General features: G+C 36.6%; 5 protein-coding genes and 1 non-coding gene across 7 annotated transcripts; 1 reads left to right on the plus strand and 5 right to left on the minus strand.

Annotated features, from left to right (window-relative positions):
• Positions 1–6,597: 6,597 nt before the first annotated feature.
• On the minus strand, positions 6,598–8,698 carry LOC141676843 (NADP-dependent malic enzyme-like). The gene is made up of 9 exons (XM_074482561.1): positions 8,638–8,698; positions 8,494–8,547; positions 8,212–8,310; positions 7,976–8,065; positions 7,809–7,886; positions 7,616–7,690; positions 7,426–7,516; positions 7,102–7,230; positions 6,598–7,020 (listed from the first exon to the last, which is right to left on the minus strand). Exons 1-9 carry the CDS (start codon positions 8,647–8,649, stop codon positions 6,932–6,934), a joined length of 717 nt encoding a protein of 238 aa, XP_074338662.1. The 5' UTR covers positions 8,650–8,698; the 3' UTR covers positions 6,598–6,931.
• A 25,557-nt stretch (positions 8,699–34,255) lies between these two features.
• On the minus strand, positions 34,256–39,603 carry LOC141676842 (NADP-dependent malic enzyme-like). The gene is made up of 19 exons (XM_074482560.1): positions 39,303–39,603; positions 38,298–38,418; positions 38,101–38,175; positions 37,859–38,010; positions 37,663–37,768; positions 37,470–37,535; positions 37,181–37,276; positions 37,001–37,072; positions 36,795–36,878; positions 36,614–36,712; positions 36,174–36,221; positions 36,030–36,083; positions 35,748–35,846; positions 35,512–35,601; positions 35,345–35,422; positions 35,152–35,226; positions 34,962–35,052; positions 34,638–34,766; positions 34,256–34,556 (listed from the first exon to the last, which is right to left on the minus strand). The coding sequence occupies exons 1-19, from the start codon at positions 39,389–39,391 to the stop codon at positions 34,468–34,470; spliced, it is 1,713 nt and encodes a 570-aa protein (XP_074338661.1). The 5' UTR covers positions 39,392–39,603; the 3' UTR covers positions 34,256–34,467.
• Positions 39,604–71,763: 32,160 nt separating this feature from the next.
• On the minus strand, positions 71,764–72,357 carry LOC141679265 (uncharacterized). The gene has a single exon (XM_074485769.1). The coding sequence runs from the start codon at positions 72,355–72,357 to the stop codon at positions 71,764–71,766; it is 594 nt and encodes a 197-aa protein (XP_074341870.1).
• Positions 72,358–78,441: 6,084 nt separating this feature from the next.
• Positions 78,442–82,300, minus strand: LOC141676887 (pentatricopeptide repeat-containing protein At1g77170, mitochondrial). 2 transcript variants are annotated; one of them, XR_012557196.1, is made up of 2 exons: positions 80,467–82,300; positions 78,442–79,919 (listed from the first exon to the last, which is right to left on the minus strand). XR_012557196.1 is itself a non-coding variant. In XM_074482613.1 (1 exon), the coding sequence occupies exon 1, from the start codon at positions 82,208–82,210 to the stop codon at positions 80,777–80,779; it is 1,434 nt and encodes a 477-aa protein (XP_074338714.1). In that variant the 5' UTR covers positions 82,211–82,300; the 3' UTR covers positions 80,262–80,776. The 2 variants fall into 2 exon arrangements, 1 of the variants encoding a protein (XP_074338714.1); XM_074482613.1 differs by lacking the exon at positions 78,442–79,919 and having other exon boundaries at positions 80,262–82,300.
• Positions 82,301–82,516: 216 nt separating this feature from the next.
• LOC141676991 (SNW/SKI-interacting protein A) lies at positions 82,517–85,521 on the minus strand. The gene is made up of 2 exons (XM_074482722.1): positions 85,369–85,521; positions 82,517–84,621 (listed from the first exon to the last, which is right to left on the minus strand). The coding sequence occupies exon 2, from the start codon at positions 84,559–84,561 to the stop codon at positions 82,741–82,743; it is 1,821 nt and encodes a 606-aa protein (XP_074338823.1). The 5' UTR covers positions 84,562–84,621; positions 85,369–85,521; the 3' UTR covers positions 82,517–82,740.
• A 32,205-nt stretch (positions 85,522–117,726) lies between these two features.
• On the plus strand, positions 117,727–117,833 carry LOC141682362 (small nucleolar RNA R71). The gene has a single exon (XR_012559763.1). It is a non-coding gene; the product is annotated as a small nucleolar RNA R71 (small nucleolar RNA).
• Positions 117,834–144,179: the final 26,346 nt, after the last annotated feature.

A 144,179-nucleotide genomic window follows, 5' to 3' on the forward strand; every position in this document is an offset into this window, starting at 1 on the left:
CTACTCCTTCCAGGAGCTGCGTGGGGTTAGGGGCCTGGGAGTAGCCCTTCCAGGAGTTATATGGAGTTAGGAGCTTAGGAGTAGTCCTTCTAGGAGCTGTATAGAGTTGAAGGCCTAGGAGTAGTCCTTCTAGGAGCTATATATACTATCATATGCCCCCACTCCCTTATGCAGATTTTCTGGATGGGGGAGTGAATTTGGGTTTGTTTGTTGAACATGGGCTTTTGATTGTTTTCTTAGAGGAATTTGAGCTTTTCATGCCCCCCAGTCTGGGTTGTGATGAGTTCGGCAAATCAGGACTAAGGTGGTTGTCCTTGTCAGGAGTTGAGCTTTTCTTGCCTCCCAGTCTGGATTGCGTTGAGTTCGGCGAATCAGGACTAATGTGGTTGTCCTTGTTAGGAGTTGAGTTTTTCTTGCCCTCCTGTCCGGATTGTGCTGAGTTCGGTGAATCAGGACTAAAACGGTTGGCCTTGTCAGGAGTTGAGCTTTTCTTGCCCCCCAGTCCGGATTGCGCTGAGTTTGGCGAATCAGGACTAAGGTGGTTTTCTTTGTCAGGAGTTGAGCTTTTCTTGGTCCCCAGTCCGGATTGCGTTGAGTTCGGCAAATCAGGACTAAGGCGTTTGGCTTTTTAAGGAGTTGAGGTTTTCTTGCCCCCAGTCCGGATTGCGCTGAGTTCGGCTAATCAGGACTAAAGTGGTTGGTCTTGTCAGGAGTTGAGCTTTTCTTGCCCCCCATTCCGGATTGCGTTGGGTTAGGCGAATCAGGACTAAGGCGGTTGGCGTTTTAAGGAGTTGAGCTTTTCTTGCCCTCCAGTCCAGATTGCGCTGAGTTCGGCAAATCAGGACTAAGACGGTTGGCTTTTTAATGAGTTGAGCTTTTCTTGCCCCCCAGTCCGGATTGCGCTGAGTTCGGAAAATCAGGACTAAGGTTGTATTTGGAAAGGGCTGAAGCTTTTCTTGCCCCTCAGTCTGGCTTGCGCTGAGTGGTGGAGTTCGGACTCGGAAGTTAAAACATTTTTTGGTATTTTCCCCCAATAATTTGAATTGTTATAGTTGTCTTTTTTCAAAAGACGTGCTGTAATAATGACTCTTCATTAATAACCGTGTGTGATGGGTGGTCAGGATGTTGCCACGTGGCATGACCCTTTTGTATTCACCACGCCTATAAAAGGTGCCCCTGCTTCCTCACTTTTCTTTTTTACCTTTGGTTTTCTTTGCTTGTTCTACTTCTTATTTTCTTCTTTCTCTTTGCTGTTTTTGCCGTTGTCGCCATTTTTTACAGGAGTCCGTGGAGGTTCGTGATTGTTGCTTGGTCATCCCCAATCACTCCGTTATCTCTGTCTTGTAAGCTTCATTCTCTATTCTGTTTTCCGATTGATTCATATGTTGCTTTTGTTGTGTTTTTGTGTTTCTATGTTTGGTTGTTGTTGAATTGTTGTGTTTGTGTTCGTGTATATGTATCTATATGTGGTTGTGTTTTATTTTGGTGTTTGATTTTGTTTTGTAAGTGTTTCTAGAATTAGGGTTTTTTGGTTGGGTCCGGACTTGGTTACCTAGTCCGGACTAATGATTTTATATTTGGAGTTTGTAATTGGTTGCTGTTTTTGTGTTATTGTGACATCTGAGTTCGGAGTAATAGGCTAGGTTTGTTTGTTTAGCTTCGGGGTTTTGCAGTCCGGAGCGTCTGTTTAGTTGTGGTTTTTTGTTTTCTTTTGGATTGGGTCTTCGGACTGTTCGCTTTTAACTTGTAATAAAATTGAACATAGGGTAGTCCGGACCATCTAGCTTTGAAGATAAATAAACTGTAGGGTTTTTAGACTAACCTTTATCACTTGTTTTAGGTTTATGGTCCGGACTAAGGCGCGTGCCAAATCTTACATAACTTGCTATCCGGGGCCCTCTAGTTCTGATCTCGAGTCTTCTGCTGATTTTGAACGAGCTGGGATGGGGAAGAGGGCTTCCACTTCGGACTCTGAGGCCATAACAAAGCTTTCAGTTGCTAAGATTTCTTCGAGAAAGGTACCTTGCAGTCCGGAGGGTCTGTGGGTGGAGAATCTGGGGTACTTTGTTAGTAAGAGTGAGGAAATAGAAGATAGCTTTTATTATAGGAGCATTAGGTCCGGATATGCTAGGCAGCAAAACGCTGGTCCGGGACCTTACGATAGGGAGGCGTTTGATAGGAAGTTTGCCGATAGCATAGTGGCTAAGGAGCACTATGAGCTCAAGGATGAGTATGCTGGCCCGGATCACGCGGCTCAGGATTCTGCGGTCTGGGCTACTTTTCAGTTGGACCGCCGGAATGAGTGGAGGTGGCCGACTCCAGACGAGAGGGCTCATCATAGGCCGGCTGATGGGTTTGTTCCAGTGTGGCTGGAGTATCTCCGGTCCTGGATGGAATCCTCATTGGCATTTGTTCCTGAAACATCTGTGTAAATATATGTACAAGGTCTCTCCGATGCAGATAACCCCTAATGGTATAAAGTGGATGACCTGGTTCATTGCTACTTGCAATCAGTTCAAGGTGCAACCCACATTCAAGTTATGGCATCATATTTTTCATCTGGTCCGGTCCAGTCAGTTCCCTCTATATGAACTTCGGTTCCGGGCTCCGGAGTGCGGCTATGGTGGCTCCTACAGGCCTGTTATCCAGCAATCTTCGCTGAAGTACTGGAATGGAGAGTTGATCATGCTCTGGGGCTTAGACTTGTATTATCTTCCCCATATTGCTTCAGAAGGAGTCTGGACTTATTTCCGTAGGGATGTACTCCAGGGTGAAGCTATACGGTTAATTTTTGTATTTTGTAAATCTCTGGGTTTCCAAATGACCCGAGACACTTTTATGAATCATAGAACTATGCATAGATTAGGTTGTAAGTAGTTTCCTTCTTGTCCGGGCCTCTCTTATATTTATCATATTTTTTCATCTGCCTTGGTTGTTTATTGGTTTGCCACACTACAATCCGGACATGTCGTCTTCTGCATACAGTGATGCATTGAAAGGTCTTGGTAAGGCTTTCAAGTTGCCCAAGAAGACTGCTGATGGTGGGTCCGGATCTAACGCCTCTGTGGAGGAGGGATCCCAGAGTAATGCGGTTCCGATACCAGAACCTAAAGTTGATGTGAATCATCCTGGTCCGGAGCTAGATGCTGAGGTTGAAATGGGAGATGAGTTTGCTAATCTTGAGGACCTTGGTCCTATAGGCGAGGCTCCGGGTGGTGATTCTGGGAGAAGGAGGAAGAGGCTTCGCACCCTTGGAAGTAAGCCTCCCCGGGCCGAAAATTTTGAAGCCGGTTCTGGGTCCGGGGCTGGTAAAGGAAAGACTGTTGATGAAGAGAGTCCGGATACCAGTTGTTTGGGGCTGGAGGAGAAAGTTGCTCGTTTCATGGCTGGGATTCCTACTCAAGCTGATTGTTAGGAGTTGTCCCACATCGTTTGTGGGAGGGGCAGTTTGCTAGAATATAAGCAGCCAGATAACTCCAATTATTATGAGGCCTTTTGGGAGGTGCCCAAAAACAAATCCGTGCGGGCTCGGCCCAAAGCGGACAATATCATACTAATGTGGAGTTAGGCTTGCTCAGAAAGCCCAACAAATGGTATCAGAGCTATAGTTATAACGGTCTGTAACAATCTCAGATGACTTCAGAAGTGACCTAGGAAGAGGCAGATGGGCTTGCCCCAGAATGGGCTCAAGTAAAAGGCAGGTGGATCTTCTAATTTGGGCCTAGAGGGAGCAGATAGCCAGATGGACTTCCAGTATGGGTCAAGGGGGAGCCAGATCACACAATCAGGAGGCAGAATCGGCAGGTGTCGGGCCCGATGTGTGAAGGGGGAGATTATTAGGAGTTGTCCCACATCGTTTGTGGGAGGGGCAGTTTGCTAGAATATAAGCAGCCAGATAATTCCAATTAGTATGAGGCCTTTTGGGAGGTGCCCAAAAACAAACCCGTGCGGGCTCGGCCCAAAGTTAGGCATGCTCAGCAAAGCCCAACATAGATAAAATTATTATGCACAATAAAATTGTTTCACAATCATAGTGCTTTGGTTGTTAGCTAGTATATTATAAAATCAAGACAAATGTAAAATCCTTAACAATTTAAGTATTAAATAGAAAAATTAGATAATATTATTATGCACAATAAAATTGTTTCACAATCATAGTGCTTTGGTTGTTACCTAGTATATTATAAAATCAAGACAAATGTAAAATTCTTAACAATTTAAGTATTAAATAGAAAAATAATAAGTTACCCTAGTATATTATAGCGCTTAGGGGTTAATCTTCTTTTTCATTGGGCTAAGCCCGACAAGAACATAAGTTTATCTATTTCAAAGAAAAAAAGTCCCCAAAGTAGTCCACTTCTATTTATTTTCCACATTTTTTTACGTATGCTATTGCAAAAATGAATTTTTGAAATAAAATTTCTAATGTTAAATTTGTAAGTACTAAAATATTTCATTAAAATTTTTGCAAATATCATAATTATTTCGATTTGCACATATATCAATAGGTAAAAGAGTTTACAATATTTTTTTAATAAACAAATTTTCAATTAAAAATCAAATACATGCGAGTTCTGACCCATTACATTTGTAATCAATAGCTTCTACTTTATCCTTATTGACTATGCTATTATTTAATAAACACTTATCGTCATAAAATAATATTTTTAATTTATCATTATTATATATTTTTTAGTATCCTCCAATATATCAGTAGTTCTAGTTCTAATTTTTAACAATCGATTTAATTTATTATAAATGACAATACTTGACAAACACTACATATAAATAACAATATAATGTAAATTAATGTGTTTCAAATTCAAAACACGAAAAATACATACAGAAGGTCATATTTTTAGTAACAACTTTTAGTAGAGATAAATATTATACCAAGATCATATCTTTAATAGTAACTTTAAGATGGTTTTAATTAGAGTAGCAACTTTAACATTGACGTTTAACTTTAATATTATTCTTTTATCATATTGGTCATGTGTTAATTAAGTAAATTAACAGATCAAAGCTTGACTTATTTAAAAAATGTGTTGATGGCAAATATATAAACGTCTATTTTATTTTATTAATTTTACAGGTTCATATAATTAGACACGTCGTATTTAAAAAAAAGTTTTCAAGTTCCTCCATATTTTTTCTTACTTTGCATTTGGAGCACTTGAGGAGTTGGGAGATTGATCCAACTTTTTTTCATTCTTTATTTTATCTCTAAATTATGCTCCTTCCTCTCTGTTTAGGACGGACTCAAGTTCAAATTATCTCACTCCCATTTATTTAATTTAAATATTTATTATTGATGTTGATATTAGTATTACTTATATTTGTTGTTAATCGTATCTACCAATTTAAGATTTTTAGTACGACTAAGTGTTAATCATTACGCAAGAAACAAAAAACTTTTTTGTGGCTCATTTGATCCCCAAATTTTAAATAAATGATGAGTCATAACACCCGGAGATTTTTGACTAGGAACGTATATGTATTTTTAATCCCATTACTTAAATAGCAAAAAGTCACACATACCACTTTAAGGTGCATTCGTAAATAAGGTTTATAATTTTCACGAGGCGATTATAATTTTTTATGATTTTTAGAAAATGAAGTACAATTTAATGAAAATATAATCAGATTAATTAAGTTAATATTTTTATTCATTAAAATTACGATTGTTGAATAGATCCTTTACTGTGAAATCTGTATGCTAAATTATAAGAAATAAAGGTGATTCTTATTTATCCAAACATATTCAAATATAAATTAGAACTACAATTTTATATAACTTCACAGAGGAAAATAAACAATAAAATAAAAATTAACTTCTACAACAAAGAAACAAATTTAAAATATTCATTGAAAATTTCCCAATAAAATATTTTTTAAAAAAATTATAAAATAGCCCGCGCGTTCTTGTCCTCCAACTATGACGGATGGCATCATGGATGGGAGGCCGCCGAATTTTTATCAATTACCAGAAATCCATATGCGCGGGCTAAATTAGTACGTGAAGCTTGTGGATACACGAAGCTCTTCATGGTATCCTCCATAAATACTTGATATCCCTTACTTGGAAAGGGGTTTGAATAACTTGAATAAAAGGAGACAAAAGATGCCGAGTCAATTTACTTCTATGAATTATTATTCACTTATCGCTCATTATAATTACCGGATTAATATTTAACAAATAAAAAACTCATCAATAGTATCCATTTAAGATGTGATTAAAGTACGCATTCAAGTTGTGTGAAGATTATGCATTCTAACTTTTATTTTAGAAGTGTCGATAAAGATGTGATTAAAGGACGCATTCGAGTTATGTGAATATTATGCATTCTAACTTCCATTCTAAAAATGGTGATGAATTATTCGAGAAATGATCATTCAAAATGTGTCTAAAGTTTAAGCCAAGGACCATTAGAGATGATCATGTAGGAATACTATTCCAAATAAATTCTTCATATAAATCAACACTTTTGCAAGAAAAAACAATATCATACGCATAATTTGGCGGTAGGTGAAAATAAATATAATTTGAATGATCAAAATTTCACATGTCCAACAATTATCTAAATTTTAATAGAATGAACATATGGGATAAAATTGATATGAAAAATGCTAGAGGTCCCAAATTGGTCACCAAATCATACAAGCTCAAGCCATAGGTACGACCATACGAGGGATTGTCTATACAACATTAGTACACATTATAAAACAAGAGTACGATGATTATTCCAAATTCACATTAGTTTCCTGATTATTTAGAAATTCCAAATGTAGAATACAAAACCAGGAATTACTATTACATACAGAGGTTTGAAGAACAGAAGCTCCCTTAACATAGAGGAAAACCAAACATCATGATCACGAGGAACTTTATTAGTTATAAGAGGGTAAGAGCCATAGGTTAATTGACAGTTCACCGGTAAATGTGATAGTTGGGACTATACATGCAGCTTTCAGCAAACTTGACAAGATCTTCTGGTCGAGGAAGATGTGTTGCCAAGCCTGTGAGACATCAAATTTGTTATGTTTTAGGATGGCAAATAGATGGACAATAGATAAAGCTATAATACAAAAGATACTAACCAAGATCATATGCTTTAGCAGCAACTTTAGCTGCAATGTTAGCGGATATTGTTCTGATATTAGAAAATGGCGGGAATGTCATTCCCTTATCATAGTGTTCCTGTGTTACTTGACAGGCCAAAGCTTCAGCTGTTTAAAAAAAATCACAGATAATAAGCTTTTATGTCACTCAGCTGACATAGCATGCATCTAGTAAACAAAATGTCAATTATGGTTTATACTTGGCAACTCATAGTTCAGTAGTCAGCACTATTAATAGGAAGAATTATGGTATATTTAGAACATGTAATTCCATGGTTCTATAAATGGAGTGTCAGTACTTACAAGCTGCAAGAAGCATTTCATCGTGCATGCGGATTGCACCAGACATAACCAAACCAAGTCCAAGTCCAGGAAAGATATATGCGTTATTTGCCTTTAAAACAAAGAGAACCCAAACATCTCAGTCCTTTATGCTTATATAATTTGTCCTAACTAATACTGATATAAAATGTACAAGATAAATTTATAGAACCTGGCCAGGAATGTAAAGTTGGTTATTGTATTTCACAGGGTCAAATGGACTTCCACTGGCAAACACTGCGCGGCCCTGTAATAAGGAATAAAGGTTTTGTTGGTTCAATGAGTTTCTTTGAAGTAAATAACATCAACTAATGTTGGATACATATCAATATATCATGGAGGGAAGAAAAACATCTTTTGTTTACCTCAGACCAGTTATAAGCTTCTTCAGCAGTGCACTCAGCTTGAGAGGTTGGGTTTGAGAGAGCCATAATAAGAGGTTTCTGCATTTCATCGGCTCATGAACTTACATACTTGTATAAAAAAATATGTTATATTGAGATACATGCCAAGGGGTAGGGGGAGAAAGGACCTTATTGAAAGAAGCCATAGCCTCTACAACTTCTTTAGTGAATGTCTTCCCCTGTCCTGATGTTCCAATCAAGACTGTTGGCTTAATAGCCTACAGTAACTCGAAACCAAATTAGAGATCAGAAATCAAACAAGGGACCAGGACGAGCTTGTCTTTCAAAAACATTAAAAAGAAATATCCAATACTACTAAATACTGTCCAATCGAAATACAGAAGACGAGAACAGTACACCAGACCTTGACAGCATCAATTAGGGTTGTGCAAGGTTCATGTTCATGAGCCCATGGTTTCTTGAAATGTTGAAGGGATTCTTTGCGATGGCTAACTATTAATCCCTGAAAGAGCATCCATACAACTGGACTCAGATACACATGCTATGTGCACAAAAGTGAACACGACTACCCACTCATACTCCAACATGTAACATGCATTATTAGGAAGACAATCTTTGATGACTGACTGCAGTGAATACTACGAGTCTACTGTGTACAAGAACAGTTGAATTGTTATTTCCCTACCTTCGAGTCCACGAGCCAGATCTTCTTACGTGTCTCTTCCAAAGGAATTTTTGTCTACAAGAATTTATCGAAATAAACAATGTTAAGAAATTTAATCAAACTCCAATATCAAATATGTAGACATGGATAGTAAAAGGTTAGTACCTGCTTCGACATCTCACGCGCTATAAGTTCAGCTATACCAGTTCCTGCCTGAAATTCACAAAAAGAAGAACATAAGATTAAAATTTTAATATGGTATTAAACTATCTTGGAATCACAATTAGTACTTCTACATGAATATCATCTGAAAAGTGGTGACTTAAATAGTTAATGATTGAAGGGAAAACTTTATGGCAGAATGCCTTCCTCAGATCCATAAGGTGACAAGTCTCAATTTCAATGTTATAATTGTAATAAATTTGGTCACTTCAGTTATGAGTGTAGAGCACCAAAGGTGGAAGAAAGAAGTCATTTTGCAGCAGCAAAAGAAGACAAAGATGTTGGCACTGTTATGTTCCTCACTTACAAAGGAGACGAGGAAAGCAAGAAAAATGTTTGGTATCTTGACTCAGGGGCCAGTAATCACATGACTGGTCATAAGGAATTATTCACGGAGATAGACGACACCATCAGCGGAGAAGTTACTTTTGGTGACTGTTCAAAGATTCCGGTGAAAGGAAAAGGTACCATCACGATCATGTCAAAGAAAGGTGAAAAGAAATATATAAATGATGTTTATTATATTCCTGTATTGAAAAATAATATTATCAGTCTTGGCCAGCTTGTGGAGAAAGGATATAATATACAGATGCAGGAGAATTCCCTCATTATAAGAAATCAAGCTCGAGAATTGATTACAAATGTGGAGATGTCAAAAAATCGTTTGTTTACGCTTGATATGCAAACAAAAGTGCAGAAGTGCTTGAAATTGGTCATTAAAAATGACTCGTGGTTATGGCATTTAAGATTTGGTCATCTTGGATTTTCTGGCTTGAAATTATTGTCAAATACAAAAATGGTGGACGGTTTGCCAAAAATCAACGAGCCAGAAAATTTGTGTGAAGCATGTATCAAAGGGAAGCAACATCGACAAATTTTTCCTGTTGGAAAATCATGGAGAGCCAGGAGGCCATTGGAGATTGTTCACACAGATATTGCTGGTCCATTTGATATCTCATCACTTGGAGGTAATAGGTATTACTTAACTTTTATTGATGATTTTAGCAGGAAAAGTTGGGTGTATATCATCAAAGAAAAGTCGGAGGCTCTTGATAAATTCAAGGAGTTCAAAGCACTGACAGAAAAGCAAAGTGGTCATTATTTGAAGGTACTCAGATCAGACAGAGGAGGCGAGTATACTTCTAATCTGTTCAGAAGCTTTTGTAGAGCACATGGAATCAATCATCAGTTGACAACAGCCTATACTTTTCAACAAAATGGCGTTGCAGAAAGAAAGAATTGCACTATTCTTGACATGGCAAGGGGCATGGTGAAAGCAAAGCACTTTCCGAGAACTTTTTGGGCCAAAGCCGTTCTATGTGCAGTTTATTTGTTGAATCGTTGTCCAACAAAAAGTGTCAGAAATAAAACTCCAAATGAAGCATGGAACCGGAGCAAACCATCAGTTGGACATCTCAGAATTTTTGGGTGTATTGCTTATGCCCGCGTTCCTGATCAGAAAAGGAAGAAGCTGGATGATAAAGGCGAGAAATGCATCTTTACCGGATATGACAAAAGAAGCAAGGCGTACAGACTCTACAATCCCCTAACGAAGAAATTAATCATTTCTCGAGATGTTGAGTTTGATGAATCAGATTACTGGAGATGGAGCGAGGATGAAAGAAAAGTTGCTGGTTTATTTTTCAATGGTGATGACGATGACGGTGATAACCAAAATATTGAAGATGACGGAGACGATGATCAAACTCCTCCACCAAGTCTAAATCAACAAACTCCTGGATCGACACCATCCACGGGAGGAAGCAGTTCAGAGGGAGCACCACGAAAGATGCGGAGTTTGGATAATATCTACGAAGCTACAAGTCCGATACAAATATCCTTTGATTATTCCTTATTTTGCTTAATGGATGAATGTGATCCAATTACATTTGAAGAAGCTTCTGAAGAAAGCAAATGGAACAAAGCCATGGATGAAGAAATTGGCGTAATCAAGAAGAATGATACATGGGAGCTCACAGATCTTCCAGAAGGACACAAAGCAATTGGTGTCAAGTGGGTCTATAAAACCAAGACGAATCAAGATGGAGAAGTGGAGAAATACAAGGCGAGGTTGGTGGCTAAAGGCTACAGGCAGAGATATGGCATTGACTATGACGAGGTATTCGCTCCAGTTGCAAGAGTTGATACCATACGACTTCTGACAGTAATTGCAGCTCAGAACCAGTGGAAGATTTTTCAGATGGGCGTGAAGTCAGCATTCCTAAACGGTTATCTTGAAGAAGAAGTCTATATTGAGCAGCCTTCCGGATATGTTCAAAAAGGCCGGGAAAACAAAGTCTACAGGCTGAAGAAAGCCTTATATAGTTTGAAGCAAGCTCCGCGAGCATGGAATACAAGGGTTGATGAATATTTTCAGAGAAATGGTTTCGTGAAGAGTCCATACGAGCATGCCCTCTACACGAAAATAAATTCAGGGGGAGATATTATAATCGTTTGCTTATACGTGGACGATATGATCTTTATTGGAAATAATCCTGGTATGTTTGATGATTTTAAGAAAGTTATGACTAATGAATTTGAGATGACAGATATTGGTCAAATGTCATACTTTCTTGGAGTCGAGGTGAAGCAAAATAAAGACGGGATTTTAACGTCGCTGAAAAAATATGCGGAGCAGATTTTAAAGAAGTTCAGAATGGAGGAATGCAAGCCAATAAGCACGTCAGAAGAACCGAGCATAAAGCTTAGAGTTGATTCAACAAGGGAGTCGGTAAATCCGACATTGTTCAAAAATTTGGTTGGAAGTCTGAGGTACCTAACTTTTACTCGTCCAGATATTATGTATGCAGTTGGATTGGTTAGTAGGTACATGAAGAAACCAAAGCAAGATCACTTCATGGCAGCTAAAAGAATTTTGAGATACATTAAAGGTATATTTGGTCATGGATTATTTTATTCTCATTCTCAAAATGTAAAATTAGTTGGCTACTCAGATAGTGATTATGGTGGTGACTTGGATGACGAGAAAAGCACTTCGGGATATGCTTTTCATATCGGTTCCGCGATATTTTCATGGTCATCAAAAAAGCAACAGACGGTTGCTCTCTCAACATGTGAGGAAGAGTATATTGCAGCAGCAGCATGCGCCTATCAAGCTATGTGGTTAGGCTATATTTTGGGCGAGTTAAATCTTGTCAAGGAAGAACCGGTTACTATTTTTGTGGACAATAAATCCGCTATTTCATTAGCAAAAAATCCGGTGTCACACAGTCGGAGCAAGCACATCAACATTAAATATCATTTTATTCGAGAACAGGTGAACGATAAAATTGTTTGTTGAGCTGGTACACTACAGGACAGAAGAAAATTTTGGCAGATATATTTACGAAACCGTTGAAGCCGGATATATTTCATAAAATGAAGATGAAACTCGGAATGCAAAATCGAGTTTGAGGGGGAGTGTTAGAATTTCAAACTCTCCACCACCCTAATTTGAATAAAGAGCAGGCTGAGGTCAAATATACATGCAAGAACCAGCTAACGTGAGAGACAAAGTCTAGTATCGGAAAAGAAAACTATGCATAGAATCTGATATGAGAAAGATGGTCATTATATATGTATGTAATTATGAACCCAGGAAATATGGTAGGCTGGTTTAAAAATTTCTTATGAAAAAACTTACAGAGCAACGGCAGTGGAAGTCAAAGTTGAAGACCTAGGTGTCATGGGTATTTATAAGTTACCTTTAAAAAGGGTGGCTAGCTAGCTGGGCTACTAATTGAAGTGCAGAAAATAAAGGCAGGCAGTGAAAATAAAAAGCATTACTCAACTATGAACTGAAGAAAAGAGACAGCAGGTGGTCATGCGTGTATTGAACAAAACATAGAAGACACCTGCTCAATTCAACAATTGTAGACTTAGTATAAATAAAGCTTATGTAGCCTGACTATGTGTGTAAACATCAATATATATATAGTGTACTTTTATTAGTCAACAAAATAAATAGTGTTCTTGTGTTGCTAGTGCAATAATTTAAATCAAAGTTTTTTATTTTAAGTCCATCACGTTTCCAACAAATAGTTAATATTCACAATCTACAATTTATAGTATCCTCCCATATATTTTCACAATTGACACAATAATGCAACTGAAAGAATTTTAACATAAATTAACATAATTTTACAACATAAATTAACATAATTTTACAAACACCTGGATATATATAACAATATCATGTATATATAATTTGGTGGTAGGCAAAATATAATTTGAATGAACAAAATTTGATAATAGTAAAATGAATACAGGGCCATGTTAATAGTAATGCTAAACAACTTTGATTTTATTTACTCTTTCTCTCAAAAATATTATGAGTTTAGAAGGGAGTGAGGGCCATAGGTTAACTGCAACTCATGCAAACTTGACCAAACTGAGAAACAAACAGTGGCACATTTTTAGTATACACATGGAGGGAATAAAAGAATTAAAAATATAAAAAATATAGGTATAAAATAAATTTTAGGGATACATTTTAAATTTTATTCTAAAAATTAATTTTTAAAAAATAAAATATTTTTTACACTTAATTGACCTATATAAGTGTATATATATCTTATTTGTTATCATTCTTTCCGTTTATAACCATCAGGCATAAAATAAAATAAAAATTATCACAGTGTTTATGTGTTACTTGACAGTTATATCTGTAACATGTGCTTAATGCAGAAATGGAAAGATGTGAAAAAGAAAACCTAAGGCAGAAATAATTTATACTTGTTAATGAGTATAATATTAATATATCAAATGATTTAAATAAAACATGACCACAAACAAAAAAACAGAACATAGCAACATAGAACAAGTTCAAATATATTAAAAAACATGCCCAAAAAAACATAACATCCAGATCAACATGAACATTCAGACAGCAAAACACAATAACTAATGATACGACCAGTTCAGTACTGCTCTCAGCTGCATAACAGACTACTCCTCGTCAGTACTTCCTTGAACCCTGGGTTGTCGTCAATTACACAAGGTGGATCCAAAACTTTCATCTTGCAATATATCAGAAAATTTGGAAATTAGTATCCTAAAACATGCATGTAATAAGACTGGGAATTGATAACTCCTGGTGGCGGGGCTGCTCCTTCGACGCCGTCCTGGATCCTTCGCCGTTGTAGAGGTGTAGCTGTGGTTGGGTTCCTACAAAACAACACCGGAAGGGGGGTTGGAGTCCCGCGGCGCCTCCGGCGTGAGAGTAAGAACTAGTTTTTTGGGAAGATGAAGATTAATATGAATGCAAGGTGGCTGTGTGTATATGAGTGTGAAAGAATGATTAACCCCAAAACCTCACCTTCTTGGGCTATTTATAGCCCAAGGGTAAGGTTTTGGGGTTGGTACCTTTTGATCATAGCCATTGGTTCTGGGGCGGAGGACACCTGGCTGGAGTGGATGCTTTACACGTGTCAGTGCGGGACTGGCTGAGGAATGTTCTGAGGATCCTCTGACACGTGCCCTGATTATTCCCATAATTGATGTGTGACAGTTGTCCCCATCATGTACCTGGGCCAACGTCTCACGTGCTGGGATCCACCAAGGTTAGGCTTTCGGGACTGAGCTGGTTAGGAGTGGTAGTGCGCGGGACTACTCCTTCCAGGAGCTGCGTGGGGTTAGGGGCCTGGGAGTAGCCCTTCCAGGAGTTATATGGAGTTAGGAGCTTAGGAGTAGTCCTTCTAAGAGCTGTATAGAGTTGAAGGCCTAGGAGTAGTCCTTCTAGGAGCTATATATACTATCATATGCCCCCCACTCCCTTATGCAGATTTTCTGGATGGGGGAGTGAATTTGGGTTTGTTTGTTGAACATGGGCTTTTGATTGTTTTGTTAGAGGAATTTGAGCTTTTCATGCCCCCCAGTCCGGGTTGTGCTGAGTTCGGCAAATCAGGACTAAGGTGGTTGTCCTTGTCAGGAGTTGAGCTTTTCTTGCCTCCCAGTCTTGATTGCGTTGAGTTCGGCGAATCAGGACTAATGTGGTTGTCCTTGTCAGGAGTTGAGTTTTTCTTGCCCTCCTGTCCGGATTGTGCTGAGTTCGGTGAATCAGGACTAAAACGGTTGGCCTTGTCAGGAGTTGAGCTTTTCTTGCCCCCAGTCCGGATTGCGCTGAGTTTAGCGAATCAGGACTAAGGTGGTTTTCTTTGTCAGGAGTTGAGCTTTTCTTGGTCCCCAGTCCGGATTGCGTTGAGTTCGGCAAATCAGGACTAAGGCGTTTGGCTTTTTAAGGAGTTGAGGTTTTCTTGCCCCCAGTCCGGATTGCGCTGAGTTCGGCTAATCAGGACTAAAGTGGTTGGTCTTGTAAGGAGTTGAGCTTTTCTTGCCCCCCATTCCGGATTGCGTTGGGTTAGGCGAATCAGGACTAAGGCGGTTGGCGTTTTAAGGAGTTGAGCTTTTCTTGCCCTCCAGTCCAGATTGCGCTGAGTTCGGCAAATCAGGACTAAGACGGTTGGCTTTTTAATGAGTTGAGCTTTTCTTGCCCCCCAGTCCGGATTGCGCTGAGTTCGGAAAATCAGGACTAAGGTTGTATTTGGAAAGGGCTGAGCTTTTCTTGCCCCTCAGTCTGGCTTGCGCTGAGTGGTGGAGTTCGGACTCGGAAGTTAAAACATTTTTTGGTATTTTCCCCCAATAATTTGAATTGTTATAGTTGTCTTTTTTCAAAAGACGTGCTGTAATAATGACTCTTCATTAATAACCGTGTGTGATGGGTGGTCAGGATGTTGCCACGTGGCGTGACCCTTTTGTATTCACCACGCCTATAAAAGGCGCCCCTGCTTCCTCACTTTTCTTTTTTACCTTTGGTTTTCTTTGCTTGTTCTACTTCTTATTTTCTTCTTTCTCTTTGCTATTTTTGTCGTTGTCGCCATTTTTTACAGGAGTCCGTGGAGGTTCGTGATTGTTGCTTGGTCATCCCCAATCACTCCGTTATCTCTGTCTTGTAAGCTTCATTCTCTATTCTGTTTTCCGATTGATTCATATGTTGCTTTTGTTGTGTTTTTGTGTTTCTATGTTTGGTTGTTGTTGAATTGTTGTGTTTGTGTTCGTGTATATGTATCTATATGTGGTTGTGTTTTATTTTGGTGTTTGATTTTGTTTTGTAAGTGTTTCTAGAATTAGGGTTTTTTGGTTGGGTCCGGACTTGGTTACCTAGTCCGGACTAATGATTTTATATTTGGAGTTTATAATTGGTTGCTGTTTTTGTGTTATTGTGACATCTGAGTTCGGAGTAATAGGCTAGGTTTGTTTGTTTAGCTTCGGGGTTTTGCAGTCCGGAGCGTCTGTTTAGTTGTGGTTTTTTGTTTTCTTTTGGATTGGGTCTTCGGACTGTTCGCTTTTAACTTGTAATAAAATTGAACATAGGGTAGTCCGGACCATCTAGCTTTGAAGATAAATAAACTGTAGGGTTTTTAGACTAACCTTTATCACTTGTTTTAGGTTTATGGTCCAGACTAAGGCGCGTGCCAAATCTTACATAACTTGCTATCCGGGGCCCTCTAGTTCTGATCTCGAGTCTTCTGCTGATTTTGAACGAGCTGGGATGGGGAAGAGGGCTTCCACTTCGGACTCTGAGGCCATAACAAAGCTTTCAGTTGCTAAAATTTCTTCGAGAAAGGTACCTTGCAGTCCGGAGGGTCTGTGGGTGGAGAATCTGGGGTACTTTGTTAGTAAGAGTGAGGAAATAGAAGATAGCTTTTATTATAGGAGCATTAGGTCCGGATATGCTAGGAAGCAAAACGCTGGTCCGGGACCTTATGATAGGGAGGCGTTTGATAGGAAGTTTGCCGATAGCATAGTGGCTAAGGAGCACTATGAGCTCAAGGATGAGTATGCTGGCCTGGATCACGCGGCTCAGGATTCTGCGGTCCGGGCTACTTTTCAGTTGGACCGCCGGAATGAGTGGAGGTGGCCGACTCCAGACGAGAGGGCTCATCATAGGCCGGCTGATGGGTTTGTTCCGGTGTGGCTGGAGTATCTCCGGTCCGGATGGAATCCTCATTGGCATTTGTTCCTGAAGCATCTGTGTAAATATATGTACAAGGTCTCTCCGATGCAGATAACCCCTAATGGTATAAAGTGGATGACCTGGTTCATTGCTACTTGCAATCAGTTCAAGGTGCAACCCACGTTCAAGTTATGGCATCATATTTTTCATCTGGTCCGGTCCAGTCAGTTCCCTCTATATGAACTTTGGTTCCGGGCTCCGGAGTGCGGCTATGGTGGCTCCTACAGGCCTGTTATCCAGCAATCTTCGCTGAAGTACTGGAATGGAGAGTTGATCATGCTCTGGGGCTTAGACTTGTATTATCTTCCCCATATTGCTTTAGAAGGAGTCCGGACTTATTTCCGTAGGGATGTACTCCGGGGTGAAGCTATACGGTTAATTTTTGCATTTTGTAAATCTCTGGGTTTCCAAATGACCCGAGACACTTTTATGAATCATAGAACTATGCATAGATTAGGTTGTAAGTAGTTTCCTTCTTGTCCGGGCCTCTCTTATATTTATCATATTTTTTCATCTGCCTTGGTTGTTTATTGGTTTGCCACACTACAATCCGGACATGTCGTCTTCTGCATACAGTGATGCATTGAAAGGTCTTGGTAAGGCTTTCAAGTTGCCCAAGAAGACTGCTGATGGTGGGTCCGGATCTAACGCCTCTGTGGAGGAGGGATCCCAGAGTAATGCGGTTCCGATACCAGAACCTGAAGTTGATGTGAATCATCCTGGTCCGGAGCTAGATGCTGAGGTTGAAATGGGAGATGAGTTTGCTAATCTTGAGGACCTTGGTCCTATAGGCGAGGCTCCGGGTGGTGATTCTGGGAGAAGGAGGAAGAGGCTTCGCACCCTTGGAAGTAAGCCTCCCCGGGCCGAAAATTTTGAAGCCGGTTCTGGGTCCGGGGCTGGTAAAGGAAAGACTGTTGATGAAGAGAGTCCGGATGCCAGTTGTTCGGGGCTGGAGGAGAAAGTTGCTCGTTTCATGGCTGGGATTCCTACTCAAGCTGATTGGAGAAGGATGAATCAGTCCGGATTCGATGCAACTATGAAGGAGTGTTCCCGGCTCTGGGGTCAGGTATGTTTTCTTCTTGTTTCTTGTTTTTGTTTACCTTAGAATATTTTCTAAGTTTTCCTATTTTTTGCAGTTGGGTGGGTATATGGCTGGATCAGCTTCGCTAGCTTATAATGAGCTGAAAAGTTCTCGGACTGCTATTGCTGATAAGGATTCTGAAATTAGCAGACTCCGGGACCAGATCATTGTTAAGGACACCTCTCTCTCCGGCCTGTACCAGAAGCTTGATGATTTCAGGATCCGGGCTAAGAGTGCTGAAAAAGAATCTTCTAATCTGAAGTCTGAATTGGCTGAGCTCCGGAGGCAGATGTCTGTTGTGCATCCGGAGTCTGAAGTTATTGCGGAGTTTAAGAGATCTGAAGAGTATGACAAAGCTCGTGCCAATGCTGGTGCTCCAGAGATAGCCCGTTGTTGGTTGGTGGCGGAGCGAAATATCAAGATCAATCCGGAAGCCGACTGGGACAGCTTTATTACTGAGTTTATCAAGGCAAAGGAAGATTTTGAGCTTGGGCTAGGGGATTCGGAGCCGTTCGACGGGCCCTGTCCCAGTTTCCTGCCTCCTAATGCTCCGGAGTCTTGAATTTGTAAATTTGATTTTTCTTGAAGACGTTTGATAACTTTGACATCTGTAATATTCGTACTTTGCTCCGGGCTTATTCAAGTCCGGTAATTTTTCAATGTTTGCTATCATTTTGCTTTGTTTTTGTAGTTTGTTTTTGCCTTAGAATATTTTTTCAAGTAAAAATTGTTGCACTAGTCCTGACTAATTGCTTGTCCGGACTATTAGTGGCTTTTAGTTAGAAAATTAATTCTAAATAAAAACGGTTGCTCTAGTCCTGACTAATAGCTTGTCCGGACTAGTGATGGCTTTTAGTTAGAAAATTAATTCTAAGTAAAAATGATTGCTCTAGTCCTGACTAATATCTTGTCCGGACTAGTTATGGCTTTTGGTTAGAAAATTAATTCTAAGTAAAAATGGTTACTCTAGTCCTGACTAATAGTTTTTCCGGACTAGTGATGGCTTTTAGTTAGAAAATTAATTCTAAGTAAAAATGGTTGCTCTAGTCCTGACTGATTTCATGTCCGGACTAGTGATGGCTTTTAGTTAGAAAATTAATTCTAAGTAAAAATGGTTGCTCTAGTCCTGACTAATAGTTTGTCCGGACTAGTGGCGACTTTTAGTTAAAAAATTAATTTTAAGTAAAAATGGTTGCTCTAGTCCTGAATAATAGCTTGTCCGGACTAGTGATGGCTTTTATTTAGAAAATTAATTCCAAGTAAAAATGGTTGCTCTAGTCCTGACTGATTTCATGTCCGGACTAGTGATGGCTTTTAGTTAGAAAATTAATTCTAAGTAAAAATGGTTGCTCTAGTCCTGACTAATAGTTTGTCCGGACTAGTGGCGGCTTTTAGTTAGAAAATTAATTCTAAGTAAAAATGGTTGCTCTAGTCCTGTCTAATAGCTTGTCCGGACTAGTGATGGCTTTTAGTTAGAAAATTAATTCTAAGTAAAAATGGTTGCTCTAGTCCTGACTAATAGTTTGTCCGGACTAGTGGCGGCTTTTAGTTAGAAAATTAATTCTAAGTAAAAATGGGTACTCTAGTCCTGACTAATAGCTTGTCCGGACTAGTGATGGCTTTTAGTTAGAAAATTAATTCTAAGTAAAAATGGTTGCTCTAGTCCTGACTAATAGCTTGTCCCGACTAGTGGTTAGTTTTGAAGAGTATGTAAAGGGGGAAAAGTTTTTCATTAATCATTCATACAAAATAGGAGGATAATAAAATTGGTTGCTCTACAAGATTTTTGGTTGCTTTGTTTGTTCTCCTAATGGTAGAATTTTCTTAGCCTTAGTCCATGCCAAGCGTTTGGGACTTCTGAGCCATCCATGTTCAGGAGCTTGTAGGTTCCTGGCCTGAGGACTTCTTTGATCTTGTATGGTCCTTCCCATTTGGGCATTAGCTTTCCAGTGTTTGTGGGATCTGATGCTTCAGTGTCTCGAAGAACTAAGTCTCCAACTTGGAAGTTTTTGACTCTTGACTTCTTACTGAAATGATCTCTTGTTTTCTCCTTGTATTTTTCCATCCTTTATACAGCTTGGTCCCGGACCTCATCAATTAGCTCCATATTTTTTCTGAGTCCTTCTTCATTTGCTTCTTCTTCAAAGTTTATTGCTCTGTGGGAAGGAGAGCCCACTTCAATAGAAAGCATTGCTTCCGTTCCATAAGCTAGTTTGAATGGAGTTTCTCCGGTGCTTGTCCTTGGGCTTGTCCTGTAGGACCAAAGTATACTTGGTAGTTCTTCTGGCCATTTGCTTTTACTTTCTTTGAGTCTTTTCTCGATACCTCGTAGCAGGATTCTGTTAGTTACTTCTACTTGGCCATTTCCTTGGGGATATGCCACTGATGATTTTTTGTGCTTGATCCCGCGCTCTTGGAGGTAGGACTCGAACTCTGATCCAATAAATTGGGGCCCATTGTCTGATACTAGGACTCGCGGTATCCCGAACCTCATCAAAATGTTATCCATAAACCTTATGCAGTCTTGTTGATTGATTGTTCTCATTACTTTTGCTTCAACCCATTTTTTCATGTAATCAATAGAGACTAGTAGGTACCTGAGGTCTCCTTTGGCCCGGGGGAAGGGTCCCATAATGTCAATACCCCAAACAGCGAAGGGGATAGGTGACAGGACTGAGGATGGTAGGACCGGGATGATCTGGGGCACGTTGCTGAAAAGTTGGCATTCCTTGCACTTCTTGACGAATTCTATTGCATCCTGATGAATAGTTGGCCAGTAGTATCCTTGTCTTATAATCTTATGAGCTAGGTCCTTTGCAGATATGTGGTCTCTGCATATCCCTTCATGCACTTCTGCCAAACAGTACTTTGCTTCTTCTGGGCTAACACATTTCAGGATAGGAGATAAGAAGGTCCTGCGATAAAGTATTCCTTCTTGGAGGAAGAACTTGGCTGTCTTTGCTTTTAATCTTTGAGCTTTTCCTTTGTCTTCTGGGAGCTCCCCTTTGTCCAAGTAGTTTATTAAGGGGGTCATCCAGTTTTGACTGCTTTCTATCTCCAAGATCTCTCCGGATTCAATGGATGGTTTGTGGAGTTCTTCGAAGTAGACTGAGCAGTCCAGATCTGATGAGTTCCGGACTAATTTGGATAGGATGTCTGCTTCCTCATTTTCTTCTCGGCATATCTGAAGGACTTGATGGCTAGGTATTGAAGCTGAGTAGCTCTGAACCAAGGCTTGATACTTTGCCAGAGTAGGGTCCTTTGTTATGTATTCTCCATTTGTTCGCTTGACCACTATCTGGGAGTCGCTGTAAATTTTTAAGTCCTCAATCTTTAGAGTCCTGGAGAGCTTTAGTCCTGTGATCAATGCCTCATATTCTGCTTGATTGTTTGTTGCGGGAAAGCCGAAAGATATAGATGTCTCTATCTTGAATCCTTCTGGACTTCTGAGTATGAGTCCGGCTCCCGACCTCTCGCTTGTTGAAGAACCATCTACCATTAAGGTTCAGGCTCCCGGACTTGTTTCCTTTTTTGGCTCCTGATCCATGTCCATTGGTTCCGGTTCTTCTTCTGGGAAGTTGCATTCGATTATGAAATCTGCAAGAGCTTGAGCTTTGATTGTCGTCCTGGGAATGAAGCTTAAATTGAACTGGCTTAACTCCACAGCCCAATTGACAAGTCTTCCCGAGACATCTGGTTTGTGAATTATTTTCCTTAGTGGTTGATTTGTTACTACTCTGATTTCTCTCCCTTGGAAGTAGTGCCTGAGTTTTCTTGAAGTTGTGACTAAGGCAAAGGCAAACTTCTCCAATCTTGGGTATCTTGTTTCTGCATCTTTTAAGACTTGGCTTACATAGTAAACTGGTTGTTGTTTTCCATTCTCTTCTCTGATTAGGGCAGCTCATACGGCTGGTGATCCTGCTGACAAGTATAAGTAGAGAGGCTCTCATGGTTGAGCCTTAGTTAGGACTGGTGGCTGAGAGAGGTAGTACTTGATTTCCTCGAATGCTTTTTGGCACTCCGGATTCCAGTTCACCTCTTTCTTGTTGGTTGTTCCTTTGAGTAAATCAAAGAATGGTAGGCACCTCTCTGCTAGCTTTGACACAAATCTCCTGAGTGCTGCTAGGGATCCTGCTAGCTTCTGCACATCTTTTTGGGTCCTGGGAGCTTTCATCTCTCGGATTGCTTTTATTTTCTCTGGATTGGCTTCTATGCCTCTGTTGCTGATCATGAATCCTAGGAACTTGCCAGCTCCTACTCCGAAGGTGAATTTCTCCGGATTCAGCTTGAGTTGGTTCTTCCTTAGGATGTTAAAGCATTCCTTCAGATCTTCCACATGCCCTGGTATAGTTGTTGATTTGGAAATCATGTCATCGACATAGCACTCCAAGTTCCTCCCAATCTGGGACTTGAATATCTTGTTCATTGCTCTTTGATAAGTGGATCCTGCACTGGTAAGCCCGAAGGGTAGCATCACATAAGCGTAGACTACTCTGTAAGTTATGAATGTTGTCTTGGGGATGTCCTTTGGGTTCATCTTTATCTGGTTGTATCCGGAGAAGGCGTCCATGAAACTTAGCATGATATGTCCGGAGGTGGCATCTATCAATTGATCAATATTTGGGAGAGGATACGGGTCCTTCGGGCATGCATCATTCTAATCAGTGTAGTCCACACACATTCTCCATTTGCCGTTGGACTTCTTCACCATGACCACATTAGCTAGCCACTCCGGATATTTGATTTCTTTGATGATTCCTGCTTTGAGTAGCTTTTCCACTTCTTCGTCGATGGCTTTTTGCCTCTCCGGGGCAAAGTTTCTTCTCTTCTGTCTGACTGGTTTTCTGTTGGGTTTGACATCCAAGTTGTGCATTGCTATGGACTCATGTAGTCCTGGCATGTCTCTTGGACTCCAGGCAAAAACATCTCTGTACTCCCGGAGCAAGGATACTAATCTCTCCTTGAAGGACTGCTCGAGTCCTGACCCAACTTTTAGTTTTTTGCTAGAATTGCTTTCATCTGCCTGGACTTCCTCTATTTCGACTGCAGCTTCAATTTTTGCTTGCTCTTTGTTTGAAACCATTTGATGGATTCGGGCTTCAGAGTTCTTCTTCAGATAGGAGTTTGCTTTTTCATGTTCCTTGGTTGCTTGCATGGTAGGACTAGCTTGGTCTAGGACTTGATTTGCCTTGTCCACTACCATGACTTGGTTGCTTGTTAGTCCTTCTAGACTTGTTTTCTTTGCTTCTTCCCTTGTCCGAGGTCGGTGCTTCTTCATGCTTTGTTGCTTGCGAAGGACCGTAGCCTTCCTCTTGTTATCTTGATGGGTTTCTTCCATAACTAACCCCCGGTTGTAGCATATTTCAGCAACTTCATAATCTCCTTTAATCTCCCCGACTCCTGCCGGGGTTGGGAATTTGATCTTGAGATGGGAGATTGAAGTTATTTCTTGCATCATGGTTAGAGCTGATCTGCCAATGATTCCGTTTTATGAAGAAGGAGCATTGATCACATAAAATTTTATGACATGAGTCACTTGGTTAGGAGCAGATCCAAAAATGACTGGCAGATATAAAGTTCCTTGGATCGGGACTAAGTTGTGGTCGAAGCCATAGAGTGGGTCCTCCCGACATTCATTTGAGCAGACGCTCCCTAACTGCATTCTATCCACTGTGTGCTTGAAGAGAATATTTATCGAGGAACCATTGTCTATGAGCATTCTTCTTACTTCATTATCAAAGATGTCTAGAGTGACAACCAAAGCTGTATTGTGATGAGGGTTGACTCATTCGTAGTCCTTGCTGCTGAAGGATATCACCAGGTCTGGGAGTGATTGGATTGAGAGCACTTCTTCGCCGAAGCCCGGGCTCCGGGGTGGGGAGTAGGATCCACCTAGGACCATATTGACTACATTATTTCCTCTCTTCTGTGCTTTCCCTCTGTTGTTGTCCCGAACTAAGTACTTGTTCATGTTCCCCTTCTTCAATTGGTCCTCAATGAAGTACTTGAGTGATAAGCAATTCTCAGTCTTGTGGCCATGGGTCTCGTGGTAATCACACTGCCTATTATAAGGCCTGCTTTCCGGAGGAGTTTGCATTGGTTTAGGGGGATAATAGAAAGGCTTGTCTTTTACCTCTTTCAATATTTCCTGCCAGATCATGTTGAGAGGAGTTCAGTCCGGCTCCTGCTTTGGCTCCCGGGGCTGCTTCGCGGGTCCTGGGTCACTGCTTGACTCCTTCTTAGGACCAAGTCTCTGGAAAACCGGAGTAGTTTGTCTTTCTTGGCCTTGGTTGCTTTGCTTAAACTTCTTATCCTGATGGTAACCCCCTTTCAGTCGGTCATCAGTGTTTTTACTCCTGGACCCCCCATTCCGGGTCATCCTCATTGCCTGGAGCACATCTGTTTCCTTAATGAATCTGGCAGCCATGGAATAAGCTGCTGCCAGACTTTGCGGCTCCTTATTGATTAGCTCCACTATATATCTCTCATTATGCTCTGGGTCCAGGTTTCTCCTGAAAATGCTTAAAGCTTCCCTCTCATCCAAACTTGAAACTTTATTGATTGCTTCCTGGAAAAGGCGCATGTATGCAGAGAGGGACTCATTGTCATGTTGCCGAATTGTCTATAGGTGACACATGTGCATTTCATGCATTTTGTTTGCCCGAAATCTCCGAAGAAAGGAGGCTCGAAATTCCTTCCAAGAGTGGATGCTGCGGGAGGGGATTCTGCTGAACCATCTCTGCTGCCCCCCCCCCCTTAAGAGTTGAAGCGAAGAACCTTGATTTCGTTAAGTCATTATAGTAATATATCTGCGCTATCTACTCAAAGTAGTTCAAGTGCTCCTCCGGGTCTCCTAGTCCATCGAAGGATTCGAAGTTGTTAGGGCTGAGCAAAACCAAACCAAACCGAAAAACCGAACCAAACCGTGCTAATTCGGTTCGGTTCGGTCCTAATTCTTTCAGAAATTCGGTCTATTCAGTCCGGACCGAATAGACCGAAATAAAATTCGGTTCGGTTCGGTTCTTTTAACAAATATTTCGGTCTGGACCGAATAGACCAAATAATAAATGCTATAATTTCATATTATATACATTTTACATATTTCTTAAAAATTATAATCATAATTTTTAATTTTTAATTATATTCATAGACTATTAGAACTCTACGTAGCACAATACTTTAATTATATTTTAAATTTTATAATTTATGATTTAATTTTTAATGCACTTTTCTTTTTGAAGAAAATTTCGGTCTATTTGGTCCAAAACCGGACCGAACCGAATTATTTTGGTTCGGTCCGGTCCGGTCCGGTCCGGTCCATATTATAACTTCAGTCCGGTTCGGTCCAAAAAAAATGACTATTCGGTTTTTCGGTCTATTCGGTTCAGTCCGATTTTGGACCGAACCGACCGAATGCTCAACCCTAGAAGTTGTAATTCTTCAAGTTATGCTGTCGGGGGATAGCTTCCAGGGAGTGGCTGAATGGAGTTAATGTTTCTCTGACCTCTACTCATGAGTCTCTGTCCATCTTTCTCTGTAATTCATAGATCATATCTTTTAGGTCCTTCTGCCCCACTTCTTCTTCGTCATCAGAAATCAGCTCCGGAGTAGGATCTCTCCGGGTTCTTTTGCTCCTAGACTTGGCCAATAGCTTTTCTTCTTCTAGTTGCATCCTCTTTTGGATCTTTAGCTCAAGCTTTGCTTCTTCTTCTTTCCTGATTTGCTCCCGGACCTCTTCCAACTTTCTCTGCTTAGCAGCTTCTGCTTCTTTCTTGCTTTGATCTTTTTTGCTTTTCTTTCCTTTGGCTCCAATTCGGTCAAATACAGATCTCTTCGATTGTTGGAAGTCCCCGGACTCCTCCGGTTCCTCCTCGAGTTCAGCTTCTTCTTGGAGCCGGGTCTGCTCCTGCCTATATAGTGTGATTGCTTCTGCTAGTTCATCGCTTGTAAGGTTAGCCATGTGCTCTTCGGCTACTGGGACGTTGGTGTACTTGTACTGATTGAGCTCTATGAGGGTCCTGGCATCCCTGGTGTTTACAATTCTCTCCACTACAGGGGTGTGTAGAGGCTGCTCCTGGAGTGTTTCTCTCTCGGCTCCTGGGTCAAGGGCCTGGGAGTGGTCCGGCTCCTGGACTTGAGCACTAGCAGATGGTCTTCCAGAGGTATTCTTTCCTGGTCTTGCCATTTTTCAACAATACCAACAATAAATAACAACAATACGCTACAGAGAATATCGGTCTAAGGTTGCTTTATGAAATTTGCAGAAACTACCCAAAATAACAACAAACACTAACAAATAGCTTCCTGGGAGCAGTTTAAAAAATTTCCTGGGACTACTCAACGATGTAGTATAACGCAAACGCCATATTCAAACTACAGTAATAACGATTAAAACTAACGATAGCTCACAAAAACATGGCTCAAATCAACAAAACGGGCTCACACAAACGTGGCCTAAAATAACGAGCACACACAAATATGGCTGAAATAAACAACATTCATGCTTATGGAAGAGGTTGGTTGCTTGGGTTCTTACAAGTTTGAATAAATGGACTCTTTGTAGAGTTTGTTGATAAAGGTGAATTCAGGGGCACCGAGACCCAAGGATGGAGAGCCCCTCCTTCTAGCGCCAAATGATAACTCCTGGTGGCGGGGCTGCTCCTTCGACGTCATCCTGGATCCTTCGCCGCTGTAGAGGTGTAGCTGTGATTGGATTCCTACAAAACAACACCAGAAGGGGGGTTGGAGTCCCGCGGCGCCTCCGGCGTGAGAGTAAGAACTAGCTTTTTGGGAAGATGAAGATGAATATGAATGCAAGGTGGCTGTGTGTGTATATGAGTGTGAAAGAATGATTAACCCCAAAACCTCACCTTCTTGGGCTATTTATAGCCCAAGGGTAGGGTTTTGGGGTTGGTACCTTTAGATCATAGCCATTGGTTCTGGGGCGGAGGACAGCTGGCTGGAGTGGATGCTTTACACGTGTCAGCGCGGGACTGGCTGAGGAATGTTCTGAGGATCCTATGACACGTGCCCTGATTATTCCAATGATTGATGTGTGATAGTTGTCCCCATCATGTTCCTGGGCCAACGTCTCACGTGCTGGGATCCACCAAGGTTAGGCTTGCGGGACTGAGCTGGTTAGGAGTGGTAGTGCGCGGGACTACTCCTTCCAGGAGCTGCGTGGGGTTAGGGGCCTAGGAGTAGCCCTCCCAGGAGTTATATGGAGTTAGGAGCTTAGGAGTAGTCCTTCTAGGAGCTATATAGAGTTGAAGGCCTAGGAGTAGTCCTTCTAGGAGCTATATGTACTATCAGGAATGGGATGAAGGCTTACCCTAAAATACAGCTCTCTTCTGTTCTTGAACCATTCATGCTCAAGCATCACTTCTCCTAAAGCTTCCAGAAGACTGCTTACATCCGCGGATGAGTTAGTCGACTGGTCATTAATATATATTATCCACTTCTGAATTCTTTAAAAAAGTATGGAATTTTTTAAGAATATGGAACATGCCACAAAAGAAGTTAGATAAAGTGATCAAACCCCCTAATAATTAGTACTACGCATCAACTATGAGGCACTTATAACTCTTTTGTTTACTGCATGAGATACTTATTAATCATAAAAGTATAACATTTCACACAAGCATATTATACTTGCCATTTTTGGTCTAGTTTGTGATAGGTCATATCTCGGCCGATCATTCCTATATCCCATGTGATGTCCCAATTCATTTATAATCGGCTTTTGAAATTCCATCACCTTATATTGCACTTTAGCAGCTCCAAGCTACAAAATTGCAATTAGACTATATTAACAGGAACCTTACAATGACCGAAACACTTGAAAATCTTAAAAACATGTGATAATTAACCAATGCGCCCATTAAACTTTAAGATTTGTGCATAATTTCAGACATTTAATTTTAACACACTTTCTTTAACTGTTCAGAAGAACTGACTATGATGTCAAATGAGAATTTAAAACTATTTCAGGAAAAAATCATATTAATTTTATTGTCAACCACCTAGTCTCCCACCTGATGCAGTGTTGTTTGAGCTGAGAATTTAATAGCAAGACCGGATGAACATCAAGAGGAGTTTTCTTTTTACGAAAGATCAAAATATGTTATCACCGTCAAAGAAGTTTAAATTATAACTTTTAAATATAGTGAAATTTGACAACTATTCTCATATATAAAGAACTCACAGTTCTTGCTCCATTTCTGTGAGCACGTTCCCTGTTCTCTCAAAAATAAGTTCAGAGCTTCCTCGGCATAGAACTCCAAATTATTTCTCTGTCCAAAGTTTTCCATCGCACTAAAGTTCTTATTTAGGTGACCCTGCAAAACCGGTGTCATCAGATTACTATTATCTAGCACTAATAAAGTATTGTCATAGGAATTGAAAATAATATAATTAACTCTAAATATAATAAATCATGATACACATAGTTGCTAAATTGCAACTTAAAGATCATAGTAGATAAAAACCAGTTGCCTAACAAAATTGTATCAGTTCGTGGGAGTTACAGATTACAAGTACCAGCAATTTGTTCAATCATGTGACTTAAGTCTATCCTCTGAAGTAAATTTTGTGATTCGGGATGAAGATGAAAGAGGTGATGAACTCAAAGAGAGATTTATATAAGCCTGCATTAAATGTATATGATGTGAATTAATATCATCCGCTACTTGTGTATTCAATACCTTTTGCAACATAGTATATAGTCAAACATTTCGGATCTCGTTAACCAACCGGCAATGACATTACGATTATAAGTGAAACACGTAAGTGAATACTTAAAATCACCACATTTAATAAAACTGCAACTGAATTACATTCCAACGAATATCTAAAAAAACATGCATGAACCACGTCACTAACTAGTATAATTACAAAAGGGAGAGATAAAAGTTTATAAATTGTCAATGATGAATATACTATCCTAACTGCTTGAGTTGCATATATGCCGATGAAGTTATCTGACATGTGTACCCTTCAGTTTTTCCAAATTTTAACTATAAAATACACTGTCCAGCATTCAATACACTTGTTAGAGCTGGGTATAGGTACCTTGAAAGGTAAATATTAAACTGAATAAGGGTATGCAAGATACATATTTATTCTCAATTTTAATTCTTTCCACGGTAACTCAGACAACTAGCATATCATAAAAAGAAGATAACCTGCAATTTTACTGCAAAATGCAGGTACCAAATAAGCAATTATGCATTTGCATTTAATTTTGTACCTGTATTCTAACGATTTAATTAATACCCTAAAGCAAAAAATCTTATCTTCAAAATACTAGGTTATACAATATTATATACACTAAAGGATTCGCAAACTATTGTTTATACACAAACATTTGCTTAATAACGAACCATTTTCATATGTATTCGATTTTAATACTGAATAAGGGTAGAAAAACAATTAAAAATCAGAAATGTCAATGTTAGGATGAGACCTCATTGAAGAACAAGCTTCCTCTAAATGCACATAGAAAATATTGAACATGAAGGATGTAAAGAAGTGGCATATATTCAAGATAAATTTTTGGTCTTTCAGGATACACTATAATTTAAACGTACAATGAGTGCTAAATTCATATCTTCAATTTACTAGTAATAACGGTGAATGTTATTATTTTTTACTTTAAAACACTGATTGAGAAAATGGCTTCTACTTAACCTTCAAGATAATCAGATAAGTATCATAAAATTAAAATACAAATGAAAAAGGATACAGCTAAGTAAATAATTCAAATTTGGAGCTTGAAAGGAGGGGAAGATGATTAAAAATAGCACAGGAACAAGGGAGGCCAAAAAAGAACAAGTTGTGAGTTTTGGCATCGGCAAATAGTGGGTTTTTATATTTGTTCGATAAAATGCAATAAATTCTTAGTAATCCTAGAGATCCCACAAAACTCCCAAAAAACTCACAAAAAAATCCCAAATGACACATGACCAGTTTTAATTTGTGAGCGCGTATTTAAGCACAAATGCTCTCATTTTTTTAAATGGAATCACCAATTACATCATGACACTTCTGTGTTTGAGAACTTTTTGAAAATATTTTTCGAACATCAAGAAATTCTCATAAAAATATTACATTCCCCATAAAATAAGCAAGTAAATTGCATCGTAAAATTGTGTTTTGGCAGAACGCATTCGACACACATGCCTTGCACCAAAATGAATTCAAAAAAACATGTTTTCCGAAACTTTGTTTTGCATATTGTCGGCTAATGTCAACTCTTCCCGAATTATCGTATTCGTCATTTTATCTCCAAATTGTGCTAAAAACGATTTTTTAAATTAACCTTAATTCAATATTAACATAAACAAAGTTGCGGAACAAAGTTAATTATTTTTTTTAAAAAAAATAAAGTTAATTGTTAGTCATTTTGTACGAAACAAATAATCATACAACTTGATACTCAAATTTATATCTATTTATACTACTATATTAAAACGGAACTTATGAAAAATCATTGGTTGTTACTATGTGTTTCGTCTTATTAAAAATTAATATGAACATTTTTTTGAGAACTCAATACATCAACGAAATTTATAAAATCGGCTTATTCAAATTTGACACAAACATTCTTATTAAAATCCAATACAAAGTGATAACATAAATTTACAATCCGAAATTATAATAATTCGTTAGCTCTTTAAATAGTTATATCTATAGCTAATTTATATTTATTAATATATATCCAAGTTTAGATTGTTAGGAGTTGTCCCACATCGTTTGTGGGAGGGGCAGTTTGCTAGAATATAAGCAGCCAGATAACTCCAATTAGTATGAGGCATTTTGGGAGATGCCCAAAAACAAACCCGTGCGGGCTCGGTCCAAAGCGGACAATATCATACTAATGTGGAGTTAGGCATGCTCAGCAAAGCCCAACAAGTGGTATCAGAGCTTCAGGTTATAACGGTCCATAACAATCTCATGTGGGCTCCAGAATGGACCTAGGAAGAGGCAGATGGGCTTGCCCCAGAATGGGCTCAAGGAAAAGGCAGGTGGACCTTCCAGTATGGGCCTAGGGGGAGCAGATAGCCAAATGGACTTTCAGTATGGGTCGAGGGGGAGCCTGGTCACACTGAAGGAGGCAGAATCGACATGTGTCGGGCCCAATGTGTGAAGGGGGAGATTGTTAGGAGTTGTCCCACATCATTTGTGGGAGGGGCAGTTTGCTAGAATATAAGCAGCCAGATAACTCCAATTATTATGAGGCCTTTTGGGAGGTGCCCAAAAACAAATCCGTGCGGGCTCGGCCCAAAGCGGACAATATCATACTAATGTGGAGTTAGGCTTGCTCAGAAAGCCCAACAAATGGTATCAGAGCTATGGTTATAACGGTCTGTAACAATCTCAGATGACTTCAGAAGTGACCTAGGAAGAGGCAGATGGGCTTGCCCCAGAATGGGCTCAAGTAAAAGGCAGGTGGATCTTCTAATTTGGGCCTAGGGGGAGCAGATAGCCAGATGGACTTCCAGTATGGGTCAAGGGGGAGCCAGATCACACAATCAGGAGGCAGAATCGGCAGGTGTCGGGCCCGATGTGTGAAGGGGGAGATTATTAGGAGTTGTCCCGCATCGTTTGTGGGAGGGGCAGTTTGCTAGAATATAAGCAGCCACATAATTCCAATTAGTATGAGGCCTTTTGGGAGGTGCCCAAAAACAAACCCGTGCGGGCTCGGCCCAAAGTTAGGCATGCTCAGCAAAGCCTAACATAGATAAAATTATTATGCACAATAAAATTGTTTCACAATCATAGTGCTTTGGTTGTTAGCTAGTATATTATAAAATCAAGACAAATGTAAAATCCTTAACAATTTAAGTATTAAATAGAAAAATTAGATAATATTATTATGCACAATAAAATTGTTTCACAATCATAGTGCTTTGGTTGTTAGCTAGTATATTATAAAATCAAGACAAATGTAAAATCCTTAACAATTTAAGTATTAAATAGAAAAATAATAAGTTACCCTAGTATATTATAGCGCTTAGGGGTTAATCTTCTTTTTCATTGGGCTAAGCCCGACAAGAACATAAGTTTATCTATTTCAAAGAAAAAAAGTCCCCAAAGTAGTCCACTTCTATTTATTTTCCACATTTTTTTACGTATGCTATTGCAAAAATGAATTTTTGAAATAAAATTTCTAATGTTAAATTTGTAAGTACTAAAATATTTCATTAAAATTTTTGCAAATATCATAATTATTTCGATTTGCACATATATCAATAGGTAAAAGAGTTTACAATATTTTTTTAATAAACAAATTTTCAATTAAAAATCAAATACATGCGAGTTCCGACCCATTACATTTGTAATCAATAGCTTCTACTTTATCCTTATTGACTATGCTATTATTTAATAAACACTTATCGTCATAAAATAATATTTTTAATTTATCATTATTATATATTTTTTAGTATCCTCCAATATATCAGTAGTTCTAGTTCTAATTTTTAACAATCGATTTAATTTATTATAAATGACAATACTTGACAAACACTACATATAAATAACAATATAATGTAAATTAATGTGTTTCAAATTCAAAACACGAAAAATACATACAGAAGGTCATATTTTTAGTAACAACTTTTAGTAGAGATAAATATTATACCAAGATCATATCTTTAATAGTAACTTTAAGATGGTTTTAATTAGAGTAGCAACTTTAACATTGACGTTTAACTTTAATATTATTCTTTTATCATATTGGTCATGTGTTAATTAAGTAAATTAACAGATCAAAGCTTGACTTATTTAAAAAATGTGTTGATGGCAAATATATAAACGTCTATTTTATTTTATTAATTTTACAGGTTCATATAATTAGACACGTCGTATTTAAAAAACAGTTTTCAAGTTCCTCCATATTTTTTCTTACTTTGCATTTGGAGCACTTGAGGAGTTGGGAGATTGATCCAACTTTTTTTCATTCTTTATTTTATCTCTAAATTATGCTCCTTCCTCTCCGTTTAGGACGGACTCAAGTTCGAATTATCTCACTCCCATTTATTTAATTTAAATATTTATTATTGATATTGATATTAGTATTACTTATATTTGTTGTTAATCGTATCTACCAATTTAAGATTTTTAGTACGACTAAGTGTTAATCATTACGCAAGAAACAAAAAACTTTTTTGTGGCTCATTTGATCCCCAAATTTTAAATAAATGATGAGTCATAACACCCGGAGATTTTTGACTAGGAACGTATATGTATTTTTAATCCCATTACTTAAATAGCAAAAAGTCACACATACCACTTTAAGGTGCATTCGTAAATAAGGTTTATAATTTTCACGAGGCGATTATAATTTTTTATGATTTTTAGAAAATGAAGTACAATTTAATGAAAATATAATCAGATTAATTAAGTTAATATTTTTATTCATTAAAATTACGATTGTTGAATAGATCCTTTACTGTGAAATCTGTATGCTAAATTATAAGAAATAAAGGTGATTCTTATTTATCCAAACATATTCAAATATAAATTAGAACTACAATTTTATATAACTTCACAGAGGAAAATAAACAATAAAATAAAAATTAACTTCTACAACAAAGAAACAAATTTAAAATATTCATTGAAAATTTCCCAATAAAATATTTTTTAAAAAAATTATAAAATAGCCCGCGCGTTCTTGTCCTCCAACTATGACGGATGGCATCATGGATGGGAGGCCGCCGAATTTTTATCAATTACCAGAAATCCATATGCGCGGGCTAAATTAGTACGTGAAGCTTGTGGATACACGAAGCTCTTCATGGTATCCTCCATAAATACTTGATATCCCTTACTTGGAAAGGGGTTTGAATAACTTGAATAAAAGGAGACAAAAGATGCCGAGTCCATTTACTTCTATGAATTATTATTCATTTATCGCTCATTATAATTAGCGGATTAATATTTAACAAATAAAAAACTCATCAATAGTAGCCATTTAAGATGTGATTAAAGTACGCATTCAAGTTGTGTGAAGATTATGCATTCCAACTTTTATTCTAGAAGGGTCGATAAAGATGTGATTAAAGGACGCATTCGAGTTATGTGAATATTATGCATTCTCACTTCCATTCTAAAAATGGTGATGAATTATTCGAGAAATGATCATTCAAAATGTGTCTAAAGTTTAAACCAAGGACCATTAGAGATGATCATCTAGGAATACTATTCCACATAAATTCTTCATATAAATCAACACTTTTGCAAGAAAAAACAATATCATAGCATAATTTGGCGGTAGGTGAAAATAAATATAATTTGAATGATCAAAATTTCACATGTCCAACAATTATCTAAATTTTAATAGAATGAACATATGGGATAAAATTGATATGAAAAATGCTAGAGGTCCCAAATTGGTCACCAAAACATACAAGCTCAAGCCATAGGTACGACCATACGAGGGATTGTCTATACAACATTAGTACACATTATAAAACAAGAGTACGATGATTATTCCAAATTCACATTAGTTTCCTGATTATTTAGAAGTTCCAAATGTAGAATACAAAACCTGGAATTACTATTACATACAGAGGTTTGAAGAACAGAAGCTCACTTAACATAGAGGAAAACCAAACATCATGATCACGAGGAACTTTATTAGTTATAAGAGGGTAAGAGCCATAGGTTAATTGACAGTTCACCGGTAAATGCGATAGTTGGGACTATACATGCAGCTTTCAGCAAACTTGACCAGATCTTCTGGTCGAGGAAGACGTGTTGCCAAGCCTGTGAGACATCAAATTTGTTATGTTTTAGGATGGCAAATAGATGGACAATAGATAAAGCTATAATACAAAAGATACTAACCAAGATCATATGCTTTAGCAGCAACTTTAGCTGCAATGTTAGCGGATATTGTTCTGATATTAGAAAATGGCGGGAATGTCATTCCCTTATCATAGTGTTCCTGTGTTACTTGACAGGCCAAAGCTTCAGCTGTTTAAAAAAAATCACAGATAATAAGCTTTTATGTCACTCAGCTGACATAGCATGCATCTAGTAAACAAAATGTCAATTATGGTTTATACTTGGCAACTCATAGTTCAGTAGTCAGCACTATTAACAGGAAGAATTATGGTATATTTAGAACATGTAATTCCATGGTTCTATAAATGGAGTGTCAGTACTTACAAGCTGCAAGAAGCATTTCATCGTGCATGCGGATTGCACCAGACATAACCAAACCAAGTCCAAGTCCAGGAAAGATATATGCGTTATTTGCCTTTAAAACAAAGAGAACCCAAACATCTCAGTCCTTTATGCTTATATAATTTGTCCTAACTAATACTGATATAAAATGTACAAGATAAATTTATAGAACCTGGCCAGGAATGTAAAGTTGGTTATTGTATTTCACAGGGTCAAATGGACTTCCACTGGCAAACACTGCGCGGCCCTGTAATAAGGAACAAAGGTTTTGTTGGTTCAATGAGTTTATTTAAAGTAAATAACATCAACTAATGTTGGATACATATCATTATATCATGGAGGGAAGAAAAACATCTTTTGTTTACCTCAGACCAGTTATAAGCTTCTTCAGCAGTGCACTCAGCTTGAGAGGTTGGGTTTGAGAGAGCCATAATAAGAGGTTTCTGCATTTCATCGGCTCATGAACTTACATACTTGTATAAAAAAATATGTTATATTGAGATACATGCCAAGGGGTAGGGGGAGAAAGGACCTTATTGAAAGAAGCCATAGCCTCTACAACTTCTTTAGTGAATGTCTTCCCCTGTCCTGATGTTCCAATCAAGACTGTTGGCTTAATAGCCTACAGTAACTCGAAACCAAATTAGAGATCAGAAATCAAACAAGGGACCAGGACGAGCTTGTCTTTCAAAAACATTAAAAAGAAATATCCAATACTACTAAATACTGTCCAATCGAAATACAGAAGACGAGAACAGTACACCAGACCTTGACAGCATCAATTAGGGTTGTGCAAGGTTCATGTTCATGAGCCCATGGTTTCTTGAAATGTTGAAGGGATTCTTTGCGATGGCTAACTATTAATCCCTGAAAGAGCATCCATACAACTGGACTCAGATACACATGCTATGTGCACAAAAGTGAACACGACTACCCACTCATACTCCAACATGTAACATGCATTATTAGGAAGACAATCTTTGATGACTGACTGCAGTGAATACTACGAGTCTACTGTCTACAAGAACAGTTGAATTGTTATTTCCCTACCTTCGAGTCCACGAGCCAGATCTTCTTACGTGTCTCTTCCAAATGAATTTTTGTCTACAAGAATTTATCGAAATAAACAATGTTAAGAAATTTAATCAAACTCCAATATCAAATATGTAGACATGGATAGTAAAAGGTTAGTACCTGCTTCGACATCTCAAGCGCTATAAGTTCAGCTATACCAGTTCCTGCCTGAAATTCACAAAAAGAAGAACATAAGATTAGAATTTTAATATGGTATTAAACTATCTTCGAATCACAATTAGTACTTTTACATGAATATCATCTGCAAGGTGTTGACTTAAATAGTTAATGATTGAAGGGAAAACTTTATGGCAGAATACCTTCCTCAGATCCATAAGGTTTGACGAATCATTATGTACGATATTAAAACTTTCTATTAATATGATGAGTGCAAAAGAAAATACATGGTTATTGAATATATCAACATAGGAGACTGGAACGAAAAGGTAATACATAAATGCAGGTTTGTATATGACAAATAAACTAATAATAGAGTAATAGACAATGATAATACTCCAAATAGTATGTTCATTTATCAAAGTTATAGATTAGTTTCTCACTTCTCCAGCACCAAGGAATAGAAATGTGTGATCAGCCAACATCCCACCAATCAACTTGAGTGATGAGACAATTCCAGATAGAACCACAGAGGCTGTGCCCTGCAACAAAGAGAAGTACCAGTCAGATTGACAAGATCCCAAACGGACAATACATACCACCATGTTACAACACAATGTATACCTGAATATCATCATTGAAGACCAAATGGGTAGTACTATATTTCGACAATAGCTCAAAAGCATTGTGGTTTGCGAAATCTTCAAACTGCGAGATATCAATCAATTAGAAGATAGACAACCATTAGCACTTCATGAGAAAAATCAAACTCTAAACGTGACTGAAATTTGACATAACCTTAAACTTTAATTAAGAGTATTTATATTAACCTGAACAAGAACTTTTTCACCATAGTTCTGCTTGACCGCTGTCATGAATTCTTGCAAAAGGTCGGCATACTCCTGCAAAGAAGAATTTTTAGTACCACCAACAAACAAAGGATTAGGTATGTTCATTATACACAGATGGAAATCTTCTCTGTTCCCATCATTATTAATTATTTTTATTACCTTCCCAGTTGCCCTTCTCTGTTTGAGCCCGATGTAGAATTCATTATTCAACAGCGACTCATTGTTTGTACCCACATCAATAGTTATAGGCAAGCACTGGTCAGGAATACAAAAAATAACAGCTCAGTTAAAACTCTTAAAACAGATCAGCATATACCATTTATACAAAAAAAGAAGCAATAAATCCACAGTTTTCCAAAAGTAAGCAAAAAAAATATTAAGAATTAACTCGTGTGAGGTCATATACTAGCAATATACCAGAAAAACTGGCATTAAGATAAGTTCTTACTGCTGAGGGTCTGACTCCTCCGAGGGCAGTGTATAAGGCAAGTTTCCCCACAGGTATTCCCATTCCCTGAATAGAAACAAACAGATATAAGGCATAGAAAGGTTGGATGCTCCATATAGACTAAATTAGATACAAGAGTGGACGACATTGATTTGTGGACGACATTGATTTGTGGACGTCGTCCTGAATTTACCTGGCAGCCAAGGTCCCCAAGTCCCAAAATCCTCTCACCATCAGTAACAACAATGACTTGGATATTCTTCTCAGGCCAGTTTTTCAGTACCTCGAGAATCTTTCCCCTGTGAGATCCAACCATACAAGTTCAATGTTCGCATTCCTAGAAAAAACCAAGAATTTAAACTCAAGGATATGATCATACAAATTCATACTTCTCTTTTAGACTAATGTAGAGTCCTTGGGGGCGTCTAAAGATACTTCCATATTTCTGGCAAGCTTCACCAACCGTTGGAGTGTAGACAACAGGGAGAAGTTCCTCCACATTATCAATAAGAAGCTTGTAGAATAGCCTCTCATTCCTTTCCTGGAACACCAACATAAAAACAAATTAAATTAATCCAAGTAAATATGTATGGTCCGTACTCTTTTAGGAAAATAATGGCTTAATGGTTACCTGTAGTTCCATCATAGCCATGTATCGATGTAGTGGAACTTCATAACTGCGCAGATTTTGCATCAACTTCTTCTCCTGTGGATTAAAATATGGAAAAGGTAAAATTATATAACACATTCCACAGACTAATCAATTTCCACCGGAACATTGTATATTTGTGGTTTCTTCGACTTAATGTCAGCAGAAAAAAGACAAACCTGTTGCTGCTGGCTGATGATTGCAGGAGGCAGAAGGCCACGCAGGTAATGAGCATCTCTCTCTTTTTCAGTAAAAGCCAATCCTTTGTTATGGTGTGGATCTCTCAACAATGTATATCCACTGCAGTATTTGTTTTTAAGTAATAACCAAAAGAAGTATCAAAATCCATTACTTGTACAAAGTTTACAAACTGACCTATTAGCTCCTTCTTTTGCTAAGCTGGCCTATTAGCTTTCTAATTGTATCTTCATAAACAATAGAGCGTTCTAACTAGGTATGTAAACGAGTCATGCCAGTCCTGAGATACTCAATCTCGACTCATACAAAACTCCAAATTCAATTTGACAATATCACAGTGAAGCCCCAGTACCAATATTCTGGCTAGTGCAGCTCGGGAGCCTGAACTAGCTTATACTTTTCTTAAAATTACAAATTAAAATAATGCCCCTACATATATTCAGAATCAATTTGTAATGTTTTCACATGTTTAAACTGGTTCTGGAGTTGTAGTTAAAGATTCATCAGGTTTAAGTTTGAGCCAAATCGGAAATAATATAGTCCAGTTAATGACATGAGATGCTCGAATCATTCAAGTTGTCGAGTTCTTGATGTTGGAAACTTTTATTCAAGCTAGCCAAATACTCTCTGCTGGATTAAACCTCTGACCCAAACTTGCTAAAACACCACTTACTTCCAGAAAATATAGATCCAGTAAAAGCAAAAATAAACTGGTCAACAAGTTCATGCCCACAAGTCAACTTGTACTAAAACGTGTCTTAATAACTCAAAAAAATCAAACAAAACTTATGATCTTAAACATCATATATATCAATCAAATAAATCAAACTCTTTATACTTCAAACAACATTAATCTTACATATAGTAAACCAACATGATCAACCATTATTATAACATACACGGTACGAACCTAGGCTGAAACTCCGACTGAACTCGTAAAATAAAGCTAATATAACATTTTGAACAAAATAGAAGGGTGAAAATACCTAGCAACAGAGATGGTCCATGGAGTAACAAGCTGATCCTCAGCTGCACAATCCTCACCATAGACATCTTGATCACCACCAGTTGCCATACTTAATATTCAAATGCTAGTAAAACTTAGCTAATTGTTTTTTCTCAACTATGAATATGTAAATACTGTAATTTTGTATGGATATCTGTGTGTTAGTTTGAGTTTATATATAGAAGATTTAAGTGAAAATATTGTGTACAATTCCACTAGTAAAAAATTGACATGGCCAGTGCTTGACAGAACTAACGGAAAGAAATATTTGTATTCCAGAAGACAGAGAGATCTTTCCTCAATTATTACTTCTTTAATCAAATCTTCTCCTTTTTGTTTTCTTTGTGTTAAAAATTAAAATCAACTACTGCAGTAAAAAGTCGAAGTGCAAATCTTTTATCTGTCGGGTCCTGGTCCGGGTCCGGTTCATAACATGCGATCGCGAATAAATTTGATAACAACGATTTTTGTTAAAAATAAAGAAATCAAATTTTCAGTATTAAATCATAAGTTCTGAAAAAACCAAAAAAAACTTTAAAATTACCTTTAAATAAGATGTTGGATATTTCAAGTGATTAGAAGTTTTTTATATATTCTCACTGGTTCTACTTTCGCTCACCCCGAAAATATGTTAGAACAGATATTATAGGACTATGAATCATATTTGTAAAAAAAAATGAGAAACACCACCCTGTATATTTCTTAACTAATTGTCACAGCATATGCAATTTTAAATAGTATTTAGATTCTCTTTCCATTCAACTAGTTTTTTCGTACGCTCACAATATATTAAAAGGAGAGATTTCAAGGATTAGTGTTAAAAAAACACACAGATAATGTGTAATTAAACATTCAATAACTCAGATATGAATTAAGTGAATATTATATTAGGCGGCTATATATAGACTTTTGAAAGTGGGAAATATCATAGTAGGTGCAAATCATGTGGACAAAGACTTGTTTGTAAGGTCGATTACAGATAAGATCTAGGTCCATTCGGGACAGGATCACTTTTTTTTTTAATTTTACGTACACATTTGCTGAATTTTTATAATGTTTCCAAATAGGGCATGATTTTCTTGAAAAATCATCAATAATAATGTTGTTTATCTTGTGATAAGATGTTTAATATTACCATACTAAACATATTCAGTATAAATCACTTAGAGCAGTTTAAAATGTACACAGTTCACGTCCCTATCTATACTCCTAGAAGTCGCTAAAACTCTCGGCTTAGTACTCAACAAATAAAGTATGTGTGATATATTATTAACCGATAGCGATAAATAAATCCTGATTGTATAATTAAATATTGCAAGATGTGGGTTGCTAGGCCCAATAAGAAGATGTATGACATTCAGACCAAAAAGGTCAACACATTGATCAGGCCTGATGAACCAGATCAGGCCTGATGGAACAAAGAAGGCCCAAAAGCCCTGATTATTTATTAATTTCGTAATTAATAAATAAAGGAGGAAAACAGCTATTAAGATAAGTCCTAGTGGGGATATAAATCCTTGTAGATTGGCCTCAAGGGGACCTAAAAGGATAAGGAATCAGTTTCCTACTATCTAGGACTCCAAAGTCCATTCTAATTATGAGACTTGCCCACCAAGTCTCCTATACCAAGTCCAATTCAAGGACTCTCAACATCTATATAAGGAGTCTCACTCCACAAATCAGAACTACATTTTTTGACTTGATCATTGGCAATCAGCAAGGTACGTAGGCATCTTGTTAAGGCAGATTGAGTCACGAAATACAAGAGCAGTCAAATCGAGCTTCGCAGCTCACGTTCCTTAATATTAAATACAGCAATTATATATATTAGTTTTTATCCATAACATTTGGCGCCGTCTGTGGGAACTGAACAACAACCATGGCAAGAACACGGAGAACAACTAGCGCTCTGGAGGAGAGAACACCATCAGGGACAACTCAGGTGATTTCGTCAACCGTGGAGATTCCTCCCCACTCAACTTATGCATCTACTCAAGCGGAAGCCCAGATAGGGGCAACTCAACCTCAGCCACAAGGGACGACTCCCCCGACTATTCAAGGTACGAATCCTCAAGTTCAACAAGTACATATACCTGTGAATTCTCGACCCGTCGGGTATGAATATTCAACTGTTGTTACTACTAACCCCCCTTATGGGATGCCCCTTTACCCCGAGGTTGGAGGAAGTGGATATGCTGGACGAAGTGAAGCACGAGGGCAATCGCCCCCTTATATACGAGGTTTGGCTCCTATCCCCGAGAATCGGGAATTTTCTGGTCCTTACACTGAGAGAGATTCCGAATCTTCGGATGATGAAGTGGCCCCAAGAAGGAGACGTCTTGGCAAGGAGCCGGTGGCCGATGGAAGGCAACGCCCTCGAAGCACCCAAGGGGCGAATCCCCAGGAAGTGCAGGAAAGGATAAGGGCTCATGAGGCTGAGATCCAAAGGCTGAGGCGTGACTTGGAAGCTCACCAGGCCACCAGACCCCAGATACCTCCTAGGGGGAGAAATCCTCCTCCTGTCATAGACCTGGATGGTCCGGTACGAAGAAGGTCTGTCGTCCCAAGAACTGATCCAAGCAATCTCTTTCCCCTTGGAGATCCTGATGATCCAACTCCACCCTTCACAGAATAGATAATGAATGCTCATATCTCAAGGAAATTCAAGATGCCCACTATCAAAGCCTATGATGGCACTGGAGACCCCGCTAACCATGTCAGGAGATTCTCTAATGCACTGCTGCTGCAACCCGTGAATGACGCTATTAAGTGTCGGGCCTTCCCTCAAACCCTGTCGGGTATGGCTCAAAGATGGTACAGTCGCTTACCCCCAAACTCTATTGGATCATTCAGAGAGTTAAGTCAAGCTTTTATTAAGCAATTCATCAGTGGGAGAGTCCATGAGAAAAGTTCAGCATCTCGTATGAGTATTGTGCAGGGAGCTAAGGAATCCTTGAGAGATTACCTGAATCGTTTCACAAAGGAGGATTTAAAAGTCCCGGACCTTGATGATAAGGTAACCATGATAGCACTGCAACAAGGAACTAGGGATGAGTTTTTCAAGATGTCCTTGGCCAAACGTCCCCCTGAAAGCATGTTGCAGCTCCAAGAGAGGGCAGGGAAGTATGTCAAGGTTGAAGAAAGTATGAGGAAGACCGTAGTAAGTAATGAGCTCACTGGAAACAAGAAGAGGAAAACTGATTTAGAATATATTGAAAAGGACAAGTATCCTAGAACCGAACAAAATTATGATTCAACCCCCAAGAAGGGAGGACCTGGGCAAAAGTTCACTGAATATGCTAAGTTGAATGCTCTTAGAAGCCAGATTTTGATGGAGATTGAGAAAGATAGAGATATTCGCTGGCCTAAGCCCTTGAAGGCTGATCCCGCCAAACTAGATAAGAGCAAGTATTGCAGATTTCACAAAGATGTAGGCCATGACACCGATGAGTGTAGGCAATTGAAAGACGAAATTGGGTTTTTGATTCGAAAAGGGAGATTGAACAAGTATACAGGAGAAGGAGGGGACAGGAATAATAGTGGAAGGAAGAACTTTGAAGATCGTAGGAGGGACCAAGATGATCAGGGGCGGAATCCCCAACCTAGAGGGCCAGTTATAAATGCAATTTTTGGAGGGCCGCAACCTCGAGGGCCTGTGATAAACACGATCTTTGGAGGTCCAACTGCTGCCGGATTATCCAAAAATTCCAGAAAGTCATATACTATAGAGGTTATGCATATTGTAGGAGAAGCCCCGAAGAGGGCCAGGACAGAAGTAACATTGGCTTTTGATGATTCTGACCTAGAGGGTGTAAAGTTTCCTCATAACGACCCGCTGGTCATAACACCGATAATAGGAAATAGCCCGGTTAAGAGGGTCCTTGTGAATAATGGTACTTCTGTGGATATCTTGCTCCACGACACCTTTCTAAGGATGGGGTATAACGACTCCCAGTTGACACCAACTGACATGCCGATATATGGATTTGCTGGAGTAGAATGTCCTGTAGAAGGTTTAATCAAGTTGTCAACCACCATAGGTACGGAACCAAGGCAAGCAACATAGATATTGGACTTTGTGGTAGTAAAGGCTAGTTCGACCTACAATGCTATCATGGGAAGAACAGGGATACATATAACACCCTCCAAATCCGGGGTATAGATTTGGGGCATTATTAACAACAATTACCAACTATACCTGCACAAGCGGAATATTAATATAATAATTACTCCGAACTATCACTACTCAGGATCTTTTAAGGGTTGAGTTTGGAAACAAGAATCATGCACTACACTTTATTACAAACCCAACTAAATAAAACCTGTCTCAAGAACTCTCTTTATTACAAAACTTTATTCTATCTACAGTTTCACTACGCAATCTTTTATTCAAACTACACAAAACTTTTATTCAACCCAACATTACTACTTATCCTGCTACACCTGATCTGGCAATTCAAAGCTCTCTTCGGGAATAGGAAGGAACACTCTTGGTATAAGAGGGTCCCGCTGCTTGACTCGCTTCTTGACTATGCGGGTCCTGATGGGTTTCATTCTCTACCTTAACTGTAAAACAATAGGAGTGACAATAAAAGAAATGAGCCAAAATTGCTCAACAAGCCTGCAACAATATATATATATATATATTATAAAGAGAGAGAAATAAATGAACCAATAAGCTGCTGGTTTGAACAACCATCTGTATCTGTATATGATAATAATTTGCCAATGATGGCGAGTGCCAAATGAACAAGACTGGAAACAAGAACCAACATATGCACTATAATCTGCTGATCAGTCAGAATATAGTGCGGATCTATACCCAACTGCATAGACCCAACCAACATAAGGAGTACTCAGGCAACTATGGCCTATTAATTAATGGTCTGGGAAAAACCCAGCCTTTATAGTAACCATCCAGTCCAAGGCTGAGCATCCGGAACAATCGGTATGCTATTGATATATCCCAACACCAGGATATACCAGAATATATGTAGGGTAAAAGAATTGAAATATGAACAGGGAATTCAATAAATTGGGTAAATCAAGAATTGAAAAGAAACTGGAACAAGTAATGATAAATGGACAACAGTGTATATGAACAATGATTATCAAAGAGAATTGATATGATAGAAAAGAAATATAATTCACTATTCTGAATTTAGAATAGGGGAAAAACTTGCCTTGCGCGTACTTAACCTGGTTTAACTCACTGTCTTCTGACCCTAGCTTGCTCTGCCTTGCTAACACTGAACAAATCATGGAAAGATAGGTGTTTAGATAATTTACTACATACGTGTATCTTGAATTGATATCACGCAACCTTATCAGTCTACCCATGCGTTTCTATCTGACTCGCATATATATATATATATACATACATTTATACAGCACATCTATTCATATAATCACATAAAGCACGTAGCACGTAAAGCACATAATTAATTTCTAGATTTATAATTATTTTTAGAATCAATTCTAGGCTTATACCTGCATTACTAGTCTTATCTGATTTTATTATAATTTTTCGGGATTTATTCGGCTCAATTATATCCCTACTAGGACCTACGAACTATCAATTATCACCAAACCACTCTTTTTCAGAAGAAATTATAACTTACAACCATTTTTATTGGATTTGTCTCATTTTTCTGAGTCTAGAGGTCTTCGTTTCACTCAAATCGGACTAACGGTTGAATTGTTATGAAGTAAATACGGATGATTTAATTTATTATTCATTATAAATAATTATTACAACCTTTTAAATCCTAAAATAATTTTTTTACATAATTATTTAAGAAAAATCAAAGTCAAAAATAATTTTTTTATAATTTTTGGAGTTAAAACGAAGAAGTTACGATTTATTGAAAATTATGTGATTAATTATTGAAATAATTAATCACTTAATAAATAAATAACTAATAAATAATTAATAGATAATTATTTACTAATTTAAAATAATTAATCCCTAATTATTAGGATTAATCACAATTTATTACAAATATTTACAACTCATCGTTATTTATTTGATTAGATCGATTATTTACAAATAATCAATTGATTCTATTAACGGATACGCTATTTATCGAATATCTACTATGTGCTCGAATTATAATCTAACTCAACGATTAATTACTCGTATAAATACGAGCTACACACTATTCTCGAATATTACCGAACTAATATATTATTATTGGAATTTAAACGATTCGTTAATCAATTAATTATCAGTATTTAATTATATGATACGAACAATTACTGTAATATTATTCGAATAACTAACGCTCGAATAATAATTCTCATTATCGAATCACTACTCGTAATATTAACTAATTATCAAATTATTAATCAGTTTAATCCTTATTTATTAATTAATTACCTAATTATTAATTAATTACCTAATTATTAATTAATTAGATAACTAATAAATAATTAGATAAATAATTAAATAAATAAATAAATAATTAAATTCGAATTTATAAATTAATAAAATAATTTAGAAATTAATAATACTATTTTTCAGAATTTAAAACTAATTTTTAATTAATTATTAGAATTTTTAAAACTGATTTTCTGATTTTAGAAAATATAATAAATAATTAATATATCAGAAACACAACACAGGTTTTCAGATTAGGGTTTTTAGGATCAAACCCGGGTCGAAACCGGGTTGCAAACCGGGTCGTCCCCAACCCAATCGGGTCGGGAAGAACAGCCGGCCGTTGCCCAGATTCCGGCCCGGCGGAAACTTCCGACGAAGCAAAAACGGCAATCAATCGGCCTCGTTTCTTCTGCTGTTTCGTTCCCTTTCGTTCCCAGGCCTCCCCTGTCGTGTTCCTCCTTCGTTTTATCCGTCCCCGCCGCCTAAACCACCGATAACAGCGGCGGCGGCGCCGCTTTTCCGGCGAGACGAAACCCGAAGCCAAACTCGACAAAACCGGTGTCAATCGACTCCAAAATCGACGATCTAAACATCTATACTAACATAATCATCAAACAATTACCAGAACTTCAAACCCGAATTCGAGAAATTAATCCGAAATTACGAAACACAAATTAATACCTCGGTTGATGATTTTGACGTGATAATCTGATAGAACAGACTTTGGGCTTCAAATCGGTTACTCACACTTCAATTTCTGTCACCGGAATCACCTTCAAAAGTCCGATTGATTCTGCTGTTGTTCTTCACAAAACCCTAACCCTAATCCCCTTTCTTTTTCTTTTTTTTTTCTTCTGATTTTTAATTATAATTAACTGATTTAATTAATAGTAATTCAGGTATTTATATTTATAAAAATAATACCCCTAAGTAAAATTAAGGGTCTAATTACACTCCTAATAAAAATATTTGGCCCCAATTTTTATAATTTTTGGGTATTAATAATGAATTTTTAAATATCCAATAAGTACAAAATAAATACTAAAAATTCCCAAAAATTGTGAAAAATACAAAAATACAAAGAAAAATGATATATGATAATTTCATAATCATATAAAAATAAAAATGTGATTTTTGTGGGGTTTTTGGTACCCGAAGGGGTCCGGAAAAGTCGTTTTTCGCGAAAAAGGTCAATTGGTAAAACGTCTAGGGGTTCAGAATAGCGATACGGTATAGGGCATTTTTGGCAAAATAGGGCCAATGATTTTGTTTGAAATACGGGCTTTTAAAACATAGTTTTGAGCTGTACAGGTTTAGATATAATATATATAACTGACGATAGAACGCTCAATAAATATCCAAAACACGTTTGGATCAAAACAACCAACACATAACACATAGCAGTTAGGGTTCAACGACTTAACACATTTAATCACATAATAATACTCATAATTATTATTATTATAATATAATACAAGCGTAATTCCTCGGTCGTTACATTCTCCCCCCCTTAACAAGATTCTGTCCTCAGAATCTAATTATGCAAATAACTGAGGATACTTTTCTAGCATTTCACTTTCAAGCTCCCAAGTTGATTCTTCAACCACTGGGTTTCTCCGTAAAACTCTTACTAATGACACAGACTTATTTCTTAATACCCTCTCTTGCCTATCTAGAATTCTTATTGGTTGTTCTACATATGACAAATCTGCCTGAAGTTCTACTGGTTCATACTCTATTACATGCCTTGTATCAGGATTATACCTCTTAAGCATAGATACATGAAATACGTTGTGAATGTGCTGCATATGGGGTGGTAGAGCTAATTCATACGCAACCTTCCCAATTTTCTTCAAAATCTCAAATGGTCCAACGTATCGTGGCTTCAATTTCCCTTTATTGCCAAATCTGGTCAATCCTTTCCATGGCGATATTTTGAGCAATACGTGTTCTCCTTCCTGATAGTCCATATCCTTCCTGGCTTGGTTTGCATATCTGCTTTGTCTATTTTGTGCGGCCTCGATTCGTTTTCGAATAAGATTAATCTTTTCTTTTGTCTGCTGAATTAATTCTGGACCCAAAATCTTGCGTTCTCCGACTTCATCCCAATGCACGGGTGATCTGCATTTCCTCCCATATAATGCTTCATACGGTGGCATTCCAATACTGGTGTGATAGCTATTGTTATAAGAAAATTCCACTAGGGGTAAATGTTCATCCTAACTGCCTTCAAAATCGATCGCACAAACTCGTAGCATGTCTTCAATCGTTTGAATTGTCCTTTCACTTTGGCCGTCAGTTTGCGGATGATAAGCTGTACTCATATTCAACTTCGTTCCTAGACATTCTTGGAATTGTCTCCAAAATCTTGAATTGAAACGAGGATCAGGAATTACGCTTGTATTATATTATAATAATAATAATTATGAGTATTATTATGTGATTAAATGTGTTAAGTCGTTGAACCCTAACTGCTATGTGTTATGTGTTGGTTGTTTTGATCCAAACGTGTTTTGGATATTTATTGAGCGTTCTATCGTCAGTTATATATATTATATCAAAACCTGTACAGCTCAAAACTATGTTTTAAAAGCCCGTATTTCAAACAAAATCATTGGCCCTATTTTGCCAAAAATGCCCTATACCGTATCGCTATTCTGAACCCCTAGACGTTTTACCAATTGACCTTTTTCGCGAAAAACGACTTTTCCGGACCCCTTCGGGTACCAAAAACCCCACAAAAAATCACATTTTTATTTTTATATGATTATGAAATTATCATATATCATTTTTCTTTGTATTTTTGTATTTTTCACAATTTTTGGGAATTTTTAGTATTTATTTTGTATTTATTGGATATTTAAAAATTCATTATTAATACCCAAAAATTATAAAAATTGGGGCCAAATATTTTTATTAGGAGTGTAATTAGACCCTTAATTTTACTTAGGGGTATTATTTTCATAAATATAAATACCTGAATTACTATTAATTAAATCAGTTAATTATAATTAAAAATCAGAAGAAAAAAATAAAAAGAAAAAGAAAGGGGATTAGGGTTAGGGTTTTGTGAAGAACAACAGCAGAATCAATCGGACTTTTGAAGGTGATTCCGGTGACAGAAATTGAAGTGTGAGTAACCGATTTGAAGCCCAAAGTCTGTTCTATCAGATTATCACGTCAAAATCATCAACCGAGGTATTAATTTGTGTTTCGTAATTTCGGATTAATTTCTCGAATTCGGGTTTGAAGTTCTGGTAATTGTTTGATGATTATGTTAGTATAGATGTTTAGATCGTCGATTTTGGAGTCGATTGACACCGGTTTTGTCGAGTTTGGCTTCGGGTTTCGTCTCGCCGGAAAAGCGGCGCCGCCGCCGATTTCACATTTCTCACCGTACAGATAATGTCTCCACAGCTTCAATGCAAATACAATTGCTGCCAATTCCAGATCATGCGTAGGATATTTCTGTTCATGAGGTTTAAGTTGTCTCGACGCATATGCAATGACGTTACCATGTTGCATCAACACACATCCTAAACCACGATATGAAGCGTCACTGTAAATAACAAAATTTCTTTGCTCGTCTGGCAGTACTAATACTGGTGCCGTCACCAACCGATTTTTCAACTCTTGAAAACTTTCTTCACACTTACTATTCCATTCGAACTTTTCACTTTGTCGAGTTAACTTAGTCAGCGGTGTAGCTATCTTCGCAAAATCTTTGACAAATCTTCGATAATATCCTGCCAAACCTAAGAAACTTCGAACCTCTGTCGGCGTCTTTGGTCTTTCCCAATTCAACACAGCTTCAATCTTTGTTGGATCAACTTGAATGCCTTCTCTGCTGATGATGTGCCCTAGAAACTGCACTTCTTTCAACCAAAATTCGCATTTGGAAAATTTTGCATAAAGCTGCTCCTTCCGTAATATCTCCAATATCGTTCTTAAATGCGCTGCATGCTCTTCTTCCGTCTTTGAATAGATCAAAATGTCGTCAACAAATATAATGATAAACTTATCCAAATACTTCTTGAATATTCGATTCATCAAATCCATAAACGCTGCAGGTGCATTCGTCAATCCAAAAGCCATTACAAGAAATTCATAGTGTCCGTACCTTGTTCTAAACGCTGTCTTTGGAATATCTTCGGCCTTGATCTTTAACTGATGATAGCCTGATCGTAGATCGATTTTCGAAAACCATGCTGCTCCTTTTAGTTGATCAAATAAATCATCAATGCGAGGTAAAGGATATTTATTCTTGATAGTTAACTTGTTCAGCTCACGATAATCAATACACAGTCGCATACTACCATCCTTCTTTTTCACGAACAATACTGGCGCACCCCATGAGGATACACTTGGCCTTATAATTCCTTTGTCAAGAAGTTCTTGTAACTGCTTTGCTAATTCCCTCATTTCAACAGGTGCCATTCGATATGGAGCTTTCGAAATTGGTTCAGTCCCTGGCGTCAAGTCAATAGTGAATTCGATTTCTTGATCTGGTGGAAGTCCTGGTAATTCGTCCGGAAAAACATCAAGAAATTCACAAACTACAGGAATATCTTCAATCTTCAAATTTCCCTTATCAACATCCCGTACATAGGCTAAATAAGCTTGACATCCTTGACGTAGCAATCTTCTCGTCTGCATTATTGATAGGAATTTCTGCTTTTGCTTCTCACCTTTAAATATTACCGTTTCATTTTCTTCAGTTTGCAATTTCACTCTCTTATTCGCACAGTCAATTTGAGCATTATTACTAGACAGCCAATCCATTCCTAAAATAATATCAAACTCCCCTAACCTAAAAGGTATCAAATCAACTGAAAAATGACATCTCCCTATCTCAATATCACAGCTCGGACATACTCGATCTACTGCAACCTGATCATTATTCGCTAATTTTATGACTAACACTTCATCCAACCACTGAATCTCACAATCTATCTTAGAGATAAAGGCTTCAGAAATAAAAGATCTAGTAGCTCCTGAATCAATCAATACTAAAGCATTTACGGAATTTACAGGGAGTGTACCTGCAACCACATTCGGACTCTGTACCGCTTCCTTCATTGACATGCTGAAAGTTCTTGCTCTGGGCTGATTTTGCTGTGGTAGTGGAGGTGGAGGTAATGCTAAAATTCTTGGAATACTGGCAGCCATTGCAATTCCTCTGCAGTCTTTGGCGATATGTCCTTTTCTCCCACATTGGAAACAAGTAACTTCTGCCTTTCCCATTGGACATTCTCCAGAATAGTGTCCCCTTTGCTTGCACTTGAAACACGTAACATTTAGCTTGTTGCAAACTCCTGTATGCTTTCTACCACACGTTCTGCAATCAGGTATAGGCGGTCGAATAAGCCTTTGCTGAGTTGGGGCAGGTAGTCGATTACCCATCCTCTGGTTGTTTTGTTCTGGTCTCCTAAAGTTTACTTTTCCTCGAGCTTGAAATCCCGGCCTTTTGTTGAAACGATTCTGAAAATTCCCTGGTCCTTTCTCTTTCTGAGCTGCTTCGCTTTCTCCTTCAATAATCATAGCCTTCTGAACAACAGCCGTATAAGTTGTCAATTCAAACACAGCTACCCTGCTACAAATCCATGGTTTCAGTCCTTGTTGAAATCTCTTGGCCCGCTTCTCGTCCGTATCCACCTGCTCTGGAACAAACCTTGCCAATTCAGTAAACTTAGTCTCATAATCCGCAACCGATAAGTTATCTTGTTTCAGCTCCAGAAACTTGATCTCCATCTGGTTCTTCATAAAACGAGGAAAATATTTCTCCAAGAAAAGATCAGTGAATCTGTTCCAGGTCACCACACCTTCTTCCAAAGCTTTCTTTGATTCCCACCAGTAATTAGCTTCGCCTTTTAGAAAATAGCTAGCGAAATCTGTCTTCTGCTCTTCCTCAATCTTTACCAACGAAAAAGCCTTTTCCATCTCTTTCAGCCAAGCTCTCGCTTTTGTAGGATCTGTGGAACCCATAAATTCCGGTGGCTTCACCGACTGAAATTGCTTGAAAGTAGTCGTAGGTGCTGCTGGTGGTATTTGATGTCCTGGATGAGCGGCTTGCTGTAACATCTGTTGTTGGAACTGCTGTTGCTGCTGCTGCATTTGTTGTTGCATCATCAACATCTGCTGTTGCATGAGATTAAACATCTGATCCATCTGTTTATTATTGTTTTGGCCATCGGTGTTTCCATTCGATGAGTCAGGCTGCGCTTTTCTCTTAGGTGCCATTTTTCTGGTAAATAAATAATGGATCTTATTTAATAACAGTATATTAAACATATATTAAAACAATCGATTCGAGAAATAAAATAACTTATTAAATAACTGAATAGATAAAACAGTATGATATGTTTTAAATTTTTTTTTTTTTTTTTTTTTTTACAACATGATCGTGAATAAAACTACATTTGTAAATATGCAATGGTACTGAAATGAATGTAAATGCTTAAATGACTGGAAATAAAATAAAGAAAACGTGCAAAAGATTATCTCATATATATATATATAGGTAGAACACCAGCTACAGGTGTCAGTGCTTGATACAAAAACCTATGATATAACAGTCGTACTGCTACTACTATCAGTCAGAGTCAGTAGCTACACTCATACAATACTATACTGCCTCTATCTACAAAATATACATAATACAGCACTCATCGATCTGCTAATCTCAAAATCCTGGTGGTACATGGCTCAATTCCTCCTGCACTGCCTCTAGCACTGCCTCGGTAAGTCCCAATGCTCTGCGATATGCTGTCTCCGCACTAAGATCCTGCTGTCTCAAATCAGTAAGCTGCTGAAAACTAACCCGGTGAATATGATGTAGTCTCTCTCTCAGTATATAATCCGGTCGTAATGCTCTGATAGGACCATCCGTCTGTGTCTCATACAATCCGAGGATCTCTCTACACTGGTTCTGCCATCTAATCCTCTCCTCCCTCTCTGCCTGAAAGCGCTGGTAAGTCACGGTATGATGCTCATGAAGATCAGTGCTGGAACCTCGAGAAGGTAATGGTCCATCTACCACGATCTCATCCATAAACTCTGGCTGAGGAAACTGATAAACTCCTGGAACATGTGCATAAATGGCTAATGGGGCAGGAAATAAGACAGGCTGCTCCATAGGCGCATACACAGGCGGCTCTGCCTCTGGCTCCATCGGTGGCATCTCTGGAATCTCGACTGGTGGCATAGCAATCTGAGGCACTAAATCCTCCCACTGCGGAAGATCACCCATATCAGGAATATCAAACATCAGAAACTCTAATGGTGGAATATCTGGTATCTCTGGCTCAACGTATGGAAAATAATCTGCAAAACCTGGTACCTCCGGGGGAAGTGGTATCTCTGGTGCTGGCTCAGGTGGCAATGGAGGTAAGATCTGCTCTGACACTGGGGCTACTACCTGTGCATCCACTGGATCTGTCTCGGTCCTCTCCGTAGATGATGATAAAGAAGCCATCTAATATACATAAAAATAATAACACAAAATAATCAAATCACCATTCTATAACTCATAACTTCTAATCACATAGACTAACAGTCCTAACACTCTTACTCTCATCCTATCTTATTTTCCTATCTTATCTTAACCCTAACATTCTTGTTTTCCAAGGTCAATCCTAAGCTCTGATGCCAACTATAACACCCTCCAAATCCGGGGTATAGATTTGGGGCATTATTAACAACAATTACCAACTATACCTGCACAAGCGGAATATTAATATAATAATTACCCCGAACTATCACTACTCAGGATCTTTTAAGGGTTGAGTTTGGAAACAAGAATCATGCACTACACTTTATTACAAACCCAACTAAATAAAACCTGTCTCAAGAACTCTCTTTATTACAAAACTTTATTCTATCTACAGTTTCACTACGCAATCTTTTATTCAAACTACACAAAACTTTTATTCAACCCAACATTACTACTTATCCTGCTACACCTGATCTGGCAATTCAAAGCTCTCTTCGGGAATAGAAAGGAACACTCTTGGTATAAGAGGGTCCCGCTGCTTGACTCGCTTCTTGACTATGCGGGTCCTGATGGGTTTCATTCTCTACCTTAACTGTAAAACAATAGGAGTGACAATAAAAGAAATGAGCCAAAATTGCTCAACAAGCCTGCAACAATATATATATATATATATTATAAAGAGAGAGAAATAAATGAACCAATAAGCTGCTGGTTTGAACAACCATCTGTATCTGTATATGATAATAATTTGCCAATGATGGCGAGTGCCAAATGAACAAGACTGGAAACAAGAACCAACATATGCACTATAATCTGCTGATCAGTCAGAATATAGTGCGGATCTATACCCAACTGCATAGACCCAACCAACATAAGGAGTACTCAGGCAACTATGGCCTATTAATTAATGGTCTGGGAAAAACCCAGCCTTTATAGTAACCATCCAGTCCAAGGCTGAGCATCCGGAACAATCGGTATGCTATTGATATATCCCAACACCAGGATATACCAGAATATATGTAGGGTAAAAGAATTGAAATATGAACAGGGAATTCAATAAATTGGGTAAATCAAGAATTGAAAAGAAACTGGAACAAGTAATGATAAATGGACAACAGTGTATATGAACAATGATTATCAAAGAGAATTGATATGATAGAAAAGAAAAGAAATATACTTCACTATTCTGAATTTAGAATAGGGGAAAAACTTGCCTTGCGCGTACTTAACCTGGTTTAACTCACTGTCTTCTGACCCTAGCTTGCTCTGCCTTGCTAACACTGAACAAATCATGGAAAGATAGGTGTTTAGATAATTTACTACATACGTGTATCTTGAATTGATATCACGCAACCTTATCAGTCTACCCATGCGTTTCTATCTGACTCGCATATATATATATACATACATTTATACAGCACATCTATTCATATAATCACATAAAGCACGTAGCACGTAAAGCACATAATTAATTTCTAGATTTATAATTATTTTTAGAATCAATTCTAGGCTTATACCTGCATTACTAGTCTTATCTGATTTTATTATAATTTTTCGGGATTTATTCGGCTCAATTATATCCCTACTAGGACCTACGAACTATCAATTATCACCAAACCACTCTTTTTCAGAAGAAATTATAACTTACAACCATTTTTATTGGATTTGTCTCATTTTTCTGAGTCTAGAGGTCTTCGTTTCACTCAAATCGGACTAACGGTTGAATTGTTATGAAGTAAATACGGATGATTTAATTTATTATTCATTATAAATAATTATTACAACCTTTTAAATCCTAAAATAATTTTTTTACATAATTATTTAAGAAAAATCAAAGTCAAAAATAATTTTTTTATAATTTTTGGAGTTAAAACGAAGAAGTTACGATTTATTGAAAATTATGTGATTAATTATTGAAATAATTAATCACTTAATAAATAAATAACTAATAAATAATTAATAGATAATTATTTACTAATTTAAAATAATTAATCCCTAATTATTAGGATTAATCACAATTTATTACAAATATTTACAACTCATCGTTATTTATTTGATTAGATCGATTATTTACAAATAATCAATTGATTCTATTAACGGATACGCTATTTATCGAATATCTACTATGTGCTCGAATTATAATCTAACTCAACGATTAATTACTCGTATAAATACGAGCTACACACTATTCTCGAATATTACCGAACTAATATATTATTATTGGAATTTAAACGATTCGTTAATCAATTAATTATCAGTATTTAATTATATGATACGAACAATTACTGTAATATTATTCGAATAACTAACGCTCGAATAATAATTCTCATTATCGAATCACTACTCGTAATATTAACTAATTATCAAATTATTAATCAGTTTAATCCTTATTTATTAATTAATTACCTAATTATTAATTAATTACCTAATTATTAATTAATTAGATAACTAATAAATAATTAGATAAATAATTAAATAATTAAATAAATAATTAAATTCGAATTTATAAATTAATAAAATAATTTAGAAATTAATAATACTATTTTTCAGAATTTAAAACTAATTTTTAATTAATTATTAGAATTTTTAAAACTGATTTTCTGATTTTAGAAAATATAATAAATAATTAATATATCAGAAACACAACACAGGTTTTCAGATTAGGGTTTTTAGGATCAAACCCGGGTCGAAACCGGGTTGCAAATCGGGTCGTCCCCAACCCAATCGGGTCGGGAAGAACAGCCGGCCGTTGCCCAGATTCCGGCCCGGCGGAAACTTCCGACGAAGCAAAAACGGCAATCAATCGGCCTCGTTTCTTCTGCTGCTTCGTTCCCTTTCGTTCCCAGGCCTCCCCTGTCGTGTTCCTCCTTCGTTTTATCCGTCCCCGCCGCCTAAACCACCGATAACAGCGGCGGCGGCGCCGCTTTTCCGGCGAGACGAAACCCGAAGCCAAACTCGACAAAACCGGTGTCAATCGACTCCAAAATCGACGATCTAAACATCTATACTAACATAATCATCAAACAATTACCAGAACTTCAAACCCGAATTCGAGAAATTAATCCGAAATTACGAAACACAAATTAATACCTCGGTTGATGATTTTGACGTGATAATCTGATAGAACAGACTTTGGGCTTCAAATCGGTTACTCACACTTCAATTTCTGTCACCGGAATCACCTTCAAAAGTCCGATTGATTCTGCTGTTGTTCTTCACAAAACCCTAACCCTAATCCCCTTTCTTTTTCTTTTTATTTTTTTCTTCTGATTTTTAATTATAATTAACTGATTTAATTAATAGTAATTCAGGTATTTATATTTATGAAAATAATACCCCTAAGTAAAATTAAGGGTCTAATTACACTCCTAATAAAAATATTTGGCCCCAATTTTTATAATTTTTGGGTATTAATAATGAATTTTTAAATATCCAATAAATACAAAATAAATACTAAAAATTCCCAAAAATTGTGAAAAATACAAAAATACAAAGAAAAATGATATATGATAATTTCATAATCATATAAAAATAAAAATGTGATTTTTGTGGGGTTTTTGGTACCCGAAGGGGTCCGGAAAAGTCGTTTTTCGCGAAAAAGGTCAATTGGTAAAACGTCTAGGGGTTCAGAATAGCGATACGGTATAGGGCATTTTTGGAAAAATAGGGCCAATGATTTTGTTTGAAATACGGGCTTTTAAAACATAGTTTTGAGCTGTACAGGTTTTGATATAATATATATATAACTGACGATAGAACGCTCAATAAATATCCAAAACACGTTTGGATCAAAACAACCAACACATAACACATAGCAGTTAGGGTTCAACGACTTAACACATTTAATCACATAATAATACTCATAATTATTATTATTATAATATAATACAAGCGTAATTCCTCGGTCGTTACAATACATGCCTTTAAGGCAGTCCCTTCTTCTTATCATTCAGTTATGAAATTTCCGACTCGAGATGGGATTGGAGAAGAAAGAGGTGATCAAAAAATGGCAAGAAGCTGTTATGTGGCCTCTTTGAGGGCATATGGAGTCGGGGGGCAGGTTCTTCCTAATGAGGATATGGATGTCCGAGAAAATGATGAGAAGAGAGGAAAACCAACAGAAGACTTGGTTTCGATTCCTTTAGACCCCGAGAATTCTGAGAAGATGACTTTTATTGGAGCCACATTAGAGGAGCCCCTTAGAGGGAAGTTGGTGAAATTTTTGCAAGAAAATAGTGATGTGTTTGCTTGGTCAGCAGCTGATATGCCAGGCATAGACCCGGGGCTCATTACTCATAAGCTAAACGTGGATCCAAGCAGGAAGACAGTGAAACAAAAGAAAAGAAATTTTGCCCCCAAAAGACAAGAGGCTATAAAACAGGAAGTAGAAAAGCTCTTAGAGGCTGGTTTCATTGAGGAGATTCAATTTCCGGAATGGTTGGCAAACCCTGTAATGGTGAAGAAGGCTAATGGGAAGTGGAGGATGTGTATAGACTTCACTGACCTGAATGATGCATGCCCTAAAGACTGTTTTCCATTGCCAAGGATTGATACTTTGATCGATGCCACTGCTGGGCATGAGATGCTGAGTTTCATGGGTGGATTTAGCGGATACAACCAGATCAAAATGCACAAGGATGACATTCCAAAGGTATCATTCATCACTGACTTTGGTGTTTATTGTTATCTTGTTATGGCATTTGGTCTTAAGAATGCAGGAACCACCTATCAAAGGTTGGTAAATAAGATTTTTAAGGACCTTATTGGAAAGACTATGGAAGTCTATGTTGATGACATGTTAGTCAAGAGTCTAGTAAAGACTGATCATATAACCCATTTGAGGGAAGCTTTTGAGGTCCTGAGGTACCACAAGATGATGTTGAATCCTACGAAATGTGCTTTCGGAGTAGGATCTGGGAAATTCTTGGGATTGATGGTCTCAAAGAGAGGAATTGAGGCTAACCCCGACAAAATAAAGGCGATCCTGGACATGGAACCACCAAAAACTGTCAAGGATGTTCAGAAACTCACCGGAAGGGTTGCTGCGCTGGGACGATTCGTCTCCAAGTCAGGAGACAAGTGCCTATCATTCTTCAAGTCACTAAAGAACATCAAGGACTTTGTATGGAATGAGGAAAACCGGAAGGCATTCGAAGAGTTAAAGAAGTATATGGCCCAGGCCCCGTTGTTGGCCAAACCATCTTTGAATGAAGTTTTATTCTTGTACTTGGCTGCTTCAGAGAGCGCCTTGAGCGCGGTGTTGGTTAAGGAGAAACTGAAAGTTCAGAAACCCGTATACTATGTCAGCAAAATTTTGCATGGTGCTGAGTTGAATTATTCAACTATTGAGAAATTCGCTCTAGCCTTGGTAATGGCTTCGAGAAAGCTGCGTCCTTATTTTCAGGCTCACCAGATTGAGGTGCTAACAAATCAGCCCCTGAGAAATATCATTCACAATCCCAAGGCAAGTGGGAGATTGATTAAGTGGGCGATAGAGCTGGGAGAGTTCGATCTCAAGTATAAGCCACGTACGGCAATAAAAGCCCAGGCACTAGCTGACTTCGTGGTGGAATGTACCATACCCAACCAAGAAGTCGGGGGGCAGGAAGATGCCATACCTCAAGACAAGGGAGTCGATAATGGGGGAAAAGAGATGGATGATAAAGAATATTGGGTTATCTATTTTGATGGAGCATCAAAAACAAACTCCAGTGGAGCAGGATTGGTTTTGCAAAGCCCTGATGGGTTCATAATTGAGTATGCTATGAAGCTAGACTTCCCAACCACAAACAATGAGGCAGAATATGAAGCCCTAATAGCTGGCCTTGGTCTAGCTGGGACACTTAGAGTCAAAAACTTAAAGGTCCGGGGAGACTCAAAGTTGATCATATCCCAAGTAAAGGGAGAATTTGAGGCAAGGGATGTTACGATGGCTAAGTATGTCCGCCTAGTAAGGGCTGTGATGACCCAATTTAATGAATGCAATGTTGAACACATTCCAAGGGAAGAAAATGCTAAGGCAGATGCGCTATAAAAGTTTGCTTCATCTGAGATAGAAGAAAGTTCAGGAAGTGTGTACTTCCGTGTTTTGAAGACACGAAGCATAGATGTTAAGCTTATGGCTCCCATAGGCCTGAGGACGTCATGGATTGATCCTATCAAGGCTCACATTCAAACCGGTTGGTTGCCAAGTGATGCAACTGAAGCACGGAAGTTAACTGTTCGAGCACTAAGGTACTCTTTGATAGATGGGATTCTTTACAAAAGATCTTTCGTGGTTCCCTACTTGAGGTGTCTCAGGCCCGATGAGGCACGCTTGGCTCTTGAAGAAGTGCATGAAGGTATTTGTGGACAACACTTGGGGGGCAGGGCCTTGGCTCATAAGATAACTCGTCTAGGCTTTTATTGGCCGGAAATGATGGCTGATGCCAAAGAATATGTGAAGAAGTGTGACCGCTGTCAGAAGCATGCACTTGTTGTTAGACAACCTCCCGAGATGCTGACATCGATCAACTCGCCTATTCCCTTTGCTATGTGGGGGATGGATATTCTAGGGCCTTTCCATATGGCCACGGCACAAAGGAAGTATCTGATTGTAGCCATTGATTATTTCACTAAGTGGATTGAAGCCAAACCCTTGGCCAAAATCACAACTAAACAGGTTGCACAATTCCTGTGGGAAAACATTATATGTCGATATGGAATTCCCCGTGTCCTAGTCACCGACAATGGAACGCAGTTTAACAACGAGGAATTCAAGAAGTATTGTGAAGAAAATGAAATTGAGTTACGGTTCACCTCCGTGGCTCACCCACAAGCCAATGGGCAAGCGGAAGTAGCAAATCGAATAATCCTAGATGGACTAAAGAAGAGGATCGAGAAGTCAAGAAATAATTGGGTGGATGAGATACTTCCCATATTATGGGCCTATAGGACTACCTGTAGAGTCACGACAGGAGCAACTCCCTTCATGTTGGCGTATGGGGCAGAAGCAGTAGTTCCAGTGGAGATATCACATTCCTCTCCAAGGATTCAGGCTTTCAATGCTGAGGAAAATGAGGAAGGACAAAGGTTGGCTCTAGACTTAATCGATGAAGTGTGAGATGAAGCACATGCAAAGATAGTAGAGTATCAGAAGAAGGCTTCATTCTACTACAACTTAAGGGTTAAAGAAAGGTTCTTTAAACAAGGTGACCTAGTCTTGAGGAAGATAGAAGCCTCTGGGGTAGGACAGAAAGAGAAACTTGCCCCAAATTGGGAAGGGCCGTACAAAGTCAAGAGCGTTCAGGGTAGAGGAACCTACAAGCTGGAGACTATGGATGGTTTTGAAGTCCCGAAAACCTGGCACGCGCAAAACCTGAAGGTTTACTACGTGTAAGATAGTCGAAGTACGATTCTCACTTGTCATTGTGACAAGTAGGTTTAAAAGCACCTTGAAGCTTCGTTTGCGTAGGATTTTTATTTTCTAGCTATTATTGAACAGGGTTGAACCCATATTATGTAAGGTTTTGGAAAACCAGACTTGAAATTGAAGAGTTCGAAATTATTTCAACCTATGGATGTTTGAGTTGTGATAATACTTGTGTGGCCCATTAGGTCAAGTTTGAATGCATATTAAAGTATCGGAAAAATAAAGGAAAGAGATGCGAATAGGGAGAGTAGAATAAAAAAATAACCCCGGACTGTAATAAATTTTAATACAAACAAAAGTCCAGACATAAGTTAAGGATAAAATTACAAAATAAAAAAACTATTCCTCCATGTGGGAGCCTTCATTCTCTTGCTCCTTATCAGCGCCTTCAGCATCCTTCGCAGGAGAAGCGGGAGGAGAAGCAGTGTTAGGATCCAAGATGCGATCATCTGGCTGAGGGGAGTTGAAGAGGGCATCTATGCTGTCCTCCGACTCAGCCTGCTCAGGACTTATAAAGTCCTTAGGGTCGACTAAGCCCGGGTGCTTCTCAGAAACCGCCTTTACGGCCGCATCCCATCCCTGAGTAAACTGTAGGGAATAAAGACCCTCATCATGAATCTCCATGAGATTCTTAAACTTGTCAGAATCCATGTAGTCATCAATGAGCTTATCCTTATCGCTCCTAAGTTTCACCAGCTTGGAATGAGCCTTAGCCAGCTCCTCTTTCTTCGTGTCCAGCTTCTTCTCCAGGACCTTGGCTCTCTCCTCCCATTTCTTCATCTCCTTCTCAAACCCATCTGAGTTACCCTTCCAGGACCTAGCCTGATGGAGGGCCGCCTGGAAGTAGGTATTACTCTGCAAAGAAATATGTATGAGTTAACACAAGTTCGTTGAAATACGAGAAAGTTGGGATTCAAAGAAAAAGAGAAAAAAGAAAGTTACCGTAGCTTGGGCTTGAGAACCCAGAAGCTCAATAGTCTCGATATCACTCCCGTTAACAATGTCAGTAAAGTCGTGGGGAGTGATGGAATGGTACGACCAATCCTTAGCGTGTTTGGTGGATCCAACCACCGTATCGCTCCTCCTGAAGCCCCAGTTAGGCCTGAAGGAATGTGCCTTAAGTGGAGGATCCACATCGTCCCCCAGTTCGACCACCGGGACGTGGGGCTTAGGAAAAGAAGGACCGTCAGGTTTGCTCCTGGGGTCCCTGTTTAGCTTGGCCCTCTTCTGGCGGCCTGACTCCCCTTCCTTGGGCCTGTTGACATTATTGATGGCCTCGCAAGCTGAAAAAGAAAGATAGAAAGAATATTAAATTGTAGGAGAGATAAAACGTTACAATTAAAGGGAAGGAAAAAATGGTTATCCAGTTATAAATTTACCCTTATCACTGGCCTGAGAGAGATCGACTTTCTTCAAGGAAAACTCCTCTAAGAGGGTCCAGGTGTCTGTTTTCCCATCATCTGAAATTAAGGCTTGGTAGGCCACCTCCTCCTCATCAGATAATCTGATGCTACCTGGACTCCCATCTGACACTTTGCAAAAGGGCCTACGGAAGAGTGTGGCCCAATCACCCCCAGCCCAGGTCAGCCTCACAAACTCATCCCTCCATTTGGGGTTGTTCTCAACTATGGAATTACTATCAAAGATATGAGGGATTTTGGGCCGTTGACGAATTAAAACCCAACCTGGTTGACTCATGGAGCTATTATAGAATTGGAAAACTTTCCTAAAGACGGCTACGGAAAGAGGAAAATTGTTTCTAAGACAAAGGACCATGAAACAGATAATGTTCCTCCAAGCGTTAGGAGGGAGTTGACAAGGGTTGATTTGTACATCGGCAAGTAAGCGAGGAATAAATTCATGGAATGGGAACCTAAGACCCGCGGTCAGGGCTCCTCGATAGATAAACAAAGTATCCCCCTCCCAATTACAAGTCCTATCCCCAGGGGCGGCTGGAGTGATCCTAAGGTGGGGTGGAAGTCTATACAGGGTGTGCATGGACTCTATCCTACCATCTAACTCATGAAAGGTGTTACCATGGTTATACGAATCTAACTCAGATAGAGAGGGATATTCATCACCTCTCGAGTTAATCATATCAAGTAGGGAAGTATATGGAGATTGAATTTGAATGTTTGTACCTCTCTTAGAGACATTCATCTTCTGCAAACGAGCCAAGTCACGATCCGCCATTGATATGCTTCGATTGAAGGCTTGAAACCCAGAAAAACCTGAGAAATGTGGAGTTGCGGTGGCTGAGGACGCCGGAAATCGCCTTCTCAAAGGGAGAACTCTAGAGAGATTTATGAGAGAAAATGAGAAATGTGAAGTGAAGTGAGGATTCTCACTTCACACTACACTTATATAGGAGAAAAGCTCGGAATACGAGGCGTTTCTAGGCCCATTTAGCCAGGTCCAACCTAAAAGCCCATCTACCAGAAATATCAGGAATAATCTAGAAGCTCCTGTGGAAAATGAAGGGTCGAAAATCGACTAGAATTTTAAAATGGTTCGATCAGAGTCCTAATCGACAAAGAAAAAAATCCTAATCGATACTTCAATCGATCAAGAGGGAAGAAACCTATTAAGTTCGATCAGAGTCCTGATCGACGCCAAACAGGATCCTGGTCGATAGTTTATTCGAACAGAAGGAAAGAAATCTCCTAAGTTCGATCAGAGTCCTGATCGACCCCAAAAAGGATCTTGATCGATATCTCATTCGAGCAAGAAGGAAGAAAATCACTAAGATCGATCAGAGTCCTGATCGACACAGAAGAGAATCCAGATCGATATTTCATTCGATCAGAACGGTAGAAAGCCACCTAGTTCGATCAGAATCCTGATCGAAATCGATCAGGAATTCTGGTCGACTAAGCCCATGTTTCAGTCGACTAGAGTGTCACTTTGAAGGCCAGTTCGATCAGAGTCCTGATCGAAATCGATTAGGAATCCTGATCGATTCCGCATATATCCTGATCGAAGATCCCGTCGACCAGAATGTTAGTTCCAGAGCTAGTTCGATCAGGATCCTGATCGAAATCTTTTTTATACATCCTGATCGAATTTAAGGATAAATCCCAGAAAATTAGGGAAAAATCCAGAAATTAAGGATAAATCCCAGAAAAATAGGGGAAAATCCAAAAATTAAGGATAAATCCCAGAAAATTAGGGAAAAATCCAGAAATTAAGGATAAATCCCAAAAAAATAGGGAAAAATCCAGAAATTAAGGATAAATCCCAGAAAATTAGGGAAAAATCCAGAGAATAAGGGATAAATCCCAGAAAAATAAGGAAAAATCCAGAAATTAAGGATAAATCCCAGAAAAATAGGGAAAAATCCAGAAATTAAGGATAAATCCCAGAAAATTAGGGAAAACCCAGAAATTAAGGGAAAATCCAGAAAATTAGGGAAAAATTCCTGGAAATTAAGATAATTCCTGAATTAAAGGAAAAGTCGTTGTAAATGTGTAGGTCGCTCCACACTTTACGCAAAAACGAAACCCTGTAAGGGAATGAATAGACTTAACTTCTGCGAAACCTAATCAATGTTTCCCAAAAGTTGGGGGGCAAATGATAGGGATAAATAAATCCTGATTGTATAATTAAATATTGCAAGGTGTGGGCTGCTAGGCCTAATAAGAAGATGTATGACATTCAGACCAAAAAGGTCAACACATTGATCAGGCCTGATGGAACAAAAAAGACCCAAAAGCCCTGATTATTTATTAATTTCGTAATTAATAATTAAAGGAGGAAAACAACTATTAAGATAAGTCCTAGTGGGGATATAAATCCCTGTAGATTGGCCTCAAGGGGACCTAAAAGGATAAGGAATCAGTTTTCTACTATCTAGGACTCCAAAGTCCATTCTAATTATGAGACTTACCCACCAAGTCTCCTATACCAAGTCCAATTCAAGGACTCTCAACATCTATATAAGGGGTCTCACCCCACAAATCAGAACTACGTTTTTTGACTTGATCCTTGGCAGTCAGCAAGGTACGTAGACATCTTGTTAAGGCAGATTGAGTCACGAAACACAAGAGCAGTCAAATCGAGTTTCGCAGCTCACGTTCCTTAATATTAAATACAACAATTATATATATTAGTTTTTATCCATAACATTAACTATTGGTATTACATGAGCTAATGGCATTTTTCACTTAACTCGAAGTGTATATATATCCCCGATAATACCTGAAAAGACAAGAATAACTTGACGAGATCCATGTGAATGTTGTTGCCTACACAATAATAATACACCCCGCCTTATTTGGGTCATAATCAAATATGAAGTACTATTTCAGAAATTGAAAAGAATCCAATGAAGACCCACCCACTTTCCTCAAATTTTAACCCACTTACATAGAATTAAAATGAAGGTTTAATATGTTTTTTATTGAAACTTTATTCTTATTCCCGGTCAACAAGATTTCAAAACCAGTCTAGCCTAAAATGATGTATCACAAAGATTTGATATTGTAGTGGGGGTTTAATAAAAACATTCTACTGATGATTTTTAAAAAATTTCGAGATTTTAAAAACAAATTATATTAAATAATTTTGCTCATCTGGCTCGTTCCGGTTTATATGATGTAATTTCACAATCCAAACATTCATGTAATCATCACAAATTCGCAATACGTGCGGTAAAATCGAAGTTGCGAATTTGGAGTTGAAAGATATCGAAAGAAGGCTATATTTCACTGGAGTTGAATCGTTTATTTGCATGTGACTTGTTGAATTTAGTTTCGATATACCTAATAAGAAAATCTCGTCCCGGAACATGTTATGCTTCATCTGCTTACCTGTTTGCTACTTTCTCCGTCCCAATTTATCTGTCTTGTTTACTTTTTATGGTCAAATTGACCTAATTTTGACCAAAAATTTCACATAGTATAATATCGAAAATACTTATAAAATTTATATAATTAGAAAGTATGTTTAATCTACTTTTATATATATATTTTAATTTTTCAAAATGATGAAAAAATGAGTTTTAATTTACGGTCAAATTTGAGTCAATTTGACCATTAAAAGTCAAACAAGACAGATAAATTAGGACAGAAGGAGTATTAAAAGTTCAAAGTTCAAACATGACATGCTTCCATCTTGGTTTGGTTGATAATATCTAAAATTGTACAGCCCAACTTCATCAATATGGGTTGGGCCTACTATACATACAGCCCAGCCTTTACTATATCTTGTTACACTGTGAATAAATTCCTCACACTTTAGATAATTCAAAAGCCCTCCCTCATGTGTTTTGCCAATGGGCTTGGGCCTGGCCCAATTGCTGAGCATTCGCTAATTTCTTTCCCCAATTAGTCACACTAACGTTACTCAGTTTGTTTTCTAATACTCGCGCTTTTTACTTTTTCGCACACATCATTTTGATTTTATTGTTAAAATTATTATTGTTTAAACTTTTTTCTGAACTAAAATTTTGATAATATATTTTTATTTATAAAAACAAAATTTTAAAATATTAATTTTAGTTATAAAGTCAAAACAACTTAAAATGTGTGCAAAAATCAAAGGGAGACTAATTACTTATATGCTGCAACTCTTGTTTAATGTGAATTAAATTAAGAAAAATACTAGAAATCGCAAATATTTTACCCAAAAATTCCCCAAATGATGATGTGTCAAGCCCGTAACATAAGTTTCCTAATAATAATATGAACCATGTTTGCATACATATAGAGCTGCAAATGAACAAAGCTGTTTGTGAATAAAGCTCGGGATCTACTCATTTAAGTGAACTCAGCTCGGCTCGTTTTCTTAAGCAAGCCGATCGCGAACAAAAAAACAAGCTCGGATAATTAAACGAGCCGAGCCGAGTTTTTGGGATGTTCGGCTCAGACTCGGCTCGGACTCGGTAACTCGGCTCGGATAAAATTTTTATATATAACATATATTAAATATTTACTAATCACTTGTATAAAGATTTTAAATTTTTAATTAAAATTTAATACCAATTTTAAAGTAAAATGATTAAATTAATAAAAATTTAATACATATTTTAACAGTAAAATAATTTAATTAATTTTATACATATCTCTAGAGTTTGATTACTTAAACAAACAATTTCTAATTAAACTTAAGCCTCAATTTCAGCTCACACTTATATTAGAGGAGTCTATGATAAAATCAACAAAATTACGATTTCGAATAAATTAAAATAGTGAGTTATTAAAATAAATTATAACATTATAATATTTTAAAAAAATATAAAATAATTTTTAATAATTATATTTTTCAACCACTTAAAGGGGCTTGCTTCCTTTATTTTATTTTATATGTTTCTTTAAATCTAAACCAATTTAACTGAAATATCAAAAAAATACTAAATCTTTGACAATCGACATCAACAATTTAAAAGTAATGTGTGATTTCTAAAGTTATGAATGTTTTAATAATTTAAAATAAAAATGATTTTGTTTTTAAAACTCTGACTTGTGAAATAAAATTGATAAAATTATATGAATTAAGAAACGAGTGTAGAGTGTGAGTGTGCATATATAATTGTAAGATGAAATTAGTATTTGATCTCCATATAACTTATAAAATTATAAATTATACCTTAACCTTGGTCGATTAAAAAATATATGCGAACTATTAGTGAACAACTCGACTCGGTTAAATATATGTTCGGCTCGGCTCGAACAGAACTCGGCTCGATTCTGCTCGTTTGCAGCTCTACATACATATATGTCCCCAAATTAAAACCCCACACATATATAACACATCATTTAAGTAAAAAAATTGAGAATAAATCCGGGATACCAATCACTACTCTTAAATTAAATCACAAGTTGGTGGTAAAACACAGACTTTTTATCTTTCGATTCTTTCGATTTATTGGTTTTTTATCAACAATTTCAGGGTAATAGGGTTATTACAAAAAAGCCGGAAATGAAATAAATGTGAGAAATAATTGGATGGCACGTGCGTTACACATGAAGAAAATAAAAATCAGCAAGAAATCTAGTTTGTACTGTTTCTTGCCCAGTTTTGACTGGATATTTTGTGAGACAAAACACAACCATCTGGGTCACATGTATAAACGCACATTCACATGCACAAATGTAACACTCTACTGTTAGTTAGGTTACCAAATTCAGATTTTTTGTCGACCTCTCATCCATAGGACTTCAAATAATCAATATTTGTTTGCCATAAGGTTATTACTATGAAAATTACTGACGAAACTTATACCTAAATAAATGTACCTTAAATAAAATGACGACAATTTCATTCGGTCACATTTCGACATTATTTATTTTAATTCATTTTAATGTAACGACAACATTAAAAATAGTATGTTCTCACGTTATTATCGTTGATCAATGACCAAGGGTTTAAAATTCTTATAAAAATGTAGGTTTACATAATAAATTATTAAAAGAAATAAAAATGAACCGGAGAAGATATTTTAATCTCATTTAAATCATGAACTAGTTATTATAAGTTTAAATTTAGAATAGACAAATAACGATTCAAATATTATAACTAATTTCTTGGAATAAAATGGAGCATTTGTTTGAGACTATACATATAGCAGTCATCTAACAATGCAGTGTAACATGTATGAGTGCTATTGATGTAGGTTGCTCAGTTAACTTGAGACCGAGATTTTAGAAATTCATTACGGTATCGGGTGGAGAACAAATTTAGCCTATTTTTACACAAAATTGATAAAAATAACTAATTTCTGAAAAGTAGCCAACTTTAGCCAATGGGATACCCAACTGTCAGTGGAGTATCCACTTTATACAAGATACCCAACTGGCAGTGGAGTATCCAATATATGAAATACCCAACTACCAGTGGAGTATCTTATACGAATTGGGATACCCAACTGACAGTGGAGTATTCATTCGGCCAAAATTGACCATTTTTTTGAGAATCACTATTTTTGTTAATTTTTTTCAAAAATCAGCTATTTTTGTCATTTTTTCTTCGGTATCTTAGATTCAATTTTAAGATTCAATTTTAATTTAAGTATAAGGTCATAACAATGGAATATTGCATTAGTCTTTTTTAATATTAGTTAAGTTGCGCGCAAGATGACCGAACACCTAGTTTTGAAAAAAAACATAGAATGAGTGCTTGGAATTGTTATTATGAACATGTAACGTACATTAATACACTTGTCAATAATTTGAACAGTAGCCAATCGATGACTTAGAAAATTCTAAAGAAATAAATTCATATACTCCCTCCGTCTCATTCGATTTTTTACGTTACTTTTCGGCACGCTTTTCAATACTCGTTTAAAGTATACTTTCATAATTATTATTATTTTTAAAAAAATTCTGAAAAAAAATTTAATGTTTAAACTTTTATTAAAAAAAAATTTAAGAAAAAACACTATAACACTATATTTTATTGAAATATTGAAATACATACAAACAGTGTACGTAAACTATCCAGCGGGACGGTGGAAGTACCCTGATACCCATTTAGCCTTCTAACTAATTATCCCCAAAAAGAAATGGTAGAGAATGAAAGACTTAAATGCCGAGTCCTGGCTAATTTGCACACATCCTCCTATTGTATTGCACAACTTGTAACGCAACTCTACTGCATTCCACATTTAATCAAAATTATTTCGAGTCGTCCATTTCAATCGTCTATACGTGTTTGTGTTTTCACTCCGTATACATACACATTACACGCAAAAATAATTGAAAGAGTTGATTAATTCTTGACAGGTGTACCAAGATTTTGTGCGCGAAACTATGATTTAGTGATTCGACGGTTTATGTAATTGTAAACATAGCTCAAATTTGATTAACATTTTGATTTAACATACTGTGATAAACTAAATATCACAGTGCACTTGAATTTAGTTTAAATACAATCTACTTACTAAATATCACTCTTATATGTATGATCAATTTTAAATCGATCGTATTTAGTGAAACTAAACCGCTGGCGGCAGGATTGGATCCAGAAATTTTTATTTATGGGGAAACCTGACGATTTTTTAAGAAAACCCATTTATATTTTTAAATTTTGAGGACGCACTGTCGTATAGTTTCTAAAAATTTAATGGTGAAAAAATGTAAAATTTAATTTTATGGGGGACATGTATCCCCGGTACCACTTACTAGATCATTTTCTGACTGACGGTTGTATTTAACTAAAATGCATCGATTTTTGACTGATCATATTTACCCGTTTTTCTTGTAGTGAGAGCGTTAATTACTGAACAAAGTATTATGCGATCGAGTATATTCCCATGTTCCGGGTTGAAATATTATCAGTTTGATTTTTACCCTGTCTGATTTCGAGACGGTCTAACGTGGCACCAGTTGGGATATCGAAAAACGACTCATTTGTCAATAAATACAATTAGATGGAGAGGTGTTTAACCGTCCACATACATTTTTTTCAATTTTTTAATAAATTTTCACTTCAGAAAAGAAATCATTCAATTCTAAAAGCTTCTTGAGCCTCTCAGGACTCTGGCTATCAATTGTCTTTGAGTAGGGTAACTATCAACTACATTCAATTCTTGACCTACTGAACATATAAACTGTACAAATGCTACATGTAGTTAAATACAAGTACCTGAGTTAAACCTGACTACTGAACTTGTAAGAGAAACAGGGCAGACAACCTGACCATTTCCCCAAATACCAAGCTATAAAAAATTGGTGCTCCCAACTGCCTGTGCCTCATCGATCACGACCAAGATTCTGTACAGCTTATAATCACCATATGGGCGTCTTACTGACCTATGTTTTTTTATTCTACATAGACACGTCAATTTACATTATACTTTCACCACCAACCATTTTAACATTTAGATGAAACTACGAGTTTTTCCCAAAATCTACTTTAAGATCACCGGAAAACTGAATAATGTAATATAGGTGTAAAATACTGACATCACAACCTCACAACCTGAAGTTGAGTTTAGTTTTCGTATCAAATTTAGATTGCTCGTAAATAATCAACTCATCGAAAATCTTGGACAACAATATCAAAGAAAGGTTCGATAAAAACTTCCAATACCAATGTTAAAGGCACACCCGACTAGATGTTTATATTTGATTTCTCACACTTCAAGCTTAGTGAATTACCGACTCTTGCAGTGAGATCATATATTGTGTTCAATGATACCGATAATTAAAAAATCAATTCTACTTATCAGGGTTTTCAGTTTGTTATCATTGTGAAGTGACCAGTGAGTACTCTCCTAGCAATTGTCTAGAAAATTTGACCTCTCAACGACCTACAAAAGAAGTAGCTAAATTACAAAATCATAGGAGAAACTTTGGTAAAAAAAAAACACAAAAGTCACGAAACTTCAAATAAACGCCCTAATAATTCCAAAGCTCTAAGTCCACCAACTTTGACAAGCAACACACTAAGAACTTAAATGGTGTGGACAAACACAAGGACCCTCTTCAACTTCATCTTGATGATCAGTAGATCAAACTTTATGAACACCACTCAATACTCATGTCGCTAGTCCCCATTACAAGCAATTCCGGTAACACCGGATGCATATGCGTGTGAGCATTTAAATAATTTACCAATAAAATTTATGTCAAATAAGTAATGATTCTAAAATCTTAAAATGTTAGATTAAGTCTATAAACATGATCTTATACCTCAATAAATAAATAAGAATTAAATACATACAACTCGAAGTTTAATTTAAATAAGAATTAAAGGGTAAGAATCAATTGGCATCATGACCATCACATAGTACAAGCAATTCCGGTAACACCGGATGCATATGTGTGTGAGCATTTAAATAATTTCACATATGATTATCATCAAAAATATTTATCAACACGATCTTATGTCAAGTAAATACTGACTCTAAAATTTTAAGATGTCGGATTAAATCTATAAATATGATCTTATACCTCAACAATTAATAACTAATTAAGAATTGAATACAAATAACTCAAAGTTTAATTTAAATAAGAATTAAAGGGTAAGAATCAATTGGCATCATGACCATCACATATTACATGACTAATTACACATGATCATAGCAATGTTGAATTGCTTTGTGGGAAAATATGTATAGTGGACTTTATATATGCACAATCAATATAAAACCCTACTTCAAAATGTAAAAAACAGAAACAAAACCACCGGAAAAAAAAAAAAAAACCCGGCCGGTTTTATGATTTTCCCCATGCATGGTACGGTGAAGGCGAGGATTCGATCATCTTTTGTTGCTTCCATTGATCCATATAGAACTTCATTATAAAATCTTCAGCTTCCTTGTCAACTTGATAAACATTATTCTCCTCCACATCTTTTTTCAAGTAGGGTGAATCCGTTACCCTAGTTTGCCTCACCATCGGACTCCGTCCGAACCCGGGCAAATGCATCATTGGTGATGCCTCAATTTCACTGACATTGCTCTCCTCATCGGATTGGCGGTGGTGGTGATGGTGGTGGTGATGACGATGTTTTCTTTTCGAGTTGTAGGAGGGATAAACAGGGCTGTTACTGCAGCTAAACTCGTATTCTCGAGGATAAACTAAAGACATGGCGACATCGGTGGAGCCGCAACTTAAGGTGGTGGGATAGTGGTGTTGGAGCATGAGATCACTAATGTTTTTGCTAGCAAGTTTGCCTCTTTTGAGCATCAAATGAATGTCTACCATGAGTTTGCTCTTTGGTACACCTTTCCTTAACATGTAGAAGACTATTCTTACTGTGTTCCATAGCTTTTTGGCCACCACGGGTGAGCTTGGTTCAGTTTTCATGTGTGTTTTTTATTGTGAGAGAGAGAGATAGAGGGAGAGAGAGGGAGGGAGAGAGAGAGAGAGAGAGAGAGAGAGAGAGAGAGAGAGAGAGAGAGAGAGATGGGATGGGATGGGATGATTTAGAAGGGAGATATGAGAGAGCTATATATAAGGTCAAGAAAGTAATGAAGTTCCAGCTAAAATAAAGCTAAAAACTAAGGGAAAAAATGAAAAAAGGCGTGTATTGAAAATTCCCTAATTCTCTGTCAATATATAAATTAAATAAAGGGCTCTTTAAATAATCAATTTTTATTAAAATTACAAATATCATTTAGATAATATTTAACTATTAATAGGTACATATATATAATATCAGAAATTAAAAATGTCATAAAATATTTGCAAAATATTTCACATTTCAATAATTCATATATCGTGTATTTAAGTAGAGTAGACTATTATTTTCGTACATGAAATGAAAACATGAAAATAGGGATTTGAGTTCATTTTTGCCGTATAAGAATATGAACGAAAGTATATTTAGTGTTGTTTTTTATTTTATCGTTGGTAAATTATAGTAAACAACATGGAACAACACGAAATTATACGAAATATATAAATATTAAAAAAAATATTAAAATTATATGAATACATATTTTTGTATATAATTTTTGAATAAGATAAGTATAAAAATAATTTTAAATTTAAATATCACACATATTTCTTTATGACATATTGACCTTAAGTAGTAAAAATTAAATATTTAAATATTTGTATTTATTTATTTAATTTCATTTTTATTCAAAATTTAAAGGAAATAAGACACAACACGAACATGAAACGAAGTGAATACATAACAATTTGGATTCACAAAACATGATAATATATGATACGAAAATATACGAAATAAAAAATTATCAGGTCAATTTTTAAGCGACTAATAACCAATTAAACACCTAGTAGTCATTAATTATAAATTAAATAAAGTTTTCGCCTAGTATCATTCTAATTAAGAAAACAACGTTTAATAAAATGAGTACTATAATTTGTTTATTAAAAACATACACTAATAACAAAAATAATTTTAAGAATAAATTAAATAATTTATAAAAGATAATCAACTTAAAATAATATGAACCTTAATATTTCTAGCAAACAAAAGAGAAGTGTCATCTTCAAACTACTCAATTTTCTTAATTAAATGGCTTAGAATGAGTTTAAAATTAATTTATTAAACAAAGTCTATTAATTACTAGACGGTCCTATATATACGTGGAATAATATTAAACTCAATTAATTTGTCCATCTCAATAATTAAAGATATTTCAAGTCAGTAATAAATGTGCACACCAGCACGCCACCTGGAAATTGAGGTCCAAAAGACACAGTTGCGCTACACGTAAGTGTATAATTTTATGTGTACATTATTTGCTGGCTTGTACAAGTTTTCTAACAAAAGTCTAAAATGTTTGTTGAGCTCACTAGTTTAATGTTTTAAATTAGGTTTCCCTTATTATCTTCAAATGTGTTAACCTCCATGAACTATAATACATATATATATATATATTAACCTATATATGCAGGGGATGTTTAATCGTAAAGAAATTCTAATATCTCAACGGTCGGTTTTGTGTCTTCAATTCCGACCATGTGGGGAATTGGACAGTCGAAATATTCGCTTTTATTGATGAATTTTTTATATATTTTTGTTGCATAATTTTATTGTGATTTAGGATTTAAATCTACGATCGAGTAGCTGATATTTTCAATTACATAGTATTTTTACAATAAGAAAAGTTCTGTAATCGATTTAATATCAACTTTTTAAATTTTGAAGAGATTCCGATTAAGTCATTGCCTCCGAAAGATATGTACGCAAAATTTTACAATACATATAACCAGAAATTGAATAAATACAGGGGATTCCATTATTTTAACCACCTTTTAATTTTTCAATTTTAAAATTTCGCATCTTTGCGAAAACTTTTCGCAAACAAATTATATATGAACAATTGATGATATGTAAATTATATATACGAATCGTTTTTATCATTCACTCGGAATTATTCGGTCAACTTTGACTGTATGTTTGATCATTATTTGTTATTTTTTGTGTCAATCGGAATTGATGAATAAAAAAAAACCTGTTTCTTTTAGTATTGTGTCTATTTTTTACTCTACTATTCTATTAACCTCCGATTTCGTGTTGTTACGTAAGTCCTCAAACGGTAATATGAACAATTGATATGATATAAATTGTGTGTACTTACATGCATACATGCATGCATGTATAAGCTAGGACTAGGTCGCTAGAACGTCTGATGAGGAGGGTATATAAATGGTGCAAATGTATAGGTAACCATACTCCCTCCGTCCCGTTGATTTCTATACGTTTACTATTTACATGCATTTCGAGGCCTCTATAAAATATAATTCCGTAATGTTTTTTCCAAATTTTTTTTTAAATAAAAATTTAAACACGAAACTTTTATTCAGAAAAAAAAATTTAAAAAATATTATGAAATTATGTGTTAAATGAACATTAAAAAACATGCCGAAAAGTAACGTATAGAAATCAATGAGATAGACAGAGTATAAAATAAGCACCTTAACTCTTGTTGTCGAGAAGGCTAGCTAGTTGCCAGCTCGAGAAGGTTGGCATGAATGAAATGCATCACCTACTCCTCCCCACCTGCAGAACCTTCAATTCCTCCCTTTTTATGGTATCTTTTTAAGGTCATGTACATTCAACATAGTACACTCGTTATATTTATTAATTCAATTAAATTAATTACATTACATTATATAATCTAAAACAACACCTCATTGGAAATTAATGATTAGTAAATTTAAACATTTGTCACTTAATTACTAAGGGACACCAAAGAACACGTGTTCTTCATAATATCAAATTTTACTTTTTTTCATCATAATCTTTAAAAAATATATATATATTAGTGTTCAATCAAAATTTAAAAATATAAAGATGCCTTTGATATCAAAGTTTGTTCAGTATTCCCTAAACAAAAATTTCTCGATCCACCCCAGGTCAGCTCATCATCTCAAACTCTAGAAAAAGTTTGGGACATAAATTTAATGCCCATTGTTCGTGAGTTAGAAAAATGCCCAAACTCTGAATCTTATACTATATTCTAATATTGTTAAACGTGAAATATCGGCTAAGAGCCGTGAAAAATGTCAAAAATCACGAGTTTGAATTTTTGTTGTCTACAAATGTTAATGCATCGAAAACAGGTCACATGTAAATTTTTATGCGTTATAAATTGATAACAAATTATTTATTCCTGCATATGCAAAATTTGATTAAAAGACGAGATTTAATATCCAAGGAAAACAAAAAAAAGGGTAAATATTCTAGAAGGAACAATGAAATTTGAATAGAATTGTGGATGTGGGTGATCCCCTGTTTCCTCAGTTTGCATGTTCTATTCATCTTTCTCATCTTTTTTTATTTATTTGCCTTCCCCAACTTTATCTTTCTGTGTAAATACACACACCAGCATCACACAAAAAATGGACTTTTATGGTCTCGAAGACCACCACCTTGATCTATAGTCTTTGTCTTGACAATTCAAAATTGCAATCATAATAATAAGAAAAATATACTGTAATATGATATGTTACAAAAATTGTTTATGCCAATACTGTAATATGATATGTTATAAAAGTCGTTTATCTTGAACTATTTGTTACGGTGATTAACACTGAAAGTAGTTGTTATGCTTTATTAAGAGCACATTAAAAAATTTGGGAATTATTTTATATAATACTCCCTCCATCTCGACCAATTATTTACGTTTGGTTTGGGCACGGAGACTAAGAAATATGTATAAAGTAGTGAAAAAGTGAAAGAAAAGTGAGTGAAGTGGTGAGATCCATTGATTTTTAATATATAAAAGGGAGATGGTGGAGTAAAAGTAGTGTGAAAAGAAAGAAAAAGTGGGAAACTGGTGGGACCCATTAACTATTTTGGTAAGTTTTGAAATGTAAAAAATTGGATGAGACATTTCAAAAAGAAAAGTGTAAAAAAATGGTTGGTACATAAGGAATATGATTCTATGTGCTTGCTCACATTTGTAATATAAGAAAGGAGCATGAATTCTGAAGATGATAAAATAAAAAATAAAAAAATCAATATTCATATCTTCATTATTATAAATAATATTGTGTATCATATTATGATTATAAGAGGATCAGATGAAGAAAGTGCAAATTTGGATGACTTATTCAAGACTATGGATCTTATAAACCAACTACAATATTTTAATTAATCTATCTGTACTTTTTCTTAATTAAACATTTCTGAAAAAAGTAAAGTTTAAAGAGAATATTGGCAGGCTTAATTATGATTCTTGCTTAAGCAATTTGACAAAAGTATAAAGACACACACACATTACCAATGGGGCCTGTTTGGCTCCACTTAATTAAAAGTGCGCACCATGTTTTTCTTTATTTTAATTAATCATGTTATTATATCAAAAGTGCAGTGCGATTCCAAAGCTAAAATATTAATCTCATCCGGAATGCAAAAATGTAATTATTGTTGTGTAACTTTATATTATTGTTGATTCATTCAAACTAATTTAGGAGATCAGTAGGTCAATCTTTCAAATATTAACATCTGAATCATACAGATTTCCCCTTTTTTACTTGATTCAAAGAATCCGTAAACACGAAAAACTCATGATTTACTGATGTGATCGAATTTGAGTTCATTTCAAAATGATTACCACTATATTTTATAAGTTATATGACAAAAATGCAATAAATAGAAAGTTAAAAATATGAAGAATTGATGATATACTGATCGAATTTGAGTTTATTTCAATATCATTACAAATTATATAGTTTTAAACTCAAGGAATTCATAATATAAATCATTTTTACTATATATTTATCTTTCGATAAAAATCCGTAAACACGAAATATTTATATGATGATCGAATCTGAGTTTATTTTAACATCGTTACTGCTAAGTTTTCGGAACTTGCATGAAAAAAATGCAATGGATACAAACACAAAGAACCGATGATATACTAACTGAATCTGAGTTTATTTCATCATCGTAACAGATTATATAATTTCAAACTCGAGAGATTCATAATATAAATCATTTTTACTATACAATTATCTTTTAAGAATCCGTAAATATGAAATATTTACAATAAAATTATCGAATCTGAGTTTATTTCAGTATCGATACCGCTAAATTTTCGGAACTTAAATGAAAAAAATGCAGTGGACGGAAACATGGCCGCACAGGAAGCACTAATATCCTCCCCCACTCCCAACTGTTTTGATGTATGAGTTAAAATTTGTTGACTCTTAAAAGGGGTTTAAATTATTGGTGGTCCGGCTAAGGACATTTTCCAACTTTGTTGCCATCTCTTTTATTTTCCTTCTTATCACCTACAGTTTTTTCAATTACTTCATATTTGCTTCATTTCAAAGTCTATCTACACGTATGTGTGTGCTTATTTATGCCTATAAATAAAAGTTAAAAGGCTTGGTGATTGGTTAATGACCCTTATCAGATGGGCAATTATTTGTTACATGACACTTTCAAATTTAATAAGTGGTTTTTTATTTCTTGCAATTTGAGAGTGCATTTAAGATGACTTCCAACATGACTGGATGATAATAACTCAGCTCAATTATATATACACTATATGAGCCAAATATTTCAAAATACATGATTTCTGGTTCTCGCAATTTACGAGTTCTTGTGTTACTCAGAATTTTTACGTGTTCTTGTGTTATTCGATATGATGTTCTCTTTATTATTGAGATTGAATTATAATACGTATCATATCAAAATTTGAATTGTCCTCTTAAGTTACGACCTCGTAAGTTACGAGTTCTTGCGTTACTCGGACAGTATTTTGTTGATACAGTAATTGAGTTAAATAAGTGTAAGTATCGTATCAAAATTCGAAGATATATATAAACATCCAAGTTAGGAGTCACACACAGGATGAACATCATGAAACATAATGTTTCTTTACTCTTAGTGAGTATGTGGTTGTAGAAGTAACCTGTAATGCTCAAGGTACTGTTATACTAAATAAAACAAAGTGTCATCATTCACAAATTATTTAAATTTAACTTTGCAGAAAGCTCATCCATCTCTTGTTTATATTACTAAACAAACAAAGTTGAGCTTTGCTTTAGAACAAAGATTCAAAGAAATGAATCCCTGAGCATGACCAACACAAGATAGCTTCAACAAAGGAGAATAATTATGAAACCATCTTTACTTAAAATAATCAAAGCATGAGAAACTAAAGGATAATCTGTCATCAAAGCATCAATAATTCTAACTTGCCCTGAGCTGCACATAAGGTTAACATACAACATACATGTGAATCAATGTATATTTTTTGTGAAGTCAGTGTAATACTTGTGCATGATTAGAGTGGAGATGCCAAATCGCAAAAGGAGACCAAGAAAGGAGAAAGATGTTAAATCGCGAGACTTTAATCCTGAGTGTCGAGTATACTACACGAATAGCCCTTTCCTCCTCTCTTGGAAATGTAATATAGGTGCCTGAGTATTCTATTTCATGTAATTGAAAAACTCAAAATTAAAAACTCGAGTACCTGGATGGGTACCCTTGGCACTAAATAACTCTGCACTATGTGGATATGACTAATAAAGTTCCAGGGAAGGCAGTTTTAAAAGAAAAATTTCGGTATTATCTAATCTTGATAACATGGTATTTCACAGCGAAGGACGTGGAGAATTTGAGACTAGAAGTAAAGGCTACATCTAAGAGAATAATATCACACTCTCCTCTGACAGTCGCACACAGGCAACTTCCTGTGGCAGCCTGTTCAAAGAACACAACACGAGAAGCTTCAATTTTGAAGATGATGCTGAATTTAAGACGTAATAGGGTGAGCAACCAGACTTAACCCACTGACATAAAGCACTTCACTTGCGAATGCCTAAATTAAGAGTTCTAACATGTTGCATCAGTGCTCAATTCTCTATGTTTAGTCATGTTGTACTTTCAAATAAGTCTTACGCAAATAATATATACGAGTGCCATATCAAAGTTTCTATGACACTGCATACACTAGGCTTCTCAAGCAAGAGGAAACTTCAGACTTATCTGGTTTTTTTCTAATTAGTTTGATATTCTATCCAGATATTTACTGTTGTAACAATACCCGAGATCAAAAATCAATTTAAGGTAAGAATATTGGCATCAATATTGTTAGCGGCTAACCTGCAGGCATGCTAAGTACACCTGACCTGGATATGACAGAAAGGCAGCTGCCCAGGTGGGTTTTATGCTGTAGCAATGAAGATTCGTTTCCAGCAAAACCGCAACATTTCATGCTTGTGCAATGTGCAGGCATCATGGAAGACTCCATTAAATTAAACAGGACCACAGAGCACTTAATTCCATTCTTGAAATACTCTGGGGCCACATTTAAAAATGATCTCCAAATGCATGATCAACTTCTTGGGAAAGCAAAGAAAAGGTTTTAGTGAACTCGAGGTGTGGCATGGCCATATGAGTACAGCAGGTCTGAGAAAATTTGGCGTTCCTTTCCCTTTGATATGAAATGGACAGTGCAGGATAAAACAAGTAATCAACAGAAAGTATGCATAGGGTACAGAAGATTTTGAACATTCGAAACTGGCATCTCATTTCATAATTTTAACATAGGAAAGGAAATCTAACAGTCAAATCAATATGTTACATCCAGTAATGTAAACAAAGAAAACTCCAGAAAGGAATATGATAGAGAGTATACTTATTCACTACACACTCAGTTTTTTATAGATTGTGCCATGGGCCAGCCATATATGGAGCTTGCTTAACAACTTTCACGATTGAAGCTCACAGGAACTAGGTATTCATGATGATTGAAAACAAAGAGGAGAGTAGTACAGACATTTTTAACTAGCATGTGACTAAAAAAATAGAGATTGTGCTACAACAGTTCATTCATTAAACAGTCATACCGTGCATGGTCTTATAGTAATTAGAATGCAATGAAACCTAACCTACTTGCCGATGACTAAAATAGGTGTATGGCATTAGATAAATTACTGTCTAGCTACTGAAAGTTTACACCTTACATAGCATGTGATTACCTGTAGAGGTTAGAACGCAAACTGAAATCCCAAACTTTCATTTTGCCGATGATCAAGTAAAGTATATATTGTGGGATCTCTGTCTAGAGCACATCTGAAACTGTTGGTGAACTCCTCAACGTAAGAAAAATGCCAACTATAATCTCGCCATAAATCTTAGCATCAGTAAATGTAACTAAATCATGGCCTGGCTGTCTTAATGAAAATGCAGTAGCACTTGCTACTTCAATTAAAGGAGGCTTATGAATTCCGTCACAATTAGGTGATTAAACTATAACGTGTGCAGTTATGAAAACAATGCAGACTACCTTTAGTTTGAATTTGTGGCTAAGCTATATGCAGGAATCTTATCAAGTTTACCCGTCTTCATAACCTTTCTTATCTTCTCAACCTCTTCCCACATACCTTTACTGGCGTATATATTTGATAATACTACATAAACCCCATCATTCCAAGGTTCTAGTTCTCTTAAATGCTCTGCAACCCACTCAGCCATCTCCACATTTTCAAATTTCTCACAGGCACCCATCAAACACCCCCATATGACCACATTAGCTGGCATAGGCATCTCCTCAACCAGCTCTCTGGCCTCGTCAAACAACCCAACTCGGCCAAGCAAATCTGCCATACATCCGTAATGCTGTAACAAAGGTTGTATGCCATAAGTATTCTTCATCATATTAAAAAAATATTTCCCTTCTTGAACATTCCCTCCATGGACACACGCACTCAAAACCCCAACAAAAGTTATATGATTAGGCCTAACGCCTGCTTCTCTCATACAGCGGAAACATTCAAACGCATCGATACTATGCCCATGCATAGCATAACCCACAATCATAGATGTCCAGGACGAGACATTCCTCTCATGCATTCTAGAGAATACTATATAAGCCAAGTCCATTCTCCCACATTTACCATACATATCTATAAGAGAATTACTCATCAACAAATCCGATTTCTCCACACTTTTAGCTTGAAAAACGCACTTATGCAACTGAAGCGCTAAATCCAAGTCCCCTAAACTTCCACAAGCTGATGTAACACTAACCATAGTCACATCATCCGGCTCAAATCCACTCTTCTTTAATTCAACAAACATATCCACAGCTTCCTTTGCACGCCCAAAATGAACCAACCCAGAAATCATAGCATTCCAAGAACCCAACTCTCTTTCACAACTCTCATCAAACACCTTGCGTGCGCATTCCAATAACCCCCCTTTCGAATACAAGCTAATAAAACCACTCTCACAAAAAGTACTTCTCACCAACCCAACTCTTACAGCAACTCCATGAAGTTGTAAAACCAACCCAATATCCAAAACCTGACTAACAGCCTTCAAAACAATAGGCAATGTATAACAATCCGGTACAACACCAGCCCGCGCCATATCGATATAAATACACAATGCCCTGTAAGGTGAATTCAACCTAGTGTATGATCTTATCAAATTGTTCCAATAAAATGGAGCATTATAAAAAGACAACATCTGGGTTCTGATAATATGGGCATAAATATGATTCAATTGTCTCAAATCTGTACAATTCGAGACTTCGGTAGATATAACTTTCGACCATTCTTGCCTATTTCTTCGGTGTGGAGGCAAAGGTTTCGGATACAAATCGTCGATTTTGTGATGAACATCAGCTGAGACAATGGAAGATAAAGACCGAAGCTGAGCAAAATTGTATGAGATTGACCTCGAAATCCCGGTAAACTTAACAGAATGAAATGGAACCATAACTAGTTCTGAGAATTCTCCCAGGCTCTGAAGACAAACACAAACAATTGTTTAAAATTTCGTCGATAATTCAAGAATGGAAAGATTAAGAACTACACTGCGAAACATACTTGGGCATTAATTCTTTTTATTTATAGATAATCGTGATTCTTGACCATGTTTCCTGTCTATAAACATCCAGCATTCCTAGTTCTAATTAAAACAATCAAATACAAGGAGATTAAACATTACGGTCGCAACATTAACATAAAACATAATATTAAATTTAGAGTCTAGAGCATTTTATCAAAGATAACCTCGACTATATTGGAGGAAATGAAACATACTGATAGTCGATCAATTCAGAATTATACATTGGAAATTTGGAAGTAGAAACGCCAGAACAGACTTCTTAAGAAATTTCAAGTCACCAAATCAAATTACATCATAACCTTGAAAAAAGGGATTAAATAACAGTAAATTTGTTGGCAGACCATGGCCTCTTTAGACGGAAAATATGAGATATTTACCGACCCTTTTTAAAGCAAATTCTAGTGCCGACTCTTTTCAAAGCCAATTCTACTGCGACCAGAACCACCACTTTCGTTGCCATCTCGCATAGAAGAGCCAGCACTAGCTTTCATTGTACCGCTGCCACCAACCTTGTCTAAGGCCTTCTTACCCTTCTTAACCTCAGTCAAAAACTGATCCAGACCAAATGGATCAGCTTCTTCTGGTTCCTTCTCAAATTCAACAGGCCTGTCCCTTGGGCCAGTTTTCTCAGATGTGCCAGTAAATGACTTATCGGGTTTGAATCTATCAGTCTTCATTATCTTGTCTAGCTGCTCGTCTGCACCGCCATATGTCTCAGCATCCGCATCTTTCTTTGGCCTGTAAAGAGTTGAAAGTGTATTCTGGGCAGTGAACAACCCCTTCTCATAAACGTTGTATTGGTCCTCAGTTCCAAAGCCCGAGTCCATGCCCTTCTCTTGGTTGAATAATCGTGTATCATACATGACTTCACCACCTCGTGCTCCTCCGGTATTCGCCATTCCAAGTGCAACTTTTTCACTAACATCACGATCTCTGTCTCTGGTAATCTTACTTTTCTTCCCCATTGCAGCATCCTTTGCTTCCAATCTTCTCTCTCTCTCCCTCTCACGGCGCCGCTCCTCACGGATCTTCTCTCTCCTCAGTCTATCTTCTCTTTCCTCCTTTGTCTCCCTTGGCACAGCCCTCTCTCTTCCATTATCATTATCTCCTCCTCTCATGTCATCAACATCCACCATACTCTTGTCAAAAGGAATCGAGGCAGCAGCTGGTGGAGCAGCACCAGTTCTTTCTGATCTAGCTCTTTGAGCTAATGCTTTCAATTCTAGTTCCTTCTTCTCCTTCTCTCGCAACATCATTTCCTTTTGAACCTTTGATCGCATAGCAACAGCCTCTCTTGCCTTCTGTTCTGACAGATACAGAGCTTCCGAGAGCTTTGCAAAGTTGTCATTAATCTGAACCTCCTGAAGACCTCTACCATCTGCTGCCAGACGCTTATCAAGTGGAATTGTGTAACCTTTTGGATTCTTCCAGTTAGATATACATGGAGGGATTTTCCAATCCTGCTGATCCTTGACAGTCACAGGGCGAGGTGGAGAATGCATAACAGGCACAGGGGGTGAACCATTAGCCTTAGGAACCCTCTTGTGCTTGAACTTTGGTGGCTCCAGCGGGTCAACTGGCATCTCAAACATCCTAATAATCCTTCCCTCTGCACCCGAATTAAAGGCAGTTGACTGCTGTGAAGGTTTGTACTTGATAAATTTCGAGTCTGACGAAGTTGTAGTAACATTTTTCGGCTGTGCAGCACTCAACCTAACATTCACAATCTTCTCCAAGGCCATCTTAGTCTCCAAAGTGGTCTTATCTTCAATCTCTTTTCTCTCATCAATATCATCCTCTTCTTCCTCCATCTCATCTTTCAAAATCTTCGGCACAAGATCTCTATGTTGCGAATACACAATTTTCGAAGCATTCTCATTCTGTTTCACAATAGCATCAAACGTTACCCTACCATGCTCATCAACAGTAACAGGCAACGTCTTCTGACCAGAAACTGCATCCTTTTTCCTACCCATATCAAGAGGATACTGTGCATAAAGTATTTCCGGAAAAGCACCCCCATCGCCAAAATGCTCCGGCCTTGACGGCCTAAAACCATCCCTCATCAAATACAATGGCACAGAATTAGCTTTCACAACTGCAGACACCTCATCCTCCGCCGCTGTATACCTCTGTTTAAACCACGGATCACTAGTATGATCATAATACGTAGTCCCGCTAGATTTCGCAGGTGGAAGAAGCTCCCTCAAAGCCGCCATAGCTTATATCAAAAACTTCTCCTCAAAAACTACCAAGTCCCCCAACCTCAGGCCCCAAACCTGATTCCAAAAACAGAAAACATACAAAATCAATTCAAAACAGAAATACAAATAGCAGAATCAAGAAATTAACACAATCTAAAATCCCAAAACAACACTTTACAAGAAATCCTACAAAACAGCAATTAACACAAATTAAAATCCTACAAAATACTACACGTTACGAGAAAATCCTACAGAATAGCAATTACCCTACGGAATATCAACAATTCAACAATAAAAAACACGAACTAATTACAGCTTCAACAAGTCCTTGCACTACATAATATATCAAAGCCTCAAATTTTAAGCCCTAAACTTAACAAGACGAAACGAATAATTCGATATCAAATCGAAACACAATAATCACCCTCAAACTCAAAAACTAACTCCAACTAGAATCGAACAAACCATACTAACATCGAAAACTCAACAAATCGATATCGAAACAACATAACCTAACTAGCGCTTCAACAACAAGTCCTTGTACTACATAAACACATCAAAGCCCCAAACTTTACGTCCTAAACCTAATTACAATAACTAAACAAATCAAAATCAATTAATAAAACAAGCCAATTCATAAATTAATAACAAATTCAATAAAACAAGCACAATTAAGCTCAAAAGAACAATACAAACAGCAAGAATTCGATAAATTCAAAAAATAAACTAATTAGAGCTATGAATACCTAATTAAAAGATGTGTATATACGTATATACATACATAAATGCAATTAAATTATAAAATTGTGTAAAGATGCGTACCGATTGAATTGAATTGAAGATCGATAAATGAATGACGCCGGCGCGGAGCGACGAGATTTGATAGAAAAATAACTTGTTTGATTTGATGAAGGGGGGCTTTATAATTGAGTTGGGTTGACCCAAATGTTGGGCCTGGCCCGGTAACTTTTGGCAAATATTAGTTGGTGCTACGGCTGCACAGAATTCCAAGACCAGGACCGGAATACCCGGTCCGGTCCCCGATCCTTATAATTGAAAAAATATCGGTCCGGTCCAAAATCTGAAAAAATTCAGTCCAGACCTGAATTCATATATATAATTATTTTATCTTTACATTATTTTTTATAAGATCATATATAAATATTAAACATTCACCCATATCATATTTTATTAATCCAAATTAATGGATAATAAATTAATATAATAAAATAGATCGATACTACACTTTAAATTACTAAATTTCGTACTTCATGTGATAAAATATTGATATTCATGCACTTAAAAATTAATAATTTTTTTTTCTAAATAAAAATTAATATTTACTTTTAAAATAAGAAGATATATACTTATTTTTAAATTTTTAATGACGTACCAAGTAACAAACTTTTAATGTCTATAAATTTGAAAGAAAAATTAAAATAAAATTATATAAATAATTTTTTTATATATAAATATTAATTAAACCGGTCCGGTTCCGGTCCAAACCGGTCTAGTTCTGGTCCAGTTCTGGTCTAAACCGGGTTTTCCGGTCCGGTCCCAAGATCGGATAGAGCCGGTCCGGTCCTTAATTTTGAAAAATTCCGGTCTTCGGTCCGGGTTTTGACCTTTGTAAAACCCTAGTTGGTGCAACTTTTTTTTGTCGGATGCGGTTTTGCAACTTTAATTGAAGCGCAACAACCACAAATGCAATTTCATGCCATCTCGAATACGATCTCGAATATTTTTGGATACTGTTGTATACCGCAAAATAAATTTAAATCAAAGTAGTTTTCTCATACCATTTTAATATAACATTGTTGTGGTCGTATTTTCACACGTCATGATATGAAGATTTTTAGACATGACGACTATATAATCGACATCAAAAATTTATGCTGGCACAAAGGACAAACTTGTGAATATTCGACATCAACGTGAGTTTACATGGTAGAAGCGGAACTCGTGAACGTAACAGCGTCAAGAATTGGTCATCAAATATCCTAAAAAATAGGATGTGATAACAATTTTATCTCTAAAATATTGGATCATGGAGAATATGATTCCTACAAATAAGGCACGTGTTTATGGGAGTTTGGGGGGTAATATATCATTAAATTACAGATTAATCATTCTTCACGTGATATATTTAAGCTATACACAAAGTTGATGATCGACGCCTTGGTTAAGACATGACGTGACAAGTACTCGACGGGAACGGAACTACATGAGGAATTAGTCTTAATACGTTTCTAAAAGTTAGGAGGGGGTTATTCATTATCCATAAACTATACGAATGAGTGAAGAACGTGGGGAAACAATCCAAAAAAATATACGTAAGTGGTGGAGAGGAGAAAAAACAGTATGAATTGATTATCTACAATTACACTCACACACTTCCACCTAGATTAGGATTCCACTACTTCATCTTCTACACTAACTCTCTTTATTACCAACCTAAACACTCTAATTTGTAGAGGATTCTATATAATTCATTCATGGTCGATAACAACACACATTACATACACACACTTCTACCTGAACTAGAACTCTATCACTTCATCTTCTACATTCACCTTTTCTTCTTTATTCACCTACCCATTATATTTTATAGATCGTTATGTATAATTTATATATTATATACAATAACACACAATCCTACATCACCCATACAAGCTACCATACTATTAATACTCAAACTATATACATACACAATAATACCCTATATTATACACTGCCGACGAGTAGGTCTACATCGTCGACGAGTTCAGGCGCAGCCGACGAGTACATGCACAGCCGACACATCCAAGTCCCATATTTGACATGTTCAGATTGCATACTCGAAGAAGGAAATTTCCACCATGTTTTATTATCATTTCATCAATTATAATCACTTGTAATCATCTTGATATCATTATAGTGGAATTATTTCGGTTGGGTATCGTCCCACCCGCGATTTTTAACTTTTTACGGGGGTTTTCCGCATCACCAATTGCTCGCGTCCATTTATGTTTTTAACATGTCGATCACTTTTATTTTTATAATTTTTTCATTATAATCTATTAGACTTAGCTTTTAACCCATAAATTTTGGTAAAAAAAATTGGCGCCGTCTGTGAAAAATTAGCTAAGAGTCTATATGATTTTCAACATGCGTGACAATTCTACACATTAAGGTACGACGACAAATCAACGTGATGACGTGGATATAAATAGGGACATGGTTTCATCTATTGAAATGCTTTAACATAACATGGAAGTTCTTTATTAAGAAAAAAGAGGCACTCAAGAAGAAGTTTGGCTCTATGAATTCATCAAAAATGAAAAGATTGATAATACAAAGTGTGGTACGACGACTAGACGTGGACGACATCTACGAAGAAGAAAAATATACCATGAGGAGGAAACTCTCATCAACGACTTTGAGAATCATAAGCTACAAAATGATGAGAGTCAAAAAGGGAATGGCAACAATGAACAACATATTAGCGAAGTCTATTGTACAAATCAGATTTGAAGAAGGCGGACGTAAAGATTCTGAAAATTATTACCATTTTAGTAAGAAGTCGACGACATACAAGTCGAAAGTTTGTTGTCTTTTGTGAGTATGGGCGTGAGGCTACTTTAGCGACAAACGATAAGAAGAAAACATTAATTTTATATAAAAATATCATATTTTGATGACATGTCTACATACCGACATGATGTACAACCAAAGATGGTGTTCGACTTCTGAAAGGATATCTTCGATATATTATTTATTTTAGTATTTTTACGATTAAACATAAAATTTAATTACACGTAGATCCTCTCCATTAGGACATGAATTTAATTGATCCAAATCAAAGTTAAATGGTCAAACTAGCAAAATTATTTTTCAAATATATTTATATTACAGATATAAATATAAAAGAGATATTCCATTATTCTGAAACATCAAAATTATATATTTATGGAATATATCTCTAATGCAATATGATCAAAGAAGAAATATCAAGACATGATATTTTTTAGATCTCTGTTGCAACATCAATAAGGCAACAAGCTTGAAAAGGGAATGTATCAGAATTATTACTTAGAAGACTCGTGTTAAATCAAAAATATTTCACTCTTTGCTCAAAAATATATTCTCACATCAATAAAAAGAATATTTTTTAAAGTTTATTAATATTCATAGTTGGAATATTAATATCCAGTTTTATAACCCATTTCATGTACACTTATAGTAATTTTCTACCGTTTCGTAAAATCAGCATTTCTCGGAGGAAATTATTCAAAAATACTCAAAAATATTTCATACCATCCAAATATATTTTATATATTATGAAATATATTTTAAGTATTTATTTAAGTCAAAATTTTGGTCAAAAGATCCATCTCTTTCATTTCAAGACCAATGATATTTTTACTCGGAAGAAAAGGCTGACAGAACAGTGTTAATTTTAGATAAAATACTTCCACATGCTAAAATGACTTGAAATTTGGTATAAATCATTTAAATGGTATTTTATAAGTATGGTAAAAATTTAGTAATTTGCAAGAATTTTTGTCCGGGCACAAAAATCGAGGCAGTTGGTCCCAAAGTTGACCACGTTTGACCTAGTTACCGTTGACCAAGGTTGACAAAAATTTTCAGGACATCATTTTATAATATTTATATATTTATCATATTTTTATGGTATTTATTTAGGATTTTTTAAGGTGGTCATAATTATTGGTGTGTAATGCTTAATTAAGTGATTAAGCAAAGATTAAAAGAAAAAGGAAAATATATTGTAATATTCAAAAATCAGCTGAGTTTTTGAACTCTATAAACTTGTTTGTCTTATATATCAAGTTGCAAAGAAACACAACTGATATACTTTGTTTTCCATGTCATCAATCCTTGTGACTTACATCATCCACCATCCATTTTTCTCACATCTTCACCATTCAATCCACCCAACTTCTCCTATAAATAAACCCCCACCCCAACCCATTTTCAAAAAAAGCTAAAGAGCCACAAAATTGCTGGGATTTTTTCAAGAAGTATCCTATCTTCATCTCTTTCAAATCTAAACACATACTTCTTCTAAAAAACCTTCTCTCTATTAGATTTATATACATACACACAAGGTTTTTAAACTCAAGCTTACTTCACCCAACCAAGCTTCAACCCATAAAGTGAGCTCATACACTAACACTTCCCGGCCTCCCGAAGGGCTGCCCAAGTTCGACCAAAGTGCCAAAATCCGGCCGAACCTCCAGCGAATTTTTTCGGCGAACTTTTCCCACCGTTTCTCAAAAGTGATAACTTTTAGTTTCTTATTTGAGTTCTTTTTATTTGAGCTTTGTACTTAACTTCTCCACTTCATCTTAAACTCTAATATAAGATCTCTTATAAAGAAAGTTCTCAAATGAAAAGAGAACTAAGATTCGAACTCGGAATTCGAATAAGTACTTGATCTTCAAAAAAATCATTTAAAAAAGAAGATCTATAAAGAAAAGTACTTAATCTCCAAGGGTGAGATTTTATTTGACATAAGTTCACGAGTTAGCCAATTACCTGCACTTAACTTATTTGGATCTTGCCTAACAAATATCGTGCACATAAAATATTACGAAGTATCGTATAATCCCTTCTAACATCTTTGGTGTTCCGGGGGATTATAAAAACGATTTATAAACACTTAGTAATTTGACAAATACCATAACAAATTAAGTTTACGAGTTAGCCAATTACTCGCACATTATTTATTTGGATATTGGCTAACAAATATCATGCGCATAAAATATTGTGAAGTATCGCATAATCCCTTCTAACATCGTTAGTGTTCCGGGGGATTATAACTCGATATATAAACACTTCGGAATTATCCGTTAAATTTAAAGACGAATCGAATCCACGAGTTAGCCAATTAATTGCACTTTATTTAATTGGATCTTGGCTAACACAGATCGTGTATATAAACAATTACGAGATATATCGTATAAACCCCTTCTAGCACATTTAGTGTTCCGTGGGGTTATAATCCAATATATATATATATATATGTTACTCGTAAGTATTCATCTAAACTTCAAAATCACAAATCTTAAGCCAATTATTTGCACTTTATTTATTTGGATCTTGGCTAAGACTAATAAATCTTATAAATTATGCTTGAAGTTAAAAGTATACTTTGACTATATAATCGTCAATACACAAGTATACATGAAATCCTTAAGCCAGCAAGCTTAAAGGTTAATTACAACTCCGAAGTTGTAATTAAAGTATTCTTCGATTCATAAATATATATATCAAAAGAAGAAGAATACAAAAGAAGTCATAAGCTATAAGTGCTTTATATAAAATAGTTCTCATATTACTCCACAAATTAACTTAATCTATAAAGGAGTAATTATAAATATACTTGGATTATTACTTAAGTCAAGTATACTTATTTAGTTTTAAATTTTTTATATATATTATACTATCATGTGGGCTAGTACCGTAACATACTAGTTCAAATCATCTTTTCTCTACACTTGTTGTTTTGTGGATTGTCTTATTAGTTTTGTAGTGAGGTGAAATGACGTGAGGTGATACTCGTTCTAAGACCCAAGTCCTAGACGTACTAACGGGGAGTTAGTAGTCTTTGCACCGTGAAGAAGAGGAAAGACCCAAGACCGGATCACTAAGATTCAAGACCGACAAAAACTAAGGAAGCCAAGTCCACACAAAAGATTCTCTATCAACTTTGAAGAAATAGCGGGGAGTTATTGTCTAAGATAAGTTGTGTACATATTACATTTATTTTGAGGTGGTAACCCTTGTGTTACGCACCAAGACAATTACTTGTAAGGGTGTAAAGGCTTCTCCGCCTACTAAATGAGCGAGTTTATCATAAGGGAAAATCCCGAGTCCAGGAGAGGAGCTCGGGGACTGGACGTAGGGGTGAGCGAATCTATTAGAGGTTGCGCCATCGCGAACCAGGATAAAATCACCGTGTGATATTTTCTTTTTTGCACTTTATTTTTCCGCACATATTAACAACATTATTGTAAAAGACATGCATGTACTTTAACAAGACTAAGACATTTTGTCAACCCTAAGTAAGTTGTATTGTTATCTTAATTTGTATTTTGTACTTGTACACTTAAAGTCTGTAAAAATGTCAAAGGAGCATACTAGAGCCTTTTTCTATAAACAGTGTCAAACCTAAGAATTCTATCTGGAAGAAGATCAAGAAGATCATGCCTCAGAAGAATTATGAAGAAGCTTAGAGTTGAATAAATCTGTTTTAGGAAAAATACTCTAAGTCAAGATCTCTACAAGTCACATATTTAATGTTATAGAGAAGTCATTCGAGAACTCCAGAATAGCTTATAGAGAACTCAGAAAGCTTATAGAGAACTCAGAGATATCGACAAGCCAAATTGAAGACATGAAGATTGGAGATATCGACAAGTCATTTATTCACTAGAGAACTCAGAGTTATCGACAAGTCAACATTCATTAGAGAACTCTGAGTTATCGATAAGTCAAGTTCCACTAGAGAACTCAGAGATATCGATAAGTCAAAATTCACTAGAGAACTCAGAGATATCGATAAGTTAAAATTCACTAGAGAACTCTGAGATATCGACAAGTTAAATTTGATTAGAGAACTCTGAGATATCGACAAGTCAAGAAGCCACTAGAGAACTAAGAGTTATCGATAAGTCAAAGTGAAGATGTGAAGACTAGATATCTCGACAAGCCTAAATTCTCTTACAGAGAACTGAAGACCTCTACAAGTCAAACTAAATATAGAGTACTAGAGATCTCGATAAGCCAATATACTTATCGAGATGTCAAGTTTTCTATAGACCTAAACTAGAGATCTCGAGGTAAAATCTCAAAGTACAAAGTTGCAGATCAGTTCAATATCCAAGATTAACAATCAACCAACAATCCAAACGAGCTGGATTGACAAGTCTACAAAAAGCAGCTTGAAGAATGTGCAAGATCAACGGTGAATATTAACTGACAAAGGAAAATCAAAGTGAACACGGGGTGCCAAGATATGCTAAGCCAGAAATGGAAGATCTACTTTTCTACAAATAGAAATGACAAGTGACAGTTTAGAAAAGCAAATAGTATGTCTTATTTTACACTGTGTAAACCAGCAGTTAACTAAGTTATAAAGTTAACACTGGTCCTTTAGTCAGAAGTAACAATTTAGATAGTATCTTGTAACACTCTCAAGAAAGAAGCTAAGCTCTTTAACACCAAAGAGCCTAGAAATTTTGTAGCAAAACATTCTTAATTTTAATACAAAATTAAGTGAGATTTGAAAAGATCTGTGTTCCTTATTCTTGCATGTTTTAATTTCTGCAGTAAAATATTTCATTACAAGATTCAATTTACTTTGTTCAACCAAGCTGAAAGGATTCAAGAAAAGCTTAAAAACAGTAAAACACATTCAGCCCCCCTGTGTGTTATTCATTTCCTAACAAGTGGTATCAGAGCAAAATTTGAAAGTAAACAGATTAAAGATCTTGGAAGAATGAATACATAAAAAATTAGTAGCATCAAAATTCCTACCTTTGACAAAGCTAACTACACTCTTTGGAAAAAGAAAATGGTGTTGTTTATCAGGATGGCCAATCCACTCTATATTCAGATACTCAAAAATGGGCCCTTCACTCCGATGGTTAGAATTGAAGAATCAACAGATGGTGATATGGTCATTCTAGCTCATTATGCTCCAAAAGACCCTTTTGAGTATACTGAGCCTGAAAAGGAGAAAGTTTCCCTGGATAGTGGCCTGCAATTAATATTGATTGAGTCACTTGACAATGTGATTTACAACAACATTGTCAACTGTGACACTGCCAAGCAAATATGGGAAAAGACTGAGATACTCTGTGAAGGAACTGAAGAAGTTAGGTCAAATCAGAGAAGGATACTGATTTCACAGTATGAGGGTTTCATGGCTAAGCCAAAGGAAAGTATTACTGAAGTATTTGAAAGATTCAACAAGCTGATAATGACTTGCAGCTCCATGACAAATACTATGAAGCTGAAGAAGTGAACCTGAAGTTCTTGCTTACTCTCACTGATCATTTGGAACATAAAATCTCAGCAATCAGGGAAGGGAGAGACTTGAGTAGGATAACACTGGAAGTTCTATATGGAATTCTTAAAATATATGAACTTGAAATGATTCAGAGAAAATCATTGAGATCTGGCCAATGACATGTTGTAGATGACTCAAGTGCTTTAATTGTAAATGAAAGCCAAACATCTAATGATGAACCAAGATCTCAAACTCCAGTTGCCTCAACAAGTGAGCAAAGAACAAGTCATTCTGGAATTGGAAGAAGATGAGTTCTACACTCTTGATGAACTGGATGAGATAGATCAGTCAATGACTTTTTAGGCTAGAAAATTCTCTAACATTAGAGTAAAGAAGCCAAGATTTTTCAAGGGCAAAGGACAATCTTTCAACAAGGACATCAGCTGGAAAGGAAAAGGGAAGTACAATTCTGAGAGCAAGAATGGTTACAAAACTGGATATGTTGACAGATCTAAGATAAGGTGCTACAACTGTGATGAGTTGGGCCATTTTGCTACAAAATGCAGGAAACCCAAGAAAGCAAAGAAGGATAAAGCTTATCTTGAACTTGAAGTAAAGTATGAAGCTCTTCTGAAGAAACAGCGAAGCAAAGCTTATATTGCAGAGGGTAAAAGTTGGGATGACTCTAAGAATGATGAAGATGAAGAATTTGGAAATTATGCACTCATGGCCTTGGAGCAAGGAGAATCATCCTCATCTAAATCACAGGTACTAACTTTTACCACAATTGATTTAAATGTGAGTCAATATAAGGAAATTATTGAGAAGATGAGCATATAAATGTTTCACATCCACACAAGCATGGTTGCTGCTCATGAAGAAGTTAGCAGATTGACAAAGTTGAATGAGAAGCTTGAAAGTGAGAAACAGGAAACTGAATTGTTGTTGGTGGAGCTTGAGGCTTTAAAACAAGAAAATGCATATCTAAAGAACAAGCTCAAGTGTGCAAGTGAAATTGAGGCAGTGCTTAAGGAGAAGATGGAAAAGAATGAAGTGAAGCTGAAATCTTTCAAAAATGCATCTTAACTGGTTGGACAATACCATGAGAAAAACAAGCCATGTGCAAACACTATGATGCTTTGAATGACAAAAAGAAGACTGTAGGTGACAAAGGGAAAGCAAAGAAAACTGAAAATGCTCCAACCTTTTTGAAGGAGGTTAATGCACCTATATTCAAAGTATGTGAAGTCAACTTCAGTGAAGAGGAATTGATAATCAAACAAGAAATTGCTGGTGAGGATGAAGAGGAGAAAAATGCATAATCAACTCAGTCTTCCAATACTGAAGAGAAGCTCATGGACAAACAAAGTCCCAAGACTCCTGTCAAAGAAACCAAAAATGAAGATGCAAGAAAGAAAAAGAAAAATAGAAATGGGAAAATAGGGATAAACAAAAGCAACAATTTTGCTTATGTTGCAGATGCTCCAAGAAAGAAGTGTGGAAAATATGGCTCTGTGAATCACCTAACTCACCTTTGTAAAAAGGCAGTTAGCAAGCCAACTGAGGGAGCCTGCAAATACAATATAGCAAATGCAAATGATCCCTATTCATTCTGTGACAAGTTTGACTGCATTTCATGCAACTTGAAAGTAATGAAGAGTTGCCACAAACTGAGAGTAGACCTTAAAGAAACAAGAATTGAGTTTGCATCAGATGGAAAACATGCACAATAGTCATTGAACTCTATTTTTTCTAAAACAACTCATTCTACTTCTGCTGAACAAGTTAACAAGAAGAAAGTACCCAACACTGCTTGGGTTGCTAAACACACTTAAAACTCATTGTGTGCAGGGCAAAGTGAAGAAAGTCATCTGGATCATAGACAGTGGATATTCCAGGCACATGTCTGGTGATAAAGCCCTGCTATCACAATTTGAGGAGAAGGTTGACCCTTTGGTGACCTTTGGAGACAACAACAGAGGATTCACAATGGGATATGGCAAGATTGTTTCTGAAAATGTTGTCATTGATGATGTAGCACTGGTAGCTGGTCTTGAAGTGAATCTTCTCAGTGTTAGCCAATTTGAAGACAAAGGCTTTGAAGTTTTATTCAACAAATAAGAATGCACTTTTATCAGCAAAAAAACTGGTGAAGTTGCTCTGAAATGAGCAAGGAAAGGAAGCTTGTTTGTTGCAGATTTTGACTCAACAAATAAGGATGGTATTTGTTGCTTCTACACCAAGGCATCAGAAGAACAAAGCAAGCTCTGGCATAAAAAGATATCTCACTTGAATTTTAAGGCAATTAACACCTTGGTCAAAAAGGAGTTGATAAGAGACATGCCTAAACCGGAGTTTGCTCAAGTTGAAGTTTGTGAAGCTTGTCAGAAAGGAAAAATGAAGAGATCAAGTCACAAGTCAAAAACTATGAATTCTATAAGTACTCCTTTGCAACTAATTCATATGGACTTGTTTGGGCCAGTAAATGTCTTATCAATTTCAAGGAACAAATATGCACTTGTGATGGGGGATGATTTCTCAAGATACACTTGGGTAGAGTTTATGCACTCTAAAGATGAAACTCCACATATCATAATTGAGCACATCAAGAAGATAGAAAAATAGGTTAAAGATTACAATTGTGTGAAAATATTGAGAAGTGACAATGGAACAGAATTCAGACATGCTACATTGAGTGAATTCTGCAAGGGCAAAGACATTGTTCAAGAATTCTCAACTGCTAGAACACTTCAAAAAAATGGAGTAGTTGAGAGAAAGAACAGAACATTAGTTGAAGCTGTCAGGACAATGTTGCAAGATGCCAATTTGCCAACAAGTTTCTGGGAAGAGGCTGTTAACACTGCATGTTACACTCAGAACAAATATCTCATTAACAAGGCACATGGCAAGTCACCTTACTCAATCATGTCTAAAAGAAAGCCTACTGTAAAGCATCTTCATGTGTTTGGAAGCAAGTGTTACATTTTGAAAGACAACTCTGAATATGTGGGAAAATTTGACTCAAAGGTTTTTGAAGCAATTTTTCTGGGATATTCACTGGAGAGAACAACCTACAAAGTTTATGTGATTGATCAAAAGAAGATTATGGAGATCACAGATGTGACTTTTGATGATGACAAGTGTTCAGGCTTGGAATGCCTTGATGATAATGAAGTTGAAACTCTTGCATTTGAAAACCTCAACATTGATAGTGATTCTGATGGGGAAGATGAAGTTAATGCACAACAGATAATGAATGAAGAGACTAATCAACAGGAAAATCATGAAAATGGAAGCTCATCTCAAACACCTGAATTTGATAGCACAAACTCGGGGGAGAAAGAGAAGAAGAATCTAACAGTCATACCAACAATGAAGAAAATGATGAAGGCACAAGTCAACAAACTCATACGAGAAAGTGGGATAGAAGTCACACTAGAGAAGCAATTATTGGTGATCCTACTGCTGGAGTGAGGACTAGAAGTGCAACTGCTAATGAGTGCCTACACGCATGTTTTCTGTCTCAAATAGAGCCAAAAAAAATTGATGAAGCTTTAATGGATCCTGATTGGATATTTGCCATGCAGGAAGAGCTGAATCAGTTTGAAAGAAGCAAAGTTTGGAAGTTAGTTCCTGCACCAAAGAATAGAAGCATTATTGGAACAAAATGGGTGTTCAGAAATAAAAATGGATGAAAATGGTATAATTACCAGAAACAAAGCAAGGTTGGTTGCAAAAGGCTACTCACAAGAAGAAGGAATTGATTACGATGAAACTTTTGCTCCAGTTGCAAGACTTGAAGCAATAAGAATTTTTCTAGCATTTGCTGCATATTCAAATTTCAAAGTGTATCAAATGGATGTCAAGAGTGCCTTTCTGAATGGTGAGCTAGAAGAAGAAGTTTATGTGCAACAGCCACCTGGCTTTGAAGATCTAGAATTTCCAAATTTTGTGTACAAGTTACTCAAGGCTCTATATGGACTAAAACAGGCACCTAGAGCTTGGTATGACATACTGTCAGATTTCCTACTGAAGCATGGTTTTACTAGAGGCACTATAGACAAGACTCTCTTCTACAAGAAATATAGTGATGATATGATCCTAGTTCAGATTTATGTGGATGATATCATCTTTGGTTCTACTAATGAAAAGCTTTGCCAAAGATTCTCCAAGCTTATGCAAAGTGAATATGAAATGAGTATGATGGGGGAACTAAGTTACTTCCTTGGACTCCAAGTCAGTCAAAGAAGTGATGGTATCTTCATCAGCCAAACTAAGTATGTCAAGGATCTATTGAAGAAGTTTGGTATGGTTGATTGTTCACCTGCATCTATACCTATGTCTACTGTAATAAAGTTGGATGACAATAAAAAGGGCAAAAGTGTAGATATCTCAAGCTATAGAGGGATGATTGGATCATTGCTTTACTTAACAGTAAGTAGACCAGACATCATGTTTGCTACATGTCTATGTGCAAGATTTCAAGCCAATCCAAAAGAATCACATTTGATGGCTGTAAAGAGGATTTTCAGATATTTGAAGGGAACTCCAAACTTGGGATTATGGTATCCTAAGGGAACTGGTTTTGAAGCTGTTGGTTACACAGATGCAGATTTTGCTGGATGCAGGGTTGACAGAAAGAGTACTAGTGGAAGCTGTCAATTTCTTGGACAAAGACTTGTATCCTGGTATAGAAAGAAACAACAATCTGAATCAACTTCTACAGCTGAAGCTGAATACATAGCTGCAGGAAGTTGTTGTGCTCAAGTGCTTTGGATTAGAAATCAGCTAATGGATTATGGCCTAGTGTTAGACAAAATTCCTATTATGTGTGACAATACTAGTGTTATATCAATAGTGGTTAATCCAGTTAATCATTCTAGAACAAAACACATTGATGTAAGGTCTCATTTTATTAGAGAATATGCTACAAATGGTACCATTGAGCTCATTTTTGTTCCAACAGAAAAACAATTAGCTGACATTTTTACTTGGATAAAGCAACTTTCACTAGACTTGTAGGTGAAATTGGAATGCTTAATTTTTCATCCTAAGGCAAAAATTCAGCTAATGTTTTACAGCAGATTAATCTCCAGTAAAATCAAAATTAATTTGATTTAATTGGAAATTAACTGAAATATGAATTATAAATATTTCAGAAATCTCTGCATATTTATTTTTCAAAATTCAAAGATTAACTTGGAATATTTCAAATTCTAAGTAAACTGCTTAATTGTTAATTTACATCTTTAATATGTAAAATTAACACAAGGCAGAATTGCAATAACCAAAAGTATATAGAGAACTGAGTTCTCGATAAGTCAAATTGACTTCTCGACAAGTCATTTTAGGACTTCTCGAGTGAGTCCTCGATAAGTCAATTACTGACTTCTCGAGTGACTTCTCGATAGGCTTAATATGACTTATCGATAAGTCTTTGTAGAGTTCTCTAGTAGTGTTAATTCATAGAGTTCTCTACAAGTGTAATTTTTGATTTATCAATAACTCAGAACTGAAATAATTTAATAAATTATTTTGGTAAAATACTTTTGGAAAATTTATTCTAATTTTATTTTGAACTTATTCAAATAAAAGTTGGAATTAATTCAGTCCACTTTTTGGACAAACTGGGTATTTATTTGACATCTCGATAAGTCAATTTTGAGTTCTCTAAAAGAGTAATTTAAAATGACTTCTCGATATGTACTTCATTTCTTAAAATGACTTCTCGATAGACAAACTCCAAACGTCTATTTTTGAGTTCTCGACAAGTCATTTACTTTTACTATAAATACCCAGACTTCTCGATACACACACATACTTACAACTTTCGAGATATAAATTGACCTAGCCTTTCAAGCAAAAACCCATTTCTCTCTCGTTTCTACTCCTTTCTCAAAAATTCTTCTTACCCATTCTCTCTTACTATACTACAATGGCACAAAACACTATTAGAGCAACTATCCCAGAGAAAGGAACAAACTACTTGGCTTTTACTGATGTTAACCAAGCCCCTGACAGTTTCAAGGGGTTTGTGAAATTTTTGTCTGAATCTTACATTGCAGGAGCCTTGACTGATAATCCAGTGTTGTACCTGGATGTGTTGCATGCTTTTTGGACTATAGTTGTGGTGAGGACTGTGATGCATGATGATGCTGTATCCATGGTAGTGACTTGCTCAGTTGGAGGTCAACAAATTGAGTTTAATGAGCAGGATGTGAACCTAGCTTTGGGACTGCCTACTGCAAATCTGGTGGAGGTGCCAACTCATGATGAGCTGATTGAGTTTCTGGACTTCATCAACTATGGTGGAAGAATCAACTTATCAAGCCTGAACAGAACTAATCTAAGGAAGGAGTGGTCATTCATTTTTGATTCAGTGGTGATAGCCTTTACATGCAGGAAGACAGGATATGACAGCATTTCAAGTGTGGTGCAAAAGCCGGTGTATTCAATTTCCCACAACAGATACTTGAATGTTGGTCTGCTGATCCTGGAAGAACTTACAACCAGGCTAACTATGCCCCTGTCAGCTAGAGGTAAGGAAATTTTCTTCCCTAGATTTATTATGTCCACTTTAAATAATAAAGTAGCTGACATACACCTACTGAATGGTACAGATAGTACTAAAATAGGCAATTGTAAGCAAATGTCCAAAATAATATTTGGCTCACTTACTACAAAGAATAAGGTCAATGTAAGTCTGAAAATCACTCCATTTATATTGGAGAGGTTTAGGACTTACACTTATCCTATGCCTGACATGAGATCTAATACACAATCTAGCACGGCTATGATTCATGAACCCGTAGAAGTACAAATACAGGAACACCAACATGGATCTTCCCAAGCTATAACCATTCTTTCACAACCTTTAGGAGCTAGGAAACCAACTACCTCATCTTCTCAAAAGGATGAGGTCAGTAAAAACAAGAGAAAGGGGATAAACCTAACTGTGACAACTGAGAGTGGTGAGGAGATAGCTGAAATAGAATCACCTCTGGTCAAAAGATCCAAAAGGAGTAAACAAACTGAGCTGACCACTCTAGCCACTTCTACATCCTCCCAACAGGATGCAGTTATAAAAACAACCAGTAGTGAGTCTGCACAGCCTACACAAGAAGCAATTCAAGTGTATGGTAGGAGAAACAAGGAAGGCACACACTGTGAGAACACATCTCTTGAAGCTCCCTCATTCATTCAGGGGGAGCTGCCAACACTCACAACTGAGCACCAAATTCTAATATCTAAAATTTCTTCTATTCCAATTCCACTTGAATCCACTTCTCAAGTGTAACAAAAATCAAGTGACTTAACTCAAAAAGCTTTGCTCACCACCCGGACACTCCATTTAGATGGTGAGAGACTACATGCTGGGGTAGGCCTTGATGACACCATCACAAACATGGGGGATTCATTAGTTTTTACTGAAGACCCCATGAATACCTCTAATGCACCTTCATATGCAAAACAGTCTTCACAGACTGAAAGGTTTGAGGGTAGTACTCCTGAGGGGGAGCTATCTAAATCCTCTCCAATTCGATTGGAGGTTCCTCAAGTAGGGACAACTCCCCTCAAAACCCTAGCAGAAATTGCCTTGGAAGTTGAAGCTAGGAGTACAATTGCCCATGATCCTGTCATAGGGGAGGCAAGTATAGCACATTCAAGTGCCAGTGTGTTACAAGATACACAAGGGTTTGAGGTTGGTGTACATGACAGTAACCCAGTCAAATCCCCTCCAATTCAATTGGAGGTTCCCACTACAAGTGGAGGACAACACACTGTCAAAACCACAGAGCAATCTGTGAGTCAAACTGTGACCTCAGTCACAGGTATTTCTGATGAACCATCCACCTCACAACCTCAACAACCTCACATACTCTCTCAGTGGCTGCAAGAATCTGCTTCTCAATCAGCTTCTGTAGATGATCTACTAGTAGAGCAGATATCTGGACTGGCCAACATCTCACAGCATCTCTTGACTTCAAATATGAGCAACCAGGACTATCAAGCTATCATGCTTGCTTACAATGAAGAGGTTGAGGAAGAAAAGGATAAAATTGTCAATGATGCTGAGCAAGATGGGAATGTGAATGCATGGCTGTCTGATGATTTTGCCTTGGAGATGAATCAAGTTCTGGCCAGATTCAGAGAAGAGTATGTTACTATTCTGGGCAGCAATGCAAAAGACTTGAGTCCAGAAGCTGTCTATGATGCCATTACAGATGTATACAAAGCTCAACTCAAAGCATTTCATCTGTTTGGTAAGGCTCTTGAAATCAAGCTTACTGGCCATGAAGACAGAATCAGAAAACTGGTGATGAGAAGATGGACAAGATCATACCATCTCAAGAGCAGATCTCTACCAAATTCAAGCATTTTACTGAGCAAATGGCTAGGATGGATATTGCCTCTATTGAGAAGGAAGTCAAAAACCTCAAACTGTCTTTCATCAATCTTCACACAGTTGTCCAGCAGCAAATCACTCACTCAAATGGCACTAAGGTCAAGCTGGAACAACTTCACAAGAGCAGATATGAGCCTTCAGCCTTGCTAATGGAAGGGATCAAACAGGCTATAGAAGAACACTTTGGCACATCTAGTAGCTTTTATCAGCCTGGATCCACCTCAACCAATCTGCAAATTCAGTCTTTACAAACTCAAATCTCAGCATTGCAAGACTCCAACTCTTCTCTCACTGCACAGGTTCAAGCTTTGACTTCTCTTGTCAAAAGCCAACAAACAGATATCCAGACCCTGATGGACTCCCATAAGCATCTTCAAATGCAGAATTCTATAGCTTTGGGAGCCATCATGGGTAAACTCAACATACCACTACCTTCTTTTCCTGAACAAGTAAGGCCTTAAATCCCTACTCTCCTTCTAATGCCTGTCAACAAGACTAAGGGGGAGATAGAGGCTAGGTTGACATGATCAAGGTCATCTCAACAGCAAGTCCAGGGTGCTGAAAAGAAATCTAAAGAAGTTGATCTTGACATGGAGAGACTTATTAGGGCTGCTGAAGGACCTAGTCTGAGCAGAGAGTTTGATAAACTACTCATAGCTTTAAAAGCTTCTCTCAATAATAATCACTTCACATACAAGAAGGCCCTGAACAAGAAAATTAATTTCATAAGAGTGATTATGGTCAATCAGGACAACTTTTTGCATAAGAGGATAGTGATCAATGCAAATGACTCAGGGACAGACGGATGTATGCAAGTGTCCCTCAATTACCTTGTCTCAAGGAGGGCATCTGAGTTAGATATCTTCATCACCAAAGTTAAAGTTATAACTCGTAAAGATACCATGCTATTAACTGAATTGAGAGATGCTCAAGTGGCTGCCTTTTCTGAAGCAAATCTACAGCCAAGCAAGAGTATAGCATACATATGTCCAAACACCAAACAATTCAAACATTTTAATATCCCAAAACAGTGTGACATGAGCAACAAGAAGCTTATCATGATCCTAGGAACTGGCTTAAGAGCTAAGAAAAACAAGAATAATGATGATATGGAAATGATAAAGCTACTGAGGAGATATCTGGGCAATGCAGAAGCCAACTTGCTCAAAACACAAATTAACAAGGATGACTTGGATGATGATGAGCAGAAGAAAGATGATCAAAATCCTTCTGGCTCAAATCCAAGTCAGTCCAGTAAGCCATCTGGTAGCAAGTTTGGAGAGAAGAAGAAGGAGGATGACAAGAAAGATGAAGAAAGAAAGAGAAGAGGTGAGATGAAGAGTAGAAAGCCTTATAATGATTCAGAAACTAGGAAACCCTAAAAATCCAAATACAACCATCTCAAACCTCAGCTCAACCTACAACATCAACTATCTCAAACATCAAACCTTCCCAAACATCTAAGCCAAAATTTCTATAAAAACAAACAACCAACTCTTTCCTAAAAATTTCAGTCACCTCAAGCCAAACTAATCTCAAGACAATGACAACCCTACCTTTAGCCAAGCCCTCACTAAAATTCAAGCACAAATCTGCTGGGAGAAAACCTAAGAAAGTCAAGCCTACAAAGAAAGAAGAAGTCACTGAAAGGGCCATCTGGAATTGTTTTAAGGAGTCTGACTTTCTACCTCTAAATTGGTGCACCTCAGATGAAGACCATTTCCAACATCTAGCTGAGGAAATAGTTAGAGTCTGGGTTGTATCTCTGAGAGAAGTTAGAATTTAATTTGAAGATGGGACAATCACTTTTCTTGGAAATGACTTAATGGATTCTTTGTCTCCAACATAAATTAAGAGAGTGATAAGTTTGTTAAAGGAAAAGGATACTGCTACAAGAGCCTGGAGATCAGTTCTAGCTGAATGGTTGATTAAAAGGGAGGAAACAAAGAAAATAAATGAGGCTGGAGCTGAAGAAAGAAGAAGGAGGCATGATGAAGAAATAGATATATACATAAAAAGATCTGAAGAGTTGAAAGCAAAATGAATGAGAAGAATTTCCAAAGATGGGAGATTTCTAAACATCAAAGCTGGTGGATTCTCAAGATTCTGCATAGAGGTTCTAGACAATGGTTATCCTAAGGCAGCAAGATAAAAACTTGTAGAAGCTCTAAGTGAAACACTTATCATAGAAGAACTTGAAATTCTTGACCACTTGAAGGATAAACTAAGAGAAGAAGCAGACACAAAAATTGTCTTTACCTGATACTTGTAACCATTGAACCTTGTGAATCTTATGTTGTACAAGTTGTAATTCTATCAAGATTTATGTATTAATTTTATTTTCCATCACTTTAAACTTGGGGTTAGTCTTGTTAACAGGCATGAATTTGTGTTAAACAATCTTCTCAGAAATTGGGGGAGATTTTTGTAAAAGACATGCATGTACTTTAACAAGACTAAGACATTTTGTCAACCCTAAGTAAGTTGTATTATTATCTTAATTTGTATTTTGTACTTGTAACACTTAAAGTCTGTAAAAATGTCAAAGGAGCAGACTAGAGCCTTTTTCTATAAAAAGTGTCAAGCCTAAGAATTCTATCTGGAAGAAGATCAAGAAGATCATGCCTCAGAAGAATTATGAAGAAGCTTGGAGTTGAATAAATCTGTTTTAGGAAAAATACTCTAAGTCAAGATCTCTACAAGTCACAGATTTAAGGTTATAGAGAAGTCATTCGAGAACTCCTGAATAGCTTATAGAGAACTTAGAAAGCTTATAGAGAACTCAGAGATATCGACAAGCCAAATTGAAGACATGAAGATTAGAGATATCGACAAGTCATTTATTCACTAGTGAACTCAGAGTTATCGACAATTCAACATTCATTAGAGAACTCTGAGTTATCGATAAGTCAAGTTCCACTAGAGAACTCAGAGATATCGGTAAGTCAAAATTCACTAGAGAACTCAGAGATATCGATAAGTTAAAATTCACTATAGTAGATATCGACAAGTTAAATTTGACTAGAGAACTCTGAGATATCGACAAGTCAAGAAGCCACTAGAGAACTCTGAGATATCGATAAGTCAAAGTGAAGATGTGAAGACTAGAGATCTCGACAAGCCGAAATTCTCTTATAGAGAACTGAAGACCTCTACAAGCCAAACTAAATATAGAGTACTAGAGATCTTGATAAGTCAATATACTTATCGAGATGTCAAGTTTTCTATAGACCTAAACTGGAGATCTCGAGGTAAAATATCAAAGTACAAAGTTGCATATCAGTTCAATATCCAAGATTAACAATCAACAAATAATCCAAACAGCTGGATTGACAAGTCAACAAAAAGCAGCTTGAAGAATGTGCAAGATCAATGGTGAAGATTAACTGACAAAGGAAGATCAAAGTGAACATGGGGTGCCAAGGTTGTTAGTCCCTAACAATGCAACAAGAATTACAGAAGGGGGGGGGGTTGAATGTAATTCTAGTAAACTTTTCTTTTTCTTGAACTGTAAAATGTTCTAACTCAAACTATATATATAAGTGTTTTGATTTGCAAGGTGCGGAATAACAAGTTAAGTAAATCAAAAATACAAAGTAATAAAAACTCAAGCTTTTAAAACTTTCTGGTGGATTTGAAAGCATCCACCAGATATATATATATATATATATATATCGATTGAAGAACTCTGTGAAGAACAAATTGTTTCACAGCTGCTTTACAAGTGAACAAACAAATCACAGAGAAATTCTTAACAGTTACAGCCTTTTCTATTTCTCTTCTAAAAGTGTTTGCTTTGTTATTTATTTCACTAGCTACACTTGGTTTATATATCACCAAGTTTACACGGTAATAAGACAGGATAATAAAACAAAAACCATCAAGTCAAACTCCATGTTGCTTCACTACTCTATTCCAGCATCTTTGAAAATCTTCTTAGCTTGCATGGAAATGGTAATGCTTCTTTGTTCTTCATTTCCTGTTAAACAGGCTCCCACATTCCTTTTATAAACACCCAACGCAAGTGAGTGTCTTGTCACTGTCAACAGATGTTTGAATTGATCATCCGTCGGGTACATGCTTGTCATCCGTCGGGTTGCCTTGTTGATCATCCCTCGGGTAGCTTTGTTGATCGTCCGTCGGGTAGCTATTTGACACTTGACTTCATTTCACTTATGCAGAATTATAAGACATCTTATATTTGAAGGGTTTTTAGCACAAAAACGCAACGAAAACATAAATTTAAATATTAAAAAAAACCGAAACCCTCCGCAAGATCCATGCAAAAAATAATATTTAATTCGTAGTTCGGTATGTTTACCTTAAGAAGCTTTACGTTAATGGAAAGATGGAGGTCTTTAATAGCGATCCAAGAACGATGAACGGAGATCCCTAACAGCTGCTCCTCAAGTGTGAAGCACTCCACCGGTATCCACCAAGAGTATAATGTGATGGAGGAGGAAGAGGTTGAGAGAATTAGTTGCCTCCCTCTTGTTCTACTTTAGAATTAGGGTTAATTATTTGGGTTGAGGCAAATAGGGTTTATAATAGTATATTTATAGGAAAAAATTTCAGCTGAAAATTTTCCATAAAATATTATTATTATTAACCCTTTAATTGATTATTCTTATTAACCAATTAACTAATAATTAAAACACCTTTTAATCATTAATCCCTTTTCTAAACACTTTAGAAAAATAATTCTCTCACTTGATTTAATTTCTAAAAGTAAATTCTTAATTAATAATATTAAGAATTAATTAAATCTCATTTAATCAATTATTAAATCTGCTAATTAATTATTTATTTCATAAATAAATAATTACCAGCCATTATTAATTAATTCCTCTACCATTAAATTATTCTCTTTTATGGTGTGACCCTGTAGGTTCAATATTAAGCCGGTAGTAGAAATAAATAATAATAAAACTATTTTATCATTATTTATATAAATTCTCTAATTCATTAAATATGATTAATTAATAAATTAATCATATTTATTCTACATCGTGAGGGATACTTCTCAGCATATCGCGACTATCCGGATAATACAAATTCACTGCTTAGAATACCAAGAACCTATTCAGTGAGTAGTTACCGTACAATCAATTCCTTCTACCCTGCAATGTCACGATTAAATACAAGGCATGAAACTTGTGTCAAGCCTATCTTATTTAATCATTTGCTTTCCCATTCACTATGCTTAATTCTATTTAATGTAAATTAGAAACTCCTTTCTAATTTCATTCACTCTGGCCATAGATTCCTGAACTAGCATAAGTGGATCAGTATTGAACATTCTCTTCCTTCACTGGAAGGGGTAGATCCTTTATTGATCATACACTATCTTCGTGTACAAATTCCTATACTCAGTAGAGCCCTTATAATTATCCCTGGAGACTAAGAACTAAACCAAAGCATAGTTCAGTGTACACAAGATGACTATGATGACCTCAAGTCTAAGGATACTTGTACAACTATCACTATGTGAACAACTGCTGACACATGAGTAAACTCCATCAGTTGTTCAGCTGTGTGAGTCATGTTCAGTGAACTTATTCTATAATAAGCACCTACATACTAGATATAGTGTCACCACACAAATGTCTATGAGAACAGACATCCTTCATAATGAAGCAAGCATAGTATGTACCGATCTTTGCGAATTACTAATTACCAGTTAGTAATCCTACGACCAGGAAATATTTAAGTTTAGAGTTATCATCTTTTAGGTCTCATTATTATGATCTCATCATAATCGATAAAAAGCTTTACTCTAAACTATGGTATATCTTATTTAAACACTTAAATAGATTAAGCCCGCAATAAAACCAAAACAAGTCTTTTATTAATATCAATGAAATCAAAAAAAATTACATACAAGTTATTCCTAAATCATCATACATGATTGGACTTAGGACACATCTCGTTCAATATTTACAATTAATCAGCCTATTCTGCATATCTAATAATAGTCAACATGACTCATATGCTACTACAGGATCTATACAAAGTTGTTCACAGAAATATGTTACAATACTTATTGTTACATAAGCTACTCACTCGATGGATGTCAAATCATCATCCGTTAGGACTATATTGAGTCATCCTTCGGGACTATATTTGATCATCCGTCGAGTGCTACATTTTTCACTAAGTTAAACCTACTAAGGTGTTTTGTTAATCTAATCATCAAGTTCACAACATATTCCCAACAATCTCCCCCAATTTATGCCTACTAAAATTGTAGCCATAAATTAAGAGAAACTTGATGATAACAAAACACCCTAAAAATACAGATTTAAAAGGTAGTAGATAAAACTAAAAAGTGCTGCATAATTTACTGAAAAATTTACAAGACAAAGTTGACAAAGATTTGCTCACAATCATTTTCAAAGTGCTCCTCTAGTATGAGCAAATTGATCTATTTCCTTGATTGTCTGGATTTCTTCCCAAGCCTCTTGTTGTTTTCTTCTATTTGATTTTGGAGCTGTTTGTGGAATTCAAGTTCATCAGATTCTGAGAGATCTAGCATTCCTTGCATTTCCAGAAGAGTCTCATTGCTAGAGATGCTCAACTGGTCTTCTAATCTGAAGAATCTTCTAACTCCCTTATCATCCATGAATTCCATCAGCCAGTAGGACCTTAGATGCACTCTACTCCCTGTGTAAGGAATAGTTAAAGTCTTTGGGAGTGCATCTTTGGCTCTAATACTCCTCAGTTCTTCAATCTTCTTTAGAACTAATCTTCTAGCTGTCACATTGAATCCAAAGTTCTTTTTGAAGGATGAATAAACTTTTATCAGTACAGACTGGCTCTATTAAAGAATCCTGTGAAGTGGCCATGTTATCTCTTTTCCTCCCTTGTACTTGAATACTATCCTTTCAGGTAGATTCCTGTAAGCATCAATCCCTCTAACTTCTTCCAGTTCATCTAGATAGAGGTTTATATCAGAGAATTCCTTGATGTCACAGATGTACATGATATCTCCCTTTTTGACCTTGGTTTGAGCTTTGGTTAGGGACTTGGATCTGAGAGTTGAGGGTTTCACTTTCTTGATTTCCCTGATCTTTGTCTTCTTTGGCTTCATGAAATGAGGTAGATTAAGTTCAGGAATTGGTAGACTATCCCAGTCTATTGGCTCATCCTTTGGAATGATAGGTTCACCATAGAAATTCTTGGATGGATCTATCTTGAATTCTTCATGTGCCACAGAGGGCATGGATGTTTGAGTTATTGTAGAAGTAGACTTTTTGGGAAACTGATCTTCCAATCCTTCTTCATTAAAGTTCACTTTTCTCTTAGAGTGAAGTTTGTATCTAAACCTTCTTTTCTGCCGTGATTCTTCTTGCATTTTTAGATCCTTAGATCCGGTGGTTTCAGATGATTGTTCAGGAATTTGTTGTGTGGGTTTCACAGCTTGTAACTTGGCCAAGATAGCAGCTTGCTCCTTCTTTTGTTTGAGCCTTTTAGCATCTAGAGCAGCTTGCTTCTTTTCTTGCTTCAATCTTGCCTTTTCTTCCCTTTTTGCTTCAGCAAATTGAGGGTGTCCAACCACCACACAAATTTCCTCACCATTTCTGAAAACTTTGGCAATTCTCCTTTTCAATACTGAATCAGCTGGATCCTTGTAGAATGCAATAGATCTTGACAATAGTTTCTTCTCATCAGGCTTTGGTGTCTTATACATTGTGTCCAAAGGGTTCTTTAGTGAAGATTTTGGGTAGTTCACCTTTGGCTTCATGATTAAATCTGCCTTTGGGGATTTGATGCAGGATGTTTGGCCTTTTCCAGATAGTTCATGCTCATATCATTCACAGAAATTTGCCTGACTTGAGAGTGATGAATGACTGATTTTTTTGGCTTCTTTGCTAGACCAAACTTCTTTTGAATATCCTCATCAATTTTCTCCCGGTTTATTGGACTAAACTGCTTCTTCTCAGCTGCTCTCAAAGTGGTTGCTGCTTCATTTATCAGATCAATGCTATCTTTGGTTGGTGGCTTTGTGAAAGCGAATGTTGGCACAATTGCTTTACTCACTTGAATGTTAAACACCTTTTGCTCCCCCTCACCCCTAGAACTCTCTTTCTCCCCCTTTTTGTTATCATCAAGCTGAATAGAGGAGGAGGTCTATTTGTTGTGCTTGGTGTAGATGGATTGCTGTAAGAGAAGCTTCCATAACAACCATTCTTTTGTCCAAGGAATCCACCTTGGTTGCAAGATCAGAGTTTTTCCTGAGCTGTCTTTTGATGTCTATCATTGTTGTCTCTGGAAGTCTAGCTTCCAACTTGTCAGACATGTCTTTCTTAAGTTGATCAACTTCATGTTTGATGAGGGAGACATTTTGACTTTGTTGGTAGCCTGATATTTGCTGTAGTTGGAGAGATGCAAGATGTGTTTGCAGAAGCTTCTTGGTGCTAACATCTGTGGATGATTGAAGTGTAAACTGTGTTTGGCTGATAAGTTGGATGAGTGTTGTCTTGAAATAGTGTTCATCACACTGCTTTGAAAATGCCCAAGATGGCATGCCTGATCTTGAACTAGGGCCTACTTCTCCCCATATGTCCAATGGCTCTTCTTCACTATCTCCACCCTCACCTCAAAAGAATTTTTCTGAACCACCAGTCTCATAATCAACATCACCAGCTGTTGAAGGCAAAGCTGTGATGGCATCCTTAGCTCTGTGCATGGACTGTATGGTGTGCACCAAGTTTAGCATCCTTTCTGCATTGTCATTGCCCTGTCCAGCTAGAAGTTGATATGCTGGAATAGGATGAGTAAATGTCTCAGCATCTAAGGAGGTAGAATCTATAACAACTTGAGTTTGCTGAGATAGTCCCTCCCTTTCTGCATCCTGGACATTCATTGACTCACTTACAATAACATCCACCCTTATGTCTCATGTACCTGCATTTCTCTCATTATCTCTCTTTTCTTGCATCAAGGTCTCACCTTGGCTCCCCACCCTCACACCCTCACCTTCACCATCTAAGGTGGGACTCCTCACACTCACTTTTGCCAATCCTGAAGAAATGGACTGCATTGGATCACTCTTTTTCTTTCCTTTTTTCTGGGAGCAACCCAGACTCTCACTCAAGTCACTACCTTCCCTCAATTCTAATAGTGATTGCATAATTACTAAGTCATCTGTACTTGTAACTATAGTTGAACTTTGGAGTTGTGCAGAGACACCCGACGGATGAGAAATATCCATCGGGTTAGTAATTTGACTATCCGACGGATGACTGCTGTTAGGCACATCCGTCGGGATACAATCACTACTCAACGGATGAACAATATCCATCGAGTGAGTAGAAATGAATGAGTGTGGAGTGGAGACTATTGTAGACTCTGTGCAGATTGATGAAATTTTTGGCACAGATGTCTCAACAGTCTCAGAAAGAAATGGCAAGTGAGCCAACAAATCATCTAGAAGATGATGCTCACTTGCATGGATTTTTGGCTTCTCCAACAGAGTTAAAGATGGAGAATTTGGAAGTGATGTGTTTATCATGTCAACATCCAATGAGTGTGTGGGAGAATTTGATGTATCAGGTGCTTCAATAATAAGAGATTTTGGCTGTGACTCCATATTTGTTGGAGCCACATCAACCTGACTTTGAGAAGGTGCAGTGACTGTGTCTTTAGCACCAGTTTGCACAGTGTATAATCCCTGTGCATCCCCAAGGGTTTTTGGTTTCTTCTTTTTGATATATGTTTGGGGTGAGCTTGTGTCCCTTACCCTTTTGGCTTGTGCTCTTAGCTGAGAGCTTTGTTCAATAGTCACATCCTTTTGGGAGGATGTAACTAGTAATGAGCTTGAATCCTTTTTAAGCACTGCAGTTTGTTGAGAAACTGCAGTGTGGCTAGGCTGGGAAACACTCACCTCTCCAACCTTATTCTTAGGGCTTCTTTGATTTTCACCCTGTCCCTCACCTTTCTTGCCCACCTTCACACTCCCCTCTTTAGGTTTGGTGGATTTTACAACTGATTTCTTTTGAGAGAAATCAGAGGGGGCTTTCTTTGTCTTTGTTTTTGAAACTTTGGTTTTGGTAGCTTGGGTAGGCATTTGTCTGGTCATTGACACAGATGCCACTGCTACACTAGAATGCAAAGAAATGTTTGAGGTTGGAAGAGTAAAGACAATTGAAATTACCTCACTTACCTGAGGTGCCTCCATTACTGGAAAGTAGAAGAGTAGCACCCCTTTGTGGTGATCTGCTCTATTGAGATCTGCAATAATTCTTCTTTCTTGAACCCAACAATTTAACTTGTTGGTTGGGTTCTCAATCACAATGTTCTCAGAGAGGTGGTTAGCAAGCATCATGAAAAATCTAGCATAATACACACTCTTACCCCTCTTATTGAGCTCCCCTAACTTAAACCCCAACTCAAACAAGACTAGATCACTAAAATTGAAGTATTTATCAGTTACTAGCATGTAAAGCATGTTGAGCATGGAGATATTAACAAAATTAAAATTGCTAATTTTGCCAGAAAATACTTTAGTAACTACATCACACAGATAACTCCATTCTTTCCTAAGACCCAATCTCCTAATTTCACTTAATTTAGAGATGGTGAGTGCATAACCCATTGAGTTTAACATGTTAACAATATCAGTGTTTGTGTGTGGAGTAGTGACAGTATTATCAGGAATCTTAAAGCATGCTTTAACAATGTTACTATTAACACAGAATTCCTTACCTTTAATAGTGAAAGTGATGGTCTTGTCAGTTGAGTTGTACACTGCAGTTGTCCACATTTCCTCCACAACCTCACAGTAGATAGTGGGAGACTCTATCATGGCATATTTGAGCTTACAACCTTGCACAAAATCCATCATTTTGTGGTAGTTGCCAGATTTTTGAATCCCCTTGTTCACTAGAGCCGTGAAATTGTTCTTCTCATAGATAAAGCCAGTTTGAGACATGATTATCACTACAGGTGCCATTATTAGAGGTTTGGAATTTGTAGAGAGAAAATTTGCTTTTGAGAAGAAAGAAATTAGAGCAATTGAATCTTGAGAATGATAAAAGAAATTAATAAAAGTGAAATTGCTTTTATACTATCTCAGAAAATAACTGTCAAAAATAATAAAGTAAAATAAAGTGACCAATAAAAAATACCCAAAATAGCCGTTTAAAAATAAACTGTAAAAATTCCATCACTTATCCGTCGTGTAATGCTTACAAACTGTAAGTATACTCGATAGATAATGTTCAGAGAATTAACGGCTAGGATTGAGACACTTCAACGGATGAGGATAAATCAGTTATCCGTCGAGTTATAAAATATTCCAGAAAAATAATTGATTTTTTTAGGAAATTGTATTCCGACGGATGATCGAACTCGATGGATAATGATCATCCGTCAGGATGTAAATTTTGACTTAGCCAAAATCTCATCCAAAACTGAAAAATCAATTAAGTTTCTGTCTGTATTTCAACTTGCAAAATATCTGAAAAGATTCAAGAATAATTAAGCATACCTAACTCACTTACCAACCTTGAAAAGGTGGATTCATCCAGTGGCTTGGTAAATATATCTGCAAGCTGTTTTTCACTTGAAACAAAACGTAGTTCCACAGTACCATTCATTACATGTTCTCTTATAAAGTGGTACTTGATGTCTATGTGCTTTGTTCTTGAATGCTGTACTGGATTCTCAGTGATGGCAATTGCACTTGTGTTATCACAGAAAATGGGAATTCTTTCCACTTGCAGACCATAGTCTAGCAATTGGTTTTTCATCCACAAAATTTGTGCACAGCAACTGCCAACATCAATATATTCAGCTTCTGCTGTAGAAGTAGAAACTGAATTTTGCTTTTTACTGAACCAGGACACAAGCTTGTTTCCTAGAAATTGACAGGTTCATGTTGTACTTTTTCTATCAATTCTACAACCTGTATAATCTGCATCTGAATAACCAGTTAGATCAAAACCAGAATCTCTAGGGTACCAAATGCCAAGTTTTGGTGTACCTTTGAGATATCTGAAAATTCTCTTAATAGCAATTAAATGAGATTCTCTAGGATCAGCCTGAAATCTAGCACAAAGACATGTAGCAAACATTATATCTGGCCTACTAGCTGTTAAGTATAGAAGTGAGCCAACCATGCCTTTATAACTTGAAATATCCACAGACTTTTCAGTAGTGTTTAATTCAAGTTTAGTTGCAGTGGCCATGGGAGTTTTTGCAGATGTGCAATCCATTAGTTCAAACTTCTTTAAAAGATCATAAATGTATTTAGTTTGACTAATGAATATTCCATCACTAACTTGCTTATCTTGCAAACCAAGAAAGTAAGTTAGTTCTCCCATCATGCTCATTTCATACTTACTTTGCATCAATTTGACAAACTTTTTGCAAAGTTTTTCATCTGTAGAGCCAAAAATAATGTCATCTACATAAATTTGAACAATTATGCTAGAGCCATTAACATTTCTAAAGAATAAAGTTTTGTCTACAGTACCTCTAGTGAAGTGATTCTCTAAAAGAAACTTTGACAAAGTGTCATACCAGGCTCTAGGTGCTTGCTTCAATCCATAGAGTGCTTTCAAAAGATAGTATACATGATCAGGTAGATTTGGATCTTCAAAACCAGGAGGCTGACTAATATAGACTTCCTCCTCCAAATCTCATTTTAGAAAAGAATTTTTGACATCCATTTGATAGACCTTGAAATTGGCATGGGCTGCATAGGCTAAGAAGATTCTGATGGCTTCAAGTCTTGCAACAGGAGCAAAGGTTTCATCAAAATCTATTCCTTCTTATTTACAATAGCCCTTAACAATCAATCTAGCTTTGTTCCTGACTACTATGCCATTTTCATCCATCTTGTTTCTAAATACCCATTTGGTGTCTATTGAATTCTTTCCTTTAGGCTTGGGTACCAGTTTCCAAACATTGTTCCTTTCAAATTGGTTTAGCTCCTCCTGTATAGCTAATAAAGCTTCTTCTACCTTCTTTGGTTCTTCCTTAGATAGGAACTGCTATATAGACATTCTTCTTGAGTTGCTCTCATACAATTTAGATTGCACAAAGGTTTAGAAATTTTGGAGAAGTCCTTGATGAACCGCCTATAGAAACCCGCATGACCAAGAAAGCTGTGGACTCCCTTAACAAAAATTGGTGGAGGAAGGTTTTCAATGACCCCCACCTTGGCCTTATCCACCTCAAGACGTTTACTAGAGACCTTGTGCCCAAGAATAATGCCCCGTCGCACCATAAAGTGACATTTTTCCCAGTTAAGAACCAGATTGGTCTCAACACACCTTTTAAAAATGGCGCCAAGATTTTGCAAGCACTCGTCAAAAGAATCATCGAATACAGAGAAATCATCCATGAACACCTCCACATTCTGACCAATCATGTCAGAGAAGATAGCCATCATGCATCTCTGAAATGTAGTACTCATGCCCAGCCAATCTGTCAAGCATCTGATCAATAAAAGAAAGAGGGAAGTGATCCTTTCTTGTGGCTTTGTTCAGCTTCCTATAGTCCATGCAAACTCTTCACCCCGTGACTGTTCGAGTAGGAATGAGCTCATTCTTCTCATTAGCAATAACTGTGATACCTCCTTTCTTCGGCACATACTGAACTGGACTCACCCAAGAACTGTCAGATATGGGATAGATGATCCCTGCATCTAGCCACTTGAGAATTTCCTTCTTCACAATTTCTTTTATTATCGGATTAAGCCTTCTTTGTTGCTCAACCGTTGTCTTACTTCCTTCCTCTAGTAGAATTTTATGCATATAATAAGAAGGGTTGATTCCCTTGATATCTACTATAGTCCATCCAATTGCCGATTTGAACTCCCTCAGAATTATCAAGAGTTTTTCATCATCACTACCTGAAAGGTCAGATGCAATAATAACAGGAAAAGTAGATGCATCACCTAAAAAAACATACCTTAAGTGTTCAGGCAACAGTTTAAGCTCTAATGTAGGATCTTCCTCAATAGAAGGCTTGAGTCGCCCCTCAGCATTTTTTAGGTCTGATATTCCAAGGCATTCTCTTCCAAGGAGAAGCATTCAAATATTGCAACTACCCATCACTTTCGTCATCTACGCTACCTGAATTCCCCAACAAGGCATTCTCTAAGGCATCAGACCTTAGCATTTGATCAAGTTCTGAAGTAACTACAGAATTGACCAACTCCACTTTTAAGCACTCCTCATTTTAAGTTGAGAATTTCATGGCATTGAACACATTAAAAGTCACATCCTGATCCAGTACTCGCATGGTAAACTCACCTTTCTGCACATCTATCAAGGTTCGGCCCGTAGCCAAGAAAGGTCTTCCCAAGATTATGGGAATCTTCTTATCCTCCTCGAAATCAAGAATTACAAAGTCTGCAGGAAAGATGAGCTTGTCCACCTTGACCAAGACATCCTCCACAATGCCTCGTGGATATGTAATAGAGTGATCGGCCAACTGCAAGGACATATAAGTAGGCTTTGGATTAGGTAAATCCAAATTTTTGAAGACACACAAGGACATCAGATTGATGCTAGCTCCCAAATCATATAAACACTTGTCGAATGACAAGTTTCCGATAGTGCAAGGAATAATGAAGCTTCTAGGATCTTTAAGCTTCGGAGGCAACTTCTGTTGCAGCACAGCACTGCACTCCTCCGTGAAAGCGACGGTCTCTAAGTCATCAAGCTTCACTTTCCTAGAGAGAATACCTTTCATAAACTTCGCATAACTAGGCATCTGTTCAAGAGCTTCATCGAAAGGTAAATTGAAATGAAGTTTCTTGAACACCTCCAGAAATTTCTCAAACTGCTTATCTAGCTTTTTCTTTCGTAGCCTCTTAGGAAAAGGAGGTGGAGGATAGATCTGTTTCTCCCCTGTATTACCCTCAGGAGGAGTGTGTTCCACAGTAGTCTTCCTTGGTTCCACTTCTGCTTCCTTCTGCACTTCTTCCTCAGCCACAACTTCATCTTGCGAAACTTGAGATTTTTCGGGATTTGCAACCTTCCCAGACCTCAATGTGATTGCCTTAACCTGCTCTTTAGCTTCCTTCTTGCCTGGAACTTTCGTGTCACTAGGTAGTGAGCCAGGTTGATGATTCAGCAAGGCATTGGCAATTTGCCCAAGTTGATTCTCTAAGGTCTTGATAGACACCGCTTGGCTCTTGCACATGAGCCTCAACTCCTCCAATTTAGATTTTTCATTAGACCGTTGTAGCTGGAGTTGTTGTCATGGTGCGTATTGTGGGTGCTGAAAACCAGGGGGGTTGTATTGCTTTGCTGCATACTGCTGATAAGGCTGCTGAACCACATTCTGAGTAATTCTCCATCTAAAGTTAGGATGATTGCGGTTGTTGGGATGATAGGTGGTCGGAACAGGCTGCTGCGACCTCTGAAAGTTGCTCACAAACTGAGCTGATTCACTAGAAATAGCACACTGCTCCATCTCATGGGCACCAGCACAAAGCTCACAGACACTAGTGATCTAATGAACTCCATAATTAGCCAATGAATCCACCTTCATTGTCAAAGCCTTAAGTTGAGCAGCTATAGCAGTAGCTGCATCTACCTCCAGAATTCCTGCAACCTTGCCTTGAGTTAGTCTCTGAAAAGGGTTCTGGTATTCATTAGCAGCCATCAGTTCAATCAATTCATAAGCTTCATCGTAGCTTTTATCCCACAAGGTTCCTCCTGATGCTGCATCAAGCATGGGTCTAGAAGTAGCACCCAAGCCATTATAGAAACAGTTAATGATCATCCAGTCAGGCATCCCATGGTGAGGACACTTCCTTAGCATCTCCTTGTATCGCTCTCACGCCTCACACAAAGACTCTCCAGACTGCTGCGCAAATTGAGTAAGGGCATTCCTGATTGCAGCAGTCTTCGCCATAGGAAAGAACTTAGTAAGAAACTTTTGAGCCAAATCTTCCCATTTAGTGATAGAGCCTGGTGGTAGAGAATGTAACCAGCTCTTAGCTTATCCCTTAGAGAGAATGGGAAAAGCCTTAGCTTAATAGCATCTTCGAAAACTTCATGGAACTTGAAGGAGTCACAGATCTCGATGAAATCTCTGATGTACATGTTGGGGTCTTTATAGGAGAACCCCCAAACTGAACTGAATTCTGTATCATCTGAATCGTGCTAGCTTTGATTTCAAAAGTGTTAGCCGCGATGGCTGGTCTGACAATGCTAGACTGAAATCATTGATCTTTGGCTGAGAATAGTCCATCAAAGCCTTTGTATTCACTTCTGGTTCACCCATTGCAACAAGAGCTTCTTCTTCTTTCTCAACTAAGATTTCTTCTTTAACTTTCTCCTCTGCTTTTTCCCGTGTTCTCTTTCGAAGTTGAGAACGCGTTAGCATACACGCACTCTAGAGTACCTAAAAAAGCAACAAACGAACAATTAAGTAAAATATCCGAGTCAATGAACTTTAACGAACACTGATGTCAAGCACATAAACTAAAAATTAACACCGAGTCCCCGACAGCGGCGCCAAAAACTTGTTAGGAAGAAAATACGCGCTAATATTCATGCAAGTATACGTGATCACAAGTAATATAGAATTAATTCTAGTCCATTCCCACAAAGACTGGTTTAGGTTAATTTTAATCTATGTACTTATGCAACAATGTTATGGTTATTATTCAATGCTAAGATGATCATAATTTGAGAGTGTTTATAACTACGATTAACTATAGATTATGCTAAAGAACTTAAACTAAGAGATTAAAAGAGATTGATTACTATATGACATAAACATGGGATTCTAACTTCATTACTACTTCATTCAATAGCCTCTTTGTTATTAACCTTAGCATGCAATGGTGATGATACTAATCAGATAACACGAAACTAGTAAACGCTAACTTTCGTTGCACGAATACCCTACTACCAGACATCCACAAAAGAGATGGAAGCTGAATAGACACTAATTATATTGAGACCCTATATGTCTATAGAATTTGACAACATAATGGTTTAATGTACAAGTTATCTATCATGATTATGTAGGGCAAGTAAGATGGTTAAAATTACCTACGAATCATATATACACACATGAACCTATGCTAGCATGACAAGTTCTAAACCCCTAAATTCACTTTTGCTTCATTAGAGATTAACACGCTATCTTATAAGTTCGCGACGCTCATAAGACGAATACGCACAACCAATACTAGGATATCATACAATCACCACATACTAAGGTATTGAAACAAATTAACTAAAGAAATCCATAAGTAAATCCGCTAGAACCCCATGATAATGATTAGCCCATGATCGGACTCATCATCAACGTGGGTTCCGATGAAAGCATGGTATAATAAACGTAGTCTTTATACTGAATAAATAATAAACCAAGTACGTAAAACAAGAGTATAGGTTCAACAAATAAGAAAACTAGCATTGAAGATTACAACTTAAAACAAAGAATCACAAGAATAAACTAGATCATCTTCGCCTTGGTTGAATTGGGCTATATGGTCTTCTTACATCTTCTCCTTAAGCTCTGCTACGTCTTCTTATTAAAAACGATCATAAGTTTTTATTATATATGCTATAGAATCAACCAGGGCTTCAAACTCTCAGAATCCAAGTAGATTCAGAATTCTCTCATCCCGACCTGGCGCGGCCGCGCGCTTCAACAGCGCGGGCGCGCTGACAATCTGCATCCATGGCGCGGCCGCGCGCTACTACAGCGCGGACGCGCTGTCCTTTTGGAGAAAATCCTGAACTTTATTTTCCCACATGGTTTGAGCTGGCGATCTACGAGCAAACTCCCGAGACATCTTCCTAACACCAATTTAGCACCAAAACAATGCTAAATTACCTTGATTCCTGTTATATGCCTAAAATGCAAAAACACTACAAAACACATCAAAAACACAAGTAACTCGAGTACAAAACACCAATTCAAGCCTTTATAGAGCATTCTAAGTGGACATAAATACCACTTATAATATGATTATGATACTTAAGTATGCACCATAATATTAGTAACTTGAACATCTGTAGGGTAATTGCCTTCTATCAATTTAGGATTTTTTAAAATCCTAATGAGACTCAATTATATATATTGACAATGGTGAAAGAACTAGCTAGTAGATTTTTTTATTTTACTTATAGTATTTCGGAAAAATAATTATGAACTATCCAGTAGATTTGTTTTTGGAACATATATAAACTTGGTCAATTATCTTGATATTATCACTTTTGTCTACCGACTTTTAAAAAAATAATAGAAATACATAACTATTAATTCTTATTTTTTTGTATACATACAGTGATTGGTGAAAGGTTATGGGTTTGTCAAGTTTGGGGATAAACGCCAATAATTACGAGCAATGACTGAGATGAATGGAAGTGTGTGTTACAGAAGAAAGTGTAGTTGCTGATCCAGTCGAGGAAATGGAACTACAACATCATTTACTATCATTTATGGAACAACCTTCATATCTGGAGCATTTTTTCGGATGGTTAAAATCCATTCCTCCTCCCTGGTGAGCCTTTTTGCTACTTCTCTAGCAATTTAATACGCAAATAAGCATCACACTTATATCAGTTAGTATCTTAATATATGTTATCTCTGGAGAGCTCCTATATATATCAATTTAATATTTAACCTTTTTATTGCCATTTCAAGATTTAAATAAATTAAATTATAATTAGATAATAACCACCTAATATATACATTATTTATAACAAATTATGCATGATGTATCTGATAACCGATACATTTGATGTAAGTGTAGGAGAAGCTAGTTATAGGATAACTGTGGCTGGTCTGATGATCGCCTCAACACAAACATGAATGAAGCATGTGTCAACCTTAGATTAATATAAACCTTATATCGAAATCAATGATTAATGAAAACTTTAGATTGCTTGTATCAACCTTGGTTTGATTATCCAATTTAACTTTCTAACTATTGTTCTAAACCACAGAGATCTTATGTACAGGAATGGGCCATTGTTTCCTGGCTGACTGATGAGAAAGATTATGCTATTGAACAAATATAGAAGCATCGTAAGGAGTTGGTATACTTCTTATTTTGATATGAACAGTTGAGATCTTTGCACCTCATTTTGATTTAACTTGAAATCACTTTGGTGATTTTAAATTTCAAGTTTTAAGGCCTGTTTAGAATCTTCTCTAAAAGCTACTTCTCTAGTGTTAGTTTGGCGACTTATAATTTTAAGGTCATATATAAGTTACTATATATTTGAATAATTCATATAATAAAGTGATGTAGGACAAGGTAAAATGAAAGAGTTGATGCAAAAAATGATACCTACCTCTACAAATTATAAGTAGAAAGATAAGTAAATATTTTTATCTATTACATATTCAATTAGTTTATAATCAAATCTGCAAATAATATAATATAAGAAAGTAACTCCAATATTTTTCTAGATATTTGGATTTTTTAGCCTTCCTTCGCATGGGCTTACAGCTGGCACGAAAAAACATAAGTATGACATAATAAATGAGAAAAAGATTCTAACCGCAATTGAGGTATTGTTTCTTGCACTAGTGTTAGGTCCCAATTTGTTTGTAGAAGGGGGGGTTGAATGCAAACAATACCGTTTCGTCGAATAAAATGCGGAATAAAATTGTGAAACAAAATTCAAGTTAAATAAAACTTTTATTAAACTTGAAAGGTGTTACAACTACGGTATCGATTACAAGGGATTAATCTCAAATCAATTATTACAAATTTAGAATAAATTCGACATGAACTTTTTCTATTTTTGTAATTAAAAGATCAAATGCTAAAAAGCGATTTGAGATTAAGTTCTAGGGATTTTAATCCGCTAGATTGATATACAAGAACAAGATAAGTATTTCTAGTTGATTAGATTTAACATTACAATCTAGAAATTATGATCTTGAATAAACAGAAGAAGGATGAAATATTTTCTCTTTTGTTCTGCTATGTTTATCTTGTTCTGTATTAGCTGCTCTGTTTCTTTTGCTGAATGAATAATAGTTGATATTGTCTTCTGCTTCTTTTAAACAATCACAGCCGAAGTTGTTGAACTGGTGTGACAATCTATTTGAGCTTGAATGACTTTCGGTGAGACAATCTGTTAGAGCTAGGAAGACAATTAAAATGAACTAGCAAGACTTTCGGTATGACTATTGATTGTCATACCGATTGTCATTGTAGTACAATTGAAATTGTTTTTCTGAATACTTAATTGATTTTAATCTAATTGAAAATTCTATTAAAACAATCAACTGAATTTGCAAGACATTCGGTATGACTATCAATTGTCATACCGATTGTCATACTAGTACAATCAGTTGTCTTTTCAGAATTATCACAGATTTTAATCAATTAATATTCTGAAAATTCTTGATATTAATTCTAAATTAATTAATCAATTTAATTCAATTAATCAATAAATTAATCCTTGCAGAGTTAATTTATTTTCTTAATTAAATTATATGACTTAATTAATTAATAGAGAATTAATACTAACCCTGAGCAGCATCCATTCTTCAGACAATCTTCGAGACTTATGAATCAATTCCGTCACTTCAATGCTGACACTCGATGTACTGTCTGGTTCATGAGTGACTAACTTTCGTGACGTTTCTTCATGTCTTGACTTTGTTGTTCTGATTGATTCCTTGTAATAAATGATACCTTGACGAGATCTCTGTCACTTGATTAAATCCACGATCTTGATTTATATCACTGAGGCATGATCAAATTTTTGAACTTCTTCCAGTGAATCTTCAAGTCTGCAGATGAACAATGTTTCTTTATCCTTTGACAGATGTTACTTTGTGAGATCTCTCTGACGATTGATCCACTATTTACTTGTTACATTCTTATTTGAGTTGAGTTAAATCCTCGAATAAACGAATAGGCTTAACATATGCCTTTCAATCTCCCCCTATTTGCTTGTTAGACAATAACAACAAATACCTAGAGGATAACTCAACTAACAAATAAGAAAAAGATATAAACAGTAATGCAAAGTAAATAGCAGAAAAGTTCTGGATTATATTTAACATTTTCCAGATTCCAAATGAAATTTACAAGTGAATACAAGATAGATGTTCCTCTAGCCTGAACATATAACTACATTAGACTATCTTGATTCATAACGCTCTAATCATATTACATTGAGTTTTGAGCTAATTGACTTTAATTGTCTTCTCTTCTTACTTCACCTTCTTCTAAATCTTGAAGCAATTCCTTGTCAAAAACACGATCCTTTTCTGAAGTGAAGCTTGCAGGTCTGACTGGTTGAACTCCAACTGTCTTCAACTTATTCTTGAGTTGATTGTACCTTTTAACATTCTTCTCACAATAAGCTTGAATCAAGTCAGCAGCTTGAGTCTTCAACATGGATGAATATCCAGCTGTTCTCAAATGATGTTCCATCCAGACCAGATGCTTAGCTGAGTAGTCTTTAAGAGATTGTACATCTAGCTGACAGATTTGAAGACAATCAGACTTAAAGAATCTCACTTGATGAGGATTGTTGACCACTTGAGGACTAGCCCTGCTGGCAAACTCTTTAAGCCTTTCCCGAAGAACTTCATTCAACTCTGAGCTTCTTTTCACTTTGTTTAAAAGAACCCAAATTTCTGACAACGAACGATTCTCGAATAGATGAAGTGACACCTTGAATGATCCTTCACTCTGACAATATACAAAAATGCTCATCTCATTTAGGGATCTATCAAAAGCAGCTATGATCCTTGAGACTTCAGTCTTGATAGCATTCATGTACATGTCATTGTTAGGATTTGAGATTTCCAGCTTGTCCAGAAGATGTAAGAACTGCCTATCATTGTTAGTGCATAGCTGAGGCATATCGAGTACTCTCCTAGCTTCATCCCACTTTCCACCAATCTTCAGTCTGACATCTCTTCTCCTTTCTTGAGCTTTAATGTCATGAAGACGTTGCTTTTGAAGAGTTTCTGTTCTTTGTATGTCTTTTCTCCTATCAATGATCTGTGAGACCTTCTTGAGTTCAGCTTCTTTTCTTTGCATCTCTGACTTTTCTTTCTGAAATTCTTTCTCAAACCTAGGATCCACTGTATCTTCTTCTTCCCAATCTTCAAAATCACTTTCTTCTTCAGCTTCAAATAACCCATCTTTATCTTCCTGAGCTGGTTCAGTGGGAATGTCAAAAATATCGAAGTCATCCTGTTCTCCACTGTAGTAGGCATCATCAGCCTTTCCTTTATCTCCAGCAGAAGTATCTTTTTCTTTCCCTTTGGAACTACTCCCTCCTTTCTTCTCCCCCTTAGTTGAGGGATCCTCTACAGACTTTCCTTTGAAACCTCCACCACTTCCAGAGCCTGATCCTCCACTAGACGGTCCTTCAAAATAAGCTCTTTGTTCTTCATTAGGGCAATGAGAATTCTTGATCATGTAATATAAGTGCTTCATGCCCTCATTCAGATGTTCCATGCCCGTCTCTATCTTTAGAAATCTTGAGTTGTCTAGTGAATGATTCATCTCAACGAGGTCTTCAAGAGAAGTCATTCTTGTATGTAGGGAGCAGAAGTTGGATATGTCATCAGCTGATAAATTTGGAGTGTCCTGAATAGAATTGAGCTTTGGTATTACAGTAGTCTTTAAATCTGAGATGTCATTCCTTATGATTGCAAGCTGATTGTCGACAGAGGTGGAAGAAGAAGACCGTTCAACCACTTGTGCTTTGAATGCTTGAGCTTCAGCTTGACTTTTGGCAAGTTCTTCTTTCAGGGCAGCAATCTGAGCTAACAGGTTGACAGTATCAGTGTCTGTGTGTGCTCTCACCTGAAGTTCACTCGTATTTGGTTCACTCATCTCACGTGCATGTGTTTCTCTCAATATGATTGCTCGTGAGGAGTCTTCCAATTGCTGTTCTTGTGTACCTGCATTAAAAATCACCCTAGCCTCTTCAAGAGAGGTCAGTGGTGGTGCAATGGGAATTCGCGAGTCCCGATCCTCAGTCAATGCTATCAAATCTTTTGGAATAGATGTCTGAATTGCTTCAGGGATAGATTGACCGAGTTGCCCTCCACTTTCTCCAGATAAATCTGCGAGTGGAGAATCCCATAAGGGAGCCAGAGTTGTTGGATCTGGGAGGGGAGAAAATGACTCTATTAAAGATGGCGGAGAGTCAGATTTTCCCTCTGAAGCATGTGAATGCTCTTCTGCCGTAACTATGGCAGGCACTGTAACCGACTCGACGTGCACTCCTCGCTGGGTGTCCTGAGTATTATCTGGGGAAGTGTATGGTTCCATTGTGAGTAATGGAATTGTGCTTGACTCAGTACAGGATGCCATGGCCAGATGGCGAATTTCAATAGATGCATCCTGTTGAGAGAATGCCTCTAGAAACTGTTCATTGGCCATTTCAAAGTCCATGTCCTGTTGGGAGGACAAGGATGGGCTTTCAGATGCCTCAGAATAGGTTTTTCTTTTCTTAGGAGGAGGCAGAGCTGAGGGTTCACTCAAATTTGACATTGTACTACTTCCTAATAATCTTCTGGGTAACATTTTTGACAGTGGGGGAGAGGGTGAGATAGAATGAGACTCTGTGTTTGGCTCTATGACCTGGGATTGAAGCTGTGGTTCTACAACTTCATGGTCAGCCCTATCAACCACTGAGGGTCTGTTAACAGAAGTAGGAAGAGAGTGAGAGTGAGGAGTTACTACCTGTAATGGAAGAGCCTGGGTGGCTTGTACCACTGGAGGTTGAGGTTGCTGTTCATGGCCGGGTAGATTAAAAATAGGTAATGGAATATAATTGGCCATGAAAGCAGATACAAGTACTGGTACTTGCAAAAATTTGAAGGTTGTGTCTTGGCGAGTGTAAATCTTTTTGCTAACTGGTGGGGGTTCAGTTACAGCAGAGTTAGCAAAAAGTGATTTGTGTTCAGGGGTGAGTAGATGATCTGCTATGAGCATAAGAAAACGAGCATAGTAACATGATACCCTACGATTTGTAGAATGATCACGTAAAGCAGAAGTTAGACGTCTCAGGAGAATGGGAAAAAGTAGTTTGCCAAAATTGATCCTTTGATTGAAAACAACCGCAAGACCAATATACTGCAGGGTGGAAGTAATGTTATGAAAATTAGATTTTGTGCAGTTGGCAAACACTTTGGAAAGTGTATCGAAGAATATATCCCATTCAGACACCAAATTTGATTTAGAAAGTTTGGTTAAATTGATCACCCCCTGATAGTGAATGGCATAGAAAAAATTTGTGATATCATTTTCAGAGGGTAAATTACAGAAATTGTCTAGTGGAAAATTTAAAGCACGATTAACGACTGTTTCATCAACTACATACTGTGTGTTTGCGATGGTGAATGAAAAAGATTTTGAATCATCGGCCACAGTAGAAGTTGTGCAAATCAGTCTAAGAAGATCGATGTTTAAAATCACATTTGATTTAATAGCAGAGCTAACAATCGAATGATCATTTAAAAATCTAATCCACGGCTTAAATTTTTCAACATCACATTTTTCCGGATTAAAATAACCAACTTGATTATGCGCGACAATTTGGAAATAGAGAGCCATTTTTTAAAGAATAATAATAAGACACAAGCTTTTCAGAATTTTAAGAATAATTATTAAGAAAATTCGAATTAATTAAATTAATTTAATAATTCGAATTAAATTAATTATAATCGAAAAATTTAGACCGAAATGTATCTCGTTAAAATTCTTAACTCACTAACACAGACACAAATCTGAAATTGAAATTAAAAAGGAAAATTTCAGCAGCACTTCTTTATGTATATACTTGTATGTATATATCACAAAGTGATGATTAAGTGTGCTGAGTAAAAACTCGAGCAAAGAAATGAATCAGATTTTTGGTTTGGTTTTGTTCTTGTTCGAAGAGAGAGAAGAGAGTAAAAGAGAGTAAAAAAAACTGTTCAAATTTTTGAGAAATGAAACTGTTATGAAATTGAAAACGGCCACACGCTTATATAAGACAGCTGGTATGACAATCCGGGATTGTCATACCGATTGTCATACCAGGCAAAAAGAAGGAAATGAAACAAATAAAATGAGTATTAAAAATATAACTGGTATGACAATCTGATAGTCATACCGATTGTCATACCAGTACAAAATAAAACAATATTATTCTGATATTAATTTTATTACTGGCATGACAATCAATAGTCATACCGATTGTCTTGTCAGTTATAAAGTTAATCTTATTTTAAAATAAGCAGTCATTATTTACTAAAATGACTTTCAGCAAGACAATTTCAATTGTCTTGCCGATTGTCTTTCTAGAATAAGATAAAATAAGCATAACAGATTTATATCTTCATTTTTACTGAAATGATTTTCAGCAAGACAATTTTAATTGTCTTGCCGATTGTCTTTGCAGTATTAAAACAAAATGAATATGCAAGTAACAGACTACTATTAATGTACTGCAACTTTATTTCAAAATAGTAAAACTGAAATAAAAACTTATAATTTTTACAGAAACAAAGACAATATTTCAGAATTAATTATTTTAATTCCAAAAATAGATTTCTGTTGAATTTTAGCAAATAAAATTCATAGAAAAATATCTTTAGAAGAAATAAAATATTCTGAGATATTTTTTAAATTAATCAAGTAGGGAAAATAAAAATAGATAAGATAATATATATTACATAGAAATAAGCAAGAAATATGATAAAATGATAAAATAAATTTGCAAATGAATTTATCATTTATGAAAAATTCATTTGTAAATTCATTCAAGAACAGATTCCAGATATTAATTAATTTAATCACAAAAACTATTTAACATGCCCAATTTACCAACTAATCTGGTAAATGTGGATTCGTCAAGTGGTTTAGTGAAAATATCTGCTATTTGATCTTCTGTTGGAACAAAAAATAGTTCAACAGTACCATTCATGACGTGCTCTCTAATAAAATGATACCTGATGTCAATGTGCTTTGTCCTCGAGTGCTGCACAGGGTTGTTGGTGATGGCTATTGCACTTGTGTTGTCACATAAAATAGGAATCTTGTTCAATACAGAGCCATAGTCTCGTAGTTGGTTCCTAATCCACAAGATCTGAGCACAGCAGCTTCCAGCAGCAATATATTCAGCCTCGGCCGTTGAGTTGGAAACTGTTTGCTGTTTCTTGCTGTACCATGAGACTAGCCTGCTTCCTAAGAATTGACAACTTCCTGAGGTGCTTTTCCTATCAACAACACTTCCTGCATAATCTGAATCTGTATATCCGACAAGGTTAAAACCAGATTCTTTAGGGTACCAAATACCTAGATTTGGTGTTCCCTTAAGATATCTTAAGATTCGTTTAACAGCAACGAGATGAATATCTCTAGGATCCGCTTGGAACCTTGCACATAGGCATGTAGCATACATAATATCTGGTCTACTTGCAGTAAGATAGAGTAACGAGCCAATCATACCTCTGTAGCTTGTGACATCTACCTTAATGGAGTTTTCACATGGTCCAAGCTTGACAGCTGTAGTTGATGGAGTCCTTGCTGATGCAGAATCCTCTAGATTGTACTTTTTGAGGAGTTCCTTGAGATACTTGGATTGACAAATAAATGTTCCATCTAACCTTTGATTTACTTGTAATCCAAGAAAGAACTTCAGCTCTCCCATCATGCTCATTTCAAACTTGCTGTGCATTAACTTAGCAAATCTCTTACAGAGATTATCATTAGTAGACCCAAATATTATATCATCCACATAGACTTGGACTAATATAGTATCATTCTTATGTTTTTTAGAAAAGAGAGTTTTGTCTATGACACCTCTAATAAAGCTATTTTCAATAAGAAATTCAGAGAGAGTGTCATACCATTTTCTTGGTGACTGTTTTAGCCCATAGATAGCCTTGAAAAGAAAGAAGACAAAATCCATATGATCTGGATCTTCAAAACCAGGAGGTTGCTCTACATATACCTCTTCATCCAGCTTTCCATTCAGAAAGGCGCTCTTGACATCCATTTGATAAACTTTAAAGTTTGAAAATGCTGCGAATGCCAGAAATATCCTGATGGCCTCAAGTCTAGCCACTGGAGCATAGGTTTCATCATAATCAATACCTTCAGCTTGAGAATACCCTTTAGCTACCAGTCTTGCCTTGTTTCTTGTAACCACACCATCTTCATCTAGTTTATTCCTGAATACCCATCTTGTACCAACAGCTTTCTTGTGTACAGGCCTAGGTACCAGTTTCCAGACTTGTTGACTTTCAAACTGATTGAGTTCATCTTGCATAGCAATCACCCAATCTGGATCAGTTAGTGCTTCTTCAATTTTCTTAGGTTCCATCTTAGAAAGAAATCCTGAGAACAGACACTCATTTTGAGTAGCACGTCTAGTTCTGACTCCAACATCTGGATCACCAATAATCAACTCAAAAGGGTGAGCTTTATTCCAGACAGTCTGTCTTGGAAGATTTGATCTTGATGATTCTCCTTGAAATTCATTGTGATGTTGTGTCCTACTAGATGATCCTTCAGCATCTCCCCCTGAGTTGTTGCCATGTTGACTTGAAGATTCTCCGTCAGTAGCAGTGGTATCTCCATTGTTTCCAGAGTTTCCATCACTATTACCTTGAGTATTATCAGGATTAACAGGTTCTTCAACAGCAACAACCTCAGGTTCTTGACCATGTTCTGATTCTGAATCTGACGTATCATCAAACTTCAGTTTCTCAGAAGGATCTTCAGTTTGGATACTAGGGAGTTTAGTGTCATCAAAAGTAACATTGACACTTTCAGTTACTTTGTGTTGATCAATGATATACACTCTATATGATCTTCTTCCATATCCAACAAAAATACCCTCATATGCCTTTGCCTCGAACTTACCACGACGATCATCTCCATCCTTGAGTACGAAGCATCTGGCACCAAATACATGAAAGTATTTGATAGAAGGTTTTTGTTCATTCAAAATCTCATAAGGAGTTTTCATGAAGTCTTTGTTGATTAGAGTTCGATTCTGAGTATAACATGCAGTATTGACAGCTTCAGCCCAAAAGTACATTGGAAGACCTGATTCATTTAACATCGTTCTTGCAGCTTCAATCAATGTACGATTCTTCCTTTCTACCACTCCATTTTGCTGAGGGGTTCTAGGAGCTGAAAATTGTCTGGTAATCCCTTTGTCTGTACAGAATCCATTTAGAAGTGCATTCTTGAATTCTGTTCCATTATCTGACCTTATTGCTCTAACAGGGACGTTAGAATCTAACTCAATCATCTTGATATGATCAATCACAACTTGTGGTGTTTCATCCTTAGAGTGAAGAAATAAAACCCACGTATACTTGGAATAGTCATCAACTATCACAAGACAGTAACACTTCTTTGACATAGAAAGGATATTAACTGGACCAAATAAATCCATGTGCAATAATTGCAGAACACCAGTTATGGAAGATGTGTCAGTGCCTTTGTGACTTGCTTTCTTTGACTTTCCTTTCTGGCAAGCCTCACATAGTCCTTCTGGAGAGAATTCCAGCTGAGGCAGACCTCTTACCAATTCTCTTTTGACAAGAGAATTCATTGTCTTGAAATTGAGATGGGAAAGTCTCTTGTGCCATAGCCAACTCTCATTTGACGATGCTTTTGCATAGAAACAATTGACTTCAAGATTGCTTCCAGAGTTCATGTCAGCTACGAACAGATTTCCTTTCCGTATTCCCATTAAGGAGGGTTTTTCACTTTTCTTGTGCAGAATCTGACACTTCAGCTTGTCGAATAAAACATTGTAGCCGTTGTCACAGAACTGACTAATGCTAAGCAGATTGTGTTCAAGTCCTTGCACAAGATATACATTTTCAATGATAACATTTCCAGCTTGCAAACAGCCATATCCCTCCGTTAAACCTTTGCTGTTATCTCCAAAGGTAACCACTGGGCCAGCTTTCTCAACCACATTTGATAGCAGGGCTCTATCTCCGGTCATATGTCTTGACGATCCACTGTCAAGAATCCACACTACCGGTTGTACCTGTTTAATGCCCTGCAATACAAATGGATTAGAACTTCTTCGGAACCCAAGCTTGGCTGGGTCCGGCATACTTGTAAAATTGGCCTTTATCAGGCAAAACAACATTCTTAATTTCACTATTCTCAACATTCTCAATGACTGAACATTTGACCTTTAAAACAGCCTTATCAGATTTATGTTTAGGCTTAGGCACAAATGTCTCCTTTCTAACTTTAGGAGGACTAGCAGTCTTAGACCTATCATGCTTTCTATTATTCACATGCTGACGAGGAGTAGTCTTATCATTAGAAGCATGCTTACCATTAAAATAAGCAAACAACAGATTAAAAGCACAAGACATACAATCAGGAACACCACATGCTTTATGAGAAGGATTAACAATAGGCAACTTATGCATGGTAGACATGGCATTTGTGCTATCCAACTCATGTGTGTCTGAGTTAGTCTCAGTTGCTTTCACAACCTTGACTGGAACTTTTGACACACTTGACTTGGAGACAGTTTTCCCATTAGCATTATCTTCAGCACGAATTTCTTCTTGAATAATAAAAGAGGTCTCATCAAATGGTTCAGCAATTGATTCCTTATAGAGGGGTTCATCAACACCCTTAAGCACATGTGGTACTTCCCTGCCTTTAGCACATACATGAGGAGGGGAGTTTATGCCTAATTTTCCAATAGCAGCATTGTAATCATAACCTATTCCATGTGTTTGATTAACAGCTTGCTTATTGTAAAACTCTTTGGACTTCGAACAAGAATTAAAGTAAGCTTTAACCTTAGCCTCAAGACAGGTGATCTTGTCTTTGAGAATAGTTTCGAGTTGTCTATAACAGTCAACTCTATTCTCTAGAAAAGATACTTGGTCTTTAAGTTTATCTTGATTAATGTGCACAAGTCTTAATTCATTGACCTCTTTCTCAAGGTCTTTGATTTGTTGATTTAACAATTCATTATCACGACGAGCACAATCTAAGTTACCTCTTAGATGATAAACCATTTCAGCATCAGAAAGTTTTACCTCTTTTCTTGACGATGAGGTGCTTGCATCACTAGCCATGAGAGCAAGATTCCCAACTTCTTCATCTTCACTGTCAGTATCATCCCAACTTCTTCCCTTTGCCAGGTACGCCCTTTCAGATTTACTCTTTTGATTAGAATCGTAAGAGTTCTTCCTTGCTTGTTTTGGCTTCCTGCATTCTGTGGCAAAGTGTCCCAACTCATTACAGTTGAAGCATCGGATGGTGCTTCGATCAACCATCCCTGTTTTATACCCACCACTGCTGGTGTTAGAGGATGAAGATCCACCTTTCTGGAATCTGTTGTAGTTGGACTTGTACTTGAACTTGGGATTCCTTTTGAATCTGACATTTGAGAATCTCTTGACAATCAGGGCCATTGACTCATCCTCCAATTGCTCCAGTTCTTCCAAGGAATAATAATCATCTCCTGATTGATTGGTAGTAGGAGAATCAAATTCTGCCACTATAACATTATCTTCAACCTTGGAAGAGTGTACCATTCTATCTGACTCTTGAGATTGTTGTTGATATAGTGGTTGTTGTTGTTGTTGTTCATCAGCTACCAGAGCAGTAGACGTGCTGACCACCCTCCCTTTCCCGTAAACTTCCTTCTGCTGAATCTGCTCCAACTCATAAGTCTTTAACACACCATAGAGCCTTTCCAAAGAAATCTCACTCAGATCTCTTGCTTCTCTTATGGCAGTGATTCTATGTTCGAGATGAGTTGGCAGTGTCAAAAGGAACTTTTTGTTGACCTCCCTGATGGAATAGTATTTACCATTAATATTCAGGTTATTGATCAATGCATTGTACCTCTCAAACACTTCAGTGATTCCTTCTCCTGGATTGGATTTAAAGTATTCATACTCAGAGGTTAGGATTTCTAGTTTGTTCTCCCTAACTTCCTCTGTGCCTTCATTAATAATCTCAATAGTTTCCCAGATATGTTTAGAATCTTTACAATTCATCACATGTCTGTTCATTAGGGGATTAAGGGAATCTACTAAGATTAATTGAAGGCTAGCATCCAGGGAAGCTTCTTCTATTTCAGCAGGAGAGAAGTCCTCAGGATCCTTCACATAAGTTCTCGCTTTGGTGATCACCACATCATTCTCTATTACCTCTGGTTCAATAACCATAGGAATCTTTGGACCCTTCTTCAACACTTGCAAATATTTGGGATTAGCAACCTGTAAAAACAGTAGCATCTTCTTCTTCCACATCACATAATTTTCTTTATCGAAAAGTGGAATTTTAACGGTTCCAACTTTTTGTGTAGTCATTATGAATTTTTGAGTGAATAAAAATTCAAGAAGTGAAAGAAACACAAAAGTCTAGGATCTTGATTTGTACGTTAATCAGAATGCTCTGATACCAATTGTTAGGTCCCAATTTGTTTGTAGAAGGGGGGGTTGAATGCAAACAATACCGTTTCGTCGAATAAAATGCGGAATAAAATTGTGAAACAAAATTCAAGTTAAATAAAACTTTTATTAAACTTGAAAGGTGTTACAACTACGGTATCGATTACAAGGGATTAATCTCAAATCAATTATTACAAATTTAGAATAAATTCGACATGAACTTTTTCTATTTTTGTAATTAAAAGATCAAATGCTAAAAAGCGATTTGAGATTAAGTTCTAGGGATTTTAATCCGCTAGATTGATATACAAGAACAAGATAAGTATTTCTAGTTGATTAGATTTAACATTACAATCTAGAAATTATGATCTTGAATAAACAGAAGAAGGATGAAATATTTTCTCTTTTGTTCTGCTATGTTTATCTTGTTCTGTATTAGCTGCTCTGTTTCTTTTGCTGAATGAATAATAGTTGATATTGTCTTCTGCTTCTTTTAAACAATCACAGCCGAAGTTGTTGAACTGGTGTGACAATCTATTTGAGCTTGAATGACTTTCGGTGAGACAATCTGTTAGAGCTAGGAAGACAATTAAAATGAACTAGCAAGACTTTCGGTATGACTATTGATTGTCATACCGATTGTCATTGTAGTACAATTGAAATTGTTTTTCTGAATACTTAATTGATTTTAATCTAATTGAAAATTCTATTAAAACAATCAACTGAATTTGCAAGACATTCGGTATGACTATCAATTGTCATACCGATTGTCATACTAGTACAATCAGTTGTCTTTTCAGAATTATCACAGATTTTAATCAATTAATATTCTGAAAATTCTTGATATTAATTCTAAATTAATTAATCAATTTAATTCAATTAATCAATAAATTAATCCTTGCAGAGTTAATTTATTTTCTTAATTAAATTATATGACTTAATTAATTAATAGAGAATTAATACTAACCCTGAGCAGCATCCATTCTTCAGACAATCTTCGAGACTTATGAATCAATTCCGTCACTTCAATGCTGACACTCGATGTACTGTCTGGTTCATGAGTGACTAACTTTCGTGACGTTTCTTCATGTCTTGACTTTGTTGTTCTGATTGATTCCTTGTAATAAATGATACCTTGACGAGATCTCTGTCACTTGATTAAATCCACGATCTTGATTTATATCACTGAGGCATGATCAAATTTTTGAACTTCTTCCAGTGAATCTTCAAGTCTGCAGATGAACAATGTTTCTTTATCCTTTGACAGATGTTACTTTGTGAGATCTCTCTGACGATTGATCCACTATTTACTTGTTACATTCTTATTTGAGTTGAGTTAAATCCTCGAATAAACGAATAGGCTTAACATATGCCTTTCAACTAGAAAAAGTTAAACTGGCAAGGGATTCATAATGTAGGCAGTAGACTACTGAAAATATGTAATACTGTTATGTATCTGCAGGTACCTTACAAATCTTACCCATCAGAATTCATATCATACTTCCATTATTGTTTTTCCCTTCGGTTTGTATAACTTGCGATGATCAGAATTCATATCATACTTCCATTATTGTCTCTATTATTATTTGTTCGAATTTGTGTTATTATACACATTTAGGGGTTTTGCAAGTCTTTGTAAAAAGGTTGCTTTTAGTTGGTTTGGCTAATGAGGTGTGGCTAACTAAGTAGTAGTGGGTAAGTATTGGTCATCTATAATTCTTATATATCAAGCTCCCTGACCTTGAGTAATTCTTAATTCCTTCTTTTCTCTATGCACACACATTTATTTAGTAGTTCTTATTTAAATGCGTTTTTAAACAAAAATTCACATATATTAAATATACCGGGATCTTATAATATTTCTCTAACTTGTTTAATTCCAAAATAATTCGGAAATATCACTACACTAGAAGAATTATATACTCATTGTTTTTATTTTATGTATATGGACATTTGATTTTTTTTGTGCATAATTCAATGTTTTTAATATTATTAATCTGTTGTTGGCAGAGTTCTAGAGTACGATCACTATCCGGACCAATTCCCCCGAAACTTGGAAATCTTCCTACTATAAAGAGATTGTAAGTTTTATTTTTAAGTTTTAGTTCTATGCATTACGAATGTAAGTCCTTAGGGAGTTGTAACTTAACATGGTATCTGTCAAATCAAGGGAGAAAAAGTTTCCTAGTGTCATTTTACACCTTAACATTATATCTTCCATCGAATAATTATATCTCTGATTTTTTTTTGTCAAGACTTCTTTCTTCAAACAATTTTACAGGGGAGTTTCCTGTATCACTTACAAAGTTGACTTGTGAGTTCATAAATTTCGGTCATTCTTCTCTCTTGCTCTCTTGTTTTTATATTAATAAGCTGTCAGATTTATTGCCTAAACATATGCAGTCGGATTGTGGATAACCTTTTCACAGGAAAGATCCCTAATTTCATACAGAACTGGATACATATTGAAAAATTGTGATATACTAGCTAGTTGTTTATCTATGTTTGAGGTCTTCTAGTATTTTTATGCTTGCTAACTGACGTCAAAATTTGTTGATGGAAGTCTGATCCAGGGTAGCAATCCGAGCGGCCCGATACCTTCTGGCATTGCTCTTTTAACTAATTTGAATAACTTGTAATAAAAATCCAAGGTAAGTCATTATTTTTACCTCGCACGTATTCAAGAGTACACATTTTATTCAGTTATATACTCCTAACTTATACATATCCTTAACAGAGAGATAATAAGATAATATAAAGATGCACATAAGGGAACAGAAGATATTTACTCAAACCTAATAAATAAGTACAAGGATTTTCCAAACTGGTGGTTTCACATTTTGCTGGCGGCGGCTCTTCTTCTATCCCTTATCTGCAGGAAAGAAGATACCTAAAAAAGAATTAGTAGAAGAGAAGGATAAAGAATCTGTGTGAGCAGTATAAGAGAAGAGAGAAGGGTAAAAGTGGTAATGCCAAGGTTATATTAACACGACTAAATAGGTTGTCTTTGTCATGTTTTTTGTTGGCTTGGATCCAAGATGAATGTTGATAGATTGTAAATAATGGTAAATTATGTAATGGAATATGGTATTTTCAAATGCTATATTGTTCTTTTCTTTAAATAAAGTATTAGCATAGCCCTTCAAAGTGTAGCCCATAATATTTATAAAAAAGTGTTACCATATATAAATAGTGTTATCAATGAAAAAAGAGTTGTTCAGAAAAAGACTTTTGATCACACCAATTTGATGAAACAAAAATTATAGTGGTGTGACTATAGGTCTATGGTTACAGTATTACAAATATTACCATAAACAGTAAAAATGTAGGCATAGACCCTTTATGGTCACACTTTCGTCAATGTAGCCTAAAAATCAAAAGTGTAACCATAGACCCCTAAGATGACCGCCCACATTGGTGATGAACTGGGTTTTCAAAAAAAATGTGTCTATATCCCTTTTTTCAATCACAACCATAATTTTTCGCCTTCAACAACACTTTTTTTACTGTTACAATAAGCCATATATGGTGTAGTGTGAGTTGGATGTGTACGAGGTCAGCTAAAAGTGACAACCCACAAGCCTACCCAAAATTAAATCTATAGTGTAATAACCCCAAAATTTTGAACTTTTTGTAACCCTTATGAATAGTATTTTTGCTGATTATGCTAAATAAGAAACTTTTCATGCCACACTATGTAGGGGTTATTTTATTGTTATTCTGAGATCTTATAAGTACTCTATATGGTATATAAGTGTATGTAACGATCGTCAGAATCCAAATTCGAATACTTTGATTTTTCCCGAAAATCCACCAGATACCGAAAGAATTGAGTATAAGGTAACAGGATAAAAAGGATTTAAATTCAAGGATTATAAGAGAGGATCATAAAAGGAATATAATGTATTGAGAAAGGTTAAGGAGACCCAATTAATAAGATCCCGGGTATGATCCCTCAAACGATAAACGAAAACGAAAGTTAAGCGAACCGTATAACAGATCAACGGTCATTAACCAAGTAATTAGGAGCTAATCAAAGAGGTTAGTGATGATGATGTCACCACACCAACAAGAAGAGGACAAGTGTGGGTGGATGACATGGGAGGATGACATAAGCATGACCAAAAAGGAAGGAAGGTTGGTTGATTATAAACCACACAAAAATTCACCATGGTTAAAAGGTTATAAATCAAAACAAAAGTGGATCAACCAAGCCAAAAAAATCAAAAACACAAAAAACACAATTTGACTCCCATTTTCTTCAAGAAGCTCTCGGCTTCTTTCTTAAGAAATGGGAAGTCCAAGCTCCTCCACTTGCTAATTTACAAGGTAATTATCCTAGCTTCTCCTAGTTAAGTTACATACTTCCTAGGAATCTTAGCTTCAAAATCCTTTCCTAGCATTTCCTATAAATCATTCAAGAAGATGGTGAATAGTACTTTCTTGAAATTAATTTTTGTGTTCTTGATTTCTTTAAAAGATCAAGCTTGTAGGAGGTTAGATCAAGGCTTCTTAAGGCTTCCTAGCTACTCTAATCACTCAAAGGAAGGTATAATCCCTCCAAACCCTAACTTTACTTTGAGCATTAGGTTTGGTTTTGTTTATTATGGTTCATGAGAGGCATGGTTGTTCTGTATTTAGAGATTGGTTGGTTTTGTGATGTTTTTGGAATGGTAAATCTTGGTAATTAGTTAATGAACTTAAGTAAGCTTTTAGTTCATGATTGAGAAGTAGTATAAAGTGGAAACCTTGAGATGTTGGGGCTGTTGTAGTAGTATATGGATGAAGTTTGGTTGTAACAATGATTGTGGGTTGATTGTGGATTGAATTGGAGTAGTATAAAATTTGGTAATCGCGTAAACATAGCCGTCGTAATGCCCGATTTACTATAGACTATTTTTGTTCTTAACATCAGGACCCGTGAACTCACTGTTAGGTTTTGACCATTGCCATGATTAGATATTTCATGTTACGAGCTTCGTTTTGATATGTGGTTCGTTTGAATCCAATGTACGGTTTAGGAGAAACGACCGTTTTAAGTAACGGCGCTTTGCGACCGAACTATTACCCCTCGCCTTACTTTGAAACCTTGGTTAAGGACTTTAAATGACTAATTGGGGTATAAATCAATTATGTTAAGTGGATTAGGCAGTTGGTAAGGTACTCGCGAAAGAATCGCCTTAAAACTCTTAACAGTTAATTTATTAAAAATGGTGGAGCCGAGGGTACTCGAGCGACTTAAGTGAATCGTTAAGCGCGAAAGCGAACGTTAGGGGTCTAATTGGTTAAAGACTAGTTTCTTAAGCGACCGGGGATTAATTCTGACTTATGTTGTTGTTCATAGGTTATCGGGCCCACTCTAAGATTAAGTCTATCCGGGAACACTCAGACAAGTTTTCTACCCGTTATACTGTTGTTGTGATGTATATATGTATATGCATTATCTTGTGATAGATGCATGTTGGTTAATTAGAAAATTTTGCGATATATTGAAGCATGCTGATATGGTATATATATGCATGTCTGTTTCGTAATCTGGTTATCTATCTGTTGATTTCAATTGCTTATAAGTTGCATAATACCTATGCTAGAGATAAGCAGTAGTTGCGTATACCCTTAGTATAGGGGACCCAAAGGTGAACATTTTTCTAAACCGGGAGTCGATGTTCCCGAGTATAATATATATATATATATATATATATATATTTTCATATATATATGGATATAGTTTTCAAAACTATTAATCGAATAAAGTTTATTCGATAACTTTATTTCTATTTAATGAATATTACTTTGAATATTCATTCGAGGACTTATGGCTCGGTTTATTTTATTTAATGAATATTATTTTGAATATTCATTCGAGGACTTATGACTCCGATTATTTACTAATAATATTCTTTATTTTATTAAAGAATAATGTTTCGATAATCAAACTTATTTTCGATTATTCAAATAAAGATAGTACTTTCGTATAAGTATATCTTTGGTTATTTAATATTCATTTCAAGTATGAGTTTTAAAACTTCTACCCGGATCCCTGACCCCGGATTTGGGGGTATTACAGAAGTGGTATCAGAGCCAAGCGTTATAAACCTCAGAGATGATGTGACGTTAAAATAATAAGTTCACTAAGATAATAAGGACTCTTGCCAAGTTCATAGTCGGACTACCTAACGTAGTACTGACAGTTAAAACCCTTATGGGAACCCTTATAAATATCGTGATAGAAGCGTAGTTCGTTATAGTATATGGTAGCGGGACTCCGAACCTTGAGATTGAGGGGCATCAGCGCGATGATGTTTTATTACTAATTGGAGATCAGATTGTGGATCCGATAGAGCGTCTTTACGCAGGACCGGATGATGTTCATATTGAGGATGTAGCGGTTGAGGATGTTATCCTAGAAGGGATTGTTGCTGAGGAGGATCCCGTGGAGGATCCTGACAAGAATGAATAAAGGACCACTGAGGAATTGATGACCATGGTTAGGGAAACTACCAGAGGTAGGATTGGTCGGTCACTACCGGAGGTTCGTTCAAGTTTGTAAAGATAGTAGCCATTTAACGCGGCTTACTCGTAAGACTGAGAAGTTCGAATGGACAGAGAAATGCGAGAACAACTTTTAAAGAACTGAAGCAAAGGTTGGTGACATCCCCTATGATGGCGTTGCCGGATGGAAAAGGAGATTTTGTGATGTGTAGTGACGCTTCGCATAAGGAATTAGGGTGCTTCTTATACAGCACAGCAAGGTAATCGCGTACGCGTCAAGATAATTAAAGGAATATAAAATTCGATATCCCCACCCATGAGCTTGGGCTTATGGCAATAGTTTTTCCCTAAAGATTTGAGGTACTACTTGTATGGAGAGAAGTGCGAGATTTACATAAGCCATAAGTGCTCTAGTACATTTTCACGCAGGAAGAGCTCAACATGCGCCAGAGGAGGCGGTTAGAGCTAATCAAGGATTACGATTATGAGATTCTTTATCATCCAGGGAAAGCCAAAATGGTGGCTAATGCCCTTAGTATAAAAGAGAGACTCAAGATGAAAATGTCTTTGGGAGAGTTGATAAGAGATTTTGAGAAAATGGAAATAGAAGTGAAGGTAACCGGAGCCGGTACCGAAAAGCTGTTTGAGATTGCAATACAGCCCGAATTATTGGAAAAGAACATATTGTGCCAGAAAAAGTGATGAATGAAGGCAGAGAGCCAACAAATAGATAAGAGATTAATACCGAGAAAGATGATAAGGAAATAATGAGGTATTCCTACAGAATTTGGGTTCCAGATGTTCAAGAGCTTAAAGATGAGATCTTACATGAAAGCTAGTTTGAGGAATAAGATTTAGAGCAAACCCTGAACGTGATAGTCAGGGAGGTCGCCATCAAGATAGAAGGAACCCATAACATAATGAAGTGGAAAATGAGGATTTAAAATATGTAGGATGACCCCGATTATGGGGAGGAGGAGGGAACATTCAGACTAAGGAAACAGAAGTCGAGCAAGGAAAGGAGACCCGAGACAGTACTCCTATACAATAATTTATGGACCTTTCTAGACAGAACTTAGACTATTATTCCCAACCACCACCTTGAGGAAACAATGCGGTGAAAAATTCTTTCAGGACCTTTAAGTCGCTAAGCTCTCAGAGTTCCAAGGAACAAGCTGACCCAGTCGAGGCAAGAGCCTGGCTAAAGGAAATATAGGAATTAATTGAGATTCTAAATGATTGATGAATCACAAAAGACTATTTTTATCACTTACCCTCCTAAGAGAGAGGCCACCCGCTGGTGAAAGTCCAAGGAAGGCACGGAGCCAGAGGTTATAATAAACTGATTAAAGTTCAGTCAATTGTTTTCGGGAAAGTATTTCCCAAGGTTATGGAGATAGTGTAAAAGCTTTAAGAGCCAGAACAAAGGCGGACGAATATGATAAATTATGAACCTAAGTTGTAAAAGTTGTCAAGATTCGTTCTGAGGACACGAATCCAGAATGACGGGATGTTTGAAATCAATGCTTATGTTGTGTTGGTTCATGTAATGGTTGTAATAGAAATGAAAATAAAAGACTAAAAAGGGAAGGAGTATAAAGGAATATAAATGCAATAGAGTTTGAGGAATGATAAGGGAGTTGGGTATGAGGAAACCCTAAAGGCTCGTAGCAATAGAAATAGAAAAGTATGTAATCGTCAGGATGAGGGTGATTCACCATGAGTTAAAAAAATATTGATGGTTGAAGGCATATGAGATACATATATTTTATCCCCTTTAAGTTGGGAGGATTCGAGGAAACCTTCAGATAGTTCGAAGGATAATTAATGAGACGCGGGTAGACTGATGAGACAAGAAAGTAAGAAATTAGGAAAATTGGATGAAGGAGTGACCTTCAAAAATGTGAAGTGTAAGACCGGGGGCATGATACCCAGAAAGGGAGACGTCAAGTATGAAAGATATCCCAATATTGAGATGACTGTTGAGATAAACAACAAAAGTAAAAATGAGGATTTATTAAGAAGAAGTTCACGTTGAACACGACCAATATCTTCCAGAACATCCATGTGATCATTACCAAATCAGGAAAGAAAAGCGGATAACCATTGTTATCTTTTGGAGGCTATATGGATTGACCTTAATTTGGATAAAGATACTATTCTGAAATTTGGTATAGAATATCGAGGTGGAAATGATTGAATAAGATACCCTTATCAGTGATATATGACTTGATTTATCCATGGAAGGATGTAAGTACCTTTTTAAAGGTGGAATTAAGGATATAACTTCGGTAACTTGAGATGAACCCTAGGGGAATGCATAAAGGTTAGCATTTCGCCCTTAATAGGGACAATATGAGTTTTGATAGTATGAAATGAAGAACTAAGGTAACAACAACCTTTAAAAATCAGTAGAGAAATTTTTCAGAAGTACATAGATAATGGTTCTATTATTAGTAAATGGTATCTTGATATGCCCTGTACCTAGGGTGTACATGATGAAGGATTTAAGGATAACCTTAGAGGTTTTACAAGGAGAAAGGTAATATTCAAAGTTCTCAATAATAGAAATTTTGAGAAAGGAATTGTGACGTAATTATAATAATGCCAAGTGGGGCACATGTTAAACCATGAGAAAGTATAGATTGAACCAACGGAGGTCAAAACTGTTAAAGTAAGAAGGACCCAAGATAAAAGACGTCATAAGTATGATCGAGAGTCAGTCGTGACAATGTTCACATCTAAAGACCAAGGCAATGACTTATGGAAAAATGGTGATTTTTTTTCTCACTAAGACTTAAGAAAAGCATTTTCACACAAGCAGTGATTGGAAATAAGGTAGAAAATTTAGTTGGAGATCGTTCAAAAGACATTGATTGTAAGGAAATTTTACTATCAGGAAATGCCAAAGAGGTGGCCGACACTTTAAATGTAAGAGGATAATTATAGGCGCTCGTGCCAGAGGAATATAGTGATAATGGTTAATTCCGTGAAGGTTGTATTATGGTGTGAAAGATTGACATTCCTTCTGATGACTGTGCGGTACTCAACCGTAATAGTAGTTTGGTAAAGATTTAATTCATGTAATCGCCGTGAGCGGGCTATCTATCTTAGAAGGTACTATCTTGAGATAGGCCAGTACCATGTTACGAAATGACCAAATGAACCTTTGAGATGCATGTCTCCTAATAAAGACATATGGTTAATAATGGTATTAACCTGCTATCGTTGTTTTCATTGAAACTCTTCTACAATTTTATCTGCTTCACGTCATGAATGTATGTCAGGATCAGGAGTGTTCTTCATGAATCATGAACGGTGATCATGTTACCTCCTTAGAAAAATTTGATACGATATGTATGGACTCCGTATGGTTAGCTATTAAGACTTCATGGAAAACGAATGATTACAGTAGGTCAGTGGTGGACCATAGTAATGCTCCAATGAGTCTATGAATAATGAGACAATGACAACTGTGAGAGTTGTATTGGAATGGATGTTGAGATTGAGTACCACTAATTGGGTCATGTTGACGTATAAGTTATCTTTGATAAAAAAAAACTAGGTCGATTATTTACCTATTGAGTACTTATTCCTTCTTACGAATAGAGAGTCGTATTACTATACGAGGGAAGTTGCGATGCAGGCATAGAATTCTAATAACGATGATGTCTAGAATGAGATCCCAGATTCGATTTTCGATGTCGAGAGAGTTTCAATGGTGATTGTGTATAAGCTCGAGGAAGAGCATGGGTCCATAGAATGATGGACGAAATATCAAATATTTAAGCATGTGAAATGTGATGCGATAATACTGGATATTGATATATATACATATATGATTTGTTCTCCTATGACAAACCTCTATAGTTCAGAGGTTGATTCCAAGCCAGATATTTTGTGGCAGTATATTTTTTATATATACAATTCTCTTCAGTTCGTTCTTTTCTCTTCTTTTCATTTCATGTAAGCTGAGAAGAACAACCCTTCCAGAAGGGGAGGTATTGCCGAATGCCTATCTATATGTGTGATAGAAGCCTAGTAGGATACCACATGTTGTTTAATTGCTTGTCAAATACTAAAGGCTGGCCACCTTCTGTACTAACTATGCAATATAACAAGTGTTCATGATCATAGTGATCTCTCAATAAATTCTTTTACTCCTATATGATTGATCAAACTTTGGAAAATAGAAACAGCTGAAAAAGGAGTAGTAAAGTTATGGTGGTATTCGGAATGGAAACGCGTTCGTGATACTAAGGTTGACATGGTTATTAAAAGGTTATAGAATGCTAACGAGCAAAAGTATAACCAGTATAATATTAGGTGCGGAAGATAGTAATGACTACG

The sequence above is a fragment of the Apium graveolens genome, chromosome 8 (genome assembly GCF_009905375.1).
Source record: "Apium graveolens cultivar Ventura chromosome 8, ASM990537v1, whole genome shotgun sequence".
NCBI lineage: Eukaryota > Viridiplantae > Streptophyta > Magnoliopsida > Apiales > Apiaceae > Apium > Apium graveolens.

Excerpts from the sequence above, each read along its gene's own strand:
- LOC141676843 (XM_074482561.1), bottom strand. Across the intron at positions 7,887-7,975 it reads CTATGGCTTCTTTCAATAAG|AAACCTCTTATTATGGCTCT; the intron begins GTCCTTTCTCCC and ends GATGAAATGCAG. Across the intron at positions 7,021-7,101 it reads TGCTAAAGCATATGATCTTG|GCTTGGCAACACATCTTCCT; the intron begins GTTAGTATCTTT and ends GATGTCTCACAG.
- LOC141676842 (XM_074482560.1), bottom strand. The coding sequence starts at position 39,391 with ATGGCAACTGGTGGTGATCAAGATGTCTATGGTGAGGATTGTGCAGCT. Across the intron at positions 34,767-34,961 it reads TGAAATGCTTCTTGCAGCTT|CTGAAGCTTTGGCCTGTCAA; the intron begins GTAAGTACTGAC and ends TTTTTTAAACAG. Across the intron at positions 34,557-34,637 it reads TGCTAAAGCATATGATCTTG|GCTTGGCAACACGTCTTCCT; the intron begins GTTAGTATCTTT and ends GATGTCTCACAG.
- LOC141679265 (XM_074485769.1), bottom strand. The coding sequence starts at position 72,357 with ATGAAAACTGAACCAAGCTCACCCGTGGTGGCCAAAAAGCTATGGAAC.
- LOC141676887 (XM_074482613.1), bottom strand. The coding sequence starts at position 82,210 with ATGGTTCCATTTCATTCTGTTAAGTTTACCGGGATTTCGAGGTCAATC.
- LOC141676991 (XM_074482722.1), bottom strand. The coding sequence starts at position 84,561 with ATGGCGGCTTTGAGGGAGCTTCTTCCACCTGCGAAATCTAGCGGGACT.